Here is a 144179-nt window from a genome sequence, read left to right as displayed (position 1 = left end):
GCCTCCCCTCCTCAGTCTGCCTTCGGTTGCCCTCGCCTTCGGTCTTCTTTCGGTTTTCGTCGCCTCCTCTCCTCAGTTTGCTTCTAGTTGGCCCTCGCCTCCCCTCCTCGGTCTGCGTCCGGATGATCTAGCCCATATCCTCTCTCTCTCTCTCTCTCTCTCTCTCTCTCTCTCTCTCTCTCTCTCTCTCTCTCTCTCTCTCTCTCTCTCTCATTCTCACTCACCTTCTCTTTTTGTTTTTGTAGGTTGTTTGCTTTCTGTCAACGACGTTGCATTCTCTGAGGAGGTAAGTCCATCTCACACATGTGACTTTCTTGGAGGAAACAAAGCATCACAAAAGCTAATTGTAATGCGCATTATCACAACAACATGCATGATTCACCAGAAGCGTACAAGAGAGAGAGAGAGAGAGAGAGAGAGAGAGAGAGAGAGAGAGAGAGAGAGAGAGAGAGAGAGAGAGAGAGAGAGAGAGAGAGTTATAGGTGAGCTCCCCTCCTTCGTCTTCTCCCCTAAGTCCTGCAAGCGTCTCAAGTAAGTCCGGTCTCTTTATGCTTCCGTGTATTCGTCGTTATTACGTCCAGTAAATTGCCATGCGTGCACGCGCGCGCACGCGCGCGTGTGTGTGTGTGTGTGTGTGTGTGAGAGAGAGAGAGAGAGAGAGCTTGATGCAGCAAGAAACTTTCAAGGACCATTGGTACTATACTTTGCATATGTGTGTGTGTGTGTGTCTGTACCATTGGTAATATACTCTCTCTATGTGTATGTGTGTGTGTGTGTGTGTGTGTGTGTGTGTGTGTGAGAGAGAGAGAGAGAGAGAGAGAGAGAGAGAGAGAGATTGGTTGCATGCAGCCACCTTGGGTGGGTGGGGTGGTGTGTGTGTGTGTTAGAGAGAGAGAGAGAGAGAGAGAGAGAGAGAGAGAGAGAGAGATTTCATTTGTTTGGGTGTGAGTATGTAAGAGAGAGATTGATTTCTTTTGTGTGGGTGAGTGTGTGTGTCTGTGTGTGTGTGTGTGTGTGTGTGTGAGAGAGAGAGAGAGAGAGAGAGAGAGAGAGAGAGATTAATGTGCATGTGTGTGTGTGTGTGTGTGAGTTACAATCATGATTCTTACACCCATCCACATGCATATAGTAGTAACAATTATGATTCATACACTTGCACATAGTAGTCATGCATCAACTTACTTATATGTATGTATGTATGTTTGACAAAGATGGAGGAGGTGACTTGCAATTTTTTTGAGCACATGAGGAGTACTCTTTCCTTTGAGGAAAGGGTGAAGTTGGCTAAAGAATTTGAGCATTGCTATTTTCGTGGTCCACACACTGGTTTGGACCATGGGCGGTTCATGATGTTGGATGGAATGATGTTTTAAAAATTATTATACGTTTAGATTTACAAAATCTAGATGAAAATATTGTGCTAATGAATATTCAAGAAAGCCTCGGCTTAATTGATCTTTATGAAATAGACTCTAATTCTGGTGATAGAGATTAAGTACGGCAAGTATTTGATCAAGTTATTAAATGTATCCCAAAGTAAAAGTTTATTTGAAAATAAATATGGTTGTGTTCTTTTGTGCCCATTGGTGCTAGCAGGTCCTTTATGGTATTTGAATGGTTTGTTTAAAAAAAATACTATGTTTGTCTATCTCATTCTTTTCATGATTGTTATTAATGTATAGTTTGATTACTTTTTATGCAGAACATGGCATTAGACATTCTAAAGTTGACCTATGACAATAATAAATTATCAGATACGATCTTCTTTGAGGAGATGCCACAATTGGGTTTTTTTGGATACCAACACCTAGACCAAAATGGGAAGTTCTCGGATTTGATGGATGGGATGATCCTAATCCACACTATATTTATATAGTCTTAGACTAGATAGCTTTTACATTGTGGGTAGCAGATGTAGTAGCTCCGAGGAAAAGCGCTTCATTTTTAGGGAAATATTGAAGTGCATTCTGTTAAGAAAATTGGTAAAGATAATGTAATAATCTTTAAGATTATTGTGATTGATGTCTACATATAGCTACTCTTGCCTTTTTTTGTGTATTTGGTGTGAAACATAGCTAGGACAGGTGAGAAAAATAGAGACCATAAGTGTTATAATTGTTTTGGTGTTTGTATGTGATTGCGTAGAGGCAAGCACAAGAACGATAGCATCAACGTTAGTGGTTTCGAATAGCATTCTCCCCTCAACTTGATGTTGGTTTTATTGTTGCTTTTGTCTCTATCTATTTGTGAGCTTGGAGTTAATATATGATGCATAGATAAAGAGATTTGTTTAATGTTGATATGATTGGTTAGTAAAGAGAGAGAGAGAGAGAGAGAGAGAGAGAGAGAGAGAGACAACACATTAAAATACTTTCTATATCTCTTTCTATCTTACGAGTGTTTTAATATTGATGATTTTTATGGCAAATGTTTATGTAATTATGATCTTTGCCACATCTAATACTTTAGTGTGACAGTTTGTAATATTGATATGATATGCTTGGCTATCTAAGCTATAAACATTTTCTTTGTTAGACCATTACCTTTGACATTCTCTAGAGAGAGGTTTAGAGAGAGAATATATGGGCCTTAAAGAATATACAAACTATAGTAGCCTTAGAATAGCCGAGATTATAGAGAGAGTTCTAGGCAGAGAATATACAAACTATAGTAGCCTTAGAATAGCCGAGATTGTAGAGAGAGTTCTAGGCAGAGAATATATGGGCCTTAGAGAATATACAAACTATAGTAGCCTTAGAATAGCAGAGAAATGTTCTTAGAAAGTAAAGAACTTTCTTTATGGTTTTGGCAATACTAGACTTTTACATAGATAATTATGTGTATTGTTAAGAGTTATCATTGTGTACTTTTTCTATCAACGAGGTATTTGCCTGTATATAGTGTTGGTATACAGTTAGGGTTATGTTATATGTTGACAAAGATATAAAGAGATGTTTGTAGAGACTTAAGATATTAAATTTGGATTTCAGTAAATGGAGATCCAGAATGATACCAATGGCTCCAATATCTTAGTGGTCGCGAATGATGCTTCCAATGTTGAAGTAGCTTTGTGTACCCTGCCTGAGTTGATGAATGTTCAAGTTGCTCAGTCAAACACTCCATCTGGTCAGCGAAGCTCCAAACTACTATAACATATTGCGGACATATAGAAGAGTACTGAGAAAAATCATGTTACTTGCAAGGAGTACTTAGATGATCTTTGGGATGAGATTCGTGGAAGTGGCAATGAAAGGGGACATACACTAAGAGATGAGTTAACTCATCATTTCCATCGTGTTCTTGATGGTAGTGTGGTTACATGGAGGCTAACTAACTAGACATGATGTCTTTCATGGAAAATATGCATGTTGAAATTGGGGAACGTCTAGGTGGATGTAATAGGGAATGTAAAGAACAAGTCGATTCTCTAAAAGAGCAAGTACGTACATTAGGCTTGGAGGTATTGAGTCTAAAGATATCTATTAATCGACTCAATGCTGTTATGAAAAAGATGAGCCATATGTTAGAGACTAGGGTAGTTGCCTAGAGATTTTTGTGACAGTAACGATGCTTTTGCTCAAGGGGAAAATTGTATTACAACTTTCCAGATCCGACTCACTGTGGTGATATTTATGAAGTTTCTATTTTCTCAAATTATTTACATGTCTCTTTCTATTTTGTTCTCTAAGTCTTCTTAGTATTTGTTATTTTGTTTTTCGAAGGAAGTTGAAGATTAGGAGCTACATATATCTAAGTTCGAGCCAAGTTTGTCGCTTTGAATTTTGGATACAATACGTGTGTCTTGCCGTAATTGTTTGTGGGCAAGGACTTGCATTCGAAAACAAATTGTTGCTAAATTAATGAAGTACTTTAACGAAAATGGAATCGAAACATTTGGAAGGGTTGAAGAAGAGGAGGAGCATAGAGAATTCTATGGTAGAATCCACTTAGATTTGAGTAACAGAGCTACTCCCAATGCTACAGTACTTTAGGAACCTATCAATGAACATCAGAATGTTTAGGCACATAGAGATATGTCACAAGGCCCCGTTTCTTTTTATTTGAATGAGCTACCTATAGATGAGATTGGTTCTGTTGATAATCTTCAACCTATTTGCTATGATGTTGGCGATGTGAAAGGAATTAAATCCCACTATCACTCTATAAGGCGTGTGTTTTCATTACCTTGGAATGTTAAGCACCCAGCAACTATGGTGGTATGTTCTGGAGAATCTACACCCTTTACTCTTTATGAGCCCTTGATTATAAGTGCCATTTTTATTGTGCACTAAGTAGATGTGGATCGATTTGGTGCTTATGAAAAGAATAATGGTACGAGTCATCCTCTTTGAAAGTTGAAGCTCAAGGATATCTTGTCCTCATGTGAACTTTGGGACATAGTCATTTGTGTAGACAGTACTCTATCATCATGTACTACTATCATCTAAGCTTGGAGATGAAGGGACAAAGATGTTCTTTGTGTGATCATGGAAGTTAGCATGTTGACCATGGTTTAGCATGTCTCCATAGGTGCAGGAAGCATGGGATTTGTTGTAGAGCTAGTGTGAGACCACGAATCCCTCAAGGACTTAGAATTTGAAAAATCAGCTTCAAGAAAAGTTCAATGAAGGAGAAGCGATGGAATTATTTCTCACTAAAATTAAAGGTCTATGTAATCAGCTATAATATTGGCATAAGTGTGCTTTCCCTTGATCTTTCTCATCACTATCTAAGAGTATTTCCACCTCGATATGATAGTCATGTTATATCTTTTAATGTTGGTGTCATGCCTACTTCTTTCACATTTGAGGAGGTTAGGTTATTAATTTCGGATGAGGACATACAAAGTCGTTAACCAAGATTTATACTTTCCCCATATCTTGCTTATCACTATCTAAGGGTATTTCCACCTCAATATGATAGTCATGTTATATCTTTTAATGTTGGTGTCATGCCTACATCTCTCACATTTGAGGAGTTTAGCTTATTAATTTAGGATGAGGAGATAAGGATGCAGAATCGTAAACCAAGATTTATCCGCTAACATAAAGAACAAGGGTAAGGATTCTAACTCTTCAAATAAGAAGAAAGAATTTAAATGTCTTTATCGTAGATGAGAAAAGGCACATAGCTAAATAATTCACAAAAAAGCAACCAAATGCCAAGAATGGCACTCTCAAAACCAAGAAAGAATGTAGCCATGCTATGCTATAGACAAAGAGTTATTTATTACCATAAGAAGAAGTGTACAATGAGATAACTAATATTGTAGCACATGAGGATTCTTGGATCACCAAGACAATGGGGCCTCTAGGCACATGAGCAATCACAAGGATCGGTATTTCTTCCTAAACCATGTGGGAGTCAACCTCATAGTGGCAGTGTGGGTAACAATGCCCAATCAAAGATCTAGATGTACTATTTCACTTATGTCAAAATAAGTTTATCAAAAAACGTTTTCAAATGTTCGTTGAGTTCCCGGTATAAAGAGAAACCTTCTTCTTATCTTGGCCATCACAGACCATGACCTATGGATTCAGTAAAAAGAATGGTGCTACCATTCTTAATGGGGATGACAAGGTGAAGGAACAACTTTACAAGATTTTGAGTATAGGCTAATCTAGGTAGCACCAAACTATGGCATGAGAGATATGGGCATCTCAATATATAGACTCTTTTAGAGATGTAGAAAGATAAGCTAGTTGATTTTTGATAGTTCATATGTAGGTGAAGCATGCATGAAGCAAAACATGAAACCCTTTCCTCAAGAGGCCAATTTTAGGGACAAGGCTACTCTTCAACTTATACACATCTCTGTGGAAAGATGAGTACTATTATTACACTACATTCTTTGTATTTTTTCACACTAATAAGTAGGAAGCTTTGGGTGTATTTCTTAAAAAAAAGGATAAGGATTTTGGAAAGTTTAAGGAAAGGCTTGCATTGATTGAAACTAAGACATTAACTAAATTGAAGCAATTCATAAACAAATTGAGAGGAGAATTCATGTCTAATAAATTCTTAGGGCTTTGAAAGGAAAGAGGCCATTACCGCTCACACTCCGCAACAAAATGGTATTGCAGAGCATGCTATTGCAAAGATGCAAGGAGTATGCTTAATGGTAAAATCTTTCTAGCTCCTTTTGGGCTAACGTAGTTAATCCGATTATGTACATTGCTAACATGAGTACAATAAAGGACATCAAAGAAGGGGGATGACTTTGTTGATATGGTTGTGTAGATTCTTAACATGAGTGCAACAAAGGCCATCAAAGAAGGAATTTGTTGATATGGTTGTGTACATTCTTAACATGAGTGCAACAAAGGCCATCAAAGGGGGGATGCCTCTATTACATGCCTACTTGGGTAAGAAACCTTCAGCTGCACACTTGAAAATTTTTGGGTGTGAATTTTATGTACATGTTCTAGATGTTCAAAGAACTAAATAGGATGCCAAAAGCCAAAAATACATCTTCTTGGGTTACAGATTGATGACCCTCATGCAAAGAAGATCATAATGACCCGTGATGTGGTATTTCAGAGGAACAATCACATCAAATGAAGGAGCTTTCTTCTTCATACAACAAGGAAATTACCAAAGCAGCACAACCTCTACATGTAGCATATATTTTCATGCATTATGATGGAGGGAGGAAGCATGTACCATTTGAACCCGTGGAGATGGATTTTAAAAGATGAATAAATAGAGCATGAATGCCAAAAAAGTATACGTCATTCCCTAAGTGATAGAGGCAACTTTTGGATGGAGAAGAACCTCTAGCATCGAGGATTCACCTCAAGATATTCACAAATCCCAACAAGGTTAGAGGAGAAAAATATGGCTCAAGAGAATCTTGTGATCTATGCTCTCATGCCAGAGGTACTCAAGGTCAGGAGTCTACCACCTACTCTGAAGCATAAGGGGATCCAAATTGGATGATAGCCACACAAATAGAATACATGAATCGTTTCTCAAAAAACACACTTGGGACCGTGTAAAATACCTTTTGAGATGCAAGGTAATTGACAATAAGTGGGTTTACAATGCAAAATACATATCTCATGGTGCTTTAGAAAAGTACAAGGTGCAGCTCATTGCTAAAGGTTTTATGCCATGTTGAATGTTTTGACTTTTAAGAGACTTTTTTGCTCCTACTAGAGTTGCACGACCATTACTTGAAGTATTCTGTTTTGGGCTTGAAATCTTGTGTTTCATGCTCGCACGTTCATGCTCACATGCATGAAACACATTAAGGTTTAGTATCACTTTGTGCATGAGCTCATCATGTTCACGGAAGTCAAAATGGTATACTATTCAACAATAGAGAATTATGCAAGCACCTTCACGAAGGTTCCTAGTAGGGAGACCAGATGGAGTATCATCAACTAATGAGGTAGTTCACATTCAAGTACACATTGAGGGGGGGTGTTTTTTGATATTAATGCTCTACCCTCATATTGTATTGTTGACGACACCTGGCTAGTTCATATTTTATGCCCCCCATTATCAGGGGTAGTCAGCCCCTCATGTGCATTTTCTCATATTGTATTGTTGAGCGCACCCGGCTAGTTCATGTTTTATGCCCCCCATTATCAGGGGTAGTCATAGTTCAGCAGCCCCTCAGGTGCAATTCCTCATATTCACATGGGCTGGTGGCCTAGGAGGATAGATCATTTAGAGACTAATTTGGCACACTTCTAAGAGGCTAAATTTTACTATAGACCATTATCCCATAACAGTCTATTTTGGTGTTACTCTTGGATGCTATCCTGACATTGTTAGGCCTAAATAAGGGCCCAAGATGAGCCTAGTTGTGGGGAAATTGTGTAGCATTATGTAGTACATATTGATGGGCCAAGTCTACATTGTGGACAACATAGTTATAGTTGTGGAGTCATGTCATAGTGGCCCCAGACATATGTAGTCCTATATAGATACAGAATTGTTCTTCTTTATGAGCTCAATTACTATTAATACGAATTCCACTCATAGTAAAGAGTGGCTAATAGGATTTATCAAGCTACATGCTCTAGGCCCAAACAACTATTTGTGCTTTCTCTTCCCAGGGCCGATGATAATTTAAGGACTATTTGTTTGACCATGCTTCCATTGAGTTACCTCGCAAAAGAGTATGTATAGACCGTTTGCTACAAATATGGCTTGCTAGCCAAGGTTGTTAGCTCTTCTATGAGACAAAGATGTTTATTCAAACTGTAGACCATCATACATTTTTGAAGTACTTTTTACAGTCTTATCAAACATAGGGGTGGCCTTTAGCTTTTTGACATGATGGTGATAGCCATGCCTTCAAAGTAGGTCGACTATGGAAGTGCAAAGGTAAGACACTAATCTTTATGAGTTTAAGGATAAATTGTGTATGAGCTCTATTAGATTTACAATATCTTGATTTGATCAGAATTGCACATATCTCCACTCCTTGATTGGTTACAACCAACAAGTTGGAATCTTCGCTAGCCATATAAAAGGCATGGACTATGCTAAAATCTACCACTTTTTTCATGTATAGTGCATCCATATTTTGGGAGGATAGGAATGTTAGTATACACTTAATGCCCGCCTCTCAGCATGTATCTCACTTTGATGTATAATGCACATTTGTTAGGCCCCCATTATGAGGAGTAGCCATGGTGCATATGTCTTTAGTGAGAACCCCGGCTTAGATGCCGATGGGGTCATTATTTGTGACCATTGATGATGGTTAGGAGATGGTCAGGGGTATGAGCATTAGCTGGGGTTAGCAGCCCCCTTGGTGGGAGTCCCGACAGATATTTTGTACTTGTTCCATGAACGGGAGATATGTCCATGTTACTATTTGCACATGCACACATGATTTGCATGCTTGAAACTGTTTTCGCATGACATGTATTTGTGTGTTTGCCTGCTTGACGTGTTACTTACTGAGCGGGGACGCCTGCCAGTGAGTCGTGAAGTCTGCTCTGTATTCTGACGAGTTTTAGTGCATGTGAACAGGTGGTAAGTATGTTGCACATGTAGCTTTTAATTTTTTATTCTAACCCTTTATTTTATAAGGTTAGGTGTTCACACTTATTTAAAAGTGGGCACCCCCTTTGGGCACCCACTTTGGGGCCAAGGTGGGGAGCCCCACTTTTAAGTGAGTGTGGGGGTGGGCATGGTCACCTACCCCCACTAATCCCCTTCATGCATGCGTGGGAAATCTCTAGTTGTATCTTCACTTTAATTTTATTAAAAGAGACTCCCTTCTTCAAGCATGGAGCCATCGCTTCTATTTGGCGTTTTTTTTCATCACCCGATTCTCCTTCCACGTGAAGACCAAGAAATCGTCACCTACGCTTCTGCTCCTACAGCAACCAGGCGCATGCTTTTACCTCTATTGCTGGCGACTGCATCTCAGGCTGCTGGCTGTCTCTCTGAATAACCAGGCGCATGCTCCTACCCCTCCTGCTGCAGGTGACTGTTTCCTCCAACAGGCGACTGCCTCCCCAGCCCAGCGGCTGTTTTTCCTCCATACTGGTGGCTGCGCCTGTTTTCCAGCAGGCTGCTCTGCCTACATAGAGGCGGCTGCCACCACCTGAAGGCTACGCCTCAGCTCTGCTCCAGCCGGCTGCTCCTCCAGGCCATCTCCTCTTCAGGCTACAGCCAGTCGGCTGTGCACTGCAGCCAAGCATTATTGGACTACACACTGAGGCGACTTCCAAATTGCTTCCCCAGGCGGCTGTGTATCCATCACCATCAGGCTGTGCTCCAGCAGGCGGCTGTCTACAGCTATCTCTTGGTTTTTCTACCTTGAAAGTGGTGGTACATCCTCTCCACTAGTGTTTTACAAGGAGACTTCGCATCACCTGGGTGATTTCATCATACTACGAGTATGGGTTTTCTATCAACCATCTACAAGTAAGTGATTTTCAGATTTGAATAAAGTATTTTATGTTTAAATCACATAAAGGATTCATTCTGCTCGGCCAACACCCGTTCGGTGCCGGGTTGTCCAAGCTTTATTGGAGAACCTCGGTCCAAAGGTGCTGAGATCGGGAGAGCCAGGCGTTAGTACGAGAGCGCCTGTTTGTGCATGGTCTCGGAACACCAATGTGGCGCTCTCCGCGGAGTCCAGTGAAAGCACAGGACCGTAGAGATTGGACCACACTAGTGGTCATTCTGCTTCGAGCTTCTACATCAAAATTCGAGCCTATTTGTTTGGTACTATTTTCATATGTACATGGACATTATCTGGTTCTTGGAACCCATGGAGCATTGTATTTATTAAATACTCCCAATAAATATATCATATATTGAGGGGGGGGTCGGCCCGTTCCGGCCCCAGTGCTGGTGTCCATCTTTCCATTTCATTTCATTTAAATTTCAAGTTGTTTTAAGTTGTCCATTTCATATTTGTGGTTTTAAAGTTGTGCTATTAAGCGTGTGGGTGTCCAACGGAGTCTTTCCCACTTGACGGGATCGGTTTCATTGGTATCAGAGCACGGTTGTTTCCCTCTTCCTAGTGGGGAAACGAACCTGTGTACTGGACATCCCGCTTTTAGCAAACTTAAAACACAATGGACAGCCAAGGTAACCCTTTGGAAGTACCAAATTCGAGGGGTCCCTCTAGTGCCTCTCGTGGGTCTGATGCCCTGCATGGTAGACACAAGTCCCTTGAAAGGGTTATGGATAGTGAATCCAAGGGTCAACTGTCTCCAGGGAAGACAGTTATGCTTGAACAAGAGCCTGATGCTATGAGGGCTGAAATGGAACATATGAGAAAACTTTTGCAGGCTCAAGAGCAAGAATTAAAGTTTTTGCATGAAGATCCCCATCTACAAAGTGCTATTGAAGCCAGGAAGGCTGATGCTATGGTTGATGTAACCTTTGAATCAATGGCTCGTGAAGTGGGCAAGAAACCAAGGGCGTTGGCACTTGCCTATCTCCTTCGCAAAGGTGATATCAAAGAGGGGGATGACGGAGAGCTGAAATTCAGAAATCCACCTCGTTTGAAGCATGGAGATCCCGCATCCCAAAGGCTGAAATCTTTTATGCAAAAGGAAGAGGTGACTGTCACCTCTCGACATGCATCCTCTCCCCAAGGCACTAAGCCTGACAGATATATGTATGCCAGTGCTCATGGAGGGCACGAAAGTCACATGCATGCAAGATATGTATCTCATGGTGACAGGTCTACTTCCAGAAAAAATTTGCCTTCTGAGTTGTCTCATGGAGAGACCATGCCATATGCAGGTAAGTCACATGCATCTGAGCTTCGAGTTCGTGGAGCACATGCCACCATGCCCCATGAAGCTTCTATGACGGCCCATGGAGCCCATGAAGACAGGGCTACCCCGTTGGATAAGGGGAAAAGAAAAAGAGAGGACCATGAGCCTCATGCCAGGAAGCTCAAGGAATTCAAAGCAGGTGATAAATCTGTCAAATTTGATGTCTTTCATGGTGAACATGATGCTTCTAAGGTGTTAGCGTTTGTGGCACAGTTCGACATTGCTTTTAGCGATGAGGACTTTACAGAAAAGTCAAAGGTGCGCCATGCTAGCATGTTTTTGAAAGGGACTGCTGCCCACTGGGATCACTGAAAAGATCACCAAGGATCCCATCTCTACTTGGAAGGAATTCAAAGATAGATTTTATGCTCAGTTCTTGCCACCCAATGCGGAGCAAACTCTCACTCAAAAGTGGGACAGGCTGGAACAAAAAGATAATGAAAGTGTGCAACAGTATGTTAACAAATTCTGGAAAGTGTTGCTCGAAGTGACTCCCTTCATGCAAATCACTGAGGATGAAAGAAAAAGGAAGTTTCGTTCTGGATTGCAACCTGCATATAGATCGGGTATTGAATTGCACCCAAAACATACGTTGCAACAACTCACAGCTTCTGCTCTTGCTACAGAGCAATTGGTGCTCAAGATTAAGCAGGATCAAGGAGGTTCCAAGGGGAAGGACAAGGCTGTCCCAAATCAGCAAAAGGGTGGACAGCCACCTAAAAAGAACTTCCGGGAGCCCTACAAGGGTGGTAAAGCTGAAAATAACACATCTAAAGAACAGGGCCCAAGGAAGAACAAATTTGGACTAACCCCGGAGCAAAGAGAGCAATATGCTAAGGATGGAAAATGCTTTTCTTGTGGTAGCAAAGACCACATGTTTCGGCAATGCCCAGATCGCAAATCAAAGCACGAGGACAAGCACACCAAAGCAAATGTTCATGCAGTTCCTGATGTACAAGGAAACACAGGTCATGATGCAAAAGAGCGTATGGTTTGCAAGGCTTGGGGGCAAATCAAGGATCAGCCCGCACTCTTCATGTTTGATGACTGTGCAAGTGACAATTTCATCTCTATGCAAATGGCAGCTGCATTGGGTATTGAGGTTGAAAACATGGGACCTCAGATTGAAGCCGAAGCTGCATTTATTGGTAAAGAGGTGCAGGTTACCCCTTTGATAGGGAAGTTGCGTATCCATATCTAGGGCTACCTTGATAATGAGCATTTCCTAGTTGCTCCACTGAATGGATGTGATGTATTGTTGGGCAAGCCGTGGCACCATAGGCTTGAGCCCCGTAAAGACTACAAGTCTAATATGATTTCTTTTATGCATAAAGGCCGCATGCATTTTATTGATGCTGGCAAAGAAGGGGATTCCATCCCAGTCGTATCACACATCCAAATTAATAAAGCAATGAAAAAGAGTCTTTCAGCGTACTTGGTTTTTGTGCGTGATAGTCTTGTGCCAAATCATCAAAATGTGGATGCTATGTCTAATGATAGGCTGAATTTTCTTAATGCATTCAACGATTGTTTTGCTGACTCATTGCCAAGTGAATTACCTCCCCAAAGGCCCGAAGATCACCGCATAGATCTTGTGCTAGGTAGTTCTCCTCCTAACAAACCCGCATACCGAGTGAGTGCTGCACAACAAGAAGAAATTATGAAGCAGGTAAACGAGCTTTTAGAGAAAGGTTTGGTTCAGCCCAGTTCCTCACCTTACTGCTCTCCTGTGCTTCTTGTTCAAAAGAAGGACGGATCATTCCGTATGTGTGTGGACTATAGAGCCTTGAACAAGCTTACCATCAAGAACAGATTTCCAATTCCACGTATTGATGATATCTTGGATAAGCTTGATGGTTCAGCTTGCTTTAGCAGACTTGATTTGAAGAGTGGTTATCACCAGATACGCGTGGTGCCACAAGATGTCCATAAGACTGCATTCAGGACAGCCTTCGGATTATATGAATTCTTGGTAATGCCTTTTGGTCTCACCAATGCTCCTGCTACTTTTAATCGTATGATGGATAGGATATTCCGACCCCATCGCAACTTTACAGGAGTCTTCTTTGATGATATCTTGGTTTTCTCCAAGAATGAGCAGGAACACAGAACTCATTTGGTCACAGTGTTCGAAGAGTCGGAAGCATAAACTTTTCGTCAATGCCAAGAAAAGTGAGTTTTTCCTTTCAGAGATTCATTATCTGGGACATATTGTATCCAAAGATGGAGTTACAATGGATCCTGCAAAGATAGAGACTATTCGGAATTGGCCCGAATTGCAAAACGTACATCAAGTACGTAGTTTTCTGGGATTATGTTCGTACTACAGGCGTTTCATAAGGCATTTTGCTATGATTGCCACTCCTCTACATGATCTCACGAAGAAGAAAACTGCTTTCAAATGGACTTCAAAGGAACAGGATGCTTTCTTGCAGCTCAAGCATGCGATCATATGTGGTCCAGTATTGATTGTTCCTGACTTGCACAAGTCATTCGTGGTTGAATGTGATGCTTGTGGTGATTGCATAGGAGCTGTCCTAAATCAAGAAGGGCATGCAGTTGCATACGAGAGCCGTCGTTTGCATGATGCTGAGCTTCATATGGATATCTATGAGAAAGAGCTCTTGGCTGTAATTCACGCCTTAAAGATTTGGAAACATTACCTTCTTGGGGCTGAATTTGTAGTCAAGACATATCATCAAAGCTTGAGATACTTTCTATCTCAAACCAAGCTTTCAGAGAAACAGATGAGAATGGCAAATTTTCTTTCCATGTTTCATTTTCAGATTGTGCATACTCCAGGAAAGAAAAATGTCGTGGCCGATGCACTATCTAGGAGGCCTTATGTTGCTGCAGTCTCAGTGGCCTCTCATGGAGATCTATCTGCTATGAGAGATTTGTATCATTTGGATGCTGATTTTTGCCATATATGGACTGATTTGATGGCTGGTCATTCACATGCCTCTTATGTTATCAACGAGGGTTATCTCATGAAGGATAATTGCCTATGTGTGGTGAAGGATTTGCGTCCAAAGGTTATGGACGAATGTCACGCTCCACCATATGCTGGTCATAGAGGTATTATGCCTACTACTCGCATGATTCAGAGGTATTTCTTTTGGCCAAGCATGCGTAAAGACATTGAGGCTTATGTGCGTGCATGTATTACTTGCCAAAAGGTGAAATTTGATAGGCAAAAGCCTCCAGGTTTGCTTCAGCCATTGCCTATTCCCTCGCAACCTTGGGAAAGTATCACGATGGATTTTATTATGGATTTGCCTAAATCCCAGCATGGGAATGATGCTATTTGGACTATTGTGGACAGGTTTAGCAAGCAAGCTCACTTCTTGCCCGTCAAGAAAACCATAAAAGCTGATCATATGGTAAAGCTTTTTCTTGCTAATATTTTCAAGCATCATGGTATGCCTAAATCCATTGTTGGGGATAGAGATCCCAGGACTACAAGCCTGTTTTGGAGGGCTTTGTTTGATAATATGGGTACTAAGCTTGAGTTTTCATCAGCTTATCATCCCCAAACGGATGGCCAAAGTGAAGCTGCAAATTCAGCTGTGTTGGATTTATTGAAATGTTATGTGGCAGATCAAAAGACTGCATGGGAGAAGTATCTTCCACTTGTTGAGTTTGCCTACAACAATACGATCCATGCTTCCACAGGAAAGGCTCCGTTTGAGATTATTTATGGCAGAGTGGTCTTGCCACCCATCCTTCGAACAAAGGATGAGATATTTGCAACTGATGAATATGTTCGTGACTTGGATGTTGCCTTTGGTCAGGTGCGGACAGCCATTGCAAGATCTCAGGATAAGCATAAAATGGCTGCTAACAAGCATAGAAGGGACATGGAAGTCAAAGAAGGTGATTGGGTATTGCTGAAATTTGAGAAGGCTAGGCTTCGGAAGAGGCCAGGACGAGAAGGATCATATCCTAAGCTTTCTCCTCGCTATTATGGACCCTTCAAGGTGATTCACAAGATCAATGAAGTGTCCTACAGACTTGCTTTACCTAGTCATTGGAAGATTCACAATGCTTTTCATGTGAGTCTATTTCGGAAATATGTGGGGCCAGATCCTGATGAGCCTGTCACAGAAGATCCGCCAGAGATTGAAGAGCTTGAGGAGATCCTCCAGCCAGAACAGATTGTTTTTCACAAGGAGAGAAAGCTACCTGCAGGAAAGCTTTCCAGGAGATACCTTGTGAAGTTTAAGAATTATTTGCCTATTGATGCCAAATGGGTAAATGAGGATTATTTTGCAGATTATCCGCAGTTATTGCAGGCATATCTTGAGTCTTTTCAGTTGAGGTCAACTCTTTAGAAGCCCGGGGGGATCTCACCAATTGGCCGACCATTTGGTCCATCTCCCCAGTTTTTGCGTCTCGTTCACTTGAGGCCAGGCCGGTGTCTCATGTGAAGAGGCCAGTATTTTGCTGACATGGACGGGAGCCAGACTGGTGCCACCCGTGTGTTAGCAGGATGGTGTCGTATGGACGGGAGCCAGACCAGTGCCACCCGTGTATGACCTGGACTGTGTTCGACCCATGGGATTGTCACGCCATGGAAGAGCCAGTATTCGTGCCGTGTTTTGCCTATGGGACTGTCACACCATAGGGAAACTCGTGCCTGGAACTGTGTCTTACCTATGGGACTGTCACTCCATAGGAAGACCAGGTTTTTATGTTTTTATGTTGTGCCACTTTTGTGCCAACAGATATTTTGTACTTGTTCCATGAACGGGAGATATGTCCATGTTACTATTTGCACATGCACACATGATTTACATGCTTGAAACTGTTTTCGCATGACATGTATTTGTGTGTTTGCCTGCTTGACGTGTTACTTACTGAGCGGGGACGCCTGCCAGTGAGTCGTGAAGTCTGCTCTGTATTCTGACGAGTTTTAGTGCATGTGAACAGGTGGTAAGTATGTTGCACATGTAGCTTTTAATTTTTTAATCTAACCCTTTATTTTATAAGGTTAGGTGTTCACACTTATTTAAAAGTGGGCACCCCCTTTGGGCACCCACTTTGGGGCCAAGGTGGGGAGCCCCACTTTTAAGTGAGTGTGGGGGTGGGCATGGTCACCTACCCCCACTAATCCCCTTCATGCATGCGTGGGAAATCTCTAGTTGTATCTTCACTTTAATTTTATTAAAAGAGACTCCCTTCTTCAAGCATGGAGCCATCGCTTCTATCTGGCGTTTTTTTCCATCACCCGATTCTCCTTCCACGTGAAGACCAAGAAATCGTCACCTACGCTTCTGCTCCTACAGCAACCAGGCGCATGCTTTTACCTCTACTGCTGGCGACTGCATCTCAGGCTGCTGGCTGTCTCTTTGAATAACCAGGCGCATGCTCCTACCCCTCCTGCAGGTGAGTGTTTCCTCCAACAGGCGGCTGCCTCCCCAGCCCAGCGGCTGTTTTTCCTCCATACTGGTGGCTGCGCCTGTTTTCCAGCAGGCTGCTCTGCCTACATAGAGGCGGCTGCCGCCACCTGAAGGCTACGCTTCAGCTCTGCTCCAGCCGGCTGCTCCTCCAGGCCATCTCCTCTTCAGGCTACAGCCAGTCGGCTGTGCACTGCAGCCAAGCGTTATTGGACTACACACTGAGGCGACTTCCAAATTGCTTCCCCAGGCGACTGTGTATCCATCACCATCAGGCTGTGCTCCAGCAGGCGGCTGTCTACAGCTATCTCTTGGTTTTTCTACCTTGAAAGTGGTGGTACATCCTCTCCACTAGTGTTTTACAAGGAGACTTCGCATCACCTGGGTGATTTCATCATACTACGAGTATGGGTTTTCTATCAACCATCTACAAGTAAGTGATTTTCAGATTTGAATAAAGTATTTTATGTTTAAATCACATAAAGGATTCATTCTGCTCGGCCAACACCCGTTCGGTGCCGGGTTATCCAAGCTTTATTGGAGAACCTCGGTCCAAAGGTGCTGAGATCGGGAGAGCCAGGCGTTAGTACGAGAGCGCCTATTTGTGCGTGGTCTCGGAACACCAGTGTGGCGCTCTCCGCGGAGTCCAGTGAAAGCACAGGACCGTAGAGATTGGACCACACTAGTGGTCGTTCTGCTTCGAGCTTCTACATCGAAATTCGAGCCTATTTGTTTGGTACTATTTTCATATGTACATGGACATTATCTGGTTCTTGGAACCCATGGAGCATTGTATTTATTAAATACCAATAAATATATCATATATTGAGGGGGGGTCGGCCCGTTCCGGCCCCAGTGCTGGTGTCCATCTTTCCATTTCATTTCATTTAAATTTCAAGTTGTTTTAAGTTGTCCATTTCATATTTGTGGTTTTAAAGTTGTGCTATTAAGCATGTGGGTGTCCAACGGAGTCTTTCCCACTTGACGGGATCGGTTTCACCTCCCTCCATCATGACATCAACCAGGTCATTCCATCTAATCTCATCACCCTACACACCCACTCCACATGGATCGCACCCTCGGTACTACCCACGAAGATGCAGTTCTACAATGATCACTTCTTGAGCATCGCATCTGATGTTTTCATCTACCTACACAAACATACGTCACATCCCATGTGGATCGCGATTGGACAAACCCGCATTTCATCTCACCACCTATGAGTGGAGACATGGAGAGCATATGGCATTGCTAGACAGGACAAGAATTGTAGACTCTGGTCTACAAAGATCAAGACCGAGGAATAGTATGTCTGCAGATGCCCAGCATACTATGAGATCCGGGACTGCCTCTTTCGGGACGAGTTTGGTCCACTGTTTAGGATTATTGTTTTTCCTAATCAGAGATGCCTAGGACTTACCCAATGGAGCTTAGTAGACACACAAACTCCCTCAAGCCTCATCAGAGAGACCAGAGTTCAGCCTCAGGACACCTCACAATCAACCATTGCTAGCTTTTCCCACATACAGAATGGCAGCACCAGTCAACAATCCTGGGAGGCACTTGTGCCCATAGATCCTTTCAGGAGGACAAGACACCATATTGCTCTATCCCATGATGCACCTTGACCTCCTAAAGTCACTCTGGACCACGCCCACCAGCTACAGCTCACCCTACATCCAAAGGCAACTGGTTCGTGACAGCCCTCCACACGGCAGTGCCAGATCAAGGAAATCCTCCAGCATCATAGAGACTTTCCCACTAGCAATGGTTTGACAGTCATTGACTCCCCTATGCTAGATATCCAGGATGGATGAGGATGATACCCCACACACGAGCTTCTTCATGTACTGCCATGATATGGAGATACACATTTTGTACCTAGCAATATATCATCAAAAATCCTTGTGTCTTTCAGATTTGCTCAAGAATCAACCCTTTTACATTTCTTTTTCTTTTATATGAGACCAAACGAAGTGCTACAAGAGTTTCATTAGATAATTTGATCATGGACAAGAAAAACATAAACAACTAGCTACATGTTCAATGATGATGACCACAGGCATTTCTAGATACACCCTTTTGAGTTAGAACATCAAGAGTGCTTGTGTGTATAGCACAAGTTTTTGACTAACCTGTAAGGGCACTGTCTAAAGGCTCGTGGGGATGAGGAGGAGGCTTGGATCTACAAAAACTTTATTTAGTCTGAATAAGCGCACACCTGTGTGGACATGCATCTATATTTGTAACAAAACAAGTAGGTTCCCTGTCTTTCATCTTTACAAACATTGTCCCAGCCCACTCCATCGTGATGACACAGCTGCTCCTACCCTACAACATGTATTCCAGCATGCATTCTAGAGAGTTGTCCACCCCAACACACACACATACACAAAGCATGTATCCTAGATGGTTCACCACCACCATACACATACACATGTGCAGGGAGAGAGAGAGAGAGAGAGAGCGTCTACGAAAGACACCTGAGACCATAAGCAATACAATGGTACCATGGATGTACTGAGCCATGGAAAACTGAAAAGGAAATGAAACAAAAAACCTCTAAAACTAAGTGTGTATACATCCAGACAGCAAATGATCTTCAAAGGGTCTCATTTCAGCAACTTCGTTTCTTTATGAACTCAAGAAAGGACTACAAAATGTGCTGGGTGAGCATAGGTTACCTGCCATCTTTGCATTAAAACCTCGCAAGTCCTCTTGATCTCTCAAGTAAACTTATTGCCCAGATCTGACTTGTCATGTGTATGACGTAAACCAAGTATGCAAAACCAAACCAGAAGATCAACCTGCAACAACAGCATCTCCCCCAACATATTCTCTTTCCTTTTGCATTTTTCTGCATGCCCAAGCAGCAATCTCTATGCAAACATTCAAATTACTACAAAACTTTGGCAGCAAGGCTAGTATAACTGCTAGCTCAGTGACCTGGAGTCAGCAGTACAGTGCTTGGCTTAATATTTTCCAGTTTCAACTTTTAAAACATGCGTAGGCTAACTTTATCGATCCTGCATGATCAGCAAGGCATGCATTTTATGCCATAGTATGAGGCCTCAAAAAGTTTATCAGTCATTTAGCAGGCTTGCACAACTCCCATATGCATAAATCAGGTGGCAGCTACAACTGAAATCCCATATCCTACCGATTAAAGACAATATCAATGTGAAGCTATATAGTGGTCAAAATCAGTGACTCTCCCAACATCAACAATATTCTTGCAGCCAAGGTTCAAACAGCAACAACCTCCACATCAAACTTAGCACGCTTCTCACAGTATACCTTTGTTACGCAGGAAGATAGCCATTCTCTGGCCCTTGAAGTACAGAAGGCAACCTGTGTCAACTTCACACCCTCAGCAAGTTCAGCCTCAAGTTTCTTCACTGCTCCATCAGCTGTTTCAATCGGGACACAAACGGGACCAATGACAATGTCATAAGGTGCCAATGGTAGTCTTCGTCTCATGTTGCCAATGCAAAATTGCAACCATTCCTCAAAAAACTCTTCATTATCCTCAAACCAGTGTACTAGGAAAGCCCTCCCAGAAGGTGGAGCCTTGTCTCCATGCAAGACCCGGACATCCACCTCAAAAACTAAAACTGATGGAGGATCCACTCCCATCTCCTGCCCTGGGTGGTTATGCATTGGGTGTTCAAAGGCATGTTGAATCGAATTGGTGGCATAGAATGCTATGCCTGCACACAATTCATTCTTCTTGGGTGGAGGATGAATTCCATAGCACTTGAAGGAATCTAGTGATGAAGTCCTCGTGCCATGGTAGAGTTGCACTTTACCTTGCAGCACTCTAGGATCATACAAAACCTCCTTCCCTTCCTCCACACTCCCATGAGTCTTGAACTGAAACGATGTCGCTTCCAACGTACGCCTCCTCCCCTCCGCTCCCTTCGGAGGGGTCTTGAAAGCTGATAGATCAACCTCAATTGTCTGCATGCACCTAAATGGCTGTCCAGAAGGTAGGTACTCAGGTGGTGGCACAAATCTTTTTCCCTTTCTCCCACCACCACGTCCTGCACCTGCACTTGCTCCTCCTGTTACCCCACCACCTGAAGGTCTTCCTCCAGAATTCCTTGAATCCTCTCCTGAATTTCCACCCGTACTTCTTCTTCGGCGATGCCTACGTACTCCTGCACCCTCATCACCATCCACTGGCTCATCAAAGTCATCTGCAGGAGCATAACCAAAGAAATCATGCAACACCCCATCCCTGGGTGCCACATATGACCGCACAATGTCGTCCACCAGTGTCTTGGCCACCTCAGCCTTTCCTTGTCTCAGTGCATACCTGCATCCTAAGAAAGAAGTTGCTAACTCCTCGAGGTTGTCGTTCACGAGCAGGACCAATGGCTCTGCAAAAAACTTCCGAAGGAAGGAAATCAATTCCCCTCGCGTGGAGGGGAAAGGATCATGCTCTCCCAATCTCTCCATGTCTTCCTCCAAGACGTTCCAAATAGTGTAGCTCGTAGGTGACATGTTGAAAGCCACGGTCACATAGTATGGTGCCAGCAGCTTTGAAAGGGCAGCTTCAACAGCACCTCCCTTGAGTGGATGGTACGATGATGGCTCCGCAGCTTCAACATCACCTTTCTTGAGTGGATGGTACGATGACGGCTCCGCCTCATCGAACACCGGCGCCATAGCCTAAACCCTAATGTCTCTCTGCCGCGTCGGGCAACAGGCGGGTGCAAACGTTACGTACCAAAAAGAAAAAGCTACAAAGTTGAGTGTTTCTTATTTTGTAAAGTTTTCATTTAGGTTCGTTTGTTTCTCCTCTTGTATTGTATTGGCTCTCGAATCCGAAAAAAATCAATACAAGTGTTTTTTTAAAAACAATCTTCCACACAAATTTTTATTAAATTATGTGGATTTGAAAAGCGAAAAAGTAAGAACATATGTAGAACTGAAAAAATCAATTTAAAAAACTATTAAATAATATTTGAGATGGAATATTATATTTTTAAAAAAAACAAAAAACAGATTGCGTACTGATTTAAAAAACAGCCTTAATCTCCTTCACCCATATTTTTTTATCCGGTGTGCATATTGACAATTTTATCTGGTGTGCATATTGACAATTTATTTTATCTGGCCCTATTTGTGTTGATGTGGGGAAAATGGATGGTGGATTATGAGGCCCATAGTAGAAAGTTACCTTCTCCATTGCCAAATCATGGACGTGATGTGACAAAATATGCGGCTGAGAGTCAAACATACAAGGACTACAGTTGTTAGTCCCTTATCTACTTGGTCAACAAGCCTTCGTCAAATGGAAGAGTCTCCACATCATACTAACAATCGATCACAATGTACGACCACTAGCAAATTGGTACTATTTTTAAGCATTCATTTGATTTTTTACCCTTGTGAATTTGAAACAACAGAGTGTGTTGGCTTATTGTCAATTGAGGTTCATTGTCTTTGTCATGCATCAATTATACTCTCCAATTCTTCTAAAAAGTTGTGCAACCAAATTCGAAGTAATGTACATCCTGTTATCAAATCATATCGTTGGACATGCTTATTTTCAAATACATTTGTGAGAAGCAACAAGAAATTGTTTGATCATACAATATGACCCAATGATCAAATGGTTGCCCACATCATATCCAGCTATGTGGGTCTCTCAAGAGGCTTTTCACATTCACCACAAAGGCATGTGCAAATATTCCTTATACCAATGTTGCTCATGGTTGTGCAGAAAAAAATGCAATATTTAACCACGTTGAGACAAAAAGAAAAGTACTTCTCATTTTGGTTCTGAGACAACCTAAAGGTGTGATATAAATAATTGTGCAAGATAATAATTTATCATGAATATATTAAAAATGACAATGCATTTTTAATATGCTATGGTAAGTTTAATTTTCATTTTTGAACTAGTCTTAATCCTCCTTAGGTGTGACCAACACCCATGGCTATAATAGTAAGGAGTGTGACAGATGATAATAAAACCTCCAATGTTTCCAGTACTCAAAACCTTGTATGTCATTAGTGCGCCAATCATCATTGTGTTTCATTGTCGACATTGCTCTAATTTCTTTGCACTTAATTCTCGCCCGCCTTGCGGACAAGCACCTAGTAGAGGGATTGCACAGTTGTTGTGAGAGTGCACAGCAATAATAAGAGTGCATAGTTAAAACCATATCAAAAGTTACCAACAAAGTTTTGCAAGTCACTGGACATACCACTGAATGTAGAGCACAATTCACAAAAAAGAGCCCTTTCATAGAAAGAATTTAGTGGTGCTTTTGCCACACCCATAGTGATTGAGCAATGTGCTCCAAAAAGATATGGTCAGACCTCATGACCATGACATCATGCCAGAAACAAATCAATCCACTTTTACACTACCAAAGCGGCTTAATACCTATACAAGTATGTACATGCTAGCTTCCATTGTCTCTTTTGCTTTCTGGGTTTAGTCATTTTGTGAAGAAATGTTGCAATGTACAAAAATAAAAGCCAGTGCACCTTTTACACGGGATCATTGGATAGCTCCTCACCCATCAAACCCTGCATTTTGCTGCGGCCACGCAGCTTTCGACTGCATAACTCACATCATTTCCAGTCCTACAAGTGGAAGCCTTACCCTTGCAGTGAAGAGAGCCACAGCTGAAGGTGATGGTTAGTCTCTGCAAAGAGAAGAAAAACAAGAATTATTTGACTCAAGCTCAACAATGCCCATCATTGTTCCAAGCTCCTTGCTTATTGAGAGGGGTTCAAACGGCAAGAGAGCTAACCTCAGGAGAAGCTATGAAGGCAGGCTTGTGCCAGAGTCTAGTATTAAGAGTAACCAGAAAAAAAAAAAGGGCTTAACTAACTGTTTTATTTTAATTATAAAAAAAAACCTTACCTCCTCGTTAATGCACAAATCAAGAAAAAAGATAAACATTTTCTAAATTAAGAAAATGAAGTTAGAAAAATCACAACGAAGGACAGTATTTTTCACAGTTTTTTTTTTGGTAAGGCTAACTTTATTTTGAAAAAAAAAAAAACTGACCTGCTTGAGAATCCTTGGCTATGTTGGAGAGGACAGCAGCCCAGAGCTGGGACTTGGAGTCTGGATTTTCCTCAAGGGGAAAACTTGCTTGCTTTTTCAGGCCAACCGCTTCCGGCGAGGCGTAGCAAGGCACAAGCACGGCGAAGCTACTGTCGGACTCGCTGTCGCTGCAGAATTCCGGCGCGTGGGGCTCGAACCAGCCAATGGACCAGTCGGAATCCTCCGAATCCGAACCGGAAAGGCCGTCGGACGACACCAAGACCGTGTCGGCCTCCACCTCCGCACTCTCCGGACGCCGGCGAGCCCTCGCCGTCCGTACACTGCCGGACCTCCTGAAGGACTGCACCTTGGTGCCGGGCTTTTTGGTGACTTTCTTGCCGCCTACCGACGAAGAATTCTGAGCTTTCGGCGAAGTACGGTTTGCTCGCCACAGCCAGGCGTCGAAATAGGGGAAACGCAGGACCATGGCTATGGAGGGAAGCTCTATAATTGCGCTCACTGTACCAAAAATAGGAGAGAACAAAAGCTTTTTCTGGCTATGGCGATGCTTCTTGGACACGCATCGGTGGAGAATAGCTCTGGATTACGGCTATGGCCATGAAGAATAGGTCGCTATTTCTAACTATTCTGCGCAGAAAATCGTGAACAAGAAAGCTTGGCCAGGAAGATGATTAAGATTGACCGGAAAATATAAAACATTATATTATATATATTTATATATAACATAAATATATATTATATGTTAATATATACACATGAGAAATAAACTTCTATTTTAGGGCTTATACGTTTTATTCCGACTATATAAAACTTTTTTTGTTTTCCCTCCTCGTTTCAAATATATCTATAATATATACAATATCTAAATAATATTATATTATATTATATATATAATATGTAAATAATATTATATATATAATATTATATCTATATATATATTCTCCCTTTTTTCTATTTATATTATGTATAGGATAGGCTTATTATGTTCAATCTTCTGGAAGGAGGTTCATGTATTGTTGAGAGCTTAGCATACACAAGGCTCAAGCTAACACTTCAAAGTTCACAACACCTAGCCTTAGGCCATCTTCTCATGAGCCAAGTTTACTTCACCAAGAGAATTTAATGTGCATTTAATAACAGCTCTGTGAGCTCAGTCTCACATTGTGTTGCCATGTTTTCACAACATTTTTTTACTGTGCCATAGTGAAAAACTCTATGGCCAAGTTACATTAAATGCAACTTTACTTGGTTCGTACGCCTTTAAGTGTGCTTTACACACTTTAGAAAAAGGGAGAAAACGGCGGTAGAGTCTATAAACACCTCACTACCTTCACACTTTCATTGGAATATAATTAAAACCTTAAAATTTTTAAAGAGGCTTGTTGTCTTCTTCCACCATTTTGAGAAGGATTTTGCAAAATTTGAATGGCCCTAGGTTAAAGAGAACCTATCTTTTCCCAAACCTTATTTACTAGGTCATGCCACAAGGTGTGGTGGGCCTTTAAAGAGGTTTGATTTTGTTTTTTTGGTGACTATATTTAGAAATTCAATGTCTTTAACTTACATGGCAGGGCACCATTTGTGTAAAAGTGATGCCCAACAGTCAGCATCTTCACATGATCTTACACATTTACATCAAAGGCATGGCTATAAAGTGGCAAACATTGAAGATTATTGTCTAGCTTCAACAAGTCACATGACATTTGGACCTCTACAACTGTAACATATGAGGGACCCTTATAGCAGTGTTTGAAAAAAACCCGAGTTTAGTGGAGTTCACACTTGCATATTTAAAAAAATACCTTCAAATTTATTGAAGTTACAAATACCTCTAGCTTTTGAGAAGTTATAGAACAAAAACCTTCAGATTTCAAGATTTTCCTTTATAAATAATTTCAGAATTTTAGATGAAGGTTTTCCACTTTTTGGGAAAATACTTTTTTTCGAACACAACTCTACAGCTGTAACATATGAGGGACCTCTACAGCTGTAACATATGAGGGACCTCTACAGCTGTAACATATGGGGGGGGGAATGAAGCTAAAGTCCTCAACTTGTCCCACTAGGCCCACCACTTCCTTGTCGCTTTCAAGTACATGTCTTATTAATTTAGAACTACCAAGACCTTAATTTTACCACAGAGAGGACTAGTTAACAAATGAGCTACTGGGTTCTAAGCTATTGAATCACATTGAAGGGACTAGTTCAACATAGTTGTTATACCTTTCATGCAATGTGACACATTTGAAAGCTAGACCAATTACCCTCCTAAGTGTATGTATGGAAAAATAAAATAGAAAAGCTAGACCAGTTACCCTCCTAAGCGTATGTATGGAAAAGTAACATGGAAAATAAGAAAAGTAGGGGAGGAAACAATTCAAGGGTAGAGGCTCAATTAACTTCACCTATAAAGCTCAATAACTCCACCCGAGCATAGTTCATTAAGACACCTACACCTACTCAATAACTTCACCCCCGAACATAGTTCATTAGGGCACCTACACCGTAACTCTACCCCGAACATAGTTTATTAAGGCACCTACACCTACATTACAATACAATATAACTCACAATGTAACTCAAGGTTTAGCTTGCACTATTTTATGCCACTCCGCTTAAGGGTAGAGTGGACTCTACTTTAAATGACAATCAAAAAGTTCACTTCAAGAATGCAAATTTAAATTAAGTTGTTCTAATGCCTTCATATTATTTTCATGTGTTTGAGCTTCGATACATTTTGCAAGTACACTCACAAATTTGTTTTTTTGTAGATTATAGTGATAAGTTGGTACGTTTTTCTCAAAATATTCATTAGTAACCTTTCAAAATTTGTAAATAAAGCTTCCAAACATGCTCATGGAAACTTAGCTCTTAATAGAAATAAATTTATCTTGTACCTTTGCAAGTTTCATAATGAGCTCAATTGGAAAAAACCATCTTCTTATTTTAATCATCTATCGTTATCATTATTGATTTCCCAATATTCTCACAATAAAACTTCCTTCACTCATCATGCAAAGTCATACTCCATAACATTTTTTGCTCCTTTCTTGGTGGCTCCTTCTTCACTCAAAGTTATCACGCACTTGAACTCCTCATGTCACCTTCACGCTCAATTGAAGACCTTTAACGATTTAAGGGCTATGAAGACCTTGAGAGCTTAAAGATGTATTAGATATTGGCTTTATGCCCAATTGTCAAAAGGAAACTTTTGAGTGTCTTCTAACATATTTGACTAGCAGCATCCTAGAAAATCCATGCAAATTATACAATGTTTGAGTGTTTCAATGGTGAAATTTACATCATGAATTTCAACACCTTTGAAGTTTCTCAAAATGTGCAACATCACAATGACAATTTGCTTGCGTAAAAAGATGCACCATTATTTTAGTCACATGCCCTTTGGTTTCTTCGTGACTATTTCTTGAAAATCAAGGGATTCTTACTCCTTGTCTCATTGAGGGTTTTTAAAGATTGTTTTTAAAGTGTCTCATAACTAATTTAGTTACCATGGACTAGTGCCTTCAATATAGTATAAATTTTGTTATCTACAAATTATGAGTGAAATGCTAAACTACTTCACATAAGGTAGTACAGAATGACTTGAGGGTATAGGTATGTATAGTAAGAAACTCAAGGTATATTACTTGAATTTTACAAAATCATATGAGTAAAAGTAATGGAAGACACCCAAAAACCACACATCAAATCAAATCATATGTATTAAGATGGCATTATAGCATGTGACGCATCATTTCATATCTATACTAATGCCTCTATAATAAGATTATAGAGGCATTAGTATAGATGGCATATAGCATGTGACACACCATTTCATATCTATACTAATGCCTCTATAAGATTAACATAAACATTATACCCTAACAGTAGGATAGGTGGATGCTACATGATGAAGTCTTAACTTATAGAAATGTGATTGAGCATCATTGTGATAAATACCTTGAAGTGAAGATGCATTGCAAACAGAGATATTATTCTTTAGAAGTGGATTGATGAAGATATACACTCAGCTCTTCTCTATAGTAAAATAATATTGCATGAGAAAGACATGTGACTCTACTTTCTTGTGGATCCACTTGATTATTTACCAATGAAATTGGTAAATAATCTGTAGAAGTGCATTGATGAAGATATCCACTCAGCTCTCCTCTATAGGACAATAATATTGCATGAGAAAGACATGTGACTCTACTTTCTTGTGGATCCACCCGATTATTTACCAATGAAATTGGCATGACAAATTATCAAAGCCAATAGGTGCAAAAATTGGCATGACAAATTATCAAAGCTAGTAGGCATAGAAATATAGAGAGAGAGAGCCTATACATCATAAAATCCTCTTCAAGATGATATAGCTACATATAAAATGCTATGTAATGTACCTTCAAGGATGAAAATGAAATGGTAGCATTTTTCTTCCCAAGACATAATTGCATTATAAAGCATAGCTACTAACAGTTAAGGTGCCCTCTATTCACTTTAGCTAATAGCCTTTGATGTATAATTGGCTTGGAATCCTTAGGATGTGCCATGCTAATTTACACAATACACTAATTAAGATATGTCGTCATTCCTAACAGTTATCATAAGGCTAACTACTAGCCTTTGATATATAGTGATAATCACATATATTTTGCCCTCCTAAAAATTAAATTTCTTATGTTAGCATAGGATTAAAAACCCTAGCATATGAAAAGTGTAAAGGAAATTTGTGGAATCTCCATGGCATACTTAGTCTAGTTCATAAAAATCTCATCATCTTTATTGGAGTGGAGATCAATGTAGCAACACAGACATAGATGCAACAATCAAGGAGACATAGATGAAAGCACAACAGTTGAAGTAGATTGATGAGAATGAGTGAAGTACAAGTGAAGCGACATGATAAGGTCACTTACACACTCATAAGAGTGCATACATACACTCGAGGGAAAAAAGCCTCCTAAAGAGGAAAAAAGTGCCCTGACCCATTATTAGCCTACGTCCACATATCACTACCATATAAATGCTAGATCAATCCCCAAATGGCAATAAGCCTAAATCTTTGTGAAAAGCTTCAAACTTCTCTCGTGAGAGAGCCTTTGTGAACATATCTACCACATTCTCGTGTGCAGAGACATAAGCCAGGCTATTCTTTCTTGCAATCTACCTTTGTTATCTCAAATGACACATGTAATTCAACCTTGAATGTTAAAATCTTCTCCTCACATTAAGGCTGTGAGCAACATGTCATCAACGTATAAAACGATGACCAAAAAACAATCTTTACTCCTCTTTGCATAAAAGGTACTCTCAATTAGACTGTTGGAAAAATCACTTGCAACAAAGTATGTGTTTATCTTCTCATACCATGCTCTCGAAGCCTGCTTAAGACCATATAAAGCTTTTCTTAACGTGCATACTTTAGATTCCTACCCCTTCTCAACAAAATCATGAGGTTGAGATACACACACCTCCTCATACAAGTCACTATTTAAGAAGGCAGTCTTGATATTCAACTAATGTACATTCTAACCATCATGCACTGCCATAATACACCTAATCATAGCCATACGAGACGTGGATACAAAGGTTTCATCATAATCTAGGCCCTTCTCTTAAGCATAACCCTTTGCAAACAAGTCTTGCCTTGTAGCAATCAATGCTACCATCAACTTTATGTTTTACCTTATAAACCCACTTTGTACTAGTGGCCTTTTTACCATAAGGCATCTGCTAAATACCAATTGTCATTTTTGAAGATTGAGTCATTCTCATCTTACATGGCCTGCATCCAATTATCATTTTCTTATACTTCCTCAAAGGAAACAAGTTCCCACTTCATCACATATACTTGCAATAAAAGCATGATCCACAAAAGAATAAAATGGATGATGAGAGCCTGCTTCCTCAAAGGAAACAAGTTCCACTTCGTCACATATATTGGCAATGAGAGCATGATCCACAAAAGAATAAAATGGATGATGAGAGCTTGCACATATCCTGCTAGGTGAAGGAGTAGATAATTTGTTGTCCTATAATGTCCGCACCAGCGATTGTGGCATACTCTTATAGGCCTGTATGGTGTATTGGATTTGTAGCACCATTCATTTGCTCCACATATGGATGCTTAGCATTGTACAAAGGTAGGAGTGTATCAAAGATGTCTTATGAGCATACATTTTGCTATTTTTTACATAAAAGAATGGGCTAAGTTGAGTTCTCAACAAAGACAATATCTCTACTCACAAAAATCCACTTTGTGGCCAAATGGTAGCATCTATATCATTTGCTTTACCCCCTTATCATCCAACTTATTGCGTTGTTACTCAGGCACAAGAGCATAAGAAAGATGACCAAAAACACACAAATGAGCCACGGAGGGCTTCCTACAATTCCAAGCTTCATAAAGGTAATTGTCTACAAGGCCTTGGTGGGGGATCTGTTTAGCACATAAGTGGCACACATAACTCCCTCCAACCAAAAAACACGAGGCCAATCTTGGCCTTTAACCATGCAATGTGCCATCTCCACAAGAGATGTTTTTCCTTTCAGCCGCACTCAAAGATAGGTGAAAATGATGCACTCGCCATACTTCTAAAAAGCATACCTAAGGAATTGGTGCACTAGTGACCACTCTAAAGAATTAAATGAACCAACATTTGAGGGTTGTATTTCATCCCTACTTGAAGAAGAGAAGCGGCTGAAGAATGGAACACAAGGAACCACGAGGGAACAAACATTCTACACCAACAAGAGCACAAAATAATGTTACCATTGCAAAAGGAAAGGACACTTCAAAATTGAGTGCAAACTCAAACACAAGCCAAAATGTGGACACTCTGCAACAACAAACTCGGGCACAAAGAAGATGAATACATACTGAAGAAGCAAGAAGCCAACTATGTGGAGTCTTCATCAAGCAAAGAGAAGACCCCCGACGAACATCTCTTCTAAAACCAAAGCTACATCGATAAGCCTTACCACCTTAGCTACATCGACAAGCATCACCACCTTAGCCCACATCGACAAGCCTCACTACCTTAGCCCATGGTTGTCAAAAGGTCACCAAATGAGTAGACCTAGTGTTTTATTTTTTATCACACTTGAGAGCAGCAACTTATGCACCTAGGGGGGTGATGACATATTTTAATACCACACTTAACCACCTTAAGTAACATGTTGCACTAAAGGGGAGTGATGGATCTTTTGTAATTCACATCCAACCACCTTATAGTAGCCTATACATCATGGCACCAAGGGGGGGTATTGAGATTTGCGGTGCCATTGACCACAGAGTGAGGGCAAGGCATGATCAGGAACATGCAACCACATCACACTTGGATATTATCCCACATGAGCACATTTGTAAGAGTTCTACCTCCCTCATATAAAAGGAGTCATTTTCAAGCAATGAATACAAGCTGCTCTCAAGTCTTTCTATGAGTACAAGTTTCCATCTTGTAGGATTAGGGTTTCTTAGTCACCATAATTAAGGACTTCATCAGGCAACTTCTATAGCCATTTTCTAAGGCACCATGATTCTTAACACAAACTATAAACTGCTTATGTTAAGTACATCGTGCCTTGTTATGCATCTGGTAAACCGTAGTGCATCCCAAGCATGCTTCACATTTTTACATGAGTAATATGAGGAATAATGCTTCTTTTCACTGAAAGTGCCACTAATACATGTACCTATGCATCACTCTCATCCCCCTCTAGCTTATTCTATTGTGGGGTGGATGCCACAATTACATCAAAACTTGTATCACCATTCTATACTATGTTATTGTGCTGGCGAAATGACTGAAAAGTTACAGAGTGTAGAGTGTGGAAATGATACTTTGTAGAAATTGATGTGATTGACGATATTGTTAAAGCTGTTAAAGACAAACTCGAAGATGACGACAGCCCTCTCTACACACCAAATGCTACTGCTATTATGAAGAAAACCCAAAATTGAACAAAAATAATTAGAATTAACACTCCCCACCATAGATTCCTGCAAAAACCTTACAGCATACAAACAATTCTCGAAACACAATTGAAACGCTTCAAAACGTGCAAAAGGTGTTAACGTAGCACACTATATGGTATACTTTCTCCACCTAAGAGGATAGATCAATCTGAGACAATCAAAAGAGAAACTCGAGGAGAAGATAACAAGGGGGTGAGAGCTGAGAGAACCTCCTCTAATATCAATTATTGGAGTAGAGATCAATGTAGCAACACAAACATAGATGGAGCAAGCAAGGAGAGATAGATGAAAGTACAACACTTAAAGTAGCTTGATGAGAATGAGGGAAGTACAAGTGAACCGACATGATAAGGTCACTTACACACTTATAAAAGGCTTGAGGGAAAAAACCTCCTAAAGAGGGGAAAAGTGCCTCGGCCTATCCTACGACCACACATCATTACCATATAAATACTACAATCTTTACCCCATATAGTGCAATGTTTAGAAGTGATGCAACCACCCAAACAATGTCATGTCAAACTCAAAGTGAGGAGAAGTTTTCATGTTCTTAATAATTCCTAATAATGATTTAGTTTGCAATAACCAAATTAATTTCTTCCTTACTTTGTTATTATATGCAATTATTTAAATATAGCATCATTTCTTTTTATATCCACATGAAGGCATATACTTAAGTCCTTAATAGATGGAACACCTTATTGTTTAAATCTACAATACTCCTCTTCTAACTCTCCATTAAACATCCATATAGGCTAGCCAAAATCAACTATAAGAGTGAAAGTATCCTTGATACGTGCATACATTTTTCAAGCAAAAACACCTTTAGGAACACCCTTTATCCCCAAAAAATGATATGAGGAGTACAAAAGTTAGCATTACATTGCCAATTGAAATAATTGGTAAGTGCATGTGTTTAGATACACCATGTATCCTTAGCAAACCTAATAGTCCCAAAAGAATTGGTAAGTGCATGTGTTTAGATACACCATGTATCCTTGGCAAACCTACTAGTCCCAAAATCATTTGATAACATTGCCAATTGAAAAGAATTGGTAAATGAATGTGCTTAGATACACCATGTATACATAGAAAATCCATTGACAATGATGTCAAGTTCAACAACCTTTTTCAGCAATAATTGCTAATTGAAAGAATTGGTAAATGCATGTGTTTAGATACACCATGTATATATAGCAAATCCATCGACAATGATGTCAAGTTCAACAAACTTTTTCTAGCATAACTAATGATAATAACATGATATCCATTAACCAAGAAAACAAATTAATGAAATTGAAAGCATGCATAATCTCAAATCATAGTATATCTAATAGCCTAGCATCATGCATAATTTCAATCATAGTATATCCATTAGCCTAGCATCATGCATAATTTCAAATCATAGTTTAATACCCTGATTGGCATCGTATATATTAAAAAATAGTCTCAAAGTAGATAGAAGATAGAAAATTTGTATCCATGAATTCAAGTAGCTTGTCATGTCATCAATAAAATGCAACCAACACACCTCTTCTCTTTTGCCTTGTAGTTAAAGCACGTGCTATTTTATGTGTATGATGTCATACCCCCTAGATAACATGTGTTACTTTTGCATGATGTAATCCCCCCCATAACATATGGCACATAGAAATTAGTCCTTAAGAATTGCTTCTTTTCAAATATCTCGATTCACTATTGCATTTCTACTCACCAATCCAAGTTTTAACTATTGCACAACAATGTTAAACTTATGCTCCTCCTCATTTACATCCACAACAATATGATGTGACTAGTGGATTCTCCCACAATAATAAAAGAATATAAAAGACTCCCTTCAAGTAAGCATCACATATCTCTTTGTCACTATTCAGAGGGATTGGAGTTCATTACCGCTTTTAGAGTGTAACACCCAACTCTAGAACGTAGCCACATTGTGATAAAATAACTCCATAAACGTTAACATGTGGGTGGGATGCTTACCATGCCATTTCCCTCCCTTCTTCACATCTCATTAGTAGTGCATGGATGAAGGCAAGTGGTGAGAAATCAAGTAAATATAGAGTTGCACTTTCAAGGGTCCTACAATATAGAGTTGCACTTTCAAGGGTCCTACAATCACTTTTGCATCAATTGCATTATACATTATACACTTTCAAGGATACTATAATCACGTTTGCATCAGCTACATTATGCATTACCTTTTGGCCAACTCTCCTTAGAGCTAGAATCTAAAAAGAACAAGTCTAATAGTAGAACAAAATAATAGAAATATTAAGAATTGTTATCACTAAGAACACAAACAAATTGAAAAGAAAACTTCCAAAATAGCATGGATTCTTCTCACCTTCAATATTGTCAAACATGTAATTTAACTTGGAGTTTTCATCTTCTTATAGCAAACCCAACATGAAGATACAAAGGACATGTAAAGTGTAGGGCAAAAAGCCACGCAAGCTATAGATGAAGACAAGTACGAGTAACCAAGTAGATATAGAGTTGGACCTTCAAGGATCTTGGAGTTGCTTTTGCACCAATTGCATTATACATTACCTTTTGGCCAACTCTCATCAAATCTAGAATCTTTTAAAAAAAAAGGTCTAACAGCATACCAAAGTAGTAGAAATATTAAGAATTGTTAGCACTAAGAACACAAATAACTTGTAAAGAAAACTTACAAAACAACATGGATTCTTCTCAACTTCAGTATTGTCAAACATGTAACTCAACTTGGAGTTTTTGTCATCCACTTCTTATAACAAACCCAACATGAAGATACAGACATGAAAAGTGTAGGGCAAAAATCCATGCAAGCTATGGATTGTCATCTCACCCACAAGTCGCTTGCATCCTTATTTCTAGCAACAATGCACTAAACTAAGCAAGCAATACGTGGAGAACACATCACTAGATTTCACCCACAAAGTCATCCGTGTTGCAGCCACTACCAAAGAGTAAGTAACATGGTCAGCACTAACATCATTCCATGTGGGAACTCTAAAATACTCATTTTTTTTCTTGGCCCTATGAGCTGATCAGTAACACAAATGTTAGCACTCCATGTGGCTTGTTTGGAGTTACACCATTTCTTTAGCCTACCATACTCCACAAAGAATTGGCACATAATCTTGGACTCAAGCTTTTATGCAAGCACTTATTTTCCCAAAGATGTATAGTCACTCTCAAACCCTACCATGGAGAAGAATGTGCAAAAAACTAAAAATATACAAGGGAAGAAACGATATTGCATTAGTGTGCACTCATGAGTGTGTACCCTCTTTGTCAAAGGGAACTAGGATGACTCCACCAGTCTTCACCACTTGATCTCACCTCACCTACATATAGATGCACGAAGGAAGAAAAAGGAGATAAAGGATGGAGATGAGGGTTCTCTCTAGGAACTATACCTGGAAAGGACTAGTTATTGCTCCTACCTAGACCTGCAAGTGCTCTACTTGACACCATCTACTATCGTGCTACCCGACCACCTTGCACTGCATAACTTCTCAAATCAACCTCTCTCACATTCATGCCATAGCCCTATAACACATAATAGAAATAAGAGAGAAACACAATATTCATTCAACTATGAGTTTTTACAATGCATATACCATCTTTCTCATATCTCAAAGAGAGTAGAGGTATTCGTACACGGTGTGTACACCACACAGTATGGTACTCTCTTCTCCAGGGGTAGAGTGATGCTCCCCCTACATTGTCCTCCATATAGGTTTTACAATCCTCTAAGTAAATCCTTGAGGTAAATCCTCCCTATAGAAGGCTACCTCGGTATCCATACCCAATGATATCTCTTACAAGAAATATCTTTCGATCTAAAGTCCATCAGGGAAGGGAGATAGTGCTTAAGAGAGATCTCCCCTCACCTTGGCAAAGCAAGGGGAGATAGTGCACAAGAGATATCTCCACTCAGATTGGGCAAGGGAGGGAGAGGTGTGAACCATGAGTATCACTTAGCCCAAGGTGGCCATACATGTGATGAGTGCACATGCCACCACCATCGTAACTAGAGTCGGCAACAATTGGTATCATCCATATTCTTACATTTCTCATCATCAATGTGTTATCCAAGGATCTAGAATCAAACTTATACTCTCCCTTCATATGTCTCTTGTAAGTTTGTTTCTCCTCTTCAAAACCTGCTCTCCATAAGGAAAGGGTGCAACCCTTAAGGAGCTTCATTGGTAAAGTTAATCGGGAGATAATAATTAACAAACTTACTTTGAAAAGTTAATTAAGAGACAAGAATTAACAAACTTACTTTGACAAGGTAATCAGGCGACAAGAATTAACAAACTTACTTTGACAAGTTAATTAGGAGATAAGAATTAACAAATTTACTTTGCCTTGTCCTTTTCATTAGCATATTTTTTGCTAAAAGAGAGCACTTCTTTGACCTCTCTAGCATCTCTTAGAGATCTACAATGCCTCTCATTGGTCTACAACACCACTGTAAGCTTTGTAGCACCTCTCTAAGCTCTCACCTCATTAAGGCCTATAACACCTCTCAAAGTTCCTCTTCTTGTTCACACCTCTTTGTAATATGTAAGACCTTTTTATTTATCTAACAACCATCATTCGTTTGTAGCATCTCTTTAAAGTCTATAGCACCCCTCCAAGGCCTACTTTTTGCACCTTGAGCAAGATGCAAGTACTGCTTTGCCACCTTCTTTAAACCTATTACTAGGTCATCTCTGAGGATAGCATAATTGGAAAACCACGTCTTAGAGGTAGGTCATCTACAAAAGAATCTTTGAACTGATTTAGAAAAAGTTGTTAACTATGTGATAATTTATGGTCAATTGCTTCAATATCGTTCATATAAATCATGCAAGCTTTCTCACATTTCCTTAATGCACATTTTGCTTGTGTGATATCAATGAATAGAGTTCATACTACGTAACATCATTTGTGAAGAGTTAGAGTTTCATCATGATGTGTGATCCACATCGTATGTGTGTCATAGTCAATTTGAGGAGTAAATTGATGATGGAAAGGCATGCTATCACTAGTGTGCAGAGATGCAATTAAAAATTTTCTTTTCTCTTTGTAAGGGCCAATGACAATTTCTACTTGCCTAATTTCCTTAGTGTCATTATAATGCATACCTTAGAATGCAAATTTAACCTTATAAAGGGTGTGTCTCTAGTTATAATTTCTTAACTGCACGCTTAGAAATAAAATCATGTGTAGTTCCATCATCATGCAACACAGTAATATCATGACCATTAATTTTACCCTTCATTTTAAGCAATGAATAAACTGAAATAGGACTACGTGGCACATCGCTTTGGTTGGGATTACCATCATCATGTAGTATATCTTTGGACCAATCTAGATTGTAGTCACCATCTTCGTTAGGCACCTCCTCAATGTTATGAAATTGAGCAATTGGTTGTTTATATGTCTTCCAACATCGAGCAACAAAGTGACCTGGTTGGTTGCACTTGTAACACATAGAGCAAGGTTTCTTGGAAATATTAGTGTTGTGACTAATAATCTTGGGTTAAATTACATTGCTTTGATCATTAAAAGCCTTTACATTTTGATTGAAATTTATGCGTGCATTACTAGGTGCTACCTAAGACTTCCTATTTGCATTAAAACCATTAAAAGAACGTGATCCAATAAGAGTACCATAATGATGAGGAAAAGGTTATCAATTGTTAAAACTCGAGGTTTGATGATTATTTGATAAAGAAGCATTGAATAAACGAGGAGGCTTGTGCAAACCTCTTTGCATTTTGCACAATGAGCTAAAGGAATAGCGCCATCAAAGTGTGAAGTAGGCTTGAACGTGTTTACCTCTACTTGAATAGTTTCTTTGAGACCAGATTCATAACGATGTTGAATCGTATCTTCAAGCACTTTAGTCTTCAAGAATGTAGAGTTGAAGTAGAGTTTGCTAAAACTTCTCAATGTATTGGAGTATCGTCTCATGGTCATACATAGTTAAAGTGTCCCATGCAGCACAACGAGCTTTGAGGGTAAACTGCGGTGATAAAAAGTTGGCCTTCACTCTACGTTGGAATTCTGCCTAAGTAGTGGGTTTGTCATAGCTATTACGAAGAACGTTCCATCATAATGATGCACGGTCAACCATATGGTTGGTAGCACATTTAATCTTATCATGTTCTTAGCAAGTCTCTTCAGAAAAGTAATCAGCCAGTTGACTTAACCATGAAAGCACAAGACGAGCATCCTTTTTACAATCAAATTTTAATAATAAAAAAAAGCACGACGTCTAATCTTACTGTCCTTTTTAGTTTGTTGAGAATTGAAAGCAGCCTTAATTATCTTGGTGATGCATGCATCATCAGAAGGAGGAGTAGAGACTTCATGTCCAAAAAGATGTTGCTCGAGGATGAGGCATTTTTGTTGCTAGTAATTGATCAAGGAGTAAAAAGTGTTGCTCCATGAAGGGTTGCGGAAGTGGAGAATTCACCATCACGAGCTTGATCATCTTAGTTTCCGATGTTGACGTTGGGATCAACTTGATCAAAAGAAGGTTCCATGATGATGAATTTTCTTAGGACACAAGAAAATTAAGAAAAGTCGAGGTAGACTTGAGATTTTTGTTGTTGTAATTTTTGATAATTTTTAGGGTTGAATTCTAAATTTTACAGGGTAAAAATTGATGAGGTATTGAAGAAGTTGGAGAGTCTTTATACTTTGTAAAAGTATAAAGCTCTGAAGCTTTGGAAGGTTGATTGGTAAGGTTTTTTTTTTAAATCTTTGTAACTTCTTAAGCTTAATGAAGAGTAAAATGAGGGAAATATTAGCCAAACTTCCCACAAAATTGCTCCAAATTTTGTTAGTTAAAAGGATCATTGGATGCAAGTTGCCATAGTCACAGCATTTGGAATATCTAGGGTGCTAGCCTAGTGATACTATAAATAGCTTGAGGAGATGAAAGATAAAGCATAGAATGTATATTTGTAACCTTGAATTCTTAGATGATGCCATTTCTTAGATGTAGTGGAGGGCTTTACTTGCCTTGTAAACGGCCACCTTAATAATTATAATTGTAACTTCGCTACGTTTCACAATTGTGGCCATTACTAATCTTGTAAAATAACAAGAGTGTTATGTCCACTTTATCAAAGGGAGTGTCTCCTTAATCCAAAGCTTTTACCATGACTAGTTCTACTTTTGGCACAACCTTGCCACAGTATATAACACCTCTAACGTGCCCCAAATGAAGACCTAGGAACATGGTTTGGACACTTTATGTAGAACCTCGACATGCCCCAATGAAGATCCAATAGTGTGGTTTATACATTGCATATAATCACTCCTAGAGCACCTACATATATTACCAATGAGAATTCCATTAACGTCTACGAGGAATTGTTTGTTACCATGGAAAACATCATCAGAAGGGTGCAAGGGGAGGACTAGTGCTTGGACAAAATGTTTTTTCTAACCCTTAAAATTAAAGGCAATTCTAAAACCTAACTGGGATTTAGGCCAAAAAATCTCTAAAAACCATACTAATTCCAAGATTTATAACTAAAACATGTAAATTTCATCCCTTAAAATTGAAGACAATACCAAATTCCAACCGGGATTTTAAAATTTCAACCGAGAAAATTACACTACAAACTGGGTTATGTGACCACTGGGGAGGACCCACTCGTGGGTGCATAAGTATAATCTCTCTCTCTCTCTCTCTCTCTCTCTCTCTCTCTCTCTCTCTCTCTCTCTCTCTCTCTCGGAACTAATTGTCACCATGGAAATTCTAGACCCCTACAATCATCTACATATTCATTCTAGTGAATATGTTCATTAATTAATGAACAACGTAAGGTTAAACCTTATGTCCCTAGCTTCCCTAAGGTTCCCTAACTCTCTGTCTCTGGTCTACCTCTCCTTCTCCACGTCGACGACACCTCTGCTCCTTGCATCAGCCTCACCTAGCTACTAGTCTCTACTTCAACAACACCTACTCGCGTTAGACCTCACCTACCTCTCCGTCTCTACTTTGACAACTCCTCCTCTCTCTAAGCACAGACCTCACCTCCTGCGCTACCACACGTCTCCCATCGCCCTCAGACATGCCTCTCCCTTCCCTCGTCACCTCATCCCAATAGCCTTCCATCACCCTCAGACACGTCTCCCCTTCCCTCGTCACCTCACCTCAGTAGCCTTCCAACATCGCCTCACATGCACGAAGATTGGAGAGAGATAGATGCCAGTTGACCCGAACCCGTGAACAAAAAATATGCCACCACCCAGAATCCTCTAAAAAGAACCCCCTCCAAGTGTCTACATCATTCAACTAAGGTTCTTTCACTTAAATCCTTCCATACCTAAGGTTGTTTCTCTTCACTAATAGCAAGGAGGAATTTGGGACCCGTATATTTAACTAACACCACTTTTATTTAATCAAAAAGAAAATTTGTTTAGACCAGATTGCTTTTTTTTATTTTTATTTTAACCAACAAGCGCAAGAATTAATTAAGAGAGACAAAAATTACAAAGTCTGGCTGGGAAACAGCACCATACTCATAACAATTACAAAGCTCAAAATTCTTTATCGCATAGCTTCAATTCTGGATTGCAGAAGAGACACAAAACGAAAGGCCTCCTCTGTCTTCATTCGTAGCGCAAGCTGCTGAGCTTGTACCGGAATGCTTGGTTGAATTGGAGGTTCTCTAAGTACTGCATCTTGTGTGGTATATACAATCTCATCTGTACCAAGTGGATGTCAAAAATCTGCACATGAAAATTAGCAAACAAAATTCTCAGATTTGGAACCTGGTAAGCAGCCTCAAAAGCAGTCGCACATCTATCTTTCCAAATCAACCAAAGGAATGCAGCTCTAACTCTGGCCCAACACCGTGAGAGCACCCCAACCGTATCCCCTAGAAGTAGTTGTTCAACAGAGGGCAGGCCGCCCAGAGCAAACCAAATCGGTGACAATATGTCAACAGATCTCTGACAATTTCTGAATAGATGCCCAATATCTTCAATGCTAAGTTTACATCTAGCACATACCCCATCTGAGAGTCCACATTTCCTACACTTGTCACCTGTCCAAATGGCTTTATGCATAATCAGCCACAATAATACAGATTTCTTAGGTTGAATCTCTTTAGACCAAATCGAGCGGAATTTGAAGTTCCATTGGCACCTGTCATAAAGGACTGACCATCTCTTGTTGAGAGCCACACAGGGGTAGACGGTACTGCTTGCACACGAGGGGGGTGACAGAACGCTGAGCCTCCTCTCCAGCATAAGCCTTTGAGGGAAATGGGTTCGGAGACTGCCATGCCTCATCTTCAGGAAAGATGCTGATACGATCTCGCACCAACATCACTTCCCAAGGGAGGTTCCCAAGGGAGGTGCCCTTCATCGTTAGTCATCCACCTGTGGGAGCGAAATTGCCACACATCAGCCCAAACTTTGATGCCCTTCTTGTGAATACGTAGAGCAGTACGTATTGAAATGCTGGACACCGAAGGAACTGGACTAAGAGGAAACCACAGAGAGTCCGAAGCTCTGATAGAGTAGCTGTGTCTACTTTCCCACACAACCCCTATCTTGTCACGATATTTGTTCCAAGCTTTCCATAAAGAGCGAAGCAGCTCAGACCCTTTAGGTTTGACAGTTTCATGACCTATCAAGATAGTAATCCAAGGCAGATCCTTCTAGCCTGAGAAGTTTTCCAAGGAGAATTGGTCAAAGTTTCTGAATAGCAAACGGGAAGAGCATTCCTCTGGGTGAGAGACAGCTCTAATAATAGTCTTAATAGCAAGACGGTCAGCCCTAGCGAGAATATCTACTACCCCCAATCCCCCTTTGTCCCTGGGAAGGCAGCAAAACTCCCATTTGACTTCGGCAGCTCCTCTCCTGAAAGGGTCTCCTGACCAAAGGAAGTTCCTACATAGATTTTCAATTTCCTTTAGATGAGAGTCTGGGGGTCTCCAACAGGTGAGGAAGAAAAGGACGTAAGCAGCTAAAAAGTGATTAATTACCAACACTCTGCCCGCTAACGATAGCTGCATACCCATCCATCTATTCAGCTTGCCCCTGAATTTTTCAACTACCCAGTCCCACCTTTGCTTCAGGGTAACTCCGAAACCCATAGGAATGCCTAGTAGTCGAAAAATTTCACCAGCCCGAATGCTCTGACAGCCCTGCTGAGCCAGCCAAAATGGGAGATTTCCTTCAACAGAGAACACACTCGTTTTTGTATGATTGACCCTTGAGCCAGATGCTAAACAAAAGGTGTCCAACACCTTCCAGAAGGTCAGGAGAGAATTCTGATCATTGATGAGCAGGGCGTTGGTGTCATCCGCAAACTGAGAGAGAATCTGAACACCATTTGAGCTAGGTAAGGGAATGCCTTGGATTAGCCCCAACCTCTGGGATCTTTGCACCATACAATTCAAGCTATCCACAGCTATCACAAACAACAGAGGAGCAAGAGGACAACCCTGTCTGACCGACCTGGCCAGGGGGAAAACATCTGACATTGAGTTATTTAGCGCCACTCTAGCTGAAGCATTGTGGAAGAGGGTTTTAACAAACTGGATCAAGCTCGGGCCAAACCCCATCTTCTCCAGACTGAGTAATACAAAGCTCCACTCCAGCCTGTCTCATAGGCTTTGTCAAAATCAACTTTGGCAAAAATAAAGTCAATCCCTTTCTCCTGAGCATACTCTACTCCTTCCCAAATTGAAATTACAGCTTCAATAAGTCTTCTTTCACGGATGAACCCTTTTTGCTCTGCTGAGATGTGTTTCATTAAGCTGGGAGTGATCCTGCAGGCTATCACTTTGGCGAGCACTTTGTATACAGAATTCAGCATAGTCAGAGGCCTCCAGTTCTCTAGGAGATCCTTAGGCCCTCGTTTGTGTATAAGTTTTATCACTCCCATATTGATAAAAGTGGGCAAGGCAGAGTACTTCACCGATTCTTCCCAAACCCTCTGAATGAAAGGGGCAATCCAATCTTTAAAGGCAAGGAAGAACTCCCCCGGCAGACCATCCAATCCAGGAGTTTTGTTTGGTTTCAAACTCTCATGGCCATCTTAATTTCTGAGATTGAAATAGGTACATCAAGTTGACTTGCCAGCTCTGCAGAGATGACATTATATCTAGCCTCCCAGACCGTATCGCGTGCCTTAGCCTTCAGCTCACTGGACTGTTCAGGTGTACTAAAGAGCTTTTGAAAGTGATTGCGGACCAGCACCACACAGTTTTCCTCCTCAGTCCTAGGCGTGCCATCATTTGTGGATAGCAGAGGTACAAGATCCCTCACTTGTTTTTTCCTCAGGATCTTGAACATTTTTTTAGACGGGCAATCAATCCTACCAGCCCACCACTCTCTAAAGAACACCGTGGCATGCTTGAAGGCCAGTTTCTCCTCAGATCTAATATGGGCCCTTAGCTTGGTGATCTCTTCTTGTTCCTCAGCTACAGCATTATTCTTGGCTTCAAGTTCCATAAGCTGGAGATAGATAGCATCTCTCCTTTTCCTTCTAATGATAGTAACCTCTTTCCTAAAACCAATGAGAGCTTTTTGGGACTCTCTTAGAGCTTGAGACCAGGCCCCGCAGAAAGCAGGGGAGTGCGCTTTGCTCAATGCATTCACCCAGATCTTCTTGAGTTCTTTTTGCACCACCTTAAGTTGAAAGAGGGAAGCGTCAGTGTGAAACCATGAGTTTCTAACTTTGGTGGCTTTGTCATCCAAGGTGACTACCAGAGGATAATGATCCGACAAACAAGAGGAAAATTTAGGTTTTGACTTGACCCTGGAGTAGATGTTTTGGCTAAATCCGATGAGATGTAACATCTGTCTAACCTTGCCTTCCTGGCATTATCGCCAGAGGAGTAGTTCTGCCAAGTGAACTCAGCTTCCTCTCCTACATCCCACAAAGAAAAGAGCTCTTTGACTTGGACCCAACTCTCTTTCTCTAATCCTTTGATTACTTGGCCCAGGCCTTTGTATCTATCCGCCTAAGGACTCTACCATGTTGAAATCTCCTACAATGACTACTGGGCCATCCATCGCCTTGAGCTCACTCCACAAATTGGCTCTGTCAGCAGAGCAGCACCTCCTGCATAGACGGAGCAAATCTGAAACTTAACTGGTTTAACTATCTTGGCTGAAATCCAGTTAAAGCCCCCAACAACCGAGTTAGGGGAGACATCCCAATTAGCGGGCACACCCAGGACAGCACCTCCAGAGCCTCTAGAATGAGACGAAGAGAACCATCTATGATCCTCAGAGACCTCCTTAAGACGGCTAGAAAGATCGTTGCCATTGGTTTTGACCTCCTGGAGGGCTATTATCTCCGATTTGTTAGAGCGGAACCACTGTTTCAACTTCCTGGCTTTGATGGGGTCTGAAAGCCCCTTGATGTTCCAAGAGACAATCCTCATTTATGGGACTTCTTATTGGATTTCTTGGACTGGACTCTGATGGGCGAAGCTTGTGAAGCAGCTTGCATAGGTCTTTTGTGGTCTTTGTGGATCTCCATAGGAGTGGAAAGCCCAGCCCCCTCCACCTGTACTTCCTTGCCTTTATAAGTAGAGGTGTCTCCCGCCAGAACATTAACATTCAGTTCTCGCATTGCAGATTGATCATTTTCATTGACCTGATCTTCCAGCGATTTGCCCACCTCTGCTTCTTCATCAGAGCCCGAGAGAAGAGACTCATCAACTTCAGATTCAACCCACTCCGGCAAAGAGGCTAGGAGGGCAAACTTATTAATAGATTTAGCCCTAGTCTTAGAAGCGTCCTTCCAGGTTTCTTTGGTCGCCCTCTTAGGGGGGGTGACTCTAGCTGCTTTAGGGGCTTGGTGAAGGGGGGTGGCATCTGGAGAAGCTGGGGAAGGGGCGTTGACGGAGGTAAGTCGAGGACAGTTTCTGACGAAGTGCCCAGTGGCACCACAGTGAAAACAGGCAGATGGGAGGTATTTGTACACTATGGCTTGCTCAAAGTGTTCACCATCGTCGGTGAAGATATCAATCGTCGCTGAGGGGAGATCCAGCGAAATGTCCATTTCTATGAGAACTTGAGGGTGCCAAGAAGACACATAGTCCGAGCGGGGTTTTCCTCCCAGGACTTTCCCCAGCTTCGAACCAATGACTCCTAGGTGATTATGGTAGTGGAGGGGCAGATTAGGAAACTCGACCCAGACAGGGTAGTTAACCAAGGCAGAGGCTTCAGGATTGAAATCTTTGTTCCAGCGAAAAAGGCTGAGGGGGGAGTTACGGATGAGCCACTGTCCTCTGCTGAGGACATCAAAAGCCATATGCGAGAGCTTGAAGACGAACAGATAGTGGTTTTTAGGAAGGGCCTGGATGGTCTCCACTTCAGCACCAATTGCACCCCACTGGAGTCGAATCTAGCTTCTGATAGACTCTGCTGGGGGTCTAGGACCCGCAAGCAAACCGATAAGGGCCCTATTCTCCAGATCATGCTGTATTCTTCGGATTTGAGAAGAAGGAAGAGTGACTGAGGGCTTACCTCCAATATGTGTATTTGCTCCAGCTGCACCAACGCCCCCGTTAACAGAGACGGTCAGATGGCGAAGGACCTTGGGCATCCGCCAGCGAAGGAGGGAGATTCAGGGCTGGGCCGGCGACAACACCATGTGCCTTGAGAGCGGATTCCATGGGTAGGCCATGGAAGGCTTCGTGAACTGCCTGAGGAGGAGACGGGAAGCACGAAGGAGAAGGAGCAGCGCCGATGAGGTCGACCGGACGAGACGGCGCATTGAACTGGAGTAAGGAGGGCGCATGCAGCTGCCACGCGTTAGGCTGAGGAAAGCCTGACGCGGCGGCCATGCAGACTGCCACGCGTTAGGCTGAGGAAAGCCTGACGCGGCGGCCATGCAGACTGCCTCGGCCCCGACGGAGCGTTTGATTTGACTGATGGTTGAGAGCTTATGAATAATAAGCTGCTAATCCTCTGCGTAAATACTGATTAACTACCGCTAATCCCGACCTTCAAATCCAAGCAGAAGCAGAGGCAACATCGCTAGCCCAATTCGTAGTTACTTTGCCGCTTCCAAATTGCTTTTTGTTGATCTTCCTTCGTCGCCCACATTTAAGGTCTTTTCTTCTTCTAAGTGCATCGTCGTCATTCCCACGTTAAGGTCTTTTCTTCTTGTGAGTGCAAGAAATCATCACCGCCGTCGTCGTCGTCGTCGTCGTCGTCTCCTCCATCGATGGGGCTAGTCGCCTCCTGCCTGGCCTCCTGCTGCGCTTCGTGCGCATGCGAGGCCTGTCGCTCTGTGGCGGGCGGCATCAGCCGCAGGTCCGCCCGCATCGCCTACTGCGGCCTCTTCGCCCTTTCTCTCATCATTGCACTCATCTTCAGAGAGGTGGCCGCACCCGTCATGGAAAAGATCCCATGTAAGTCACACATCTCTCTCTCTCTCTCTCTGTGTGTGTGTGTGTGTGTGTATATGTGTGTGTGTCTCTCTCTCTCTCTTACAAGTTAATATCTAAGTTCGTGGAAAAAAACAAGTTAATATCTAAGTTCGTGGTTTTTCCTACCTGAAAAACTAACCTTAACTCTGCGATTATTTAAAAAAAAGAGGCTAAACCCTAGTGCCAACTTTTCTCCTTTCTGTTATACCATAACACAAACTTTTTTCGTTTCTGTTATACCTGCGATGGTTTTTTCTTTCGGATAAACCCTAATCATATTAATCTCAGAGAGAGATCTGCAGTTTTCGCACAATTTTCCTTCCAGGGGATTAGTAGGTTTCTTTCCCTAGCCGCCCTAATTTTGGCAATCCATGCGGAGTACAGGTTGAAGACTCTGTGTGTGTGTGTGTGCGCGCACACATGGCTTCACTATGTCATCTGCTGCACCAATTAGGGTTTATTCATGTGCGGGTTTGCAAACTGTGCAAAGTTAGGGTTTCGCCTCCCCCTCAGTCTCTCTGTCTCTCTTCCCCTGATGCGTACACCGGCACAGCTCCTTCTCTGTTCGTTGCCCTTCTGTACACCATGAAACCCTAATCCCTGTGAAAAGAGACCTTGTTGTCATCACCTTGGTGGATATGTATGCTAAATGTGGCTTTTTCGCCAAAGCACGAGAAGTGCTTGAGAATTCTAGTAGAAAACGGAGTGGCAGGATACGCTGAACATGGTCATAAGGAGGAAGCGTCAGACTTCCACCATGTACAATGCTTTTATAGGCATGAAGGCCTTATCTTTTGACGCTAGATAAGAGGGTGTTCACACTTCTAAGGACACTTGACCAGACTCTAGACTAACTCCAAAATGCCCAACAAACCCCCCTTCGGAGTGATGGTTCATGCATAATCTTTGGTAGTCGTGTACTCCAACACAAGCAAAGACATGAACCCCGCAACTGGCTCAGTGGCTCATGAACATGGACCTCGCAATTTGTTCAATGGCTCATGAACATGGATCAGAAGCTAAAAGCATGGCTCAACGGATGGCTCGGGAGTCGGTGCAAAGGACCGAGAGGTCTCTCCGGGGGACAAAGACAACCTACATCGGCATACCAAAACAACCCTCCCTCACCTAAAGTAGGGGCAAAAAGGGAATGATCGAGCGGAGCCTTTTATAGAAACAAGGCGTTACATAATCCAAAAGGATCCAAAAAATATATAACTCAGATTTTGGGGGACTTTTTGGGCAGAGAACCCAAGACTACAAAATAAAAAAGGACTAGAAGTTGAGGAAGAAGTCTCCCCTTGATGTCGATGAAGATCCTTTTGAGTCATCGTTTCCAAGCCAATGTGACTTGGGGCTTATGCATAGTTTTTGAGGAAGATACGACCGATGAAGCCCATGATCTTGAAGAAATTCCCAAAGTTGTAACAATGGGTGTTGTAGTGTCAACGATCCCATAGGTCATGCATGTGAAGGTGTTCAATGAAGACCAAGCAAATTGCTTCATGAAGGAAGCATCAGATGTGCATCCAAGAACACCACCACAAATTTTCCCAAATGTTCACGAAAAAGATCGTTCATCATATGCTGGAAAGTGGCTGAAGCATTGGTTAACCTAAAAGGTAATACGACAAACTCGTAATGGCCATACCTAGTCCGAAAGGCGGTTCTTTCGACATGTCTTTCATGAATACGTATCTGGTGATAGCCAGTACGTAAATCTATCTTCGTGAAATATTTCGCTCCTGCTAACCGGTCAATTAGGTCATCTGATCTAGGGAGAGGATAACGGTTCTTAATTGTCAGCTTGTTGAATCTCTTATAATCTATACACATTCTCCAGGTGTTGTCCTTCTTTCTCCTAAGCAACACAGGTGCACCCCAAGGTGATTTACTTGGACGGATTTGGCCTATCCTCAAATAATCTTCGAGTTGTAGAAACTCATCTTCCTCAGCTTGGCTCATCCTGTAAGGTGGAATATTGACAGGATGGGCACCAGGGATCAAGTCAATACGATGGATGATCTACTGCCCTTTCAGGTGGTAAACCCGATGGCAGTTTCTTAGGAAATACATCTTGAAACAAATCAAGTATCTTCTGTAATTCTTTGCTTTCAAACACACTTAATTCATTGACATCCATGGAAGGGATGAGAAAGGAAGAAAGTGGAATTAATACACAATGGAAAGCGGTATACAAAGAAGAATCCATTATATTTTCAAAATCAACTGTGTTTACAAGAGGTCCCTGAGAGGGATGTATACAATCACCTAAAATACTATACTGGGTGTCCTTATGCTGAAAAGAAAAAATATGACTAGACCAATCTATCTGGACTTGAAGAGTCTTAAACCACGCAATCCCTAATAACAAGTCTACATTTTCTAGGTGCATAACATAGCATTCCAGGGTATCTTTGTAGTCTTGAATCTGGATTGGAAGCATCTTCACCTTTCGATCCCATACTTGCCTTCCCGCAGGTAGGCGTACCTCATAGGTATGATCGCTGGGTGTCATATCAAGACTCAATTTTTGCACAAGTTTGTAGTTAACAAAGTTGTGTGAGCTGCCAGGGTCTAGAAGAATGTGAATTCTATGGCCATTCACTTCTCCATAAACTCGGAGAAGATCATGCAAGCCAAATACTTTAGAGTTGAACAACTAATCAGAGCATGTACTAGGGCGAGAAAGTACAGTAATTGACGTACCTGTCAAAGTGTCTTTGGCTTGGGTCCTGCGTTGGTCTTTGCACCCTTTTGCTTTGGGCACTCGTCACGCATGTGTTCTTTTTCCACCAAAGCAAAGCTTTGCCTGAGAGGAAACCTGCTGCTAACTGGATCTTTTTTCCATCATCATATGGATGAAACTGAAAATGGACTTGCCACTTATGTAGCCAAGTGTCCACGATCTCCTTGGTACGTTGCTTTTGCTCGCCCCCAAACGGTTCTGGAGTAATATTGGGGCCTAAAGCAGAGGCCAAGGTATCCATACCCGAAAGAGTAGATAAGGTAGTGGTCAAGAGAGAGATGGAGTTCTGCAAAGCTTGCATCTAGGCGGCGATTTGTGCCTGACGTTCCGAAGAAGAAGCTTCGAGAGCAACTTTGAACTCTTGGAAATCTGATTTTGACACATAATCGTTAAAAAGATCGGCATCGGTATCTTCCGTAGTCGGCAAGCCTTCGCGTTTGACAAGGGGCTCCAACTCCGATTCTTGGGTCGACATCGTGAAGAGGGCAAGTGGAGAGAAAATTCGATCTTTGCACAATAAAAGTGCGAGGAAACTTGAGAGCTTGAGAGCTTAAAAACTTGAGAGATGTGTGGCAAGAAGCCCACTTAAGGGGTTTATATAACTGTTCCCAAAAGCTACTTGAGCTTTTGCTTTTGTGTTATATATATATAGTCTGCTTTCTTAAAAAAAATACATCTTTAAACCTTAGAGGGGACCTTTAAACCCTTTAATAAGGTTTAGCAAAAACAAAAGCAACGTCAAGCGTGGGTGTTTTTGTTTTTAATGAAAGAAAAACAAAAAAAAAAAATCCACCCCTCACGTTTGCTTTTCGCTTTTTTGCTGCGCCTGATTTTCTGCCACCCGACGGACTGCCTTGCGCTCGCTTGCGAACACCGCGTGCGATCAGCGCCCGCCTGTATGAACATGCCGCTGACAAGCTTGCCCGACTGCTGTTGGCTAATTTGACGTGCCACGCCGGCGCCTTCGCAAATAGCCAGGCTGCAAGCCGTGTGCGCCTACGTGCGCTAAGCCACCCGCCTGCCCGCTTGCGCTGTCCACGCCGACAGCCATATGCTTGCGCCGGTTGTACACCTGCGCCACAGCACGCGTGCAAGCCCGACTGCCTGCAGTACCCGACTGTGCATAAGACAGCCGGTGGCCTTCTCTCTCTCTCTCTCTCTCTCTCTCTCTCTCTCTCTCTCTCTCTCTCTTTAGACATGATGTGGGGCATATACAGGCTATATGAGCAGGTCTTTGGGAGAGTCCGATGCCTAGGAGGCTTGTCCGACACAGTTGCTAGCACCATTGGTGTGAAGCAGGGGTGCCCGCTCTCCCCCACGCTCTTTGGGCTCTATATTGATGAGGTGGTCGATTACATCACACAGGGAGGAGGCTCTGGGGTTGAGCTATCAGGTATTACTGTCCATGTTATGCTTTATGCTGATGACATCGTCTTGGTATCCGACACGCAGGTTGGGCTTCAAAGACACCTTGTGGCTCTCAATGACTTCTGCGCACAGCAGGGGCTCATAGTGAACCTTGGGAAAACCAAGGTTATGATCTTCCACACTTCACCCGCAGTCAGGAGCCACAGTACTCTCACATTAGCAGGAGGGAGGGTCGAGGTGGTGAGCTCTTATGTTTACCTTGGCATCACATTTACTAGCTCAGGCAGTCCGAGACAGAGTGACCCGAGGGTATGCAGCTCTTGCTGGCCTTGAGCGTCAGTGTCATTAGGCACATTTTCAGGAACCCCGCACGAAGGGGTGGCTCTTTGATACATTAGTGACACCAGCCTTGATGTATGCAGCAGCGGTTTGGGCACCAGGGCTTGCAGCCTCCACATGGGTACAGCTGGAGAGACCACAGATCTTGATGCTCTCGAGGATGATACGCAGCAAACCATCCGTCCCGCACGACATTGTTCGAGCTGAGTTTGCTGCACCACCTATGGCAGTGGAGGCATTGTTCCAGACGATCTCCTTTATATACAGGATGAGGGAGATGCCCATGGAGAGATTATCCCGCCGAGCTTTTGAGGCATCCAGGCAGCTGGCCGAGGCTGGACACACTGGATCTTGGTATGCATAGATGCTACAGTGGTTCTCACATCATGGTATAGACATTGAGCGGTTGCCACCTTTTCAGTATGATCAGTCTGCTCCACGGGGTTACCTCTCTCTCAATGAGAGGAACAGAGTGATGAGACAGGACATATGGCAGCACTACATACAGGAGACATGGACAGCACCAGAGAGCCCACTACCACCGAAGATGCTGTATTACAGAGACCACTTTATGAGCATCTCAGGGGATGGGTTTATACATCGACCGCGGTACATGGATGTATACATGCCACACAGCTCTCGTGTTGCTATTGGACAGCTACGAGTCTCTCACATCAGCTAGATATAGAGGCTGGGAGAGCGGCACGGGTTCCTAGAGCTGAGCGGATATGCAGATTGTGCCGCGAGGAGGTGGAGACTGAGGATCACTTTGTATGTAGATGTAGAGTCCACCAGGGGGTCAGAGATAGATATGCAGGATTGTTTGAGGAGCACTCTTCACTACATCAGTTGATGGAGGCCTCGGACCAGTGACAGCTTGGTAGACTACTACTAGAGCTTCATAGTTCTCGAGAGAGACTCCTCCAGACACCCGCTCCCACTAGGGGTGGGAGACAGTCCCAGCTCACAGATTTCTTCTAGAGAGCTATGCCAGTGCCAGCTGATGTACCACGTGGGGTGACCGCACAGAGAGCAGAGGAATTGAGAGCCAGGAGGAGACCTAGACAGACTGGACATAGAGCACCCCGACTCCGTCACCGAGAGATAGCAGCTATCCGAATGAGACACCAGATGGAGACACAGGAGAGACTAGCTCGCTTTCATTCAGACTCAGGGTACATGTTCATGCCATTCACAGCCTCAGCATCGGCGATGTATGATATCTTATATCCCTCTTATGGCACTGGATGGAGTTAGACATAGATCTGCATAGCATGCTTGTACTACCCCTTCAGCATATAGAGATGCATCTTGCCTTAGCACTCCATCCATATCCCCACCCCCCTTATATTGTTTGTATATGGGCTCCACCGATCCATGATGATTCACAGTTGTATCCAGACACATGCACACTTTTTCTTTTGTTTCTTTTCTTCCGATGACCGGAAGAACACAGTTGTATTATTTTTTGTCTCATAGGCCGACTTTGGCCTCTCGTAGACGTTAATATATCTTTCTTTCTTTCTTTCTTCTCTCTCTCTCTTACGAACAACCAAAAGCAAACGTGCTTTTTTTTTTCTGTTTTCTCTCAACAGTTCATGGACTGCACAAACACGAATCTAGCCTTCTTCTTGCAAACAAACAACCCTACCATCAACCTACACCCTCATCACGGGTTTCTTTGATGAAAAACCTGATGCTCGTACCTGGTGTCGTTCGCCGCTTGTGTATTGTTTCCGCCTCATGTTGCCTGTGTACTTATTTCGCCTCATGCCTGCGTGGACGTATTGTCGCCTCACGCTTCTGCGTACCAGCCTTACCTCCTGCAGCCTGTCGCTCCTGCCCGTACCATGTGTTCTAGTCTTCTGGGTCCAGGTCTGTGCTGTTCAGTGTTGGCAGAGCGTGTCAACAATCATCACGACTCACGACTCTTCTTATCTTTCAACAATTCCAAGGCAAGGCAACAAGCTTTTCTCTCTCTCTTCTCTCTCTCTTTCTCAGTTTGAACTTTGAAGCTTTTAGATTATTAAAGTTTACACATGTCACAGTCTGCACAATCTGCAACAAATAGTAAAATTTAAAACTCCTCTTATTCTCTCATAGGCCCATTGGGTCTTTAGTAGACGCTTAATATATCTTTCTTTCTTTCTTTCTTTCTTTCTTTCTCTCTCGAGTCTCTTCCCCTTATGCAGTAGACAAAAAAGGACGCATTTCTCTCACGCGCTTTCTCTCATGGATAACTTTGAAAGGCTAATTAATTTTTTGCCCGAATTTACAGAAATCATGGCTTCCTCGAGCTCAAAGCGATGGATAGAACAGTATAACACGATGGGAGGTGCAACACGATGGAAATGTAAGCAATGTAACAAAAAGAATTCAGGAGGAGAAAATCGTGTGAGAGCACAGCTATGCCATATAAACAATGAAAAAGCACAAGTGAACAAATGCCCAGGTACAACACCTGAAATGCGTAGAGAGCTTTTGGCAAAGTATCCAAGGGAAGAGGAGAAAGCATGTGCACGAAAGAAACCAGCAATTTATGCATCTTACTTCACTAGACATAGGGGAAGATGCAAGCATGGGAGACGGACAACAGTATGGGAGACTTAGGAGCTTTGCATTTTACCAGGATTTGTAGCCTATGGGTGCAAGCTCTGGCAAGCAGCAAACCTTGGGAGCAGCTTGGGATCCCCGCAAGAAAGAGAGGGTAGATGCAACTGTTGCAAGGTTCTTTTATCATGATCATGTAGAATTCAATTGCCAGGTTCCCATATTTTATTGAAATGTTCCAAGAGATTGCACAGTATGGCCCATTATACAAGCCTTTTTCCTATGAGACACTACGCACCACGTTGTTGCAAAAGGAGAAACCTGCAATTGAATGTGCTTTAGAATCTGTGCATGAAAGTTGGGCAAAGAATGACGTGTCACTTATTGCAGATGGCTGGAGTGACACTTGAAAAAGGTCCATTCATGGCATGGTTGCTTATTCTCGAGGAAGAATGCAAGTCATTTCCTCACATGATGCTTCTGGGACTGGAAAAACTGCAGATCTATTGGGTAGGAGGGCAACACACACACACACACACACACACACACACACACACACACACACACAACCTCAAGCACAGAGAAATGTGAGTGCTGGAAAAGATGTACTCAATAATGATAAAATGAAAGTACAAGTGAGTACATAAAGTAGTCTAGGGCAAAGTGCCAACACACAAGTGTGTTCACACAGGGAAAAAACTTGTGTCCAGTCATCACAGGGGAAAATGCCCTTGAGTAAGCTGTGTTCACACCTGAACTAGCCGGGAGTGGACATGACCAACAAACCCCCTGTCTACCGTGTGCTACACGCACGCAAGACTAGCTTCGAGGTTTGGGGAGGCTTGGAGCTAGGCAGGCTGATTGGCGAGCTGAGTTAGGGATAGACTAACGGGCGGGCACCCAAGTATGGACGGGCGGGCGCCCAAGTGTGGACGCCCGATGACCGGCCAAGAGCCTATAAAAGGGTGGCCAAGGTTAGTTATTGGGATATAGAGAATCTCGCGAGTTTGTGAGAGCTCTATGGTCTTGGAGCCTGGATCTAGTGCAGACGTGCACCTGCTTTACGCAGCCGAGGCCGGCAGCAATCTCGAGGCCCGCGAGGGTAGCTTCGTGGCGGTATGGGATGTCGTGAAGAGGAGATTGGTCGGTACGTCAACCTAGTTAGCTCAGCTCGTGGCTCGGTGGAGACAGCCAAGACTGTGGGCTTATCCACGGCTGTCATGGTTGGGAGGTGAGTCAGGCCTGCATCCCCTTGTTGTTTGTTTGTTTGTTTGTTTGCAGGATTCGAGTCTAGTACCAGGAACGATCACGAGGAGATCCTTGGGGATTTGACACCCCCCTCAAGTGAACGGTGTGAACTAGAAGCAGGGTGATAAAGCTGTGAATGTTGCCCTGCACTATGCTCCACAGTAAGAGTGATCAAGAGAGATCACGATGTCAAAGATGAGCTGCAGTGCCGATGGGAAAAGCAAGCACTATATGACGGGGAAATAGAGAAGCCCCAATGTCATAGTGCTAATGCTAGAGCACAGTAGTACATAAATGCATCACCTGAAATGCATGGCAAAGATCATGTGGACATCAATTGCATCAAATCAAGAGGCATCACATAATACCCCCTTGAAGGCAAGCATCCAAATGCCAAGCTGAGTTGCATGTAATCCATATCAATGACAACAAGAGAGCAAAGCATAGCTCTGGAACTGCACCAGTGATAAGCATAAGAAGAGGTAGCAGATATATGCATGTGTAAAGGCAACAGGATCGAGAAGTCATGCCTGTGAGACATGCAATGTAAGCTGCAAGCATAGACACAAGAAACGCCCGTTTCCAAGGGTAGAAATGTGAAAACGTCGTTTTTGGGGGACCGTGATGCATGAAACGTTGTAGAAATGCTAATCGACTTGCAACGGCCGTTTCTCATAGGGATCATATGAATAGGCGGGCTGGAAACGGGCGGAAACATGCAGCTAGCTTTGAGAACACGTGGCCCATCTCATGTCCATTTTTTATTAGAAGCGTAGCCTTAAGCTGCCCGTTTTTTTTTAAACTTTTGAAGCCCGTTTTTAACTTTTGAAGCCCGTTTTTTTTAATAGAAAAGCACAGCTAGTTTAAAAAAAAAATAAAAAGCGTGCATAAGATAGAAAAGCGTAGCCCGTTTTTTTCCAAAAAAAAGTGCAGCACGTTTTTTTTCCTTCCATTTTTTTTTCTAAACATTGGGCATAAGCTCGTTTTTTTATGTACGTTGGATTGTGGGCCGTTTTTTTATGTACGTTTTTTAATACGTTGGGTTGTGGGCCTGTGGTTGCAGAATCTGTATAAAAAATAGAGCAGCTTGTACTTTCTCACAAGAGTCTCTCTCTCTCTCTAGACAAAGGATCCTGACAGATTTCTTCGGCACCAGCACCAGCAACCCAGCCCACACACCTCTTGATACCTCCTCCATTGGGCCATCAGGGCACCGACCACGCTCCTAGGGAGTCACCACTGATAGAGCAGTTATCTTATGTCGTGCTCGTCGGCCACACGCACTAGGATCCCGACCGCGCTCCCAGGGAGTCACCACTGATAGAGCAGTTATCTTATGTCGTGCTCGTCGGCCACACGCACTAGGATCCCGACCACGGCATCCTCACCATCGCCAGATCAGAGCCATTATTGCTCGGCATCGGAAGCGTCTACCTACCTCGCTTCTACAACCTCTCCATTCTAGATAGCCCCATGGCGGAGATACTTGATCTAAGGAGTGGGCAACACTTCAACTGATCAGCATACATGGATCTACCTGATATACATTTTTCAGTATTTTCCAGTATTTTGGTCGCCTGCTGTCTGCCGTACGGAGCAGTGTACGGAGCAGAGTAGGCGCCTGTACGGAGCAGGGCAGACTGGAATAGCTGTACGGAAACAGTTGTCGGCGAGGGCCTGTACGTGCAGCTGACGGCGAGCTGTACGGACACTGATGGCGAGTGACTGAGGGGCTGCAGCTGAAGGCGAGTGATTGTACGGGGCTGCAGACAGCTGAAGGCGACTGTCTGTACGTGGCTGCACAGCTGAAGGCGACTTACTGTACGGGCACTGATGAGGCGACTGTCTGTACGTAGCTGCAGAGGGTACGGAGCGAGCTGCAGCTGTACGGGCAAGACAGGTGAAGGCAGCTGATGGCGTGGAACTGTACGGGCAGGGCAGGCCAACTGGCTCTGATACCAAAATGTAGGGTCGAGCTATTAGGGTTAGGGTTTGGAAGGCACACTAATAGGAAACGTGAGTGTGAGAGAGAGGAACACGACTGCTCATATATTGATTGTGATAAAATGAAGTACAATAGCCACATAAAGATGTGACCTAATAGTGTGTTCACATGGTCCGGCCATAAATAGTGCCAGGTGGACCAAATCACTTATAAACCTTTATAAGTGAAACTAAGCTAAACTGGGAGAAAAAACCTCCACTAACTGAAGTAAAAAGTGCCCCAGTAAGCTACTGATGATCACTAGCACTCCCCTGGGTGCATACACAGCATAAAACCCGACAATGGTGAGGCAACAAATAGAGCAGCTGGTCTAAAGCTTGAAGACAGGTATCCGCATATCACCTTTAGTCCATGCTTTGCTCATTGTTTGAGCAACTTATTGAAGGATATTGGCAGCTTGCCATGGGTTGATCTACACATTCAAGAAGGCAAGGAGATAATAAGCTTCATTCAAAACCATCAGTTTATTTTGAATGAATTCCACAAGAGATCGCCCAAAAAGGATATCTTGAAGTACTCGGAGACACGCTCTGGTTATAACTTTCTCATGATGAAGAGGTTATCCAAAGTGAACTTGCCTTTGAAGCAGTTGGTTGTATGCAATGAGTGGATGGGATGGGCTCTTTCTCGGTCAAGAGCCCGCATATAGGTTGCGAGAATCAAATAAGCCTTTACATTTTGGGATGAAGTCAACACTATCAATGCTGTGATGAAGCCGATCATGCGCTTGATGCGGATTGTAGATGGACGTGATCCATGCGTTGGCAAGGTTTAAGAGGGGGCTAACCGAATGATCAAGAAAATAGGGGAAATGGGCTTGTTTGATGAGAAATATGCAGAGGTTTGAGAATTATGTGAAGCATGATGGAATGGTTATCATTCTCCTATGCATGTTGCTGCGTATGTCTTGGATCCCGAGTTCCAAGGATGTGGACAAGCGGCCGATGATGAGGTGATGGATGGTTGGGAGACATTGCTTTCTAGGTAGGTTCGTGATGATGATAAACAAAGGCTGGTGAAAGACCAACTTGGATTTTATCGCAACAAGTTGGGAAGGTTTGGATCGGCCGATGCACAGAGAGACATGTTTAAGATAGGGGTTGCTTTATGGTGGGAGGATTATGAGGCTCGTACACCAGAGGTTCAATCATTGGCAGTAAGGATCTTGTCTCAAGGTGCAAGCTCCTCTCCGATTGAGCAACTATGGAGTGTGTTTGGCCATGTTGCATCCAAGAAAAGGAACAAATTTGGGACAACAAGTCAATGACCCATGTTGCATCCTAGAAGAGGAACAAATTTGGGACAAAACAAGTCAATGACTTGATTTTTGTAAGTGCTAATTTACGTTTGCTTGGTGATATAGCTTTTCCCAAATCAGAGAAGTTTATATTACTTGATGAGGAGTCCTCAGATGATAAGGAGACACATGGACTTGCAAATGTCATGATCTCAACACAAAATGAAAGAAAGAATTCTTTGTAATAATTATACTTTCTTCTATGTTTTTCATGTTTTCCTTTGAATTTAGATAAGCAAGAAAATCCATTCATTTGGATAGATTCGTGCATAGGAGCTGGCTACTGGTGAGTGGCCATAGGTCATGGTGGGTCCATGCAGTGGGCTAGAACATGGATAGTGCACACTTTCACCTATATGACCTGATTGGACGCCTATGGCCGGAACTCAAGCATACCAGGGTCAAGCTCGCACACAGAAAGGATTGATGCGTAGGAGTGTGGGCTAGATCCACCAGAACAGACAGGTACAATCGATAAGATGGCATGACTAATTAAAGTCTATGTTAGAGTGATTGCTTGATTTTCATTTTACACGAGTTAGATGCATTAGATTGAAAAACCATTATTGTTTTGTGAATGTGGACGGAACAAGCTTCATTTGACTCCCACTTTGGGGGTTCTCTAAAATCTAGGGTCAGGCCCTAAAAAATTGGGACCTCGGTTTGCCCTAAGAAGACTAACCCTAAAAAATAGAGATTTCCTAAAATTTAGGAATCACTTACTATATTTAGTAATTTTTGCATCCTAAATGTGCTTGCTAAATTTGGAGGTTTCTATTTTTTGGCAGTTGACACCTCACCACAGAAAGTTTTAGAAGAATGCACAAGTGTCCCAACACTTGTCACTTGAGCTCCAAGTGTTCTAGAAGAATGGACAAGTGTCCCAACACTTGCCCACCTTCTAACATGTGCTGGACACTTGTCTTTTTCAGCCTTACTTTCCCTCTTAAGCCTTAAAGCTATCTTTTTCTATAAATACAACCCTTTTTCTCTCATTCTACACACAACTCCCTTGCTGTAAATCAGTCTCTACTCACCCTAAAGCAGCCCAGCCACTTGGGTAGGGTACAACTCCTACCTCTCCATCCACGCTTCCACAGGATGTAACTACTCCATCTTCCACCTTTTTCCATGTTGTCCATTATTGCAACAAGTCTGTAAATGAGATTTTAGCTCTATTATTACTCCAATTTCAGCTTTATAAAGTCTCTTTTCCCTTCATCTTTGGATCAAGTACAAAGTTGCAGCCATTGTACAACTCTACATCAACAAGAAGGCTGATTACTCTTGTCTCCCATTCGGGCTTCTCACTATCTATGCATTGTAAGAAAATGCATTTGCATACTTGCTTGTTTTTGTATGTTCATTAGCAGACTTTTGAATGGTCTGTGAGAGTGAAGATTGCTTCTTCTTCACTCTCAGGTTGATTGTAACTGAACTCAATTCTTAAGTACTTGGATTGAGTAGAAATAAATTCCCATCTTGGGAGGGGTTGCCCATCTTCAACCCTCAATCTGGCTCCATCATATGTCTCTTAACTTTACTTCCAATATGCATTGCTATCTTATGCACATGTGTTGTAATTAATTTCAGCATTGAGTTATTTGGAGTTAGTTTTGTTATTCATCTATTTTAAGTGTGGAATAATCATCGAAAGTAAACGTGAATATTAATTGTTAAGCATACCACGTTGTACGGGGCGCTTAGAGTGGTATCAGAGCTTTGGCTTGATCCCATACCCCCTACACAGGTAGTGCTTGTAATTAGTATTTTCTTTAGTTACATGTGTAGTGTGACTTTACTCTTTGCATTTGCCTGTTTCCCTAATCTTACTCATCTACATGGAGACTCAAGCTACCCACGAAAAGCATGTGGGAGAGCAGAGTACTTTTTTGAAAGCAATAGAAAGCCTTTGGGAGGAAAATCAATTGATTCGTCAGCAACTCTCAAATATGGAGGCTACTAAGAAGAATAGTGTGAAGAAGGAAAGAGGCCGATCAGTCTCAAAACAATCAAAGAGGTATCGTCAAAGTTCTTTGTCATCGAGAACGTGTTCTTCTTCTTCTTCCTCTTCTTCATCAGATGGGAGTTCACACCATTCTCGTGGACGAAGCTATCAAAGGCAGTCTCATCAACATCCTCGCAAACGTCGTCGAGATCACCATCTTCTTCTCCATCTTCCTCTTTGACTTCTTCAGCATCAAGTTCTGGGCATAGAAGAAGGCAATCAAAGAAGACCAAATCCTTATCCCAGCTTGAAAAGAAGATCAAATTCAGTACGTATGATGGTTCTCGTAACACCGATCTTCTTCTTAAGTTTATTCGTCAATTTCAAATTTTATATGGTCGTGATAACTATAAAGAAAAAGAAAAGATCAAATTTGCAGCTCTTCATTTGACTGACTTAGCTCACACTTGGTGGATGGGGTTGGAATTGCGACCATGCTGTCCCAAAATCTTGGAGGTCTTTTATTTGAATGCTGAAGGCCCAGTTTCTTCTCGTTCATTTCAAAAGCGATGTGAAGATGGAGTGGGATCGGTTTTGGCAAAGAAAGATTGTCTCTTGATGATTATACAAAGAGATTTTGGACGCTACTCTTGAAGGTTCAACACTTCAAGAAAATCAGCAACTCCGAAAAGATGAGGAAGTTCTAAGGTGGCCTACACTTCAGACTTTGTACTGCTCTCAATCATTATCGTTGCTCCAATTTGAGAGAGCTCATAGACCATGCAGAGACATGGGAAATAGAGCATGGCAACAACAAGGTGCTTCAAAAGAATGAAAAGAAGAGGTCCTTTGACAAAGGGGATGACCTTCCAATGCTCCTCAATTCTGCTCCAACATGTATTAGTCACATCCCCAAACATTGTCCCAACAAAGGACAAAACAAACCCTCCAACAACTCCATTCCACAAGTCACAATCAATGCGATAGGAGATGTGGTGGGGAACACAACGCACACCCCAGAGATGTGCCAACTATTGAAGGCTTGGGGTCAAATGCAAGGAAAGCAAGCTCTTTTCTTGATAGACCCTGCAACCAATGAGAACTTCATCTCTTGGCAATTAGCAAAAGAGCTTGGCCTAAGGAATGAAGATATGGATACTCCATTAGAACTGCACCAAGCTGTTCATCCTGATGATGGAGATGCAGAGAATGAAAGAGTGCACAGAGCGAAAGCAAATAAGCACTAGAGTGTGCTGAGTAGAGAGTAGCAACTATGCTGAATATACTGAAGTGATACAGTCCCAAGCAAGAGACATAAATAATCTCATAAGTGAGGGAGCAAAAGAAAGACTAGGCAAGATGGAAAAGTGAGAGGCCAGTCCACCTATTTATAGGTAGGAAGGGTTGGCCGATTGGACATGCTACTATTGGCTGACTAGACATGATAAAGTTGGCCGACTAGGAAAATACATCCAGGTTGGGAAAAATCCTAGAAAAATATATAAAAAAAGGGTTGGCTAGCCCACAATCAAGGGCCATGGAAAAGGGACCAAAAGGACACCAAACATGGACAGAAACTGGGGATGAAAGTGCTAACACCCCCTCTCAGCACCAGATGCTGAACATACTCCAAGAAGCCGAAGATGAGGAGCCAAGGAAGCCTGAGAAACTGGCTTGGTGAACAAACCTGCAGCATTCTCCGCTGAAGGACAATACTCAAACGCGAATCTCCAGTAAGAACCCGTTCATGAACATAGTGATACTGTATCTCAATGTGTTTCGTTCGAGCATGAAACACAGGGTTCTTGGCAATGGCGATGCAACTCTGATTGTCACACCAAAGTAGAGTAGATCCCGTAGGAGGACAGCCAAGCTCCTCCAATAATCTCCACAACCAAATCGCCTCACATGCAGCATAACAAACCGCACGTAAACCCTCAACCAACCCATCCTTCGAAGCTCGCTGTAGAAGTTGATAGCTCAAATGGCCAAACCGAGCATGCCAAAGAGTAGAAGAAGAACCAGAAGAAAGCAGAGCGGTCAACTTGTACTAGACCACTATCGTGGACTCCCTGAGCCAAGATGTTACCAGTCTGCTTATCACGAATGGTAATCTCATAATGAGAGAAGATCACCTCTGCACCCTGAGCTGTAAGAGCACTCACTGACAAAAGGTTAAATTCCAAATCTGGAATGTATAGAACGTCATAGAAGTACCTCTTGTCCTCGGAAGAGCAGAAGATGGGGGTGGTGCCATGTCCATGCACTGGCACGGAAGAAGAATCACCCAAAGTGATCTCGCCTGACCTGGCAGTGAAGTCCTCGAACCAATCTTGATGGGGTGTCATGTGAGCACTAGCACCGCTATCCACAATTCACGACCGCGACTGAGAAGTCACAAGAGCAAGTATACGACGAGTACTTGCTAATAGAAGAATACCATCATCCTTCTTGTTTTGAGACACCGCTGTAGAGGAAGAGTTCTTTGCTTCTTCATCCCGCTTCTTCTTGTGACATTGGGGCGATTTATGACCCTTCTTGTCACAATAATGACACTCAATGTCCTTGTTTTTAGAAGATTTACTCTTGTCTTTATCCTTGTCGTTATCCTTGGAGTTCTTGTTAGAACCCCCTTTCCCTTTCTTCTGTTGATTCTTCCCTTTATTTCGCGCAGCCAAAGCTCCATGAGAACCACTAGAGGTGCCAGTCCGCTCCTCAAAGCGAGACTCAATCTGCATAATGGAGGGGAGAACTTCCTCCCAAGTAAGTGGAACAAGACGGGAGAAGAAACAAGTGACTGAAAATAAGCATCAAACCTCTGTGGAAGTTTGGAGAGAAGCTGAATAGCCATATCCTCTCTGGAGATATCCTTGCCACAACCAACAAGCTCGTCCCGGAGATCTTTCATCTTCGAGATGAAAGCAGATAAAGATGGAAAGGCTGAAACCGACAAGTTCATAAGCTGCTTTTCCAACGCCAAAATCCAACCTGGAGACTTAATCTCGTAGAGATCTGCAAATGCCTTCCAAACTTCATGTGCAGCATCTGTTGTACGCACATGAGAGAGAATAGAATCTTGACAGTTCAACATCAGAAAGGAGAAAACACGACGATCATTCGCCTGCCAAATATCAATCTATGCCTGAGTCACACCACCGGAAGCAAGGGTGGGAGGGGTGGCATTGGCAGGTGTATGTTTTCTTTCTGTTTTATTTTCCATTCCATGATGAGATATGCCAAGGACATTATTGTATCACTTTGGTCTCATAGGCCCATTGGGTCTTTAGTAGACGCTAATCTTTCTTTTGCTCTCTCTCTCTCTCTCTCTCTCTCTCTCTCTCTCTACGTACGCACACGCACATGCGCACGCGCACAGTCACTTTATTTTTGTGTTATTGAGAGTTTCTCTTTGTCAAACTTCAAATTTTAGTTTAGCCCTTTTTTGTCACATTCTTCTTATATATTTGTGGAAAAGGTTTCTTCTTAAGATTATTGTGCCTTACTTGTAAGCTACCTACTTTTGCAGGGATCAACACTTTTGCTCACGTTCCAGATAAAGAGTGGTTTGAAACGCAGGCCGTGGTGCGTGTGAGCCTTGGGAATTTCTTGTTCTTTCTACTTTTCGCTGTGCTTATGGTAGGAGTGAAGGACCAGAAAGACACACGGGATTCATGGCACCATGGAGGGTGGTTAGTGAAGTTTATCATGTGGTGTGTGCTTATAGCCTTGATGTTCTTCCTTCCAAATGGAGCCATTTATGCATATGGTATGCTTTTGATGCCTTTTAGGTGTGGGTATTTGATAATGACAATTGAAGACATTGATTTACTGTGGATACGTAATCTTGTAATCTCTCTATGTTTGCAGAGACCATGTCCAAGTTTGGCTCCGGAGTATTCTTGCTTATCCAAGTCATTCTCTTGTTGGATTTTACACATGGGTGGAATGCAGCATGGGTGGAAAAAGATGAGAAGTTTTGGTATGTTTTGGGAAAGAAATCATTCAAATTAAAAGGAATAAATATAATGAACTTAAGTATTTCGGTACTATAGAAGGCTTAAGTTGTTATGATATATTTTTTAGAAGGCTTGTTAAGTTGTCATGAGATACTTTTTATTTGTATATTCATATGTACTCGACTACCACGTCATCAATGCAATGTCATTGCCGCCACATGATCATTGCCATGCGGAAGTGCCACATGTCACCTAAACTGACCTACTCTGCTTGTCGAGTGCTATATGATGGCTGACTACATACTCGTAGGTGTGTCACATTCTTCCCTACTTGTGTTGTAGTTGTCCTCAGCTGCATGGCCTCTTAATAAGCTCTCAACAATGGGCGAGACTCGTCCGTGAACTGATCCTCATCAAACCAGATTGTTTGGTGGATTGGGTAGTCCTTGAACTTGAGGAGATACTGGAGTTGTTTTCAACGAGAACCTTGCTTGTACTGATGCAAAACAACCTGCTCTGGTACCAAGACCTCTTGTAATCCTACATCATCCACCAACTTGGGTTCATCCTTATCCGGTGGTAGATTTACTTCAGATGGCTGAGAAGCCTGTGAAGATCCTGACACTCCCCACGTTCCCGGTGGACTGTCAGTTGGAGGGGAACAACTACGGCATATGGAAGGTAATGATGGAATCTGTTTTGGGGTCTTATGACCTTGTTGATTTCATTGTTGTTGGGGTTCCACAGCTAGAGTTAGAGGAAGGCGAGTTACCCTCTATTCGGAATGAACACGAGGCATGGACACAGTAATGGGATCGTGTCAGTGCCAGAGTCCGTTCTTTCATCTTCCTCAATTGCACACCACAGGTGATCAACCACATAAAGCATATGACGCTGGCTAGAGGTATTTGGCAGCATTTGGCTTCTCTCTACAATAGGGTGTCACCCATGAAGAGAATCTCCTTGGAAGTTCAGATGTGGGTGATGAATCCTGCAAAGTCGTCGATGATGCGGAAGCACATCAACAAGCTGCTTGCTCTTCAGCAAGAAGTTCTCCAGGCAGGGAAAGAGATATCATCAGAGGATATGGCCATAACGTTGCTGTCACAATTGCCTTCTCAGTACTCAGCCTTTTACTCTTCATTGATTACCAGTGGCAGGCTCAGCACCATCACATGGGAGGAGCTGGTGCCCATGGTCTTGGACCAGGAAGAGCGATTCACGAACCCTCCACAAGGCGGAGGTTCTGAGGCCTTAACTGGCCAACGGTTAAAAGGCCGTAATAACAACAACAAGGGCAAAGGGAAGGCTGAGAGGACTTGTAATGATTGTGGCGAGAAAGGCCACTATTGGAGGAAGTGTCCCAAGCAGACTGGGAAGAGTGCTGATTCTTCAGCTCCAGCTACAAAGACTCCAACCTTTGTGCACTTAGAGATGATGGACACGGATGCTTCATCTTCTTCGAGCGAGGAGGCAGTTGGCTTCACCGCAAAGGATACTCGGGAATGGATTCTCGATAGTGGTGCTTGCAGGCACATGACTCCTTCCGGTGTCACCAGCTTGGACATTTCCCAGTCTGAAAGGGGTCTGGTGGACTCGAGGATGTTTAAATATTTGGAAAGTACAAGCTTTGGGAATGGGGGATTATCCTAGAATACAAAGGACCACACTCCTAAAATTTAGGAGAGTTGCTATTTTTGGCCCGACTCCAATGGAAATTCTGTTCGCGTCATTACATCTGGAATTGAGTAGATACCAAGAGTTGGCAAAGTGCCTATGACAGAATGTCTACCAATTGGGATATTTTTAGAGATAAAGTTTATGGAAGGACCCATCTCTTAGATTGGGACATGTGGCAAGAAAGTGGACCAAAGTGAGACAAGTGGCCTGACACTTGTTAGGAAATGGATCAAAGTGAGACAAGTGGCCTCATACTTGTCACTTCAGCTATTGTGTGGCTCTCCACTTGTCATTGTAGCCTTCTCTTGCCATTTTAGCTCATGGGAGGCCCAAATCTATAAATTGGAGCCCTCTCTCTTCATTAATAGAGGCTCTCTTGCTGCACACTAGCCTCTACCACCGTTGAAGGCTTCCCTAATGATGGCTACTCTCTTTCTCTCTCACTTGAAGGTTGCCCATGAAGAATACCGGCTGTATGAGACTGTTTTGGAGGCTTCCATCGCGAAGAAATACTGAAGGCAAGGGTATTCAATCATTTATTATGATTTCTAGCCATTGTACTTGTTGTACCAGCATTTGTACTTGTTGTACCTGCTGTACCAGCCACCGTACCGGTTGTACCAGCCATTGCACTTGTTGTACCAGCATTTGTACTTGCTGTACTTGTTGTATCAGCCACCGTACCGGCTGTACCAGCCATTGTACCTGCTGTACCGGCTGAATGGAGAGTTGTACTTGCTGTACCCATTCTATTGCATGAAGACCCGTGGTTTTTGGGGAAGAATCAGTACCCACACGGAGGTATTTGGATTATATTGTTGGCTCGGCATTTCTACAGCCTATGTTCCGGCTTGGTTGCCTCGTGTTGGGCTGTGTTATGGCATTTGTATATGGATAATCCGGCATCTCCTGTGGGGAGAGTAAGGCCCTCAAAGCTTGTACATGATATTATTCTCCTTGGGTAATAAAATACTCCAAGGGGGGGGGGTCGGCCCATTCCGGCCTCTATGCGGTGTTGACTCGTGCAAGCTCCATTTTCAGCATTTGTGGATGTTTTGTCCAGCTTTATGTTTTATGCAAAGTGATGATGGATATGTGTTAAGGCTGTGGCCATGTTTAAGTGTTTTAATATGCATTGATGGTATCGACAAGTGTGTCAAAGGCCCTAGTCCCCCGGGCACCCGCCGCGAGTTTCATCCGGTGACTTCTTTCTGGATCTGAAACGGCAGTCAGGTCGCATTTTCATTGGTGACAATTCCACAATTCCGATACACAGTGAGGGCCGGATGGAGATCATTCTCGATGGCAGAGGGGCGAAGCATTCCTCTCGTGTTCTTTACGTCCCAGCACTTGGTTTTCATATGTTGTCAGTGCATTGAGGTATGCAAGACTGGCTTCCGGGTGGAGTTTGAGGAGCATTCTGTTACTTTACGGGACCGCGAGACTGGCCACGTTGTTTGGGAAGGCGGCGTGGAGAATGGTATATACAAACTCTCCGCACTCTCCTCTTTGACAGGTTCTCAGATTGGTGACTTGTGGCACTTTCGATTTGGCCACTTAAATGTGGATGCACTGCGGCGAGCTTTTCGGGACCAGATAGTGGTTGGCTTGCCAGATGTTGGCAGCAGGCAAGGACGCTGCAGTTCTTGCATTCGTGGTAAGTAGCACAGGGAATTCTTTCCGAAGCAAGCTTCCAGGCGGGCTTCGAAACCATTGGAGTTGGTACACACTGACTTGTGTGGACCTATGTAGACAGCATCCTTGGGTGGTTCTTTGTACTTCATGCTGCTTGTTGATGATTGTTCCAGATTCACATGGGTTTATTTCCTTTCACAGAAGGACCAAGCTTTTGCTCGGTTCTAGGAGTGGCAAATAATGGTGGAGAAAGAGTCTAGCTTGCAGGTGAAGACTCTTCGGGTTGACTAAGGAGGTGAATTTTCTTCTAATACTTTCGTGAGATTTTGTGCGGAACATGGCATCAAGAGGGAGCTGGCCAATACCGGTTCGCCGTCAGAGAATGGAGTAGTTGAACGTAAGAACATGACTGTGGTAGAGATGGCGAGGATGATGTTGGAGCATCGTGATCTTCCTCGTCCACTTTGGGGAGAGGCTGTGGCTACGGTTGTCCATATCCTCAACCGTTCTCCAATGACTTCAGTACCGAACATGACTCCCTTTGAGGCATATTTTGGCAGGAAACCTGATGTCTCCCATTTCTGTGTTTTTGGGAGAGATGTGTATGTTCACATTCCGAAGAAGCAGAGGGGGAAGGTCGACTCAAAGTCCCAAAAGCTTACCTTTGTGGGATATAACTCTCTTTCCAAGGGATACAGGTTATATGATCCAGAGAGGAACAAGGTTGTTGTCAGTAGGGATGTGGTCTTTGATGAGCATGTTCTGGTTTCCCCACTGTTGATGAGCGGCCACTTCTTGGAGACCCAGAGGATTCTGATGATGATTCCTAGTCGATTGTTCAAGCTGGACAACCTTAGTCAATTCAAGAGGTTGAGCCCGCAGCAGCTGGAGATGAGCCCCCGTAGCATCAGGAGGCTCCGCGTTCTGTTTGAGTACCCAGGTGGTTAGTGGACACCCTTCGGGAGTCGGGTGTCACGGAGCTTTCCTCCGAATGGACCACAGAGGACGGACCTTAAAGATCGCACAAAGTCCATGATAAAAAGTCATTTAGCAGAGCTTTTACAGGTAAACTATGGTTTGATGTCTCGTATCATGCAAGACAAAGAGTCCACTTCCGTCAAGGAAGCCCTTGCACAGGATACTTGGAGGAAAACCATGCAAGTGGAACTGGATACCATTGAGAAGAACAACACTTGGGAGTTGGTACGGAGGCCGTCGAAACAGTCTATCATTGGTGTCAAGTGGGTCTTTAAGACCAAGTATACGTCAGATGGGTTGGTGGACAAACACAAAGCCCGACTTGTGGCTAAGGGTTGTGCTCAGCGGCCTGGCATCGACTATGAGGATACCTTTGCACCGACAGCGAGGATGACCACGATTCGGACCATTCTTGCCCTTGCTTCTTCTCAGCGGTGGCTCGTATATCAGATGGATGTCAAATCTGTGTTCCTTAATGGTGACGTGCAAGAGGAGGTGTATGTTGAGCAACCTCCAGGCTTTGAGGTTCGAGGATCAAAGGGTATGGTTTACAGGTTGAGGAAGGCCTTGTATGGTCTTAAATAGGCTCCCAGGGCTTGGTATTAGAAGATTGATTCCTTCTTTCTCCGGACTGGATTTCAGAGATCGGTTGCAGATCCCAAACTATATCTCTTTCAGGAACGCGGCATGGTAAAGTTAATCATCCTTTATGTGGATGACCTCATTCTCACCAGGGGTCATATGGAGCACATTGCAGTGATGAAGGCTGCCTTGTCAAAGGAGTTTGAGATGACCGACTTAGGCTTACTCCACTTCTTCTTGGGATTGGAGATCTGGCAGACCCAGAGGGGGTTCTTTGTCTCTCAGCAGCGGTATGTTCATGAGTTGCTTGAGGCCTTTGGGATGGAGAACTGCAAGCCTATCACGTTGCCGATGGACATGACCACGAAGCTGACAGTGAATGATCCTTGTGAGCTAATTGATGCCTCTCTGTACCGGAAGCTAGTTGGTTCATTGATCTGGTTGCTGAACACCAGATTGGACTTGAGCTTTTATGTGGGGGTGTTGAGCTCATTCATGCAGATGCCGTTGAAGTCTCATTGGGACACAGGATTGCGGATCTTGCGGTATCTGCAGGGTACAAAGGATCTTGGACTCTTTTACATAGGAGGGGGATTGATGGATGGAGTCAGACTCCAAGGATGGAGTGACTCAGATTGGGGAGGAGATCCACATCAGGCTACAGTTTTTCCCTCGGCTCAGGAGCGGTTTCATGGAGTAGCAAGAGGCAGCCAACTATTGCCTTGTCGTCGACAGAGGCAGAGTACCGGGCTACTTGTGGTGCTGCTTGTAGGGTGGGTGGCTGCGGAGGTTGCTTGGCGAGATTGGGTTTCCACAGAAGGAGCCCACAGTCATCCAGTGCGATAACCAGAGCTGTATCGCTATTGCTCGGAACCTGGTCTTCCATGCCCGGACCAAGCACATAGAGATACAATATCACTTTGTTCGTGAGAAGATCTTGGTTGGTGACATCTTGCTTCTTTATTGTTTGACGGAGGACAATGTGGTGGACCTCTTCACGAAGTCTCTACCTTAGGCTATGCTCCGGCGGCACTCCAGCTCTCTGGGGTTGGTTCCACATCCAAGAGCTGAGAGGGGGTGTTAGCAGTCATCTCCTGTCTGTATATTTACACCAGGGCCGCTGCTGTGGGTGTGCCCGCCCGATTTAAGTGTTTTTTCATTTTTCCCCACTCTCCATATTTTTCCTATTTTTTTTCCTATTTTTTCCCTTGGTGTGGAGGGCTGTATCACTGCTCTGCTGCCCCCAAGCTCTCCCTTGTATGCTGCTTGACTGTCCAGAGCTAGCCGACAGGTCTACTGTTGGCTGACTGTGGGAGCAGGTCATGGGCATGTTGTTGGCTGTTTTTCAGCAGGCCAACTGGCTGCCTGGGGCCATATAAAATGGCCCCTTGCCCCCCACACGCCATATCTTGTATTCCGGGATTTTCCTATGATGGTAGAGGCCATATTCCAGACTATATGCCTACTAGACAGATTCAGAGAGATGCCACAGGACAGATTGTCATACAGAGCTTTTGAGGCATCTAGACAGCTGGCTGAGGCAGGAGATAGAGGATCATGGTATGCACAGGTCACACATTGGTTCTCACAGCATGGCCTAGACATGGATCATCTACCACCATTCCAGTATGACAGGGATGCACCACATATCCGTCTCTCATAGTGAGAGGAATAGAGTATTGAGACAGGACCTATGGCATCTCTATACACGAGAGACATGGATATCGCCTACACAGCCTCTTCCACCGAAGATGCTATACTACAGAGATCACTTCATGAGTATCACTGATGATGGATTTATAGAGAGGCCTAGATACATGGAGGGCTTTTTACCACATGGCTCCCGAGTAGCTATTGGTCAACTTAGAGTCTCATCACATCGATTGGAGATCGAGACTGGCAGAGCAGCACGGATCCCCCGATAGGAGAGGGTATGTAGATTGTGCAGAGAGGAGGTGGAGAGTGAGGAGCATTATGTATGCAGATGCAGATCATATACAGCCATCACAGAGAGATATCCCTTTTTATTCAGAGAGCCACATTCCCTATGCCAGATCTTTGAGGCGGCCAGTGCATACTGAGGAGATTCATTCTAGACATACAACGTCACAGAGAGACATCATTACAGGCTCAGACAGCTCCAAAGGGGGGATGACAGACACAGATTACTACATTTTTTCAGACAGAGGACACCTGGCTTTCGGACACCACGCCTATACCAGAGAGAGATGACAGAGATCAGAGCTCAGTTTCATAGAGAGGGTGCGGAGCGACTGGCTCGCTTTAGAGCAGACCCAGGCATGTTCTTCAGGGAGCTGTGGACACCCCCTTCATTGATGTATACCATTCTATACCCCCAGTATTGTACTTATTGCACACCCAGATTCAGCTTTTTAGTTCAGTACTTTTTCATTTTGTTGGGATGACAGAGGATACTCCACATAGGTACACTGATTTGTCTCATAGGCCGAGTTCGGTCTTTTGGAAGACGTTAATAAAATCTTTCTTTCTTTCTCTCTCTCTCTCTCTCTCTCTCTCTCTCTCTCATTTCTGTGTTTTTCTGCTGTGCACTTGCTCTAGGTGTTTTCAGATCTTGTCTTCATCTCCGCTGCATATTCTGACAGATGCATCCTCCAATGGCTCGGTAACTCCAGCTTGAAGACTAGATCACTGAGCTTCTTGATAATCTTGAATGGCCTTTCTTCTTTAGAGCTGGTTTGGAAACAACTTTGTCGAACTATTTGAGCCTTTGCTTCATGATCTTTAAATAAATCCAATCTCCTTCTTTGAAGGTACTCTCTCGACAATGTTTGTCGCAATAGTTGGTCCAAATCTTGAACCATCTGGTTTGCACTGTAGTTTCCAATGGAAGTTTTGAGAGCTCAGGTCATCATGTAAGCCGAACACCTTGTGAATGAAAAGCTTGGCCACCTCGTGAGCATCTGCATTTGACTTGGAAGGAATAAGGTGGGTGTGCTTACTCAATTGATCAACAACTACAACTGTAAGAATACAATCATTCTGGAACCTCTGGCTCTTTGTCAATCTAACCGCAAAGTCCATAGAAATGTCCTCTCATGGCACCTCTAAAGGTGGCAATGGGTGAAGCTTACCAGCAGCTTTCTTGGTGTTTGGCTTTGATTTCTGACAGACTTAGCATAACCGTACATAACTATAAACATCTTGCTTCATGTGAGGCCAAAAGAAAAGATGGGATAATTTCTCCAATGTTGGGCCCTTGCCACGGTGTCCTGATGTCAAATCCCCATAGGATCTCCTTGTGGAACGCTCCTGGTACAAGACTCGAAACCTGCAAACAAACCAAACAAACAAGATGGGGGTGCAGGCCTGACTCACCTCCCAACCTCGACAGCCGTGGGCAAGCCCACAAGACTTGGCTGTCCCCACCGAGCCACGAGCTGAGCTAACTAGATGGACATACCGACCAATCTCTACCTGGTGACATCCCATACCGCCACGAAGCTACCCTCTCGGGCCTCGAGACTGCTGCCGGCCTCGGTTGCATGAACGTCTGCACTAGATCCAGGCTCCTTACCATAGAGCTCTCACAAAGTCACGCGAGACTCTATATCACTAATGACTAACCTTGGCCACCCTTTTATAGGTTCTTGGCCGGTCATCGGGCGTCCACACTTGGGCGCCTGCTCGTCCATACTTGGGTGCCCGTCCGTTAGTCTATCCCTAACTCAGCTCGTCAATCAGCCTGCCTAGCTCCAAGCTTCCCCAAACCTCGAAGCTAGTCTTGTGTGCGTGTCGCACACGGTAGATACAGACTGTGCACATGACATACTCCCCTTCCTCTACTCACTAAAAAGCCAGGGTAATCTCTCTGAAGAGTAGTCAATGTCTCCCATGTAGCGTCCTCCTCAACACGATCCTTCCACTTGATCTTGTATTCTGTGATAAGCGTATTACGCAATCTTCTTTCACAAAATCCAAGAATCTTTTCAGGTTCGTGTGCAACAAATGTCATGTCCTTGACATCTATGATTTCTTGAGGAGTAACTAATTGGTCTGTTCCACCCAGTACTTCCTTAAGTCTACTTACATGAAATACATGATGAACTTTCACATGAGAAGGCAAATCCAATTCATATGCAACTGAACCAATCCGTTATGTATTACGAAATGGTCCACAGTATCTAGGGAAAATTTTGGAGATCGACATGTCCGTAAAGTCTCGGAATCTTTCGGAACTCGCAAATACACCATCGTTTCTTCAGAGAACTCTTTGGGTGAACGATGTCTATCAGAATAAATCTGTCTCGGTCTTGAGCACTTCTAATAGATTCCTTCGCAACTTGTAACATTTCTTGCATATCTTGCAAAAAATTACGTGCTGCATCATGCTGAAGTCCTGAGAATCCCACTGTAACAGGTGATCTAGGTTGAAAACCATACATAAGCATGAAAGGACTAAAACCTGTACTCATATGCTTAGTACTGTTATATGCAAATTCTAACATAGGAAGATAATCCTTCCATGAACTTTGTCTTTTGGAACATATGCCCGAAGCATATCCTCCAAAATCTGATTCACTCTTTTAGTCTGGCCATCAGATTGAGGATGATATGAGGAACTCAAATTCAAAGTTGTTTCCAACTTCTCAAAAACTAGTTTCCAAAAATCACTCGTAAACTTAGAGTCCCTATCACTTACTATGTCCTGCGGTGACCCATACAGTCTAAACAATTGCTCAATAAACTGCCCTGCTAATTGCGTAGCTTTAATGGTCTTCCGGGTCGATAAAAATCTAGCCATTTTTGTCAAACGATCTACCACAACCCAAATAGAATTGTGGCCTTGATGTGTTTTTGGCAATCCGTAATAAAATCCATGGAAATACTTTCCCATTTATTACCTCAGATTTGCAAAGGATGCAACAACCCAGCCTGTCTAAAGCGTTCACAGCTTTATTTGCTTGACAAACTTGACACTTGAGAACATAATCTTCTACATACCCTTTCATCTTTGGCCAATAAAAAGTGTGTTTCACTAACGATAATGTCCTGTGTACCCCAGGGTGTCCAGCAAAAGGGGCATCGTGAAACTCCTTAAGAATCTTGGACCGAATGTCTAGGATTTGTGGTACACAAATTTTGTCATTACGGAATAGTAAACCATTCCGAATCATCCACTGGCCTCCTGCAGCCTAAATGGTAAGCTGCTCAGTCATCGAGTCTTGGTCAATCAATGAGCTCCCGTCCTGGATCTTCTGCCAAAATGGACCAAAATAACTATCAGTCTTGCAAAGCCCTCTCAATGACTGAAATAAGTCAGTAGAAATCTCGGTGAACGACAAAGTATTCACCTCTCTAATTCGACTAAGCGCATCTGCAACACTATTCACGGATCCTTTTCTATAATGAATCTCAAAATCAAAATCTTGCATTAATTCAGCCCATCGAGCTTTCCTTCCTCTCAAATCGTCCGCATCACACACATACTTGATTGACTGATGATCAATCAATACCACAAACTTGGAGCCATATAAATAATGTCTCCAAACCTTGAGAGCGTGAATCACAGCATAAAGCTCCTTCTCAAGGGTTGGCCAACGAGATTGAGTATCGTCTAGCTTTTTACTTTCAAAAGCAACAGGTCTACCATCTTGAAATAGAGCAGTCCCGTTGGCATAGTCACACTGGCATCAGTTTCAACAACATACGGCCAGGATCGGGTAATGCTAAGATAGGTGCTTCCTTGACTTTATCTTTCAAAAGTCTGAAGGCCATATCTAGATCGTTATTCCAAGTGATAGGTTGATTTGACTTACGTCCACGACCTTTCAACAAGTCGGTCATCGGTAGTGTGAGCTGAGAGTACTCCCGCACAGATTTTCGAAGAAAAACAACAAAACCGAGAAAAGAACAAAGTTGTTTCACTGTTCGCGGTATAGGCTAGTCCAAAACTTTCTGAACTCAATCATAGTCAATGCTCAATCCATCTCTAGTGATCTTGTGTCCCAAGTAAACGATGTCTGTCATGAAAAACTCACATTTACTTAATTTAACATATAATCGATTCTGTCTTAAAATAGTTAAGACAATCGTGAGGTGTCTAACGTGATCCTCAAGAGTACGACTATATATCAAAATATCATCCAAGAACTCAACCACAAATTTCCCCAAATGTTCATGAAAAAGATCGTTCATCATTTGCTGGAAAGTGGCTGGAGCATTGGTTAACCCAAAAGGTAATACGAGAAACTCGTAATGGCTATACCTAGTCCGAAAGGCGTTTCTTTCGACATGCCTTTCATGAATACGTATTTGGTGATAGCCAGTACGTAAATCTATCTTCGTGAAATATTTCGCTCCTGCTAACTGGTCAATCAGGTCATCTGATCTAGGGAGAGGATAACGGTTCTTAATTGTCAGCTTGTTCAATCTCTTGTAATCTATACACATTCTCTAGGTGTTGTCCTTCTTTCTCCTAAGCAACACAGGTGCATCCCAAGGTGATTTACTTGGACAGATCTGGCCTATCCTCAAATAATCTTCGAGTTGTTTAGCCAACTCATCTTCCTCAGCTTGGCTCATCCTGTAAGGTGGAATACTAACAGGGTGAGCACCAGGGACCAGGTCAATATGATGATCTACTGCTCTTTCAGGTGGTAAGCCCGATGGCAGTTACTTAGGAAACACATCTTGAAATGAATCAAGTATCTTCTGTAATTCTTTGCTTTCAATTACACTTAATTCATTGACATGAATCAATACACAATGGAAAGCAGTATACAAAGAAGAATCCATTATATTACCAAAATCAACTGTATTTACAAGAGGTCCCTGAGAGGGATGTATACAATCACCTAAGATACTATACTGGGTGTTCATATGTTTATAAAAAAAAATATGACTAGACCAATCTATCTGGACTTCTTGAGTCTTAAACCACTCAATCCCTAATAACAAGTCTACATGTTCTAGGTGCATAATATAGCATTCCAGAGTATCTTTGTAGTCCTGAATCCGGATTGGTAGCATCTCCACCTTTCGATCCCATACTTGCCGACCCGCATGTAGGCGTACCTATCAAGACCCGTTTCGGCAGCGGCTCCCTCTCCACCCCCCTCGCCCCCCCCCTCCTCCCCCCCCCGCCCGCCTCACCTCCCTGGGAGGCCCTGGCAGTCCCCTGGTGTCACCTGCAGTCCGGAGGGCGCTGAGCACCGACCTCGCTCGAGCACCACAGAGGAGACTTACCATGCCGATTCGGGCTTCACGGATATCATCTATCCGCAGTCGGCTGAGTCGCCTCGGCACTAGACAGCGCTCGGAGGCTTTTGATTACGTCTTCACACGGCTTTTTGGAGCAGAGGGCCCCCATGAGCCAGCACCCATCAGAGTTCATGTAGTGATTCCTCCGGCCCGCGGGGAGGAGGCACTTGATTCAGCGGTGGCCTTCTCGTTTCCTCTATGTGGCCCATGCGACCGGGAGTGGACTCTAGAGCTCGCTCTTAGCACTTTGAAGACTCAGGCAGTTGAGTTTTCTCATCATGTGAGCGATCTGGAGGTGACAGATGTGATAGGCCGACTATGGGAGTTGGCTCATTTTTTCTTGGATCCCGGGAGTGTGGATGCCTCAGGGATTCGTCATTTGGTTGTTCGCATGGTGGCAGACTTAGCATGCGACCCTGGATATGTATGTATACACGAGGTTGCTCTGTCTGAGCGGGAGGCAGTCGCCATGGGGCACAGCCACTGGCGCCTGATCCGTGATTCTTGCAGTACACCGGGTGGGCAGACTCGCAGCCGCTCGGATGGGGACTATTCTCCATCCAAGCCGCTTGCGAAGGCCCGTCGTACGGCTGAGACAGCATCCACCTCAGCAGGTCATCCATGAGGATCATCTCATGGAATGTACAGGGCCTTGGCGGAGCACATTATATACGCTATCGTAGTTTCTTGAGGCAGGAGCTTCAGAGATGCCTGGTTGGTGGCAGCATTGATATTTTGATAATGCAGGAGCACCACTTGGGTGAGAGCAGGATCCGGAGATATGGTTCGGTGATGCCTGGTAGATGGGACACCTTTTGGTCTGCAGGGTTTGGTCCTTTGGGTGGACAGGGAGGAGTATGCATGGTCATTGCAGATGTATGGCGGCAGGCCATTGTGGATCGAGGGATCATTGTGCTTGGTAGAGCACAGTATGTCATTCTGAGGATGCATGATGAGCTAGTGGGCGTGCTCAACGTCTACGCGTCCAACCATGCTAGTGCCAGAGCAAAATTCTGGACCCAGGTTACGAATGCATTGCCAGAGGCCGCACATTGGTGTGTCGGGAGTGACTTCAACATGCTTGAGGACCCGGCTGATAGGGTAGGAGGCAGTCATGTTACAGTGCACGGCACGGAGCTTGCAGCTTGGGAGCGATTTTGCATGTCACTGAGGATCACTGATGCATGGCAGCATGGGGCCTTCTCCCGCTCTCAGGACAGTCTTAGTTTCTCTCGGTCGGATCGCCGGCAGGGAGGGACTAATCTATCACGGATTGATCGCTTTTATGTGGGCGACTGGTTAGGGGAGCGAGGGGGCTCCGTTGGCATTCTCGCTGGCACCTCATTTTCAGATCATGCGCCAGTTATTTTGACGCTTGAGGAGAGGACACGGGAGCCCAGCTTGCAGTTGAGGATCCCAGAGAGGGTACTTACAGATCCTAGTCTCGCAAAGGACATTGAGAGGATCTGGCATGATAGTCAGTGCTCTGACCAGGATGCAGCAGGCCAGTGTGCCCAGGGACTCATGGAGCTTAGCTCTTTTCTGCACGCTGCAGCTTTGACACGGCTGGGAGAGATTCGCGAGCGGGAGCAGCGGCTGAGACGCAGCCTTGCTTCGCTTCAGCGCCTTCAGGAGCAGCAGCCTGCATGTGAGTGGGTGGCGTCCCAGCTGAGCCAGGCACGCCAGGAGGTTAGCGACGCAGAGGAGCAGAGACATGAGTTTTACTATCGTCGCCAGGCCTCTCAGTGGACGCAGCTTGGGGATAGAGTGACTGGGGAGTTTTTTGAGATTACTGGACCCCGCCATGCTTGAGCAAGAGTCCGTCAGCTTGGGAGGCCGGACGGGTCTGTAGCTACTGAGCCCGGGGAGATCAGAGCCATTGCCACTGGGTTCTATAGAGACCTGCTTTCAGCGGAGCTAGCCACTGAGGCTCGGGATGCTTGCAGACAGACGGTGTGGGCCTAGGTGTAGAGGAGGGTCACAGATCGTATGCGTACAGTCCTTGGTGCGCCTCTTTCAGAGGTTGAGCTTGCTGAGGCCTTGAGGGTCCTGCCGCGCCATAGTTGCCCAGGGGAGGACGGGCTGACGCCTGCCTTTTTTATGCGCTATTGGGACCTTTTGGGACCAGGCCTCCGCAGGGGCTTTCAGTATGTTTTGGACACTGGGGTGATGCCACAGAGCTTTTCAGAGGGCTTGATCTTTCTCATCCCCAAGGGGGAGGGAGTATCAGATGATATTCGGCATTGGAGACCTATTACGATCCTCAATACTGTCTACAAGGTCTTAGCAAAGGCCTTGAGTTTGAGGATCCAGCCCTTCCTGGGGGAGTTGATTCATGCTACCCAGACAGGATTCGTCAAGGAGCGTAGCATCCTTGACAACATTTTCACCTTCTGGGAGGCGACGGCCCGAGCTAGATTTCTTGGTGAGGACCTGGTCGTGATGCTTCTCGATTTTGAGAAGGCATATGATAGAGTCGATTGGGGTTTCTTAGAGGGCACTATGCTTCGCCTGGGCTTTGAGCCAGGTTGGATTAGAGGGGTGGCGGCTCTGTATTCCACAGCTCGCAGCCAGGTGTTGATTGCAGGAGGATCGGGGCCGAGTTTTGAGCTGACCAGATCAGTCCGTCATCAGGGGTGTCCCCTCGCCCCTTTTGTTTTTCTCTTCTTTGCGGAGGCTATGAGCATGTATTTGACGGCAGAGGAGGCTGGTTTGAGAGGACTCCAGCTCCCAGTTCGGGGGGAGGACCTGCTCGATGCTGAGTTTGCAGACGACACGGGCTTATTTTTGCATGGCCAGGAGGCCAATCTTCTTCGGGCAGAGCAGTCGCTCCAGGTTTTTAGTGCAGCTTCAGGAGCATTGATCAATTGGCGCAAGACCGTGGCCTTTTGGATCAGTAGCGCTCCCACTCCGGCATGGAGCCCGGACCCCGGCTTTAGATGGATTCCTCCTGGCACAGCAGTGCGGTATTTGGGATGCCAGATTGGACTAGATTTGTCACCTGAGCAACAGATTGCCCCGCTTCTTCTGAGCATTCGGAAGAAGCTTTTGTATTGGAGTACAGCTCGACTATCCTTGGCCGGGAGGGTGGTGGTGGCAAATCAGGTGTTGTTAGCGACCATGTGGTACATTACGTCTTGCTGGATCTTCTCGAGCTCTTGCATCAGCCAGGTACAGAGGCTGATCAAGAACTTTCTTTGGTCTGGGCGGGACGGTCAGCCAGCTCGGGCAAAGGTTGCATGGGCAGTTACTACACTTCCGCTGGCTCAGGGAGGCTTGGGCATTATAGATCCAGTCGATCAGAGTAGAGCTTTATTGGGGAAGCTTATTGTTCGGGGGCTGCTTCCAGGCGCTGAGCCTTGGAAAGAGCTTCTCTTGCAGCGGCTGCAGGCTCGGGCTCCCCCAGCAGGGGGCACTTGGGCACCAGAGATTCGATGGATCTTCATAGAGATGAGGACGACAGGCCTCAGTAGAGGATGGGAGGACAGATTTGCTTTGAGCATCCTGAGAGCTTGGGAGCTGCTGAGACCGGGGCTCTCTCAGCGACCTCCTTCTTGTGTTGAGGAGCGGGCCAGACAGCCGCTCATCTGGAGCCCAGCGGTTCGCACAGAGCAGGGTCATATGCTGGGTTCTCGGCCTCGTCTAGCCTGGGGACCTTTGGCGGCAGGCCCAGCGCGTAGCTTTGGAGACTGGCAGGCCTTCTGCAGTCTACCAGAGGAGATCCAGGTGGAGAGGCTGAGTCACTTCAGAGGGGGGTTGATTATGAGGGATGACATTCAGGAGGCACTCACAGAGGAGTGGTTCACGCTTATCGAGCTAGTGGCCCCACGGTGGATGGGAGCCTTTACACAGTTGGAGATCCTGATTGCTGTCAGAGCTTGCACTGAGGATGGCAGATGCCTCTACTATGAGATTCAGGATGAGGGCAGACTTCAGAGAGTGGAGGTGGAGTCGCCTTTGGTTGCAGAGTGCACCTTTCAGATGGCCGCCGCTTCTCGGAAGTGGCATATTGACCCAGACCCTGCAGATGTGCTCCCGGATTGGCGCATATGGGCATATGCAGCGCGCCCCTTGGCCCGGCTACAGTGGGACCCTGGTGAGTACGAGTGGCACGATGCATCCCTTGAGGCCATAGAGATAACCTTTTTTAAGTATATTGTTCGGTTGGGACGGCATATTTTGACGGCGAGGAGGATGGTCTCTCCAGTTGCAGCGGGGCACTGGCGGCTACAGGGACTCTCACAGGAGTTTCTGGAGGATTTTTGGGCCCGGCTCTGGGCTAGTCAACAGGCCCGCAGGATCTCGACTTTCCAGTGGCTGGTCGCCCATAGGGGCTCAGCGGTTGGCACCTGGCTTGTCTACAGCGGTCTTCCGGCGGCCTGCGTCCGATGCAGCCACCCTAAGGAGACACAGAGACATTGCCTTTGGGACTGCCCTCAGGCGCAGCTGATTTGGCTGCGGATGTTGCGTATTCTGGCCCCCCTCTCTCCAGAGGGTACGTATACGTGGGGTGCCGCTGCTTGGTCGACTTCGTCAGGGCCTGCTATGGGCTTTGAGACGGAGCAGGACAGCCAGGCCATCAGATTCATTAGGGGCCAGCCTCGCCTTGTTCCTTCACCGGATTTCTCGTTCGCCAGCTGGACACAGGAGAGGGATCTACGATGGGAGCTCCTCAGCAGCATCACCATCTGGTTCACCTGGAAGGCCCGGTGTTTCAGGGCCTTTGAGGGGAGACTAGAGCCACCAGCAGAGACTGTTCGGGGGATCTGGCAGGAGTTGATCCACACCTTGCGGGGACAGTACGACCGCATTCGGGGCGACTCGGATGAGGCGATCTTGCGGCGCCAGGCCTTTCACACCACCTGGCGCAGCGGCCTCTTTTATACCCTTCACGCGGGGTCCCCCCGCTGGCACTACAGGCCACCTGTTTGGCTTTTCCCCCCTCCTATTGTATGATATAGCCATTCAGTTCTTTGTACTGATACTTGTACTTTTCAGCACCTAGGGAGAGTCTCCCTGGCTGCCCTGCTGTTTTCCCTGCTCTGTTTTTTCTTGTGAGCAGGAGAGGATCTTTTGTAGCCCTACGGGCGTTTTTTATAACTAATGAAAGGATCTTTTCTCGGAAAAAAAAAGGTTCTTGGCCGGTCATCGGGCGTCCACACTTGGGCGTCTGCCCGTGCATACTTGAATGCCTGCCCGTTAGTCTATCCCTAACTCAGCTCGTCAATCAGCCTGCCTAGCTCCAAGCTTCCCCAAACCTCGAAGCAAGTCTTGTGTGCGTGTAGCACACGGTAGATACACACTGTGCACATGACACCTGAGACGGAACATCATGTGCCCTGTGTAGAAGCACTTGTTGGAAATCACCGCCCTTGACAACTCAAAGGGGAGATGGTGTCCTCGAGCTTGGAGGTGCTCCTCTTTGTGTTTCATGTTTCAGTGATCGCAGTACCTCTTCCTCCCTCCTATAAATATCTTCATTGTGACAAGTGGAGCTCTGAGTATGCATATTCCAGAGCTCGGATAGAGTGGCTCCACATGGAAACCAGGATTTGTGCCCATCTGGCGCGCCTTCACTCCACGACAGATAGTGATTACTCTTCTTCCAAACCCACGCCCAAGATTCGTCGAGTGGAGGGAAGTTCTGACAGTTCCGCCTCCCACCGATCTTAGTTATGTGGATTGTCTCATGGAACATTCAGGGTTTGGGAGGACCGTAGTGCTTTCAAAGGTGCGGGGTCCTTAGAGAGGAGCTTCACAGTTGTGTAGTTGGTGGGCCCATCGACATTCTCCTCCTGTAGGAGCATCATTTTTTTGAGGGGCGTACTCGCCGCTGTGGGAAGATCCTTCAGGGCAGGACTCATACCTTTTGGTCTCATGTTTTTGGCCCTTCTAGGACCTAGCCCCTAGGTCAACTCAGGCTTACTGCACCATTGTCACTGGGAGAGCTCATCAGGATTGGTGAGGAAAGAGTGGGCTTCTTGAACATATACGCACCGAATGCCGCATCACGCAGAGCCACTTCTAGAGTACAGTTCACCAGTCCCTCCCACATGCGGATTTATGGTCCATGGGTGGGGATTTCAACATGTGGATGTGGTGGCATGATTGGTATTATGGAAGGCACTACTATCATGCACCCGCCATTCTATCTGTGGAGGACCCCTGGAGGCCGGACAACCTTTTGAGCACCCGGATCCCACACAGCCTCATTCAGGATTATGAGATATGCAGCAAGATAGAGGAGATCTGGGAGAGTCTAGATTTTCACTTTGGTTTAGCCGCAAGAGCCTTGGAGAGATTAGCAGTTTATGACAGGAGGCAGCGCAACACAGATTGGTTGGCTTCCAAGAGCAGGAGAGGAGCATCCATCGGAGCCTAGCCTCCTTGCAGTGGCTTCAAGGGAGTACCCTAGACAGGTCGTCGATTGAGGCCCAGTTGGTTGCATCCTGTATAAAGCTTAGTTCCATCAAGGAGCGGAGGGTGAAGTAAAGATACCATGCCAGAGCCTCCTTTTGGACCTAGACGGGAGATACGGCCCACACAGGCGGAGGGATGATATCCCCAAGTTGCGAGGCCAGGATGGATCCATAGTTGCGGCTCCTCTCCACATGCGAGCCATTGCCACAGATTTCTTTTGCTATCTTCTCATGGGTGTCCCCCTATCCTCAGGCATTGGACCCCTGTGAGTGGGCTTGGTGGCATATGAGAGAGGTGGTTCCTTCCGCTCTTCAGAATTTCCTGTCCATACCCTTTACTGCAAAGGAGCTTGCGGAGGCTTTGATGGCACTCCCTAGGAGAAAATGCTTGAGAGAAGACGGGCTTCTGGTTTCCTTATTTCTCCGACATTGGGATCTCATGGAAGGTGGCTTCACACTCCTAGGGACCACCTACAAAATTCTAGTCAAGGCAATCAGCCGCCGCCGGTGAGTGCAATCGTTCCTCCTTGACTTGATCATCGCACATAGACAGGTTTCGTCCAGGATTGGAGCATTCTGGACGTCTTCACTTTTTGGGAGGTGACTGCTTTGGCTAGGTTGAGGGAGCAAGATCTTATTGTTCTCCTTTTGGATTTTGAGAAAGCGTATGACAAAGTAGACTGGGGCTTTGCGAAGGGACGATGTGCCGAATGGGATTTCCTGAGGAGTGGGTCTGAGGTGTTTCCGGGCCTTACTTGGCTTCACATAGCCAGGTTCTCATTCAGGGAGCTAGAGGCGATAAATTGCCGCTTTCTCGTTCGGTCTGGCAAGCTTTATCTATTTTTGTTTGTTGTCGATGCCATGAGTGGTTTTTTGTTCGATCAGGCTCTAGGGATTGTGTCTTCCCATTCGAACGCACGAGGAGTGTTGGTGTTGGACTCACACACTCACACACACAAACCTGCACATTAGGGTTAGGTGCAGGATAGAGAAGCTCACACACAAAAAATGAGAGGGAGAGAGAGAGAGAGCCAAAAGTGTGGTAGCCACAAAATGCAAGTCAACCCTTGCATGTGTGCCACATCCATATAATATAGAAGTACAAAATATTATATGTAGAGTGTCCTTTCACACTTGATATCCAAGGGGAAAAACCACATGGGAAAAAGTGCCCTTGGTTAAGCCCTGTTCACACATAGCACTACCATAAGTGAGCATATGCCTACAAATCCCCCCTATAGTGGAAGTGTGAACCTGTACAAGGTAGCAGATCACTCTCTGTATGAGAGTAAGCCCAAAGCTTTGCGGAAAGCTTCAAACTTTTCTCGAGGTAAAGCCTTTGTGAATAGATCTGCAAACTTTTCTCGAGGTAAAGCCTTTGTGAATAGATCTGCAACATTATCCTGTGAAGGGCAGTAAGATAAACTGATCTCCCTTGCATGTAGCCTCTCTCTGACATAGTGATAATGAATCTCAATGTGCTTGGTACGTGCATGAAATACTGGATTTCGTGCCACGGCCATAGCACTCTGGCTATCAGTGAGAATGGTGGTGGGTGTCTGCTGACACTCACGAAGATCAGCCAATAGTCTCCTCAACCATACACAATCTACTGTAGCTGTAGCTGTGAAGACTGCCCTGTACTCAGCCTCACAAGTAGATGTGGCAACAGTGGGTTGCTTTTTACTCAACCAAGATATGCATGAACTGCCAAGAAAAAAACAATTCCCACTGGTGGATTGCCTGGTATCATAATCACCAGCCCAATCTGAATCATTGTATGCATAAAGCTGCAAGCCCCCCCTGGGATAGAACAAACCAAGATCCAGGGTACCCTTAAGACAACGAAAAATGCGTTTGACTGCTTGCCAATGCTTTGTGCCTGGGCTGTGCATGAATTTACTCAACAAAGACACCCCAAAAGATATGTCTGGCCTCGTGTTACACAAGTAAATGAGACATCCCACTGCCTGGCTGTAAATGCCGATCTCAAAAGGCTCTCCAATATCATGCATAGTAAGCCATACACCTGGTTCTTCTGGAGTAGAATCTTTTGGATGTGTCAATCCCAAGGCACCAGATCTGTAATTCTCAAAAAATGAAGATCTTAGATATATTAATCCAGAGTGCCTTTAGGTGTGGCACTATGATCAGTATTTTAACTTTTCATGGATACAATGAAAGAAGCAAGTTCACCCTTGCTCGTCTCTAAAAATTGTAAGAAATGCTGAATCAGTTGGAAGCACTATTGTCAATCTAACCACTGGAACTAGAATCAGTTATGGGATGCCATGAAAGTACACCTTGAGATAGTAGTGTAAAGGCCCCAAATCTGACATATCAAATTCAGCTTTCAAATCAGCTTTGAAATCTGAAATTTATGCTTTGCTAGTACCTGTAATGAGCATGTCATCTACATACATGATAATGAGAATATCGGCATCGGTTTTCTTCACATACAATGTGCTTTCAGCTGGACTATTCACATAACCTTGGCTAGTTAGATGAGCATGTATCCTATCATACCAAGCTCTTGGAGCTTGCTTTAACGCATACAATGCTTTGTGTAACCTGCATACTTTATGTTCCTCACTAGGAACTACAAAACCAATGGGCTGATTTACATATACTTCCTCCTGTAAATCCCCATTTAAGAATGCAGTTTTGATGTCCAATTGATGCACTTTCCATCCTTTATGTGCAGCCAATGCAATCACTGATCTTATTGTGGTCATTCTCGAAGTAGGAGCAAAAGTCTCTTCATAATCTATTTCCTTTTTCTGGGAGTAGCCTTTAGCCACAAGTCTTGCTTTGTACCTGTCAATAGTACCATCAGACTTTCTTTTGACTTTGTACACCCACTTTGTTCCAATGACATGCTTGCCTTTAGGCAATTCCACAAGATCCCAAGTATTGTTCTTCATGATAGAAGAGATTTCAGCTTGCATAGCTTGCACCCAATGCTCATTCTCATGTGCTTCTTCATAAGAAGAAGGCTCTTCTGAATCAAAGAGATCACCCATTGCTAATGCAGACTCCCCATGATGTATATTCAAAGCATGGCTGGAACTAGCCCTTGTTCTACCTGTGAGTGGAGCTGCAAGTTTGCTTTCTTGCAAAGTTTTCAGCAACCATCTTGGCACTGACTTGGCTGTGTCTATGGCTGTTTGCTCTTCCCTGACAAGATCTTCCACTTCGTCCATAGAAGGGGGCTGAATGGCTGGCTGTTCCACATGTTCTACATGAGGATTTTCTTATGTAGGGGCTGGCTGATCTGAATACCTCCTTATTGCAATGGGTAATAGTCCATCAAACATGTCCTGTATGCCTGTATCATTACTTTTATACAAGTTGTACATGGGCTGTTCTGAATTTTCAGCAAATACCACATCTCTACTGACAAAAATCCTTTGTGTAGTTGGATTATAAAGATGGTATCCTTTGCTCTCATTGCTGTAGCCCACAAAAATGCATTTCATTGCTTTGTCATCTAGCTTTGTTCGGAGTTGTTCTGGCACATGTGCATATGCCAAACACCCAAATGTGCGCATATAATCCACTGTTGGCTTTTGGCTATACCAAGCCTCAAATGGTGTTATGGTTTTCAAAGCTTTTGTTGGACACCTGTTCAACACATGAGTTGCACACATTATAGCTTCCATCCAAAATTTGTGAGGCAACTTTTGTGCTTTCACCATGCATCTTGCCATCTCCATGAGAGATCTATTTTTCCTTTCAGCTACACCATTCTGTTGCGGTGTATAAGGCACAATACATTGGTGTTTGATGTCCTTTTGAAGCATATAATCCTTGAATGCATTTGACATGTATTCTCCACCTCTATGTGAGCGGAGTGTTTGGACTTTACATCCACACATATTTTCAGCCATTGCTACAAAGTGTCGAAAGCATGTAAACACATTTGCTTTCGCTTCCAAGGGGTAAGCCCAAGCAAACCTGGAGTAGTTATCAATGAATGTGACGAAGTAAAGATGCCCCCCTATGGATGGTGTCCGCATTGGACCACATACACCACTATGCATGAGCTGTAATTTACTTTCAGCTCTAACAACTCCATCTTTGGGGAATGGTTTTCGTTGCATCTTTCCCAAAATACACCCCTCACATACATGTCTTGGTGGAGACTGAAGAGGCGGCATGTTATCAACCATATGATGCTTCTGCAAAAGCATCAAACTCCGAAAATTTACATGCCCAAAACGAGCATGCCATAGCTCTGCATCATGCATAGCAGGAGTGTGGGCAGCCACTGTATTTGTATCATAAGTACGCTTGTCATAGCTGTCCAGCTTATACAAGCCTTTGTATCGTGTTCCAGAAGTGACTATTTCATAACCCTTTGATGGGTCTTTTACCAAACACTTCCCATCTTCAAATTCAACCTTTAAACCTTGGTCGTTTATGGCTGAGACGGAGAGCAGATTTTTCTTTATCCCTAGAACATACAATACATTTTTCATACATATATTGGCACCATTGGCTGCAATAAGTATGACATTGCCAATTCCCTTTACTGGATATGTGGTATGATCTGCACATGATACAGTGCGGCCATTTGAAGCATAAACCAAGTGCTGAAATACATCTTTGCATGAAGTGATGTAGCTCGAAGCACCCCTATCAAAATACCATGATACATTTTGTCTGTCAGATGCAATGCAAGACATATCATTGTCTGAAGCACTTGGTGTGCCACTAGTGCATGTGACCAAAAAAGTGTACTCTTCTTGGATTACATTAGCTGATTACTGTGCTTTGTCATCAGAAGAGTCTGCAACTACATTGCCTGCTTCTTTCCTTTTCTCTTTTGCAATCCGCTTCCTACATTCATTGATGTAGTGTCCAAGCTTATGGCAGTAGTGACATTTGCCCTTCTTTTTGGGCTTGTTTGCATCCCCTTTGTAAGACTTTTCACCACCAGAAGAGGTCTGTCCATGACCAACCTTGCTAGACTGTTGTCCCCCATGCTGCTCTTTGCTTTACCCTTATCCTTGGTTGTAAATGCCTTGTCTCCACCACGATTGCTCGATAAGTTTGCTCTTGTTTGCTCTTCCTGCAAGAGTAAACCCACTAGCTCTTCAAAAGTGACGGGATCACCACCTCCTCTCATTGAGAGGTTGAGAGAGGTGTGAAAGCCCAAGTAGGAAGGTGGTAAAGAATGAAGAGTATTGGTGACCATCTGTCTGTCTGGGATAACCTCATCAATGTTGAGCAATTGTTCTTGCAAATCTTTCACTTTGGTGAGATGATCTGCCATGGAGTCACCCTCATCCATAGAAAGAAGATCCAATTGCCTCTTCAAGTAGGCAACTCTTGCCTCGTTGCGTACCTGATACATTGCTTCCAGTGTGTCCCATCGATGTCTTGCAAGAACGAATGTGCGGAATAATAGTCCTTTTCACTGAAAGGGCTATCAATGACATGGCCTGTGCATCTCTAGAGTCCCATCTCTTCTGCTCTTGTGTGGGAGCAGGTTCTACATCAGGAGGTCTTTGAGCACCTCCTCTCTGAGGCGTGGCTGGCTGTATGGTAAGTGGGCGTGTGTCATCACCACACACGATGCCCCAAAGCCCTTTGGCTACCAGCAAATTACGGATCATGAAACTCCAGAGGGAGTAGTTAGATCCATCCAACTTGTCCTCCTGGGTGAGCACACCAAATACATCTGTAGCATTTTGAGCCATGTCAACAAAATATACCTGCAAGCAAACCAAGCACCAATGTGCACTGCCAGGCAACCAAATGTCCTGTGCAAATGTTTGCCTGCAAATTGAAGCAAGTGTAAACATGCACCAAATTGTCCAATTACACACAATGTGTATACATACGCGACAGATCACAGCTGTAATGCCCAATTACATGCTCCAATGTGAAAAGCCCCAATTTTTATGCACTCCAATCGCTTTAATGTGCATTTAATTGGCCAATTTTCACAAAATTTTGACCTCAATTTTGAAAACCCCCAAATTCCAAACCAAACAAATTGAATGGCACCACCTGCAATTTTTCTGGCAGAGGGTAACTTTTGGCAAACCCCTAGAATTTTGTTTGAATCAGACCTGCCGTGAAATGGCTGCAAAATTTGTATTTGCATGTGAATAAAAATCTGTGTAAAGAGTACCTGTAGGCGAGGACAGTACGGATGGTACGTGTATTGCAGGCGTCAGTCGAGGAGCACACAGAGGCGGAGAAGAGTGGCATAGGCGTGCAGAGGCGTTTGAGTACCAGCAGTCAGTCGTCTCGCAGGTGAAGATGTCGTGACAGGGAGCCGCCGGAGCTGCAGAGTCGACGGACGGGGAGGCGGAGGCGCACAGAGCCGACGGGCTAGGCGGAGGCGGCGCAAGCAGGCGCAGCTGCGCCAAGGACCCGGCGGCAGCGGAGACCTGCCCAGTATCGCAACCAGCCGGGCTGGGCGGTGGCGGCTCTCTGCGCAGTAAGAGTGTCACCATTTGGCCACCCGAATGGTTCACTCTTGCTTTCACACTATGTACATATTGGATTAGTGTCCATGGCTTATGGAATATGCCTATGCAGATTGACACGTGTCATCTGTATAGTTGGATATGATATTCCGCTGGGACTTGATGTTATCATGCCCGGAATATCTGGAGGACTTGGCTTTCCGCTGGGACTTGTGCCTTTGTGTACATGCCCGGAAACGCCTGGAGGATTGGCTTTCCACTGGGTCTGGTATCGCATATACTTGCCTGGAAACGCCTGGTCTTATATGGTTTCATGAATGGAAATTGCTCATGCCAATGCTGCATTGCATAGCATCTTTATGTGCTTGCTTGCAATTGAAATTGCGTGCTGTTTTCATGCTTGCTTGACCAATGTGTAGTTCCGGGTAAGGGGACGCCCGCCCGTGAACCGTGCGTGTGAAACTGTCTGTTGACATGGTTGTGTGGCATGTGAACAGGTGGTAAGTATTACCCAATCTAGGCTCAAATAGCCCTTAGGACTTAGCCAATATTTAGAAGTGAGTGCGTTCCCACTTCATTAAAGTTTGGGCGCCCAAAAGTCACTTATAAATTATGACCGCTTCCAAGTTCACACTCATTGAAGTCCCGAGGCGGACAAGACTCAATGTCCAGGACCTGATCCTCCCTTTTTACTCATAAATGGGCATCTCCCTATGTCCCTTCACCTGATTGGACCCCAATTCACTTACTTATTAAGAGAAATTCGTGTTTTCTCTTCATGAGGATTTTTGGAGGCTGAAAACTCTGTTTTTCCACCATTTCTCTCCATTTCCAAGCTCTCCATAGCCATACCCAACTTGCTAGGGTGTTCCAGGCTTCCAAGAGTGTTTCCAAGTGCTAATCACTCTCCTACTCACTCCCAATGACTGAAATTCAGCAAAACAGCTCTCATTTTTGCTGTAATTTCTGGTCTTTTTGCTGAAAACCCTAATTTCAGCCTTCCTTTCTCAAGTTGAACCATAGGGGAAGCTTTCCCAAGGTTCCCTTCATCCTCTTGAAGACTTTTGTCGCGAAGGATTGCGGCAAATCGAAGATATCAACACTTCTAAAGCTTCCAACGCGAAGGCTTCCGCTTGCAACAACTTCTATGAAGACTGGTAAGCTAATTGGACAATGTGTTGTCATTACTTACTCAGTAGAAGGGCAGGACTCCTTGTTTAGCCGCCCTGTGTAGTATTTCTCTTGTCCTATGTGCTCTTGAAGATGTTGCTACTTTGCTTGGTAGAACATAGAGCCAATGGTAGAGAATATGGGCATTGAAGTCAGGCCGGGCATCAAGGCAGCTCCTTGGTTGGTGATCTACATCGACACACCATTGTTTTCTAAATGCTGAATTTCATATGCATTGGCATGGAGGATTTGGCAATGGATGCCCGTGAAGCTATGTATTGAATTTCTCCAATAGTAATACAATTTACTCAAGGGAGGGATCGGCCGTTCCGGCTCATTATGTGTCTCTTGTCAAATTCAGCAATTTTACTTCTTGTATTTGAGCAAGTGTCCTTCAAATCTTAGTGTATTTAAGTGTATTGATTAGCATTGTGTTCAACCAAGTTACATTGGTATCAGAGCATACGGTTCTCTTTCACTTCTATCGTGAGAGACGATCACCGTGAACACTAGCTATCTCTACACTTAGAACATTATGGACAGCCATACAATGAATGTTGGAGATGCTAATACAAGAGGCAGGGACAATGAAATGCATGCCTCCAGTGCTTTACAGGATGAGCAAACTCATGTGGTGCACAATAGGGAACATGAATATGTGGGACAGCCGTCTCGTGGCAAAGAGAAGATGCAAGAAGAAGAGTCGATAGTCTTGAGGGCTGAACTTACTCGTATGCAGGCTCTTCTCCAAGCACAACAAGAAGAATTGAATCTCTATCGCCGCGAGGATCCATTGGTACATGACCGTTTGAAGACCAAGAAAGCTGAATCTTATATGGATCATGCAATGGCAATGATTGCTCAAGAGTTGCACATGCAACCAAGGGATGCAGCACGTGCATACTTGGCTCGTACCGAGGATGCCTATGCAGAAAAGGCAACCATCCCACATGTCTTGGAATCCCCACAAGTGCCCGAACAAGAAGTTGTGTCTAAGAGGATGAATCTCCATGCTATGGGAGAGGAACAATCAGTGACTTCACGCCATGCAGGAATATCTAGCCCGTGAAGGATACAATGTTTATGGCAGTGGTCAAAATGTATGTCAAATGCCATTGCCGGCTGAAAATGTACATGCACAACACATGCAACATGGGCTGCAATTTTTTGTTGGTGCAGGTATTCTGCGTCTCTCTCATGCCACTCATGCCTTCGAGTGTGCTCGTGAGGGAGAAGCTATGGCTGAAAATGTATCAATGCATGTTGAGGGGCCAGCCATGCCTCATGCTTACAGGGCACATGTATCTATGCCTTATGCATCACCTTTTGGTCCAAAAATGATGCCAATTACAGGGACTGTCCCAATGGACAAACATGGGGGAAAACATGTTGAGATGCACACACATGCATCAAAGTCTCGTGACTTCAAAGCCGGAGACAAATCTGTGAAGTTTGACACACATCATGGGGAATACGATGCATCAAAGGCACTTGCTTTTATTGCCCAGTTTGATATTGCTTTCAGTGATGAGGATTTCACTCAGAAATCCATGATCCGGCATGTAAGCATGTTCATGAAAGGCACTGCTGCCCATTGGTGGCTCACGGCGAAGCTCTCACCGAATCCCGTTAGATCATGGGAAGAGTTCAAGGAGAGGTTTTATGCTCAATTCTTGCCTCCCAATGCATTGAATGAGATAACAATGAAGTGGGATTGGGTAAAGCAAAATGAGGGGGAATCGGTAAATGCATATGTACAAAAGTTTTGGAAAGTGCTTTTGGAGGTGTCTCCATTTATGCATGTCACCGAGGCGGAAAGGAAGAGAAGGTTTCAATCGGGATTGCAACCCGTGTACAAAGCGGGATTACAAATGTATCCTGGTCATACCTTACACCAATTAATCGCAGCCACCACCGCCACCGAGCAATTGGAACTCAAGTCGAGTCGATCCAATAAGGCTAAACCCTCATTTCAAGGCAAAGAGAGGGCTGTCCAAAACCTGCAAAATGATGGACAGCCACCTAAAAGGGACCAAAACCAAGCCAAATTAGGTCCAAAAACTGAAAATAAGTTTGCTAAAAAGCGCCCTTATAAGCCGGCAAACTTTGGTCTTAGTGCTGAGAAGAAGGAGCAATATATGCGTGAAGGCAAATGCTTTACTTGTGGCAGCACCGAGCACATGGCAAAAGCATGCCCAAATAAGAAGAACAAAGCTGAAAATGCTAATGTACCGAAGCCTAATGTGCATATGGTTCCGGATGTGCAGGGCAACACTTCACATGATAGCAAAGATAGGGTTGTATGTAAAGCTTGGGAACAGCTCAAAGATCAACCCGCTTTGTTCATGTTTGATGATTGTGCATCGGAGAATTTCATATCCACTCAGATGGCAGCTGCTTTGGGTATTGAAGTGGAGGACATGGGTCCTCAAATTGAAGCAGGGGCTGCCTTTGTTGGTAGAGAAGTGCAGGTCATGCCTATTTTTGGCAAGTTGCGCATACACATTCAAGGCTATGTGGATCATGAGGATTTTCTTGTGGCGCCTTTGAATGGCTGTGATGTATTGCTTGGAAAGCCTTGGCATACACGTATTGATCCGTGCAAGGCTTACAAGACTAACAGGATCACCTTCATGCATAAAGGCCGAGAACATGTAATTGATGCTGGTGAAGAGGGTGATACCATTCCCCTTGTATCTCATGTACAAATTAGGAAAGTAATGAAAAAGAGTATTTTTGCGTACTTGATTTTTGTACGAGATCCTATTGAGAAAACTAATGTACATGTAAACACTCTTTGTAATGATAGGCTGAAATTTTTGCAAGAGCACAATGATTGTTTTGTTGATGAGTTACCAAATGAGTTACCACTTGTACGACCGGAAGATCATCGCATTGATCTTGTGCCGGGTAGCTCACCACCTAATAGGCCAGCCTATCGTGTAAGTGCATCCCAAAAAGAGGAGATCATGAAGCAAGTAAATGAGCTTCTTGAGAAGGGTTTGGGTCAGCCAAGCTCTTCCCCATATTGTTCACCTGTCCTCTTGGTTCAAAAGAAGGATGGATCCTTTCGTATGTGTGTGGATTATAGAACTTTGAATAAGCTTACCATCAAGAATCGGTTTCCGATTCCACGCATAGACGACATCCTTGACAAGTTGGATGGATCGGCATGCTTTAGCCGAATTGATCTCAAGAGTGGATATCATCAAGTGCGTGTAGTGCCTGAGGATGTACACAAAACTGCTTTCAGGACAACATTTGGGCTTTATGAGTATCTTGTTATGCCTTTTGGTCTTACAAATGCCCCGGCTACATTCAATAGAATGATGGATCGCATATTCCGTGGGTACAGGAAATTTACAGGTGTATTCTTTGATGACATCCTAGTCTTCTCGAAGACCGAAGAAGAGCATAAAGCTCATTTGGCTATTGTTTTTGAAGAGCTCCATAAGCATAAACTCTTCATAAATGCAAAGAAGAGTGAGTTCTTCTTGTCAGAGATACATTATCTTGGGCATATTGTGTCCAAAGATGGAGTGCGGATGGATCCTGCAAAGATTGATGCAATTCGGAATTGGCCCGAATTGAGTTCAGTGCATGAGATCCGTAGTTTTCTTGGATTATGCTCTTACTACCGCAGGTTCATTCGGCACTTTGCATGGATTGCTTCTCCTTTGCATGATTTGACAAAGAAGAAGGCCGTGTTCAAATGCACTAATGTAGAGAGAGATGCATTCCTCAAATTGAAAGATGCAACTACTCATGGTCCAGTGTTGATCGTTCTGGATTTGCAAAAGCCTTTTTGTGTGGAATGTGATGCATCTGGAATTTGCATAGGGGCTGTCCTTAATCAAGAGGGACATGCCGTGGCTTATGAGAGTCGTAGATTGCATGATGCAGAGCTATCTCTTGGCATTTATGAGAAAGAGCTCTTGGCTGTAATTCATGCACTTACTATATGGAAACATTACCTTCTTGGGGCTGATTTCACTATGAAGACAGATCACCAGAGTTTGAGATATTTTCTTACTCAAACTAAATTGTCAGAGAAGCATATGAGGATGGCCAATTTCCTCTCTATGTTTCATTTTCAGATCTTGCACACCCCCGGAAAGAAGAATGTACTGGCCGATGCATTGTCACGAAAGCCGTATGTAGCAGCTATCTCGGTTGCCTCTCATGGGGACTTGTCTACCATGCGTGATTTGTATCATACGGATGCTGATTTTGCCACTATTTGGGCTGATTTGATGGCTGGTCATGCACATGCCTCATATGTGATCAAAGAGGGTTATCTCATGAAAGATAATTGCCTATGTGTGGTGTCTGACATGAGGCAAAAGGTTTTGGATGAGTGCCATGCTCCTCCATATGCTGGTCATAGAGGCATAATGCCTACTACGCACATGATTGAGCGGTATTTCTTTTGGCCAGGTATGCGGAAGGACATAGAGGCACATGTACGTGCATGTATCACCTGTCAAAAGGTCAAATTTGATAGGCAAAAGGCACCAGGTTTGCTTCAGCCATTGCCTATTTCCAGGCAGCCATGGAAAGTATTACAATGGATTTCATTATGGACTTGCCACGTACCCAACAGGGTAATGATGCAATTTGGACAATTGTGGACAGGTTTAGCAAGCAAGCTCATTTCTTGCCGGTCAAAAAGACCATCAAAGCTGAGCATATGGTTAAAATATATCTTGCACAAGTGTTCAAACATCATGGAATGCCGAAGTCTATTGTGGGGGATAGAGATCCCAGGACTACAAGTCTCTTTTAGCGGGCCTTATTTGATAATATGGGCACCAAATTGGACTTCTCATCAGCTTATCACCCTCAAACGGATGGGCAAAGTGAGTCTGCAAATTCAGCCGTGTTGGATCTCTTGAAATGTTATGTGCCGGATCAGAAGTCTTCTTGGGAGAAGTACTTACCGCTTGTGGAATTTGCATACAACAACACGGTGCATGCATCTACGGGAAAGGCTCCGTTTGAGATTGTTTATGGTAAGGTGGTTTTGCCACCCATCCTTCGCACAAAGGATGAGATATTTGCAGCTGATGAGTATGTAAGAGACTTGGATATTGCTTTTGCTCAGGTGCGGTGTAATATGCGGAAGCTTCGGAGAAGGATCGGTACTTCAAAACTCAGAAAACAGCACTCTTTTCGCGACGGAATTAACGCACAAAACTGAAAGACGATGTGCAGAAAAATAGAGAGAGAAGGGGAAGATGGAGAAGGACACAGTATTGGGTCCCAATTACCCTCTGTAGGGCCCCCACCACGGATGGTGTATTTGCTTTATTAGAATGATGTAAATCTGAAACAAATACAAAGTACTTGACCTTTTCTTGGCTGGAAGACCTGCCCTTGACCTTCAGTCCTTCACCCCTTAGCTTTAGCAATGTTCTTGGCTGTCCTGGCCCTTGGTTGCTTGGAGCTCTTGGTGAATTATGAGATGACTACAATGAATTATGGGCTGGGCTTTTATACTACTCCCTTCATGCAGTCGGCTGGCTTCAGGACAGCCCACGACTGAGTATTTTTAATAAAATACTCACACACTTTAATAAAGTGTTTTCACACTTGTAATCCCTGCTGTCCAGCCTGCGCATGCTTCTGGACAGCACCCTGGATGCTGGGCATGCTGCGCATGGGTGTGGGACTGCCCCCCACACCTGGGCGCCTGCTGTTTAAGGCTTTAATCTCTGTCGGCTGCCTGTCCAGAAGCTCTGGAGCTGGCCGACTGCCCCTCCAGCCCTTGCCTTGGCTGGTGGGCAATATCTTGGGCCCTCCTGGCCCCTTGGGGGTGGTTCTATACCTCCCCCATGCCCATACTAAGTATGCAAAATGCAAATCCTTGCCCTGGGGTAGCCCTATGGGCTGGCCCCATCTCTACATGCAAACCTACATGCCTACAGAGGCCTGGCATCCAGTTGCAAACCAGATACTCAGCACATCTGACATCATTCCAGAGGGAGACTCACAGCGCGGACTGGCACTGCTTCATGTGCAGGACTTTGCACACCTGACCTTGGACTCATGTGCAGGACAATGCACACCTGACCTCGGACGACTGAGATGGATCCCTGGCTGACTCGTCCCGGACAAGGCTCACATGGGACCAGTTCACCATCCCAGGTCCTGCACCTTCCGTACAGAAATGTCTACGTGGCATCCAAGTGCGGGATGCACGTGACATCCCCTTCTGCTTAACTTGACGGAAGCTGCATAGCCTCCAAATAATCCGTCAATAAAGCCGGATAGTCTTCGAAAAATTCCTTGTCGAGCCATACCGCTTCATGAGTTCGTCGGTCCTGAAACTTCGTGAGAAACTGTCGTAGTCTTCGGCCTGAGCCATGCTTGAAACGGTGCAGAAGGATCTGTTTTGGAACCATTACTTCTGCTTCATCAATGATGTCTGGTTCCGCTTCGTCTTTGACCTCTGAAGGGGGTGGACCTACATATGGCTTTAACCAACTGACATGAAATACATCGTGCATAGTCCAACTCGGAGGTAGCTTTAATTGCATAGACACCTCATTAATCTTTTTCCGGATGGGGAATGGTCCGAAGCTCCTGAAAGACAACTTTGGGCATCGCTTGCCCACCTGCTTTAATCTTTGCTTCATAATCCGAAGATATACCCAATCTCCTTCCGAAAACTTCATGTCCCTTCGGTCTTTATTGGCCTGTCGAGTGTAGGCCTCTTGCGCTTTAGCCAATCTGTCTTTAACGGACTCTAGGATCTCCTGGTAAGACTCCGTCACTCTGTTCGCCTCCGGTACTGAAGACGACGTCCTGGTTAACAACGACTGGAAAGGCCTTCCAAACGCTGCGTCATATGGAGTCCTGCCAATAGTTGAAGAAAAAGAGTCATTTAAAACAGCTTGAACTAAAGGCAAAAACGATTCCCACTTACCTTGCTGATCGTGGACATAACACTTCAGCACATCAAAGGCCAATTGGTTGTATATCTATGTCTGGCCATCTGTCTGTGGGTGGAATGCACTGGAAAAATTCAACCTAGTACCAAAATTATCAAACAATGCCCTCCAAAAATGACTGGTAAACTTGGCATCTCGGTCTGACACTATGGTCCTAGGAATCCCACCAATCGGGTACCAATGCCGAATGAATAGCTGGGCAACATCCTCGGCGGTCACATTGGCCCTGCAAGGAATAAGCATCACAAATTTGCTGAACCTGTCAACAATAGTCAAACACTGTGTATTACGCTTACTCGGACTGGGAGGCAGATTTGTGACAAAGTCCATCGAAATGTCTTGGAAAGGACCCTCAGGAATTGGCAAAGGCTGTAACAACCCTATCTTCTTTCCACGAGGAGCTTTCACCTTTTGACAAATGTCACAGCGTTGTACATATGTAAACACATCACGCCTCATCTTTGGCCAATAGTATAGCCGTTCTAATTTCTCCAGAGTCGAATTCATGCCCCTATGACCACCTGTAATGGCGTCATGGGCATCATGGAGAAGAGCTGCCCGAAATGATTTCATGACACACAGTCGGCCTTTGTAGTAAAGCCAACCATCGCGTATCAGAAAATGGCATGGTCCTGTGGCATCCAATGCCTGTTCCCACTGCGTACCGAATTCCTCGGAATCCGCGTACGTGTGCTTCATGTCTTCTAGTCCAGTACCAACGAGGTCAAGTCTAGTGGTCTGAATCGCAGATACTTGTCCCTTCCTGCTCAAAGCATCGGCCACTGGATTGGCCTTTCCTGGAAGGTACTCAATCATGCCACCAAACTGCTGGAATATCTGACTCCAGCGGTGTTGTCGATCACTCCACTGTGCACTTGGCATCGTCTGAATCCAGCGCAATGCCTGATGGTCAGTGCGAACCTCGAAGTCACGGCCATAGAGGAAATGTTTCCAATGTTTCAAGGCCTGAATGACTGCTAGGAGTTCACGATCATAGACTGAGTAATTCTTTTCGGCGGGCAGTAACTTACGAGACATGTAAGCTACTGGATGACCATTCTGTTGCAATACACCTCCAATTGCGATGTTACTCGCATCGGTGATCACCTGAAATGGTTCGTCCCACGAGGCAAGGGCTAAACAAGGCGCTTCCGACAAAGCCACCTTGAGGTTCTGGAATGCCTCCAACGCTCGTGGAGTCATTCGAATCTTTTTGCCTCCTTGTTTTCACTCCCTTTAGCAGATCGGTGAGGTCTGCCGAGAGATCAGAAAACTTGTCAATGTGGGTGGAATATGCCTGGCATATACCCACAAATGATCTAATGTCATAAGCGGGGTCTGAGGTACTTCCCAGTTAACAATCTCGGCCACTTTAGCCGGATCAAGTCGAATGCCTTCGGCACTGATTATATATCCCAAGTAATGTACCTGGAACAGATAAAATTCTGACTTCTTTTCATTGACATAGAGCTCGTTGCTTTCCAGCAACTTAAGGACTTTCTCCACATCAATGTCATGCTGCTCAACTGTAGCTGAAAATATGAGTATGTCGTCCAGAAATATGAACACACACACTCCAATCAACTCCCGGAAAATACGCATCATCATGCGGTTAAATGTAGCTGGGGCGTTCGTCAATCCAAATGGCATAACCACAAATTCATAGTGGGCCCGTTCTGTACGGAAAGCTGTCTTGGGGATGTCCCCCTCAACAATCCGAACCTGGTGGTACCCACTCTTTAAATCCAATTTAGAGAACACCTTAGCTCCATTCAGCCTCTCGAGAATATAGTCAATTCGAGGCATCGGGAATCTGCTCTTGATAGTCAGCTTGTTGAGTGCACGATAATCGACACACAACCGAGAAGATCCATCTTTCTTCTTGACAAATAAGATCGGTGCTGCAAATGGCGACACGCTGGGGCGGATGAAGCCAACTTGCAACAATTCTTGGAGTTGGCGGTCCAACTCCGATTCCATTGCCTTAGAAAGGCGATACGGGAACTTGCTCGGGGGTTCCGAGCCTGGGAGGAGGTCAATCTTGTGATCCTCTGGTCTGGACGGGGGAAGCTGGGGAGGGAGACTGTCCCGAAGAAAAATCTTCTGGAACTTTTCATGGAGAACCGAGTACTTCTCGGAAGCACTGGCCACCGTCTGGGCTGTCTGGATGTAAATCATCGCACACTGTGCGCCTTTCCTGACTGCTCGCTTAGCCTGCAAGTGGCTTATGAGCGGAAAGTTTGGAATACCTGGCTCACACTTAATGGTCACCGGGGTGTTTGACACATTCCGATCAATCTGGAACGTGTGCTTGTCCCACTTGACATCTGGAAGAAACTTGTGAAACCACTGGATACCCAAAATTATGTCTGCTCCTACAAGAGGGGCAACCATAAAGTCACGCACAAACTCTATGCCCTGAATCACTAATTTAGCACCTAGAGCTTCATACTTGACGCTCGTAGTCATACCTGTGCTAAAACCCTCAACTTGTTTGTCCACCGGAGTTAGCTCGAAACGGGCACGCCTCGCGGCCTCTTCCGTGATCACATCCTCCGTGCTGCCGCTGTCAAACAAGACAACGACTCTCTGGCCACCTATGTAGCCAAAGGACTTGAGCAATTCGTTGCGCTCATACTCCTGGTCATGGGCGCCCTTCTGCTTATCTTCGAGCTCCCGGCTAATAATTGCTCCAACTGAAGCACCGGGGGTTGAAGAACTAGGGGTAGCCACTGGGGTCTGTGTGGGAGCTGTGCTCACCACGGAAGCTGTGGAGGCGGCGGCGGCCTTTGGAGGCTTCTTCGGACAATCCCGAGAAGTATGTCCTTTTGTGTGACAAAAGTAACATCTACCCTCCTTCCTGTACTGAGCAAGCTCCTCAGCACTCAACTTGCCACCTGTCTTGCCTGCCTCCGCTTTCTGGTCTGGAGTAAGCTTAGACGCATTGTTTGAGTTCTTGGAGCCAGAGGCTCCCGGGCTCTGTCCTGGGGAAGACCCCGTCTGGTTCTGGCTTTTGCCCCCCGAGGCGTTAGCCTTGGGAGAAGCCGGCTGGGAAGTCTTGGGCTTGCCACCATTGTGTTTCATTTCTGCACTCTGCGCAAGCGAGAGTGCGTCCTCAAAGGTGGCTGGCCTAAACATACGCACCTCCCATTGGATTTGCGTGTCCAGGTCATACAAAAATTGCCCTTTCTTGTCCGCATCAGATAAGCCTAATTGTAGACACAAGGTCGAAATTCTATTGGCAAACTGAAGGACTGGTTGCGCATTCTGACGCGCACCCCTGAACTCGTCTTCGAGTCGCTCAAGGTAGTGGGGCGGTAAAAACCGCTGCTTAAGGTCACGGACGAACTCGTCCCACCCATAAGCTGCCATACCTGATCTGGTGTGGGCATGAGCCCACTGAGTCCACCAAGGAATGGCCTCACCTTCCAAATACCAACTGGCTAAGATCACTTTGTCAATATCTGATTTCCTAACTGCGGCAAAGTAAGCTTCAAATTGATGTAACCATGAATACAGAGTAGTGGGATCGAGTTTACCATTATACTTACTGAAATTCATTTTCTCGGGAAAATGATTCGAGGGCGCCGCCGGTGTCAATCTGGCGTCCAAAGCTCGGAGGTAACGCTCGTGTTCCTTTCGTCGCATGGCTTCGTCTTCTCGTTGTCGAATCTCCAATGCACGCATCTGCATCTCAAGCAAGGAGCTTGGCTGCGGCTGTGACCCCTCGAGAGGGTCCCTGTGACGAGGATCTGGTATCTGGGGTACGGAAGGAGAGGGAGGAGGAGATGGAAAACGCGACGCTGGAGAGCGAGAACGCTCCTCCAGAGCCAAAATCCGCGCCTTCTGCTCGTCCAACTTGGTTGTCTGGTCTGCGATTGCTCGCATCATCTGCTGGAACATGTCTTGTACACTCAAGCCGGGTGCCCTAGCTGGGCTGCCTGGTGCACTCTGGTCCCATGGTTCTGGTTCTCTCTCGTCGCCAAAGCTCGCCATAGCGGGAATATGCAGTTCCTTTCCGGAACGCAATCTGACCAGCCACTATCTGTGTGGGAGACTTCCGGAGGCTAAAAACCAACCGTCCTTCGAGGGACAGGAGTCACTCCGAAAGGGGTAGTCCACCGGCGTCTAAAAACCAACCACACGAGCGAAAAAATTTTCTGGTTTTCTTTGCTGAATCTTTGTCCTTGAAGTAGGCTCTGATACCACTGTAATATGCGGAAGCTTCGGAGAAGGATCGGTACTTCAAAACTCAGAAAACAGCACTCTTTTCGCGACGGAATTAACGCACAAAACTGAAAGACGATGTGCAGAAAAATAGAGAGAGAAGGGGAAGATGGAGAAGGAGACAGTATTGGGTCCCAATTACCCTCTGTAGGGCCCCCACCACGGATGGTGTATTTGCTTTATTAGAATGATGTAAATCTGAAACAAATACAAAGTACTTGACCTTTTCTTGGCTGGAAGACCTGCCCTTGACCTTCAGTCCTTCACCCCTTAGCTTTAGCAATGTTCTTGGCTGTCCTGGCCCTTGGTTGCTTGGAGCTCTTGGTGAATTATGAGATGACTACAATGAATTATGGGCTGGGCTTTTATACTACTCCCTTCATGCAGTCGGCTGGCTTCAGGACAGCCCACGACTGAGTATTTTTAATAAAATACTCACACACTTTAATAAAGTGTTTTCACACTTGTAATCCCTGCTGTCCAGCCTGCGCATGCTTCTGGACAGCACCCTGGATGCTGGGCATGCTGCGCATGGGTGTGGGACTGCCCCCCACACCTGGGCGCCTGCTGTTTAAGGCTTTAATCTCTGTCGGCTGCCTGTCCAGAAGCTCTGGAGCTGGCCGACTGCCCCTCCAGCCCTTGCCTTGGCTGGTGGGCAATATCTTGGGCCCTCCTGGCCCCTTGGGGGTGGTTCTATACCTCCCCCATGCCCATACTAAGTATGCAAAATGCAAATCCTTGCCCTGGGGTAGCCCTATGGGCTGGCCCCATCTCTACATGCAAACCTACATGCCTACAGAGGCCTGGCATCCAGTTGCAAACCAGATACTCAGCACATCTGACATCATTCCAGAGGGAGACTCACAGCGCGGACTGGCACTGCTTCATGTGCAGGACTTTGCACACCTGACCTTGGACTCATGTGCAGGACAATGCACACCTGACCTCGGACGACTGAGATGGATCCCTGGCTGACTCGTCCCGGACTGGGCTCACATGGGACCAGTTCACCATCCCAGGTCCTGCACCTTCTGTACAGAAATGTCTACGTGGCATCCAAGTGCGGGATGCATGTGACATGCGGACAGCCATTGCAAGGTCACAAGACAAGCATAAAAAGGCTGCCGACAAGCATAGAAGGCAATTGGATGTTAAAGAGAATGATTGGGTATTGCTGAAATTTGAGAAAGCAAGACTTGCAAAGAGGCCTGGCAAAGAGGGTGCATATCCTAAGCTTGCAACCAGGTACTATGGGCCTTTTCGAGTGATCGAGAAGATCAATGAAGTGGCTTTCAGATTGGCATTACCTAGTCATTGGCACATACATAATGCTTTTCATGTGAGTCTCCTTCGCAAGTATGTAGGGCCGGAGCCCTGTGAAATGGTCATTGAGGATCCATTAGAAGTGGATGAGCTTGAGGAGATCTTGCAGCCAGAGCAGATTGTGTATCACAAGGAACGCAAGCTTGCTGCAGGCAGGCAAAGTTGTGAGGCGTTACCTTGTGAAGTTTAACAACTATCTTCCCATTGATGCTAAATGGGTAGATGAAGAGTTCTTTAGAGATTGCCCGTAGTTACTACAGGCATATTTGGATGCATTTCAGTTGCGGACAACTGTTTAGAAGCGAGGGGAATGTCACCATTTGGCCACCCGAATGGTTCACTCTTGCTTTCACACTATGTACATATTGGATTAGTGTCCATGGCTTATGGAATATGCCTATGCAGGTGATTGACACGTGTCATGCTGTATAGTTGGATATGATATTCCGCTGGGACTTGATGTTATCATGCCCGGAATATCTGGAGGACTTGGCTTTCCGTTGGGACTTGTGCCTTTGTGTACATGCCCGGAAACGCCTGGAGGACTTGGCTTTCCGCTGGGACTTGTGCCTTTGTGTACATGCCCGGAAACGCCTGGAGGATTGGCTTTCCATTGGGTCTGGTATCGCATATACTTGCCTGGAAACGCCTGGTCTTATATGGTTTCATGAACGGAAATTGCTCATGCCAATGCTGCATTGCATAGCATCTTTATGTGCTTGCTTGCAATTGAAATTGCGTGCTGTTTTCATGCTTGCTTGACCAATGTGTAGTTTCGGGTAAGGGGACGCCCGCCCGTGAACCGTGCGTGTGAAACTGTCTGCTGACATGGTTGTGTGGCATGTGAACAGGTGGTAAGTATTACCCAATCTAGGCTCAAATAGCCCTTAGGACTTGGCCAATATTTATAAGTGAGTGCGTTCCCACTTCATTAAAGTTTGGGCGCCCAAAAGTCACTTATAAATTATGACCGCTTCCAAGTTCACACTCACTGAAGTCCCGAGGCGGACAAGACTCAATGTCCAGGACCTGATCCTCCCTTTTTACTCATAAATGGGCATCTCCCCATGTCCCTTCACCTGATTGGACCCCAATTCACTTACTTATTAAGAGAAATTCGTGTTTTCTCTTCATGAGGATTTTTGGAGGCTGAAAACTCTGTTTTTCCACCATTTCTCTCCATTTCCAAGCTCTCCATAGCCATACCCAACTTGCTAGGGTGTTTTCCAAGCTTCCAAGAGTGTTTCCAAGTGCTAATCACTCTCCTACTCACTCCCAATGACTGAAATTCAGCAAAACAGCTCTCATTTTTGCTGTAATTTCTGGTCTTTTTGCTGAAAACCCTAATTTCAGCCTTCCTTTCTCAAGTTGAACCATAGGGGAAGCTTTCCCAAGGTTCCCTTCATCCTCTTGAAGACTTTTGTCGCGAAGGATTGCGGCAAATCGAAGATATCAACACTTCTAAAGCTTCCAACGCGAAGGCTTCCGCTTGCAACAACTTCTATGAAGACTGGTAAGCTAATTGGACTCAGTAGAAGGGCAGGACTCCTTGTTTAGCCGCCCTGTGTAGTATTTCTCTTGTCCTATGTGCTCTTGAAGATGTTGCTACCTTGCTTGGTAGAACATAGAGCCAATGGTAGAGAATATGGGCACTGAAGTCGGGCCGGGCATCAAGGCAGCTCCTTGGTGATCTACATCGACATACCATTGTTTTCTAAATGCTGAATTTCATATGCATTGGCATGGAGGATTTGGCAATGGATGCCCGTGAAGCTATGTATTGAATTTCTCCAATAGTAATACAATTTACTCAAGGGAGGGATCGGCCGTTCCGGCTCATTGTGTGTCTCTTGTCAAATTTAGCAATTTTACTTCTTGTATTTGAGCAAGTGTCCTTCAAATCTTAGTGTATTTAAGTGTATTGATTAGCATTGTGTTCAACCAAGTTACAAAGAGCGCCGGCGGGGCTGGGTGGCGGTGGAGAGCTGGCCACTAACAAAGCCGGCAGTTGGCTAGGCGGTGAAAACCTGGGGACGGACGGAACCTGAGTTTTGGACGGAAATTCGCCGACGGAATTCCACAGTCAGCTGCAGGCCCTAGACTGAAGCTCTGATACCAATTGTTGGTGTTGGACTCACACACTCACACACACAAACCTGCACATTAGGGTTGTCAAATCCCCACGGATCCCCTCGTGATCGATCTTGGTTCGAAACTCGAATCCTGCAAACAAACGAACAAACAAACAAGCAAGGGGGTGCAGGCCTGACTCACCTCCCAACCATGACAGCCGTGGGCAAGCCCACAATCTTGGCTGTCCCCACCGAGCCACGAGCTGAGCTAACTAGGAAGACGTACCGACCAATCTCCTCCTCGCGACGCCCCATACCGCCACGAAGCTGCCCTCGCGGGCCTCGAGATTGCTGCCGGCCTTGGCTGCATAAAGCAGGTGCACGTCTGCACTAGATCCAAGCTCCAAGACCATAGAGCTCTCACAAACTCGCGAGACTCTCTATGCACAATAACTAACCTTGGCCACCCTTTTATAGGCTCTTGGCCGGTCATCGGGCGTCCACACTTGGGTGCCCGCCCGTCCATACTTGGGTGCCCGCCCGTTAGTATATCCCTAACTCAGCTCGTCAATCAGCCTGCCTAGTTCCAAGCTTCCCCAAGCCTCGAAACTAGTCTTGCATGCGTATAGCACACGGTAGATACCCAGTGTGCACATGACATACTCCCCTTCCTCTAAGAGCTCACTCCTGAGCTCACTAAAAAGCCAGGGTAATCTCTCTGAAGAGAAGTCAATGTCTCCCATGTAGCGTCCTCCTCAACACGATCCTTCCACTTGATCTTGTATTCCGTGATAAGCGTATGACGCAATCTTCGTTCACGAAAGCCAAGAATCTTTTCAGGTTCGTGCGGAACAAATGTCATATCCTGGACATCTATAATTTCTTGAGGAGTAACTAACTGATCTGCTCCACCCAGTACTTTCTTAAGTCTACTGACATGAAATACAGGATGAACTTTCACATGAGAAGGCAAATCCAATTCATATGCAACTGAACCAATCCGTCGTGTAACACGAAATGGTCCACAGTATCTAGGGGATAATTTCGGAGATCTACCTGTCCGTAAAGTCTCGGAATCTTTCGGAACTCGCAAATACACCATCGTTCCTTCAGAGAACTCTCTAGGTGAACGATGTCTATTAGAATAAAACCTGTCTCGATCTTGAGCACTTCTAATAGATTCCTTCGCAACTTGTAACATTTCCTGCATATCTTGCAAAAAATTACGTGCTGCATCATGCTGAAGTCCTGAGAATCCTACTGTAACAGGTGATCTTGGTTGAAAACCGTACATAAGCATGAAAGGACTAAACCCTGTACTCGTATGCTTAGTACTGTTATATGCAAATTCTAACATAGGAAGATAATCCTCCCATGAACTTTGTCTTTTGGATACATATGCTCGAAGCATATCCTCCAAAATCTGATTCACTCTTTCAGTCTGGCCATCAGATTGAGGATGATCAGAGAAACTCAAATTCAAAGTTGTTTCCAACTTCTCAAAAACAAGTTTCCAAAAGTCACTCGTAAACTTAGAGTCCCTATCACTGACTATGTCCTGCGGTAACCCGTACAGTCTAAACAATTGCTCGATAAACTGCCGAGCTAATTGCGTAGCTGTAATAGTCTTTCGGGTCGGTAAAAATCTAGCCATCTTTGTCAAGCGATCTACCACAACCCAAATAGAATCATGGCCTTGATGTGTTCTTGGCAATCCGGTAATAAAATCCATGGAAATACTTTCCCATTTATTACCTGGGATTTGCAAAGGATGCAATAACCCAGCCTGTCTAAAGCGTTCAGCTTTATTTGCCTGACAAATCTGACACTTGAGAACATAATCTTCTACATACTCTTTCATCTTTGGCCAATAAAAAGTGTGTTTCACTAATGATAGCGTCCTGTGTACCCCAGGGTGTCCAGCAGAAGGGGCGTCATGACACTCCCTCAGAATCTTGGACCTAATGTCCGGGATCTGTGGTACACAAATTTTGTCATTACGGAATAGTAAACCATTCCGAATCATCCACTGACCTCCTGCAGCCTGAATAGTAGACTGCGCAGTCACCGAGTCTTGGTCAATCAATGAGCTCCCGTCCTGGATCTTCTGCCAAAATGGACCAAAATAACTATCAGTCCTGCAAAGCCCTCTCAATGACTGAAATAAGTCAGTAGAAATCTCGATGAACGACAAAGTATTCACCTCTCTAATCCGACTAAGCGCATCTGCAATATTACTCATGGACCCTTTCCGATAACGGATCTCAAAATCAAAATCTTGCATTAACTCTGCCCAACGAGCTTTCCTGCCTCTCAAATCATCCGCATCACACACATACTTGATTGACTGATGATCAGTCAATACCACAAACTTGGAGCCATATAAATAATGTCTCCAAACCTTGAGAGCATGAATCACAGCATAAAGCTCCTTCTCAAGGGTTGGCCAACGAGATTGAGTGTCGTCTAGCTTTTTACTTTCAAAAGCAACCGGTCTACCATCTTGAAATAAAGCAGCCCCGATAGCAGAGTCACTGGCATCAGTTTCAAGAACATAAGGCCGACTAGGATCAGGCAATGCTAAGATAGGTGCTTCCTTGACTTTATCTTTCAAAAGTCTGAAGGCCATATCCAAATCGTTATTCCAAGTGATAGGCTGATTGGACTTACGTCCACGACCTTTCAATAAGTCGGTCATCGGTAGTGTGAGCTGAGAGTACTCCCGTACAGATTTCCTAAGAAAAACAACAAAACCGAGAAAAGAACGAAGTTGTTTCACTGTTCGTGGTATAGGCCAGTCCAAAACCTTCTGAACTCGGTCATAGTCAATGCTCAATCCATCTCTAGTGATCTTGTGTCCCAAGTAAATGATGTCGGTCATAAAGAACTCACATTTACTGAATTTAGCATATAGTCGATTCTGTCTTAAAATAGATAAGACAATCGTGAGGTGTCTGACATGATCCTCAAGAGTACGACTATAAATCAAAATATCATCCAGGAACACCACCACAAATTTTCCCAAATGTTCACGAAAAAGATCGTTCATCATTTGCTGGAAAGTGGCTGGAGCATTGGTTAACCCAAAAGGTAATACGAGAAACTCGTAATGGCCATACCTAGTCCGAAAGGCGGTTCTTTCGACATGCCTTTCATGAATGCGTATCTGGTGATAGCCAATACGTAAATCTATCTTCGTGAAATATTTCGCTCCTGCTAACCGGTCAATTAGGTCATCTGATCTAGGGAGAGGATAACGGTTCTTAATAGTCAGCTTGTTCAATCTTTTGTAATCTATACACATTCTCCAAGTATTGTCCTTCTTTCTCCTAAGCAACACAGGTGCACCCCAAGGTGATTTACTTGGACGGATCTGGCCCATCCTCAAATAATCTGCGAGTTGTTTAGCCATCTCATCTTGCTCAGCTTGGCTCATCCTATAAGGTGGAATACTCACAGGATGAGCACCAGGGATCAAGTCAATACGATGATCTACTGCCCGTTCAGGTGGTAAACCCGATGGTAATTCCTTAGGAAATACATCTTGAAACGAATCAAGTATCTTCTGTAATTCTTTGCTTTCAAACACACTTAATTCATTCACATCCATGGAAGGGATGAGAAAAGAAGAAAGTGGAATCAAGACACAATGGAAAGCGGTGTACAAAGAAGAATTCATTATATTTCCAAAATCAATTGTATTTACAAGAGGTCCCTGAGAGGGATGAATACAATCACCTAAAATACTATACTTGGTGTCTCTATGTTGAAAAGAAAAACTATGACTAGACCAATCTATCTGGACGTCAAGAGTCTTAAACCACTCAATCCCTAATAACAAGTCTACATTTTCCAGATGCATAACATAGCATTCCAGAGTATCTTTGTAGTCCTGAATCTGGATTGGAAGCATCTCCACCTTGCGATCCCAAACTTGTCTGCCCGCAGGTAGACGTACCTCATAGGTATGGTCGCTGAGTGTCGTGTCAAGACTCAATTTCTGCACAAGTTTGTAGTTAACAAAGTTATGCGAACTGCCAGGGTCTAAAAGAATGTGAATTTTATGGCCATTCACTTCTCCATAAACTCGGAGAAGATCATGCATGCCAAATACCTTAGAATTGAACAGACAATCAGAACAAGTACTAGGGCGAGAAAGTACAGTAATTGACGTACCTGTCAAAGACAACTGGTTAGCTGCCTTTGACTTGGGTCCTGCGTTTGACTTGGTACCCTTTTGCTTTGGGCACTCATTACGCATGTGTCCTTTTTCTTCACAGATAAAACAACGTCCTTCCTTCTTGAGCTTCAAAGCCCTAAGGAGTCGTTTTTTCTTCGCTGGTGTCGAACTTGTATTCTTCGAAGGTTGGTCCGAAGACTTGCCTTCAGTCGTGTTAGCCATAGGTGCGGAGAACTTTCTTTTATGCTTGTTCCCCTGCTCGGTAACGGGTTTCGACTTGGAAGAGACCATCGTATCATCATAGATACGAGCTGAATGAATGGCCTCGTCCAAAGTTTTACATTTGTTATTTTTAACCTGTAATCGGTACGAGTCGGGTAAACCAGCTACGAAAAACCCCAACAGAGTAGTGGGATCCATCTTTGTAGCCTTCATCTGCAAGTCACGAAATTTATGGAGATAGACCTCATAAGTGAGGTGCTGCGAGGTCATGGTCAAAGCTGAAAACCGGGCAACAACATCGTAGTCATCCTCTTTCTTGAGGAATTCTTTCTTGAAAATGTCTTCGAATTGTGCCCAAGTCGTTGGCTTTGGGTTTAATTCCTTCCACCAAAGCAAAGCTTTGCCGGACAGGAAACCTGCTGCTAGCTGTATCTTCTTTCCATCATCATATGGATGAAACTGAAAGTGAACTTGCCACTTATGTAGCCAAGTGTCCACGATCTCCTTGGTTCTCTGCTTTTGCTCGCCCCCGAACGGTTCCGGAGTAATATTGGGGCCTAAAGCAGAAGCCAAGGTATCCATTCCCGAGAAAGTAGAGAGGGTAGTGGTCAAGAGAGCGATGGAGTTCTGCAAAGCCTGCATCTGGGCTGCGATTTGTGCCTGACGTTCCGACGAAGAAGCTTCGAGAGCTACTTTGAACTCTTGGAAATCTGATTTTGACACAAACTCGTCAAAAAGATCGGCATCAGTGCCTTCCGTAGCCGGCAAGCCTTCGCGTTCCACGAGGGGCTCCAACTCTGATTCTTGGGTCGACATCGTGAAGAGGGTACGCGGAGAGAAAATTCGATCTTTGCACAACAAAAGTGCGTGCGAACTTGAGAGCTTGAAAACTTGAGAACTTGAGAACTCGAGAACTTGAGAGATGTGTGGCAAGAAGCCCACTTGAGGGGGTTAATAAAGGTTTCCCAAAAGCCAAAAAAGCTCGAAAAGCTAGACTTAGCTTTTGCTTTAGCTTTTGTGTTTTTTTTTCTTTTTTTTTCTTGAATATATATATATATATATATATATATATATTTTATATATATATATATATATATATATATATATATATATATATATATATATATATATATATATATGGATATATATATTCTCTTGTCTAAAAAAAATAAAACCTTGGAAACCTTTTGAACCTTGGAGGTGTCTTTTTAAAACTTTGAAATTTTAACCACGAAAGCTAAAAAATGTGCTTTCCTTGTGTTTTTTTTTTCCCTCCAGGATTCACCCGTCGGTGAGCTGCTGGCGCCTGTATTAGCTGCCAGGTGTAGATTCCGTCGCCAGCTGCTGCTGACGTCGCCTGCGTGTCCTGCGTGTACCCGTGCCAACTTGCCAGCCTGCGTGGGGACCTGCCGTGCGTGGCCTGAGCGCTGGCCGGGCTTGGGAATCAGCCCGCCTTGCCTGGCCTGGGCGCCGGCCTGGCCTGGGCGCCGGCCTGGCCTGGGCACCAGCCCGCCTGACGTGAGCGCTGGCCTGCCCGACTACGCAGGCCTACATGGCCTTAGGCGCCTTCGCATGCTTGGCCGGCTGCAAGCTAGCCGCCTGCAACACGTCAACCACAACAGCTTATACAACGCCTACGCCTCCCATACTTCGCTCTCTCCCACTCGTTCGTTCAACGAAAATCAACGAAAAGCAATAAACGTGCTTTTTTCTTCTTTTTTTTTTCTGTTTTCTCTCCCTGCAAGTTATGCGACTGCACACAAGACCTCTTCTTTGCAAAAGCAATCAACCCTATCCAAACTACCATCTCCCATCAACATGGGATTCTTTGATGAAGAAAAAACACATACAAAACTGAAATCTGCAGTATGCACAGAAAAAACAGCAAGCTTTTTTAACACATACCAAACTTCGACCTCTTCTTCTCTACCTACCGACTTGCTCGTTCACGAGGTATGCTCTGATACCACTGTCAAATCCCCACGGATCCCCTCGTGATCGATCTTGGTTCGAAACTCGAATCCTGCAAACAAACGAACAAACAAACAAGCAAGGGGGTGCAGGCCTGACTCACCTCCCAACCATGACAGCCGCGTGGGCAAGCCCACAATCTTGGCTGTCCCCACCGAGCCACGAGCTGAGCTAACTAGGAAGACGTACCGACCAATCTCCTCCTCGCGACGTCCCATACCGCCACGAAGCTGCCCTCGCGGGCCTTGAGATTGCTGCCGGCCTTGGCTCCAGGCTCCAAGACCATAGAGCTCTCACAAACTCGCAAGACTCTCTATGCACAATAACTAACCTTGGCCACCCTTTTATAGGCTCTTGGCCGGTCATCGGGCGTCCACACTTGGCCGCCCGCCCGTCCATACTTGGGTGCCCGCCCGTTAGTATATCCCTAACTCAGCTCGTCAATCAGCCTGCCTAGTTCCAAGCTTCCCCAAGCCTCGAAACTAGTCTTGCATGCGTATAGCACACGGTAGATACCCACTGTGCACATGACAAGGGTTAGGTGCAGGATAGAGAAGCTCACACACAGAAAATGAGAGGGAGAGAGAGAGCCAAAAGTGTGGTGAGAGCCAAAAGTGTGGTAGCCACAAAATGCAAGTCAACCCTTGCATGTGTGCCACATCCATATAATATAGAAGTACAAAATATTATATGTAGAGTGTCCTTTTACACTTGATATCCAAGGGGAAAAACCACATGGGAAAAGGTGCCCTTAGTTAAGCCCTGTTCACACCATAGTTGTTTCTCATACCGGTACGAATGGGTTCGTACCGTACGGTTCGTATGGTACGATACCGTACGATATCGTACAGTACGAAGTTTTTTTTTTTTTTTCCAAATTTTTTTTTCCTTGAAAAAAAAATTCCAAATGCTTAAAAAAAATATAGAAACCTTGCTTTACGAAGATCCCAAATGCTCGCAATACTTCGCAACTTTCGTGTCCACTCAGTATTCCATATGGGGTTGTTGAGAGACCTAAAAAATCTGGCGATGTAGACTGGTAGTGTACACTTGATTAGTAGGATGAGAGAATCTTGCTACATCACTTGGGGATCCCTGGTATAGGTAGGCTAGACAATTAGATTCTCAAGTTATGTACGAGGGATAAGATTTGGACATGGCCATTTTGATCTAGAGAGGAGTCCCTAAACTTATCACCCTAGATGCACTCCTGGTATTTGTGCAAGGACGGTCCCTTAGTCATAAACGCTACACTGGGAGACCTTTGGTATTGCATTACCCATCCAGGTTCTTTTTTGGAGACAATCGGGAGATCCAACCGGGAGAGACACATATCCATGTTCTGGTTCCTCAAGCACTGTAGACTCCTCCCCTGCCAACCTTCCCTCACATTCAAGCTTGAAGCTCCATAGGTTGTAAGTGTAAAAAATAAAAACCGTATTTTATCGTACGGTATCCGAAAATTTCATATCGTACCAAAAATTCCCGTATGGTATCGTCTTGTACTGTATCGTATTTTCGTACCGTGACAACCATGGTTCACACATAGCACTACCATAAGTGAGCATATGCCTACAAGGAGCTGCTTGATGCAGTGTTTCTGATGACACAACAACATACCTTTCCGGAGATGGGGTGAATCTCCAGAGATCCGCTGAGGCGATAGAGATCTTGTGCTGTGCATCTAAAGCACATATCAAGTGGCATAAGTCGTGTGGATTTTGGGTTGGCTCATTGCCCGCCTTGATTTGGAGATGAGTTGAGGGTTTTCAGTGGATCCCGAGTGGCACTCCAATTCTTTATCTTGGATGCCAAGTGGGTATTGATATCTCCCCAGAGTTGTAGCTAGCCCCTCTTCTTCTAAGCATTCAGAAGAAGCTGTTATACTGGAGTTCAACCAGGCTTTCCTTAGCTGGCGGTCGTGGTGGCGAACCAAGTTCTTCTTGCGCCACCATGTAGTACATCACCTCTTGTTGGGCCTTGTCCGGGTTTGCATTGGTCAATTTCAATGGTTGATCGCAACTTTCTTTGGGCTGGTAGTGATGGGAGGCTTGCCCGGGCCAAGGTGGCCTGGAGAGTGATCGTTCAGCCGTGACGCGGCCCGGTGGGAGCATTATCGACCCCTCCATTTAGAGCCGCGCCCTTTTGGGCAAGTAGATAGTTTGTGGCTTCCGGGTGGCGAGCTATGGAAGGACTTCCTCCTGGCTAGTATCTCTGCCTGCGCCTCGGTTTTGCAAGGCCCTTGGCCCCAATGTACGAGATGGATCTTCATGGAGGTGCGGGCTCGTGGCTTTAGCCTTGCATTTGAGGACAGATTTGTAGCCACTATCTTCCCCTGGTCCATTTGTCCAGTGGTCATATACTGGGGGCTCGCCTACACGTATTGTGGGGAGGATCCCTCTTGGGTCACTTGGAGATTGGTTTATTTTGAGACAGTTGCTCCTAGGGGCCTAGGACAGGACCCGCACTTGGATACGGGGTAGGGACAGACTTAGCCTCTACATCGACTCTTCCATCCCTTCGGAATGGTTGGTCCCCATTCTTGACCCACCCCCCCCGGGCAGTGGTTGGGAGTGTTCACTAGGCATGACATACCTTTGGCCGTCCATGGTGCTGATGAGAGCTCCGCCTTACTCACCTTCTCTATCGGACCTCATGGCAAACTTGAGAGATCAGAGCCCCCTATGGAGGATTTCATTGGATGCACCTTGCAGAGGGTGAGGGTGATTGGTTTCCATGCACATGAGTGGCACATAGACCCTCCACCAACCAAGGTGGCTAGAGAGAGATTCTGGCGTTTGTGGATTTGGGTGGGTCATCCTTTCATACGACTCTAGTGGGACCCGGGGGAGTGGACATGGCATGATCCAGATGACAGTGAGGAGACTCCCAGTACCCCCTTCTTTCCCTACACCGCACGGTTGGGCCGCAAGATCAAATGCCATAGGTCGAGGGCATTGACAGTCTCAAGGCCTCCTTCGGTTTTTGGAAGAGGTTGTGGAACAATGCCCCGAAAGATCACTCTCTTTCTGTGGTAGCTAACATAGATGGAAAGATGCAACTTAGAACAACGATAAAGAGTCCCCCCAAAAAATCCATATACCTTCATTAGATTGGATTGTATCCAATCTTATAAATTGTAGGAATAGTTGCACTAATTTAAAACGACAAACGCAAACAAGAAAACACTTGAAAAAATTGTCGTAGCGCGTTTTGCTCCCTCCCCCCCTTCTGCGCTTTCTGCCTGCGACCCCCCCCCCCTCTCTCTACGCCGTCCCCCCTCCCCTCTCAGCGCTGTCCCTCCTTTTTTCCCTCTCCCGCCAGCGCCCTCCCCCTCCCTCTCCCCCTCCCTTCCCTTGCTGCGCCCCTGTTTTTCCCCAGCCCCTCCCCTTCTCCCTTTCTCAGCTTGCTCCCCCCCCCCTTTTTTTTTTCTTTTTTCTTCTCTCTCTCTCTCTCTCTCTCTCTCTCTCTCTCTCACAGTGCCCGAGTGGTGATTGGCCAGCTGAGAGTGTCATCACACCAGCTTGAGATTGAGGCAAGTAGGGTAGCACGGATCCCCAGAGCAGAGAGGATATGCAGACTATGCCAGGAGGAGGTTGAGAGTGAGGAACATTATGTATGTGTCATTAGAGAGAGATACACCACCATCTTCACTGGACATCCCTCACTCCGCCAGATCATGGAGTCCGCAAACCAGCGCAGATTTGGCCAGTTCTTGCTAGAGACGCAACGCCACAGAGAGAGACTACTACATACTCATACCACAGGGAGACGTGGGCGACAGCTCCAGCTTACTGATTTCTTCCAGAGATCTATCCCAGTGCCTACCTTGACACAGGAGGGGGTTACACTTCAGTGCGTTGCGGACCTCCGAGCCAGACGGAGACCGAGAGCACCAGGCTACCAGACTCCTAGACTACATCAAAGGGAGATCACAGAGATACGGGCTCGACATCAGCACCATATCCAGGAGCGGCTAGCTCACTTACACTCACACTCGGAGATCATGCTCCGAGGTATTTTTGCCTCGCCATTGCCATCGCCTATGTATCACATATTACACCCCCATTATGGTATTGGTTGGAGCTAGACAGATCTGCATTGCATTCTTGTATACCCTGCGCATATAGGTTGCATACTGAGCCTCTAGCAGTAGTGCTCCATCCATCACACCCCCCCACTAGCTCAGTACTTTCATAGTTTATTTCATGTTCATTTTGTCCTTTTTTTCTGGACATCCAGAAGACATAGACAGTTGTACATTGATTTGTCTCATAGGTCGAGTTCGGCCTCTAGTAGACGTTAATATAGCTTTCTTTCTTTCTTTCTTTCTCTCTCCTCCTCCAGTGTCTCCCTTCTTTGTAGCCTCTCCTCCATTTCGTCTCCTCCGTCGTGTCAATTCAAGGGGCTTTCTCCTGTCAGCAAGTCTCGGCTTTTTTTATTCTTCACCCTCAGGAGGACTCCATGGCAGCCGCTCCGTCAACCAGAAGCGAGACCGCCGTTACTTGCTTATCATTTTCTGAAGCAGACCTTCAGCTTCTCGCTACGACTGTTGCATCATTAGAGGCATCAACTCTGGTATGCAAGATTGTCGGTAGCCGCCCAGCGCGCGCACAACTTAGAGATCTTTTGCAAGCAAGCCTCATCGGTGGGCCTACAAAGATCATAGACATTCATCCTCTGGGACGTGGCTACTATCAGGTGGAGTTCGACTCACCAGCAACATTAGATCGAGTCATGCAGTTGAACCCTGCTGCACTGCGTATGTCCAGGCCTTCTTTGCACAATGGCAACAGGGCTTCGACCCTGCGTCGGACTCTCTAGCTGGCGTATTGGGCTTCCCAGTGACGGTCTGCTTCCCAGGCCTTAGGAAGGAATAGCTTCCTCTTCTCCCGATGATCAGTGGAGCCATAGGGAAAGTGATGGAATCCCCCCCCCATTGCTGCCTCGTCTCTCACACGGGCTTCCGGGCCACTTTTTCATTTGCAGGCAGATGGGCCACCTCGCTAGAGCTTGCCCTCGGCGCCAGCCGCCAGTGGTCCCCCCCCCCCCCCCCCCCCAAGTCCCCGTTCGGATCCTCATCATGGGGAAAAGAGAGAGGCAGGCTCTCAGGCAGCGGAGCACCAGGTCCGGCCGTGGACGACCCTACTGTCGGAGAGTGGTGGACAATTGGCCCGTGTGGGCCGCGCCAGCCGACTACCAGAGCTGAGCGTTGTTGCTATGCGCGCCAAGCCGGCAGAGTACATGAGGATTCGGTTCTGTTAGAGAACCGTTTCGAGCATTTATCACAACACCCACCCATCGGTGATGGGTCCCCTCCAACCACGGAGAGGGTCCCTCTGGCCCCTCCGATCTGGCGGCCCCTTCCCCCCCCCCCCCCCCCCGAGATTCCTCCTCTGGTTCTCAGTTTCTAGTGAGGCCAACTGGCCCCACTGAACCCCCGACGAGGCCATCCCAGCAGCCTCCCTCTCCAATGGTTCACTCTCAGCCGGCCCCTTCTCCTTCCTCTCCACCTCCCCACCCCCTCTACCCCCTCCCCCCCTCTTCCTCCTCCTCCCCTATCCTCGCCTCTAACTTTTCCCGCAACGGTTCCCTCTGCCCCGTCCTCTTCTGCTGAGCCCGTACTCCCCCCTCCCTCTGTCTCTCTAGAGCACTTCCGCCGCCTGCCAGCAACACCCAACCCAGAGCAGAGGCAGCTGATGAGTTCTGTTCGCTGTTTGATCCGTAGATTCTCGGAGCCGGTAGAGATGACCATTGCCGCTTCCCCGGTGAGGGCTCTCCCCCCATAGTTCCCAAGTGCCTCCCCCAGGATCTTGGGGTTGCCTGTGGATTACAGTTTCTTTCGCTGTCTCCCGGTAGAGGGGGAAGATTTTTTTTGAGGAGACAGTAGCGCCCATTTGGATGTGTAGTGTTCCATCACTCTAGACCTACGCCAGAGAGTTGTGCGATTATTTTTTCTTTTCCTTTGAGTGCAGCCCCAAAGACGGAGTGGGACTCGAAGTCGGTGGTTGCCGCCAGACAGGGACAGGCAGTCAAGCTTTCACACCATCTTCATGATCTTTGCATCACCGATGTGCTCACCCACCTGTGGCCCTTGGCCACGATAGAGCTTGGAGGCTCAGGCCATAGGGACCAAGACAGGGAGGTGGTGGCCTCCAGCTTGGCAATGCTACTCTTTGTGTTCTTGCATATCTTAGTCACAGTACCACTCCCCCCCTCTTACAGATACCTCCATTGTGATCGATGGAGTTGGGAGTATGCCTACTCTTGCGCTTGGATAGAGTGGCGACACATGGAGGATAGGATCCACACCCACTTGGCACGCCTTCGCCCCAAGACACACACTAATTATTCCCCATCTAAACCCATGCCCAAGACTCTTCAAGTGGAGGGCAGTTCCGATAGTTCCACTTCCCACATAGATTGATATGTGGATCGCATCATAGAACATTCAGGGTTTAGGGGGGCTTGAGGGCTTTCAGAGATGAGGTGTCCTCAGAGGCTAGCTTCACAGAGCTACAGTTGGTGGATCCATTGACACTCTCTTCCTCCAGGAGCACCTCCTCTCTCAGGGGCGTACCCGTCGCTACGGTAAGATTTTACCAGGCGCAGGAGCCACACTTTTTGGTTCCCCTCTTTGGCTTCTCGGGGACGCAGGGAGGAGTTTGCATTTCTGTCAGTGAGGAGCTCTTACCAGCAGTGACAGGCTCACGTATCCTAGTCTCGGGGCGAGCACAATGGGTCACCGTTGCGATTGGAGAGGATTGCATGGGCTTCCTCGACATCTATGCCCCAAACGCCGCAGTAGTAAGAGCCATATTTTGGAGCACAGTTTGTCAAGCCCTTCCTCGGGCTGACTTTTGGTGCATGGGGGGAGACTTCAACATGATAGAGGCAGTAGAGGACAGGCTCGGAGGAGGCACAACCCCACAGTCTCAGGCGTAGAGTATTCTGCATGGGGGGAGTTGATCCTGGCACTCAAGGGACAGGATCCTTGGCATCTTCTAGAGTTTGGGTGCAGCCCTGGGAGCATGTGCTTCTTGCGGTCTGATCGGAGGAGCATCGGCCCCAATCTCTCTCAACTTGACAGATTTGATGTGGATGAGCGGCTCGTGGCTGTGGGGGCATGATCGGCATCTTGGTGGGCACTCTTTTTCCGGATCACACTCCGGTTATTCTAACTTTATAAGACCCTTAGAGGCAGGACAAGCATGCAAGCTCTAGGATTCTGGATAGCCTTATTCAAGACCACCCCCCCATGTGAGCGCCATTGCCACTGATTTTTTCGGATCTCTCCTCACCGGTGCCCCATTATCCCCAGAGGTGGTGGATGCGCGCGACGGGCTTGCAGCACACGAGAGAGATGGTTGCCCTCGCTCTTCGGTCCTCCTTATTGACTCCCTTCATTGTAGAGGAGCTAGCGGAGGCATTGACTACTCTTCCTTGGAGCAAATGCCCGGGGGCGGACGAACTCCCAATTTCTTTCTTCCTTCGACACTGGGATCTCATGGAAGGTGGCCTTTGAGCAGCCTTCAATGAGATTATGATCACAGGAGGCATGCCAAGAGGCTTTCAGAGGGTTTGATACACTTGATTCCTAAGGAGGATGGTGATCCGATAGTGGAGACCCATCACTCTTCTAGGGACCGCGTACAAAATCTTGGCCAAGGCCATCAGTCGGAGACTTCAGCCTTCATCCCTAACTTGATCCCTTACACTCAGAGAGGTTTTGTTCAGGATTAGAGCATTTTGGACAACATCTTCACCTCGACTGCTTTGGCTAGGATGCGGCAGCAGCTACTCCTAGACTTTGAGAAAGCTTATGATAGGGTGGATTGGAGCTTTCTGGAGGGCATGATGAGCCGGATGGGTTTCCCTGTGGAGTGAATTCGTGGGGTTTCAGGACTTTACTCAGTCTCTCACAGCCAGGTTCTCATTCAGGGAGCCGTGGTGACAGATTCTCCCTTTTTCGCCGCTCGGTACGGAAAGGGCACCTAACCTTTTCCTATTCGTTGCCGAGGCCATGAGTAGTTTTCTCTCAGCCTAGGAGACCGGGCTTTAGGGATTGCGTCTCCCCCTCCGTACTAAGGAGGAGTTGCTAGGCTCAGAGTTTGCAGATGACACCGCAGCTTACTTTTCAGGAAATGTGGGGAATCTCTAGAGATTTACGGAGGTGATCGAGATCTTTTGTTGCGCATTAGGAGCACAGATCAATTGGCACAAGTCGTGTGGTTTTTGGGTAGGCTTTGCACCTGCCCTAACTTGGCGCCTAGTTGAGGCTTTCCAATGGATCCTGAGGGGCACTCCAGTTCGCTCTCTTGGATGCGAGGTGAGCATTGACATCTCTCCTGAGCATTGACATCTCTCCTGAGCAGCAGCTCGCCCCTCTTCTTTTGAGTATTCGGAAGAAGATTTTGTAATGGAGTTTTGCGAGGCTCTCCCTAGCAGGTAGAGTGGTGGCGGTGAACCAAGTTCTTCTTGCCACCATGTGGTATATCACTTCGTGCTGGGCCTTCTCTCAGGCATGTATTGGCCAGGTACAATGGTTGATTCAGAACTTCCTATGGGCTGGCAGTGATGGGAGGCTTGCCAAGGCCAAGGTGGCATGGAGAGTGATCATTCAGCCACGACGTAGTGGGGGGCTAGGCATCATCGACCCCCTCTACGTGTGTGTGTGTGTGTGTGTGGAGTGCGCGTGTGAGAGCATATCTTGATACAGAGTTCTACACCCACTATTGGGCACTGATGACGTTAGTGGGGATGTCGTACGTAGTATCTAGTCCATACTATGCATAATGGAGTTGATAGTTTTATAGTCTTGTGGGTTGACTACCATGAGTATATAACATGCACGTTCCTAATAGGTGAATTTGGGCATGTTCTTGGATTCATCTAGGTATATAATTTAGTCGTATTAGCAGACATGCAGATTTCACATTGTGAAGTTTTCGTCTGAGTTGCGGCCAGTTGATATTGTGCTTATTCTTTCTATCTTTAGCGGTGCATTTACCCTATCAACTACTTATTTGCTGTACTAATTCTTTCTATTTGCTACTTCCTTAGTGCTAGGCTTCATTATGGCTGAGTCTGTCCTGCATCTCGAGAGGTTTGACAGAAACTCAGTACGAAGGGCTTTGTGTAAATATATGCTCTTATGTGTGTGTGTGTGTGTGTGTGTGTGTGTGTGGAGTGCGTGTGTGAGAGCATATCTTGATACAGAGTTCTACACCCGCTATTGGGCACTGATGACGTTAGCTACCATGAGTATATAACATGCACGTTTCTAAAAGGTGAATTTGGGCATGTTCTTGGATTCATCTAGGTATATATGTATATATATCATTGACCCTGCTATTCAAAGTCGTGTCCTGCTGGGCAAGCTAATTGTTAGAGGACTCCTTCTCGGTGGTGAACCTTGGAAGGACTTTCTCTTGGCCCGGATTTCAGCCCGCACTCTGAGTCTAGGGGGCCCTTGGCCGTAGAGTACCATATGGATCTTCACAGAGATGCGGGCCCATGGTTTAGCCCAGCTTTTGAGGAGAGATTTGCAGCCAGTTTACTTCAAGCTTGGGATCACCTCAAGCTGGCCCTTAGGCAGATAGCTCTGGTAGCCTCAAAGGAGGGGCTTCGGCAACCCATTGGTGTGGAACCCCCTAATCCGCTTACCCAATGGCCTCATGTTGGGGGTCCGACCTCATATATCATGGGGCGCATTGAGCATAGGACCAACCAGGTCCCTTGAAGATTGGCTTGCACACAGGAAGTTACCCCAGGAGGTGCAGGAGAGAGGTCTGACAGGGATCCGAGGTAGAGACAAGCTCAGCATTGACATCAACTCTGCTATTCCTTAGGAGTGGCTGACTCCTATCCCATGCTTGATTCCTCCAGTGAGGCTAGGTGTGTTTACGAGGCATGCTATTCTTGTGGTAGTCCACGGAGGGTCTCTATGCTCAGTTTATCTTTCAAATTGATTATTTGCCTCGTAAGGAGAATGTGGTAGCCAACGCCTTGAGTCGAAGGCCACATCCAATGCACACCATGGAGAGTTGTCATAGTGATTATTTCATGCCGATGAAGGCAATGTATGCTGACCCGGATTTCAAGGAACCTTGGAGAAAATGCCTGCATAGCATTGCCTCGGAATACACCCATCCCGAATGGTGTATTCAAGGAACAACGTGGCTGCACCTTACAGAGGGTGAGGGTGATTGGATTTCAGGCATGGGAGTGGCACATAGACCCACCATGGATGCTCTCTTCTTTGCATACACAGCGCGGCTAGGCCGCAGGATCTAGATGCGAGAGATTGATGGCACCCCGGCAGCAACAGTATATTGGCAGGCACAGGGCCTCTCAGAGCGCTTCTCCTCCGATTTTTGGAAGAGGCTCTGGGACAGTTTTCAGCCTCGAAAGATTACCCTCTTTCTCTGGCTGATGGCACATAGGATCTTGGTGGTGGGCACGTGCTTGGCCATTGGAGGTTGACCTGCAGCTTGCACGAGGTGCGGTCACCCTCAAGAGTCTCAGCGACATTGTCTTTGGGTTGCTCAAAGGCTTAGCAAGTTTGGCAGCGGATTCTCTGCATCTTCACAATGGATAGGGCCCCCGACCCGGATCATTACTTGGGGCACCGTGGCTTGGGCCATAGAGGCTAGGGTGGTCAGGGCTTATGAGGAGGATGGTGGGGGGCTAGCCCTTCGGGTCTCTCACCTCCGCATTTCGGTAGTACAAGTCCTAGCCCCATCTACATACCACTGGAGACCGGGCTCATGTCAGAGATGGGAGATGTAGCCTGGCACATATGGCAGGCTAGATGCAGCGAAGCCATCGAGGGTACCCACACACCGCCTACAGAGTCCATCAGGAGCATTTGGCTCGACATCATTCATACCCTCCACGGTCAGGGGGGGAAGTTGCAGGGTGGCTCTTATCGCATGCGGAAGCGGCGGGAAGCTTTCTTGAGGCTCTGGCGGGCTGGCCCTTTTCTCACGGATAGCGAAGGTGATCCCACTTGGCATTACAGGCCACCCATGTAGTTATCCCCCCCCCCCCTTCCCCTTGTATGAGATAGCCTTCTCCTCATAGAGCGGCCAGCCGGAGGGAAAGTGTATCTTTCTCCACCCATTTTGATTATCTGAGCCCCACCCTATACATGAGGCGAGGATGTATCTAGCCCTTTGTGGTTGTATTTAGCCCATTGTGGCTGTTTTTTCATTAACTAATAGAAGGATCTATTTCTCAAGGAAAAAAGAAGAAGAAAACACTTGAAAAAGTTTTGCAAAGAATACAAGGACATAACTAATAAACTTGACAGATGAGGGTTTTCTTGACTAGATTGATACATGTAAAGCTTTCATTCAAACCTGCCAAACCCTAACCCTAGAACTTGTGAGAGAGGCTAAGAGAGTGCTCCAGACCCAGTCACACTCTTCCTTGTCAACATAAAATGAAATAACTGTACAACCACTGAAGTACAACCTCTAATCGTTTGCTCTAGTGTAAAACCAATGTCATGTCCACCCAAAATATCCTAGTATACTACACTATAATGCATATATCTAACGTACAACCAGGCCATATCTACCATGTAAATAGCCAATCCTCGTCTCCATGAGATAGGCTATCCGCCTACATGCACAAGACCAACATGGCATCATGTGGACTCATAATATCTGTCCTCCAATACCAAGATGTACTATGAGCAGCCCATCCTTTCTCATATGAATGATGTACTCGTCACATGTATCCACATCACCTGTCATGCTAGGCATAATCTTCATGCCAGATTGCATCACCCTGCCATTATCACATGCACAGCGTGTGGACATTCTTAATCCCCAGTTTTATTTTAGGCTGTGATTAGGAACCTTTTGGTATTGTATAGCCATAGTAATAGGCTAGGTATTTTTCCATGGAAGTGCTGGACAACAAAACAACATAATGAGGCATTTTTAGATCCATTTTTGTGTGCCCCAAAACAGGCCGACTTCTGGTCTACTTGCTGACTGCATTTTATGTTATTTTAGGAGCCTATAAATAGGCATATTGAATCCCACTTCTACTCATCTGATCCCAGGTTTGTGGGACGCAGCATAGGCATAGGAGATTCCTTTTGGGAGGCCACAAGGCCAGGATCTATTAAAATATTGATGAATATATAGAACACACTTTTCAGCAACATCTCTCTTCTCTTTGTTCATCTCTGAGTTTTGCACAGTTCTTAACACAGGTAATTCTTCCCCGTGTGACATTGGTGTCAGACCTTTGCCTTTTGGGGAAGCAATTCAGCCAGAAATGTATTGCTTGCCACATCCCACCCAGTTTTGCCTTTTGGTGAAGAAATTCAGCCAGAAGTTTGTCGTTTCCCTTCTGTCCGATCATTTATCCCAGCCATGCTTACTTCATCGCACAGGGATGAAACCTCGACAGAGTCTCGACCTTGCGGTGGTGTGGACAAAGTGGTGGCATGGATGATCCCAGAGGTGATGAATCAGTGCATGACTGGAAAACGCACAGTACAAAGGTAGCTGTTTTTGGTCCAGACAAGAAAACACAGCCAAGTGGTTCTTTAACATCAAGTATCCCCGGTAGAGCAAGAATGAGGGCACATGCACGAAGCATATCCTTGAGAGTTTGATTTACCTACTCCGTTTGACCATCGGATTCTAGATAATCCGCCAAACTCAATTCAATTGTGTAATCAATTTCTTGAATACTTCTTGCCAGAAGTGACTTGTGAACTTCATATCACGATCAATGACAGAGGAAGGAAACTCGAGGAGGAAGGGTTGAGGAGGGAGGTCGGAGGAAGAAGCCTCAAGAACGGTTCACCCATGAGGGAGGGGGAGGGCAGGAGCTACGAGGTCAGGCCCGCCGAATGCTCTGAAGGGTCAGAGGGCCTCGCGAGAATCTGGATGCCTGGAGCGAGATTGTGACGAGGCAATGGTCTCCATAAAGGAGTCGTCAGTGGCAGGTTCCTCGAAGGTACTTGGGGTGGGGGGGGGGGGGGGTGGTCCTAGATTGGACGACGAGGACAAGCTCTAGCAAGGTGTCCCATCTGTCAGCAAATGAATCATTGGCCAGGGAGGCTAGAGTACTCTCTGCAGAATAGGAGATCTCCGGAGGCAAGGAAGTGATATGATATGAGGAATTGACTCCGGAGAGGCTATGCAAATACGAAGAGATGGAATCTGGGCCGTTTGAGCTAGAACCAAAGCGGCAATGTTGGGGGGGGGGGGTTCTGCTGGTTTCCATCACTCTCCCGATAACACAACCTATCACCAGGAGTGGAAGGTATTCCTTCCTGAGACCAGGAAAGCAAACTGTCACGGAAAGCCTGGGTCGGATGCCAGCTAGAGGGTCGGACGCTAGGTCGAAGCCATGTTGCCACCTCGCAAAGAAGACATGGGCCGTATGGAGTGCGACGGGTCTCAGTTGCATGACAAGGGATGGCGGCCTGGTCGGGGAGTCCTCCTAGAGGTGCGAAGACCAGAGGATGCTGACACTCACAGAAGAGAGAGAACAACCCGAAAGCTGAGACACCTGATGAGGGAAAGGAAAGGGCTAGAGCGATGAGAGGGGCTCAGGCGGGGGGGATGGGGATGGGGATGGAAGGGGGTAAAGGCGAGGAAGGCAAGGTGGAAGAGGGGCTGGCGGAAAGGAGGGCCAAAACAGGAGACCGGAAGGAAGGAAAGGTGGGAGCGCAACAGGACGGGGGAAGCGGGCAGGAGTCGGCGAGAATAAGGGCGGGCTGCACTGAGGTGCAGGCCACGAAGGGCAAGGGTGGGGACTCAACGGGCAGGAGGAGGGAGCGGGCAGGAGGAGGGAACAGGCGATTGCGGGGCAGCGCGAGGCGGAGGGCAATGGCGGAGGCTGACTGAGGTACGCAGACGGACAGGGCCCTGCGGGGGGGAGGGGGGGGGGGTGTTGGGGGTGGGTGTGGGGGGGGCTCTCCAGCAACGCCTCAAGCTCATGTCATGACCATGCCCAAAGTTTCAGAATCTTCCAGACTTTAAAATTTTAAAGTTTTTTCAAGTTTCTTTCTTTTGATTATGAATGGCATTTGTGAAAATGCATTGGAAAAAGGTGGTCTACAAGCACTACAATGCACGGTGTATGATATTGTGTGTATAATTGGCAGGCTTTGGGATATCATATGTTTTCTTACTTATTATACTTCCAAACGTTTGAAGTGTGATAAGTATGATTGCAACTGAGCATGCATGGGTGCATACATACATACATACATGCAGGCTTTGGGATATCATATGTTTTCTTACTTATTATACTTCCAAACGTTTGAAGTGTGATAAGTATGATTGCAACTGAGCATGCATGGGTGCATACATACATACATACATTACATAGACACAATCTATAGATACATACACATATATACATTATTGAAGTACAATTTCAAAATTTGTGCTGATTTTGTGTTATTTTGCAGGTATGTTGCCTTGCTTCTTGTGTCTTTATTTTGTTTTGCTGCCACATTTACACTTGTGGGACTTCTTTTCCATTGGTTTACCTTGTCTGGGCATGACTGTCAACTGAATTTGTTCTTCATTGTGGTGACACTTTCCCTTTCCCTGGCATTTACAGTCATCTCACTGCACCCAAAGGTACCATTTTCCTACATAGTTATTTGAATTTTTACCCCTTAATGGGAAAAGCTAATCAAATCAGCGGTTTCAGGATTCTAAGCAACTTGTTGGACCACTTTTGATAAGCTGTGCGCGCATGTGTTTTTTGGGGGGTGGGCGTGGGTTCTGAAACAATGTCAGCTGTGTCTGCATTATCCGGCATTCTTAATCATTTTTTTCCTTGGTTGAACTCATACATTTCATTTAGACATGGTTAGAATTTTTGTCAGTTACGATTCTAAACTGCATATTATGTTATTTGAAACAGGTGAGTGGAAGCCTATTGCCTGCTTCTGTCATATCCCTGTATTGTGCTTACTTGTGCTACAGTGGTTTATCTAGTGAGCCTCATGATTATGAATGCAATGGCCTACATAACCATGCCAAAGCAGTGTCAACGGGCACCCTTGTTCTCGGTTTGCTCACAACAGTTCTGTCTGTTGTGTACTCTGCTGTCCGGGCGGGCTCCTCGACAGCACTTTTATCACCTCCATCTTCACCACGAGCAGGCAATCAATAGTTTACATTTTTCTTGTTTTGCACCTAAAGGTTGTTGATTAGATAGTATACTAACATCTTACATTCGGTTTTGCAGGTGCCCAAAAACCATTGCTGCCGGTTCAAGGGGGAGAAGTTGAGGAAGATGATGAAAAGGGTGAGCCAAAGCCGGTGACTTACGTGTACTCCTTTTTTCATCTGATTTTTGCACTTGCCAGCATGTACTCAGCAATGCTGTTGATGGGTTGGACAAGCGCGAGAAGTGATGGCCAAGAGCTCATTGATGTTGGTTGGCCGTCTGTTTGGGTGCGCATTACCACACAATGGGTCACTGCTGGTCTTTTCATATGGTCTCTGATCGCCCCATTGGTTTTCCCTGATCGTGAGTTCTAGGTGATGTCCAATGATTTCACATATATGGGTTGAGTGCTTCGATACTTGTGCACTAACTAGTTTGTGAAGTTGCAACATATATGAATAACTCTCTGAAAACATGTGTGCATGCACGTGGGTGGGCTAGTTATGGATTTCTGTAAAAATAAAAAGGTGTTCTCTTTGTACTCATATTATATGGAACCTAGGGTGAAAATTGTTTTGTGAAGACGAGCTTGTGATGTTTCCAATAGTTTTCACGATAATCTTTGCCTAAGCTAGTATTCCTATTCATTCCCGTTTGTCTTGCAATATGAAGTTGCGTGCTATGAAAGAGGTTTCAATAGTTTGTATGGTAGTGGTTGTATTCCTCTGTTCAGTCATGTCTGTTTTGCTACTTGAAGATGCTTGGTATGAAAGCTGGGAGCCTAGACAACAGACTTTATAGGCATGATGTTCTGTATACGACTTAGGAGGGTTAGTACAGAATGGGCTTTGCACATGCTCTTGAACCTTTGCATGATGTGTGAGGGTTTTTTGTACCTATACACGATCTCCTTAATGATGGATCTGAGGGTCGAGTTTGTCTCGAAACTGTAGTCATCTAGACCTGTTCCTGTCTTGCTGCTCTGAGGCTCCAAAACTTACTCGTTTATTGTACGGCCAATCATGATTTTGCACGAGTTCCATTCAACCATTCCATTTATGGTACTATGGTATTCCTTGTGTACCATTTGAGAGAGAGAGAGAGAGAGAGGGGGGGGGGGGTGAGGTTGGAGTATGATAACCACATATTTTTGCCGTGCAATTCTCTTAGTAGTTATGGACAAAATGTGAATACTTCATGTAAGGAAATTTAGCTTTTGTTTTTTTTTCAGTTGTGTTTAAATCGAAAAGAGAGTTACTTTTTATATTTCAAATATATAGTTCAAAATTTTGCCACTTTTCATGGATAAACATGATAACTTGCCTTTGACTCTAACAATCGACTTGAGTGTCACCTTCAATGATATTTTGGAGTAGAAAAGTTAGTGATGTGTTCGTTCACTTGATGTCAAGGGTGCAAGTTTTTGAGCAAGGAGGAGAGGTAGCAACTCCAACTCCCACTCTTCTATGCCAAGGCAATCCAAAAAATTAAAGCCTCCCCCCAAAAGAGGAAGCACTTAGACTTGTGGTGTTTGGAGGCACAAACGTTTTGTTTGCTTAACTTTGCATCAAGAGGCAAGTGGATCTCAGAGCTTTAAGAACAAGGATTGGACATTCATTGCTAGGGATTTGAACACGGAGTGCAAGAGTGATTTCAACAAGGGACAAAGTAAGAGTAAGTGGGACAACATGAGGAAGGCATACATGAAGGAGAAGACACCCACAATTGGTGCGGAACCCTCAAGATTGGAATTTTATAAGTGATGTAGCGAGCTCTTGGCTAATAAGTCTTTCAAGGCGAAGGCTTTAGTTGGTGCTAAACTAGAGCTAATCCTTAAGCAGCCAATCTTTAAGAAAGTGGTCAAGTATAAATCACTAACCCCACTTGAGCACATTCCAAAACCATTTTTAGAATCAATAAGAGAGCCTCAAAGCTTTTCTAATTCCATGACTAAACCAATGACCATCTTAGGAAAAATCTTAGAAAAGAGTAGTTTAGGAGCTCACATGCCAATCAATGTGTTTGTTGACTTCTTTTCTGGTGCTAGTATTTGTGCCACAACTTGGAAAGAGATGTTCTTCTTCTTTCATGGCTGGGGCCATGAGCTTGACCGTCAGTACTTGCTCCATGTGAGCAACATGTTTTAATGTATTGTTGACAATTCTTTTGGGCTTTTGATGTTTATCTTGTGTCATTATGCAATGCAAACCCAAATCTATGCGGTTGCCTCTTGCCTTATTCTGGACAAAGGTAGTGTCTGATCCCATTTTTACACAATGATGATGTAATGTGCCTTTACCTGCTTCCATTATAAGTAGTGGTTGACTTACCTGTTTCCATTATAAGTAGTGCTTGAATATAAATTTATCTGTCTCCATTATTATCGTGCTCTTGTCTGAGCTATGCTACAATTCCTCCCCATTGAAAACATAGATATTGTTTCATGGTGCACTTTGACATCAATATAAACTATATTGAGGGTTATTTTTCATCTCTTCTAGATCTTTAGCCTATTGTGAACCTTATGCATTCTTGTATAGTAAAATGATATGACAAAGTTCTAACTTCCAGTCATATACATGTAGGAGAAAGTTTTATGAATTACTTTACAAAGAACACCATTAACCTCCTTGCTATCCCATCCAATATCTCAGCACTCAAGCAAAATATTAGCATAGTTTTTGTATAGAACACCATTATCTAAGCTTTTGCAAATTCAAGTTATTCACAGCCAGAGTTGCATTTGGGAATGTGCACAAGAATTAATGCTATATGCCATTAGTACTTGATCAGGTGTGTGTGTCAATAATGTCGTTTCTAGTCATTAGTCAACACAGTTTGAAGGTTTTCGGCATTTAACCATTGCAATGTTAAAAGGCTTATTTTGCATTTAGGCACTTATTTTGCAAAGTAAAGAGGCTTAAATATGAGGCAAAATATCTCAAAATTTCTTGATGGAGAACCTATCCCATCTCAAGGTATACTCATGTTTCACTAGTCCTAAATTAACTTGTACATGCTTAGTTCTTACACTACTTAAGAAGAGTTTGTTTTTTAAGCCACAACTTCTTCTCTTGAATAAAAACTCTTTGATTTTTCGGGTGAAATCTGGTGTGCCCACCAGCATTTTCAGAAGTTTCTGCCTATGTTCAACCCATGTTAATCCTTGTGAGGAATTCATCCAATAAATCTCCATCATTCATATGTTCAGACTCTAACTACTTGTGCAAGTAGGCCACTCATGCCCTCATTATGCACCTGGTAAAGTGTTTCCCAAGCATGCTTGGTAGGTTCACATAAGTAAATGTGAGGAATAATAATTCTCTTCATAGAGACCAATGCATGTACATGTGCATCCCTTCCATCCCACTTGGCTTTTTCTGTTGTGGAAGGCATGAAGGCAGATGATGCCACAGTTACATCTGAACAATTATTGCCACCATCCAAAGTACTTGTACCATCGTGTGTTGGCAAGATAGCATGTGCCTCAATGCCCTTTGGTAACTAATACTTGACATATCATATATGATCACAGTTGGTCATGTCAACCTTATCCTCAATGAAAAGCATGCCAAATACATCATTGCTTGTCATTTCAGCCTGCAAAAAACTAATCTCTAACACAAAATGCCAATATCCTTACTACCTACAAGTACTATTAATTCCCACTAAATGTAACCAAGATGTTTGTCAATAGATCACTGATGGGGGTGAAGGAAACCTACAAAGTGTATAAAAAATTACTGAGTGTAAAGTGTGGAAATAATACTTAGCAAGAATGCAAAAATCGATGATAATGTTGACGGTGCTTTGAAGCTGTTGAAGATGAGCTCGAAGATACAATGTCAAAGATGACGATATCTCTACTTACGTACCAAATGCTGCTACTATAGTGCAGAAAATCAAAGATAATGATAGCCCTATTTGCATACCAAAAGCTGGTGCTACAATGCACAAAATCAAAGATGACGACGGCTCTATTTGTATACCAAATGATGCTACTACATTGCAGAAAATCAAACAAAAGAAGTTCAAACTGAGACTTCCTCGAGATGTCTCCCAAAAGCTTTGATACCAACTATTGGAGTGGAGATCAAAGTAGCTAGATTAATAGATACAGAAAGCAAGGAGAGATAGATGGAAACATAACACTCAAAGTAGATTGATGAGAATGAATGAAGTACAAGTGAAGTGACATAAGATAAGGTCATTTACACACACTCATAAGAGTGCATACATACTCGCTCGGGGGAAAAATCTCCTAAGGAAGAAAAAAGCGTATTGGTCCATTATTATCCCACGGCCACACATCACTACCATATAAATGGCTATATAAACATGGTTCCAGTAAACAGAGAGAGTGAGAGGAAGAGATCAAGCCATGGTGACTAGGTACATAGAGATGGATGGGCGAGAGAGAGAGAGAGAGAGAGAGAGAGAGAGAGAGAGAGAGATGTAATATCACACACACAAGGGAGATATAATTCTTGCACTGGCATAACATTGATTGTATTGTGGTAATACTTCCACCATGTATAATGCTTTATATATGCATCAAGGCCCTATCTTACGTTCTCTTAATAAGAGGGTGTTCACTCACCACTAGACACTAAACTCCAATATATCCAACAACCCCCCTTTTGGAGAGGAGGTGTCATATGAGAGAGACCTTCAATATGATGATCTATACTGCAATCATGTGATGTAAAAGAACACAATGATGCCAACACCTAAAACTCTCATGTTAGGCCTAATACAAGAGCTTGACCATACATAAAGCCTACATCAGTCTATCAATAGACAACCCTCCTAGCTCTAAGTAGGGAAAGAAAAATAAAAAGGACACAAGCCTTTTAATAGAAACAAGGCTTACAAAAAGACATCCAAAGTATTCATATTTTGGGGGACTTCTCAAGCAGAGAACTCATGACTCATAAAAAAAGGAACTCAAAAGCCCAATCATAATCTTCCTCATTCAGAGAAAGATTTAACATGACAGTACGGGATTTATCTTCAGCTATTGTAGATGCTTTAGCTTCATTTTCATGGCCTTGCACCAAGTTTGCATGATCCTTTGATTTCTCTTCTCTTTGGCCATCTTCACGTGTCTTCTATAGGTCTAAACTTTTTACAATAGGTACACTTGATGGTTCTTCTTTCTTGTTTTCCTTTCGTCTTGAAGAGGAAGGCTTTCTCTAACTCAAGTGTTGCTTCAGTCATCTCTCTAAGACGACGATCTTCATCAATAAGAATTGCTATCAACTCATCATATTCCATTTCACGAGACATTCTTAGAACTAGTAGGATCTCGTTGTACTTTGAAATCCCTTCTATGTTAGTGAATAGGATGGCTTTGGCTTTCATATCATCTTCATTAACTTGTGCTTTGGTGGCAGTAAGTTGATATTGGAGCTTGAGTTGCTCAAATGTTCACCCAAATTTTGATTCTCATTTATCTTTAAATTAAAAAACTTGTGCTTAAGGAATAACTTTGAGTTGTTGATTTTGTTGCCGAAGAGGTTTTCCAACTTCTCACATACCTCTTGGGCTGTTTTTGGAAGTCCACATAGTGGATGAGCTTGTCACCAAGCCCCAAGCCAATCGATGTCATTACTTTAGACTATTCTTGTCCTTCCATATTAGGGTTTTCTAGGCCTCTGCTTCAGGCTTCTTCTCCATTCCTTTAACGATATTCCATACTCCTTCTCGCCAACAAGAGAATTCGAATCTTAGTTTGACATGTTGGGAAGTTTTCCCCAATAAAATTCAATGGACATGTTGCTCTTATGTGCCTCCATGCTATTTGAAGCTATTAAATGGTGATATGACTAATTTTAGAAAGAAATGCACATGTTGGTTGGCTACTTTTGATGAAGAGATAATCTTGTTAGGGGGTGTTTATATGTAATGCCGCCAGAGACACTTTATGCAACCTACAAATAAACTCTGGGCATGCATGGTCCTTATATCCTAGTGACTACACCATGTAGACCTCCTATAAATCCCCATATAGAAATGCATTCTTTATATCCATCTGATGTAAAGACCATTTCAAGCATGATTGCTCTCACGGTTGTTGCCATCCTAGCAATCGGACTGAAGGTATCCTCATAATCATCAATACCATAGATATGTGCATATGCCTTGGCTATAAATCTCACCTTGTACTTACTCACAAACCCATCTGAATTCTTCTTTACTTTATAAACCCATTTGCATCCAATGTAGCCATCTCTTCAAAGGACTATCACTCATTTAGGTTCCATTACAAACTCATGGAAGCTCATGTGTATGGAAAGTGGTCGCAAACCAAAATTTCCAGTAAATATATCAAAAATACTAGGTGTGAGTATTCTCAACAGACACATCAAAAAGAGCAGTGAGAAATTTATACATTTTTCTTAAATTTTCATATCATACTAATATTTTTGTCATAATTTTTTTTTCAGTTGACAACTTCATGTTATACAGAGACATACATTTGGTGGCAAAGGCAATTAGATTAATGCTCCACAATTGTGCAGATCTTCCTGCAGATCCATATTGACCACCACCATCAATCCCACGCCTAGGATGGCAAAGAAGCCATTGAAAAAGAAAGAACATCCCACAATGTCTCCATTGAAATTTGAGTCATTTTCAAAGAAGAAAATGACAGACACGAAGAAGGGATTGGATTCTAAAAAACAAAAACAGTCTAAGGAAAAAGGGGCCAAGTCAAAGAAAGCAACATCCAAGAAGTATAGCATCTCCCTAATGCGCATATCTAAGTGCCTCCTAAAAGCATGTGGGCTCTATCTGTTGTATTGCTTTGACCATATAAGCCTAATGATGGGCTATATACCCATCATATCTCAAGCTATCTAGATATCGAACTCTTGTAGACCTACACACACCTAGATCACTTTTAGGTGTTCTTAACAGTGCTTTGGCTCTTTGTACACATGGTGTAACAACAATTGGGATCCCAAACTCCTCAATGATATAGGCTCTCAAGCCTTATCCCACTTTACACATCATCATCTATGTGGCAACTCCTTTTCCACTTCTTTTGGTCAACACTCACACACCATACAATATTACATGTGGCATTCCATCTCACCACAATATCTTGCACTTCTAGAGTGCTTTCCCACATACACACAATATCTTGCACCTCTAGGGTGCTTTCCCACATACACACAACACCGCGATTATATCTCTCAACACCCCCTCTTAATCGAGGTGTTCCACAACTCACCCATCATCCATCATCCATACAATGTAGCATTGCACAAACGCAATCGCTATCTCTCAACACTCCCCCTCAATGATACATTGGAGTGTCCATCATCCAAATATGTGTGCCCGTGTCTACCATCTTAGACACCTAGTCCATTTTGAGCCGACTCATCGCTCACAGCGGAACCACTGAGTCCGATTTGAACATGGAAGTTCGGGTGGGATCCAACCCATGCGCATGCACCTCACACGTACATCGCTCTTGCACACATCACGCAACAACCATTTCGAGCTTCTAGGTGAGCTCGGGCAGGTTACCCTCATACCATGGATGATTACAAAATTTTTTGGTGTTTTGAGCACGCATGCTCGTGATCGATTTGTTCATCATCATGTTTGGGTGAAAAAAAATAAAAAATTACAAACCTTTTTGGCCAAAGCCGGGCAGCGGACCCAAGTGTGTGAACATATCTTTGAAGATAATTACAACCTTAGAATCTGTGTGTGAATGAGGCTTAATAAGGCAAATTTTTAAGGCCTTGTTTTTTTTAACCTTATCTTGCTCAAAGGGCTCACATTTGTTTTAATTATTTTTTTCTTTTCTTTTTAAAATGCTCTGCAAGCGCGTTGAATGCGCTGAGCATGCTCAGACTGCCGGCCCGCCGGGTCTTCTTCTTCCTCGACCTGTTCTGCACAACGGTCTCCTTGCTCTCGACGACTGACTCTGCACTCGGCTACCGAGTGTCTGTCCTGCTCGTTTCCTCGCACATACGTGTTATTGCTAAGACTCGCCTGCCTCTCAACTAGCTCCTCCTCTTCTCTAGCTACTGTCAGAGGTCGCCGTCGTCGTCGTCTTCCTCTTGTTGAGATGAGCGTTACTCGCACTGCTCCGTGCGTCTTGCTACTACTGCTATGCTCTCTGTGCTAGAATTTTGCCTGCTTTTCTTTGCGCCAGGCTTTTTGTCTCTGTGCTTCTTCCTCTAGGTCCTCACTTCGGCTGCTTCTCTCTCCGGCTGTGATGCTTCCTGCGATTCTCTTTTCTTGTTGTTGCTAGCACTTAAGGCATTCGTGCTTTCAGAACTCTCTCGGGCTCCTTGCTTGTTGCCTCTAGATACTCTTCTTACTGTACAGTCTCCTACATGCTGCTGTGGGTTTGCTCGCCTTTCAGCTCTGCTGCTTCGCCACCCAAAACTAATTGTTGGCTAATTTGCTTCCTTTTGTGTACTCCAAAAAAAAATGCCATCCTTAATCAAAGGCACCCATCTCCTCTTTCACAACTTATATGTTTCCAACCTCTTACCTCAACAATCAACCCCCTTCATGAGGTTTGTACAGCCATCAATGTGGCTACTATGGCTCAATATTTAGCCCTTAACATGCAGACTTTTGATCTTTGCCTCCTTAAACCTCCAAGTAGAGGTTTTCCATGACCATTGGCATGGCCTTCATAGCCTTCATATTAAATCAGCATGCTCTTCCTTCAATGCATGCATCCATTCAAGGGTGCTTTTCATTTTGATTTCTCTCAAGAAACCAAGGTGCAAACCAATGTGAAAACTCCAAAAGCTTCCACCAAACATTGCCCATCTTCTATGAACAAAAACATGAGCATCACTCTTTCCAATGTGCTCAACCATGGACTTCTTCCAAGCCCATAACCGCTTGTCCCTTCTTAGACAAGAATTGCACCTCTTACACTCTTTGCTTTGGAAGCAAAGAACCTTGGGATTCTTCCATCCCATCAAGCAACCCTTATACATTGAGCATTTTTCTAAACACAAAACTTTGAGGCAAAACTTCACAAAACCAACCTTCTTGAGGCATAATCAGCAGCATATCTTCTCTTGGCAGCTTTTCCTTGACGGTGATGAAGACTCCATAGCCTTCATATTGCTGAAATCTCCATTTTCAGCTTCCTTGATGATGAGCAAGCTCTCCATGTTGCAAAACTCCATTTGCAACTCTCTTGGGCAGCTTCTATGCAACCTCCTTGTTGCAAATCTCCTCTCAATCCTCTCACAAATGCAAATCTCCTCTCAAATCCTCACAAATGCAAATCCAAATGATAATATGAGTGTGCATAAATTTTTTCATAATAAGCTGAAAATAATGCTTAATCAAACAAACACACAAACAAGCTAATATACATAATAATCACCCATGACCAAGAGCCCATTTGGCTCTGATACCATGTTAAGATTCTAGAAATGGGATTGGTCATGGTGAAGGACATAGATTAAGCATAAGATTAAGGTGGATTAAACCACACTAAAAACTCCATGACTAGAGAGAGAGGGAGATTGCACACTCAACACTATTCCCTTGTATTGCATATCACAATGAACCATACAATGATATAGGCTCTCAAGCCTTATCCCACTTTACACATCATCATCTATGTGGCAACTCCTTTTCCACTTCTTTTGGTCAACACTCACACACCATACAATATTACATGTGGCATTCCATCTCACCGCAATATCTTGCACTTCTAGAGTGCTTTCCCACATACACACAATATCTTGCACCTCTAGGGTGCTTTCCCACATACACACAACACCGCGATTATATCTCTCAACACCGGGTACAAGATGTTTCACCTCTGCCACCACCAGTTCTACCACCACAACCACTGCAGGCTAAAATTAATCACGTATTGATTGAAGAGCCATTAAAATATGTTGATATGGTGTGTGAAGTAGAACTTAGCGGAGAGTACTATGAGGAAACGACAGAGGTCACGCGCCTGAATTCTACGTCCTACAAAATAACATGCCAGTACCTGTGTTTCAAACCACGGTACATTGGAAGGGCAAGGACATGAACTCAAACCTGAGAAGAGGACCGCTACAATGTTTTGGCTAGGGAGGGCCGCATCGAGTCGCTAAGTGCCCAAATAAGAATATGGTTCATACGCACCAACCCCAACAAGTGTCTGCTATGCCCAATGACATGCCAGTACTCACTTATACCAAATGTGGGATTGATCATTTGATCAAGGATTGTCCATACCGCGCAAGTGGTTCGACTTCTACTGCCAATCAGGCTGCCATCCGAACCATTAGTGTGTAACCTGGAAATATCACATCACTCAATGTCCTGACAAGAGCTTAAGCTCAATTAGGAGACAAGGGAAAGAACCCAGCAAATGCAACTATTTCCAAAACTGGCCACAGGAGAAGAGTGAAAAAAGTGGGTAAGGGTGACACAAGGGTCACAATCCAAGATGGATCCGAAGAAGATACAATCGACACCATATCCACCCAATCGAGAGAAGAGGGGGATCAAAGGATCAATCACAAGGGGCCGGACCTAGAAGAGCAAAGGGAGCAACCAACAACTCCTAAAGGAGTCGATGAATACTCCAATGCCAACGGAGGAAATAAGAAAGCTCAAAGACGCCAGGGCCTTAGTCGAACCGGGTGAGGGATACAATTTATCCACGAAACGAGCCAATCAGGAAAAGGGAATTGGATGTACCTACTCCAATTCCAGAAGAAACAGAAGAGGGAACCCAAGAAAACACAATGTCCAGAATGTTTGAGGAAAATGCGTTGGTGGGGAGTCCATCCATTCCTTCCCTATTATGGATGAATGCCCACACACCTGGGGAGAACCCTCAATCTCCAAAGAACCCAGAGACATAAGAAGTCTCAACGGGGTATTGTCCACGTCTGTACAAATGCCATTAGGGAAGCTGTTACGCAATTCACCAACCCTTTGGACAGATATAAAAGAATGGGTAGAAGGTGGACTAAACCAGCCGATACTATAGATGAGGCTCTACCACCTTTGGCAGAAAGAACCTTGAGACACACAAGGAAAACCTGAGCTGTTAAGATACCAATTAATCAACTGGGGTGTTATTACGAAAGCGACGACAAAAATGCTATAATCCCGATTTATCATAATGGGTATTAGGCATTAGCTATCCTGGATGGTGGGGCAGGGGTTAGCATCATCACAAAACGTGGCTGGGAAAATTGGGGGAAACTTGATCTAAAAAAACAGATCTAATCGTTAAAATGACTGACGGAACATCTTCAAGGCCCATTGGACTTCTGGAGAATGTGAAATTCAAACTCTTTACGTTTCGCTACCATCATACATTTGTGGTCATGGACTTCGTGTGCCAATCTGATTCATATGACATAATATTGGGGAGACCCTTCATGAGGGAATCCAAATTGGTGCATGATTGGGCATTAGATCACGTGCATGTACGTAGGGATTCACAAATTTTAAAGATAGATATGAGAACATGGAAAGCACACCCCATGATGGAAGGGCAATTGTTTGGTAATGATTCGGTCACAACGGAATGGACCACCTATGTACAAATATGCCAGCCCTCGGTGGAAAATTCCAAGGAAGAAAAGGAAACGAAAATGTATGCATCACTTCCTCCTCTGGACTTCAGTGAAAACTGGATGCATGTGTTGGCTACCATAGATGTGATGCAACCTAGGGAGACCCAGTATGTGGAATCTGGAACTGTCTCCACAACCTCTATCTGTATGGTTAATTGGCAGACCATTGATGAAGCATCAAAAGAGGAGACATCGAGTACAGAAGGGACCATAGATAAGGCCGTACCAATGCTCAACGCCTTAGAAGGTGGCGAAAAGAGAAACGACATATTGCCCGACGAAATGCCCTATTACGAAGAAACCCCACGGATGCCTAGTGGTGGCTGAGATACCTTGAGGCCACTAAGGTACACGATGAGTTTTCTAAGGATTGGGGTGGCGAGTTGAGTAAGATATCGTTGGGGGAAGACACAAGGAGAAAATCGCCCTCCAAGAGCTAGAAACACCTAAGCTTACAAAAGCTGGGAGTCGAAAGCGCAATAAAGCCTTGGCAGAAGCGGAACATGAGGCTAGAAAGATCATGACTAAAACTAGAAGTGAAAATGAAGACAAACCAGACTTGCTCTTAGTACCCGACCACTTCAAAACCTATACTGTTGTTGTGATGAGCGAAAAGTGGTCCCACTGACGACAATAAGGGTTAAGGAGGATGGGCTGTCCACATCATACAATGGCCCAATGAAATTCAAGGAAGTTGATATTACAAGACCAGGGGAGGAAGCTCGACCCGTATACATTGCTAAGGACTTGACTTTCAGCTAAAGAAGATGAGCTCATTGCTCTCCTTAAGGAATTTAAGGACTGTTTCGCCTAGAATTACAAGGAGATGAAGGGGGTACCACCTGAGGCAGTACAACATACGATTCCAATCATGGAAGGGTCGAGGCCAACTAGGCAGAAACCATACTAGATGAGTACTAGGTATGCGGAAAGGAGGAAATAGACAAGCTCATTGTTGCGGATTTCATCTATGAAATTGAACATACAGATTGGTTGTCACCAATCGTAATAGTGCCAAAAAAGAATGGAAAACTTAGGGTATGTGTTGATCTTAAAAGGTCAACGCAGCTACAAGGAAAGACCATTATCCACTACCCTATATGGAACATGTTTTGGAAAGAGTGGCTGGGGAAGAACCTTACAGCTTCTTGGATGGATTCTCCGGTTACAATCAGGTGTCCATAGCACCAGAGGACCAGCATAAGACAGCTTTCAATACAATGTGGGAGACATTTGCATACAAGATTATGCCCTTCGGCCTCACCAATGCCCCAACAACATTTCAATGGTTAATGTGCACAGCCTTCAAGGACTACTTACAGAACTGGTTGGAGGTATTCATTGACGATCTGTGTGCACACTCTCAATGGGCGGACCATCTGGGCTACTCAAAGGAAAGTGTTTGAGCGATGTCAATTATATTGTATATCCCTGAACCCTTTAAAGTGTCAGTTTGGGTCAAACGTGGTGTGATATTGGGACACATTGTCCCAAAGAAGGGTATATCCACGGATGATAGCAAGGTCAAGTTGATATTGGAGCTGCCACCGCCTACCAATTACAAAGGTGTGCAAAGATTTATGGGCCATGTGGGGTATTATCGCCACTTCATAATTTTCTATGCTAAAATAGCAAGAACATTGTACAAGCTACATATTGTCTTCGAATGGACTGAGGAATGCCAGGAAGCATATGATCAACTGAAGCAAGCATTGGCTAGCGTGCCAATTCTACGATCCCCCAATTGGGATCGCCTGGTGAGTTTAAATTGGACTATCCAATCTGCTTCGCTAGTCGTCAGTTAAATGATGCAAAGGTGAACTACACCACCACAGAGAGGGAAGGATTGGCCGTGGTTTATGCCGTCAAGAAGTATCGACATTACCTCTTGGCAAACAAATTCGTATTCTTCATGGACCATCAAGCCTTATTATACCTGCTGGGTGAATAAGCCTTGCACGGAAGAATCACACGATGGTTGCTATTATTGTTGGAATTTGACTTTACAGTCACGGTAAGAAAAGGAACACAACATGTGTTAGCCGATCATATGTCAAGAATTCCAAATGGGAAACCAGCAAACTGGTGCTGAAGATGATCTCCTTGATGATTGTTTATCCACCGCCATATTTAGCAGATCTGTCCTTGTGGCTGCATTAAGGTCAATGGTTGGATCCATCCTTGGCCTTTGAGGAATTGCTGCCCCCCTTCCTAGACCTCGTTCCCTTCCGGTATTGGCTCTTCTAAGTATCTCCGGTCCATGGGATGGTCATGCCACCACTGTACCTTGGAGTGGCTTATCATTAGTTGCCTCCGTACGCCTTTGCAAAATTGGATAATCAGTTCACTAGGGGGAGGAGTATTTAATTTTTGAATCCACAGTTCTACCTATCATCGTGTTAGTTCTCTAATACCTGATGAAACACGAGGTACGACTCCTCAATTTGCCCAATTATATGTGTATTATATGTGTATGATACAAAGCATGAATTGGAGAATAAACTTCATGGAATGCCTTATTTAAATCATGTCATGATTAAAAGGTTGCAAACAATGATGTATGAACATAATCCGTATGCCCGTGCACTTCGTACAATGAGAGAAATGCTGCAGACAAGTCCATATGTTGATTTGAGAATGGTCATCATGGAAGCTCAACCAACCTCAAGGCAATACTTGGTTCCTACATGGAGTCAGGTAGCTGCTATCATGTTGGGTCAAGGAGATGATTTTCATGTAGGTCATAGAGATATTCAAATAATGTCCCGATCAGGTGCTATAAAAAGAATATCTAACTTGCATCATTCATATATGCCTCTATTATATGTTCTTCTTTTTCCTCTAGGAGAGGACAGATGGAATCTTGGAATTCCACTTCATGGTAGGAATAGACAAGGTTTAAGTGAGGAATCAAAGACTGTAACAACTCAATGGCAATATTGAAAAGATGCAAGGGAGAAGAGAGCTTGAGCCCTTGCAAGCACACACACACTCACACAAACCCTAGAAGAGAACACACAAGGTGAGAGGCTGAAAATTCTTCTCCTTCTTCACACACAAAAGAGGTCTACAAAGAAGATAAAGTGACTAGCACATATAATAGAGTATATACAAGTGGTCCATAATGTGAACGCGCTAAGTGGAGTGGGTAGATGTGGACTAGTCGGTGTAGTCCAACTGTAGAATCTCTGGCGAAGATATGTCGGTGCTGCCAGCTCTACCAAACCCACTAGTGATATAAATGTCGAACGGTCATGTAGGCGCCTCGTGAGTGTTAGCTCATGTTAAGCTTGACATCCCAACACTCCCCCTCAAGCTCAACTACTCCAGCTCATGAACTCCAAGCATATCTCAAAATCTACAGAGCTTCTCAGCTCCCAAGGCCTTCGTGAAGATGTCAGCGCGACCTAATGTTGTGTGCTGATGTAGGCCAAGTCGATGTCGCCTGCCAAGACTCTCTCCTTGATGAAGTGGTAATGTACCTCAATGTGTTTTGTCTGCGCATGGAAAACTGGGTTCCTGGCCAACTGTATACTACTAAGATTCTCACAATATATGACAACCTTTCTCTCCACATGCAACCCCAAATCAGCCAAGTAGCTTGCGTACCCAAGCTACCTCACACACGCTACCACCGCAGCTCCTCTATACTATGCGTCTGTGCTCTCGATAAGGCAACTGTGGGCTACTTCTTGCTGCTCCATGTCATAGCAACAGTCCCCAATGAAAGCATAAATCCACTAGTAGATCTCCTGTTTGAGATGCTACCTGCCCAATCTACATCTGGGTACCCATATAGTTCCAATGGTACACCTGCTGCATAAAACAATGCATAGTCAACAGTGGTCCTCAAGTACCAAAGTGTGCATAGTCAACAGTGGTCCTCAAGTACCAAAGTGTGCATCGCATACTGTCAAGATGTGGTTTGCACGGAACCTGCATAAACTGGCTCTCTAAGCCAACAATGTAGCTCAAATCTGGCCTACTGATCATGACATAGCTCAAACTTCCCACAATCTTCTTGTACATAGTGGGATCCACCAACACATAACTTGTATCCGCACACTAAGCTTTCTATTTTGATCTAATGGCACCGAGATTGACTTACAATCAGCCATCCCATACTTGGACAACATGTCCAATACATACTGTCTTTGTGATAGCTAAATACCCTTAGTATGAATGACCTCAATTCCCAAAAAGTAGTGCAGATCTCCCAAATCCTTCATCTCAAACTTCCTTTTGAGAAGACTTTTCACATGCTCAATCTCATCAAAGTTGTTACCCCCAACAATAAGATCATCTACATATATGCTGATGATCGCAATACCCTTATCACTCTTGCGCACATACAAAGAGTGATCTCTATCTGCCATATGAAAACCAATAGTGACAAGATACTCAGCAATCTTGTCATGCCATGCTCGTGGAGCTTACTTCAGAAGGCCTTACAAAGCTTACATACATACTCTGGGTGACTTGTATCCTCCAAACCAGGTGGTTGATCCATATACACTTCTTCTTGCAAGTCGCCATGCAAGAACGCATTTTTTACATCCATCTAATGTAAAAACCAACCTTTAGCTGCACCACCGCAATCACAACTCTCACAGTTGCCATCTTTGCAACTGGGACAACTATCTCCTCATAATCAATCCCATGTGTTTGCGCATATCCTTTGGCTACCAATCTAGCCTTGTACCTGCTTATACTACCATCACTATTATGTTTCACCTTATACACCCACTTACAACCAATAGCTTTCTTGCCTTCAGGCAATGGCACCAAATCCCAAGTTTCATTTCCATACAATGCATCCATGTCCTCATCCATAGCTTTCACCCAACACACATTTCTAATAGCCTCATCAAAACATGCGGGTTCTACAACCTGCACAACTTTTGCCATATAACATAGTGATGTGCCACATAACCATCATAAGTCAACCTCTACACAGGGTTTTTGACTCTTCCAAATCTTTGTAACTTTGATTCACGTGTACTCTGAAATTCTGAAAATGAGTGAACACTTCACTCTTCTCCTTCATGAAGTACACCCACACTCTCCTCGTGTGGTCATCAATGAATGTTACATAGTACCTATGTAGCCACCCCCACAGACATAGTCTTTGCAGGACCCTATACATCTGAATGCACAACATCTAGTACATTCATGCTCACATTTTTGTCATGTGGAAATACATGCTTTGTTTGCTTTCCAAATTGACATGCTTCACAAACTTTTTGCATACCTTCAACTTTAAACTTAGGTAGCCCTGTCACAATTTCTTTAGTTTGCATAGACTTCATTCTTTGCACATTTACATGCCCAATTCTCTTATGCCAAATGTCTGTATTTGCAATAACTCCTGAACCATTTGTAAACATTACAATACTCACTTTCAGGCATATTTACATTCAATGTAAACATTATGCCCACTCTCTTGCCTTGTACAACCAACCTGCACTTATCTTTAAAGTCTTCTACATAACAGCCATCAAGGTTAAATTGAACCTACAAACCCTACTCAATCATTTGGCCAACAGAAACCAGATTCTTTGTAATGTTCGGAACATGACCAATCCTTGAATTCTTTTACATCTGCAGCAATTGGATTAATCTCCGATATCTCTAGCGCCTCCTCATGTTCACCATTAGGGGAATTTTGGACTCAACTTTGGGCCCTCGAAGTGCCAACTAAGCTTAGAGAGAGAATCCAAAAAGCCTAAAAAATAAGGTGAAATTGATTCTGGCGTATTTTCTCTTGGCATATTCATGAGATATAAAAGATATATTTCTATTCTTAAATGTATATAAAAATGATAGAATATTGCTAGTTCTCGAAGTCTTCAATCTGTTCATGTACTATATGTACTACGTGAACAATGAATTGGTCAATTCTCCAAGTTTAATGGCTTATATCTCAAAATCTCTACGTACAAGCCAAAATAGAATATTTCTTGAAATTTGAACCAAGGATCATCCAAAAATAGTTTGAGTTCCCTCCCTGCAAGAAACTTCACCTTAAATTTCGAAGGTTTCGAGTTCCCTCCCTACAAGAAACTTCACCTCAATTTTTGAAGGTTTTACATATCAAAGTTTGCAGGTACTGATACCTTCAAAATCAAGGTTTTTCTCACAAAATTAGTTTGACTCTTTACTTCTTTATACTATTTTGGCACCTTTCTCTTTCCATTTAGATTTTTCTACTAATCACAAGAGCAAGGAGGAACATAGAGAGGATCAAGAGGATGGCAGAGGGATCAAGATCAAGGAGGAATACAAAGAAAAGGGACATCTACAACCTGCACATTGAGCTTGAACATGAATATGAATCTCTAAGTAAGAGAAATAAATCTAATACTTTGTGTACTACTTCTAAAGAAATGTTGAGGATGCAAGGGAAGAAAAACATAGATTTATGGATTGATGGGAGGTTATATCCAAAAGACCCTTTTACAAACTCCACACCCCATTTAGGAATATGACATCTCTGCTTAACTTTGTTGGAGATGGCTACAATGGGCTCCTAGGGTATACATATCATTTGGAAACAACAAGCAATGTTCTTAAATTAGAAAGAGATTTGTTTGAGAAGGAGAACATTCATTTGAAGAAAACCATGGAGCATTGTGTGCAGAAGTTATTAAAGCAATAAGGAAACCATTTTAGGGCTTGAAAAATAAATGTTTGAATTAAGACATAAGCATACCTCATTAGGTCTCCATAGACGACAAAAAAAACTAAGGGATATTGAGCAAATGAAGCTAGGAGGTGGTGGCAT

At 44.5% G+C, this 144179-nt stretch overlaps 2 protein-coding genes across 2 annotated transcripts; one reads left to right on the top strand and one right to left on the bottom strand.

Moving 5' to 3' along the window:
• Nucleotides 1-22900: 22900 nt before the first annotated feature.
• On the bottom strand, nt 22901-24368 carry LOC147639146 (uncharacterized). The gene is made up of 2 exons (XM_086787724.1): nt 23697-24368; nt 22901-23328 (listed from the first exon to the last, which is right to left on the bottom strand). Exons 1-2 carry the CDS (start codon nt 24160-24162, stop codon nt 23282-23284), a joined length of 513 nt encoding a protein of 170 aa, XP_086643850.1. The 5' UTR covers nt 24163-24368; the 3' UTR covers nt 22901-23281.
• Nucleotides 24369-45773: 21405 nt separating this feature from the next.
• LOC147639145 (uncharacterized) lies at nt 45774-126423 on the top strand. Its single transcript, XM_086787713.1, has 6 exons — nt 45774-46067; nt 63116-63355; nt 63457-63568; nt 125092-125266; nt 125556-125796; nt 125883-126423. The coding sequence occupies exons 1-6, from the start codon at nt 45881-45883 to the stop codon at nt 126176-126178; spliced, it is 1251 nt and encodes a 416-aa protein (XP_086643839.1). The 5' UTR covers nt 45774-45880; the 3' UTR covers nt 126179-126423.
• The last annotated feature ends 17756 nt before the right edge of the window (nt 126424-144179 follow it).

The sequence above is a fragment of the Cibotium barometz genome, chromosome 4 (assembly GCF_041138505.1).
Source record: "Cibotium barometz isolate CiBa-2024 chromosome 4, ASM4113850v1, whole genome shotgun sequence".
NCBI classification, from domain to species: Eukaryota; Viridiplantae; Streptophyta; class Polypodiopsida; order Cyatheales; family Cibotiaceae; genus Cibotium; species Cibotium barometz.
Note: the sequence above shows the minus strand (reverse complement) of the source record. Positions and strands in the feature narration are given on the sequence as shown.

What these genes read in the sequence shown, in the direction of transcription:
- LOC147639146 (XM_086787724.1), bottom strand. Translation starts at nt 24,162, where the DNA reads ATGGTCCTGCGTTTCCCCTATTTCGACGCCTGGCTGTGGCGAGCAAAC. An exon ending in AGCCAAGGATTCTCAAGCAG is followed by an intron (nt 23,329 to 23,696) that starts GTCAGTTTTTTT and finishes TTCTCTTTGCAG; the next exon opens with AGACTAACCATCACCTTCAG.
- LOC147639145 (XM_086787713.1), top strand. Translation starts at nt 45,881, where the DNA reads ATGGGGCTAGTCGCCTCCTGCCTGGCCTCCTGCTGCGCTTCGTGCGCA. An exon ending in CGTCATGGAAAAGATCCCAT is followed by an intron (nt 46,068 to 63,115) that starts GTAAGTCACACA and finishes CTACTTTTGCAG; the next exon opens with GGATCAACACTTTTGCTCAC. An exon ending in GAAAAAGATGAGAAGTTTTG is followed by an intron (nt 63,569 to 125,091) that starts GTATGTTTTGGG and finishes GTTATTTTGCAG; the next exon opens with GTATGTTGCCTTGCTTCTTG.